Raw genomic sequence first — 144,179 nt, 5'->3', positions numbered from 1 at the left:
TATAGAGTGAAAAATTTTTAAGTATAAAAGAAAAATGATGAAAGAGAAGTGAATAATTTGTAAAGAAAATTAAATAATATTAATAAAATCTATATATATTCTATAGATGATGAAAAATTATTAATGATTATTAAAGAAGTATTATTCTATATTAAAAGATGATGGAAATGGATAAGATATACATGACGGAAATCACCAAATTACATCACGAGGCAAGTGCTAACTTGAAATCCTGAAGGGAAGCAGAAAAAAGGGAAGGCCAAAGAACACATTACGTCGGGATATGAAAAGGATGAATAACAGCTGGAAAGAACTAGAAAGGATTGCCCAGGACAGGGTTGGATGGAGAATGCTGGTGAGCGACCTATGCACCTTCACGAGAAGTAACAAGCGTAAATAAGTAGGTAACTAATACTGACGCATAACGAATTAAAGATACTTTTCGCTTCAGTATGAACTATGGTTTAAAAGACAGAAATCGAATCAAAAGTTTCCAATTAAGTTTTCATTATAAATGTATTTGTTATTCTAAATGCACTGTAATTTAGTTTTCCATAGATTAAGTGGTATACATTGCGGATAGTTAAAGAAATTGTTCAAGAAAACTTTGATTTTATTTTTATTTTAACTAACAGATGTTACTAAGGTGTATCAACAAACTAGTGACAAGTGATTCTACTTGGGAAATTTGAATCTGGATAACACTCGCATCGTTCCAGGTAAGGACATTACCATAAATTTATTTGAAATGTGGTTTGTCCCCTGTAGAACATTGAATTTTAATGTATGAAACCGCATACCATATAGACCAGTGGCCATACTGTAACTTAATCGATTGAATTTTATGTGTACTAAAGACAAGAGAAAACATGGTCCTGCTTACCATTCAGCTATCAATTGATATAATTAGTTATAATTATATGACTATGTTTTTTACTGAATTAAATCATTAGTAAACATGATTAGCCATTGAATTAGTTGTTTGCCTATTGAAGTGTTTATGAAAATATAGATTTTATTAACTGCATTTAGTGGTCCCTTTATTTTGTCGTCATTTAGATTGGACGATGTTGTCGACGGGCTCACTGCTTTAGTGGCCCGGGATCTGACTCCAGGTAGATCGTATGAATGATTACTGTCGAAATGTATATGTGTCACCTATCCTCGTATATAATCATCCACTCAAATCGCACCAGTCAATAACGGAGTTAAATAAGCCAAATAACGAGAATGGACTTTTGAATACATATGTTTTGTATATGAAGCGAATGGAATAGAGCGAAGTGAAGCGAAATGATGCACAGTGGGAATGGCGGGTGAGCCAACTCCATTTAGCCGGTCATTAATCAATATTTATAGTTACACAAAAGTAAGTTACAGACATGTGATGAGTAATGGGATTAGAAATGTACACACAATATGCGCTCATATAAAAACAGTCAAGATTGAGATAAGCGAATAACTAACAAGGTCAGAATGTGACTCAAGTAGAATGAATAGATTGACTTGTTAGAAAGCTAGAATAAGGTATATGGGCTTAACATGTCAACCGATACTACATGGCATTTGCATTCATTGAAGCGTTTGTATCTCCATTATGAAATGAACCTATCACTACTTATGATATCACAATTTACTTATCAAGTACAGTACAACCAATTTATTTATTAATTCATTTAAAATTGTCATTTAATGACTAGTTATTGACGTAAACTATTATGAAAGCCACAAATTTCCTTCTTTTTTTAAAAAAAGATTTTCTACCTTAATATGAGAATGAAAATAGAGTAGTCAATACTTTGATATCTTTGAAGCACTTTAACAATTTTTTGTTAAGCAGACATTAAAAAGACCTATTTTGTTCCTAACATTAGAAAATTAGAGTAGTTAAATTTTTGAATTTAACTTGAGAGGCATAATGGATTCATCTTTTTTCTAGAAATACTATAATCCCTATAAATCAATTTTAGAATTATCTAGAAATATATAAACTTAAGACAAAAGGCTATATTTGATATCCACTATTCTATTGAGAGTCCCCTATTGTACCAAATACATAATAATGAACAGTGATTAATATTATGATTATATATATATATATCTGTGTTATTGAAATGAACACTTGAAACAGGATCAAATCATTGAAACTTTGAATCAGAAGTCACAATTTAATCTCATTAATTTATATATATGCAAAATTATATTCTGAAATAATCTCAGCGATTGAAATTTAAACTAATTCCAGCGTTTCGTCCAGTTAACTTGTCTGGACTTCTTCAGGGTGGTAATCAAAATGTCTAGACAAGTTAGTTGGACGAAACGTTGGAATTAGTTTAAATTTCAATCGCTGAGATTATTTCAGAATATAAGTCTCACTTATAATGACTTCTCTATACTTGGCGCCTAATTTCTGTAAAACTATTCGTTCTAATCTTGATGAATATTTGTATAAATCAATAGTTTATAGTTGATTTTTCCCATTCATACTCACATATAATTGGTCAAAATTGACAACCCTTTTTTTAAAAAGTGATAATTACGGTAGAATGTGAAAACAATTTTCAACATTTAATTACAGGAAACACTGGAGTAGATAAATCAAAAGTTCTATAAATGCAAATATTATTTTACCTTGACAACTTGGGAATTAAAATTACAATATAATCAAATTACTTTTCAAAGATGAAGAATTATTGAAATTTGTTTCAAATCTTACGTATTGAATACAATGAAATTTCAACTGAGCCACTTCACTACAATTATCTGAACGAAACAAATAAAAATCTCAAGTCAGTCTAAATTTAACAACTATTAATAATATGCAAAGACTAGAATAGTGTTATATTCTATTATGGAGTTTTCTAGAATTGTACAGTCGAATTACCTCAGTCGAGGAACGAACCCACAACATGGTCTCATGTGACAACTCTAGACCACTCAAACCAGATCATATGGTATGTAAGTCTAGTTTCAATCAATTTGCGACTTTGTGAGACCATCTTTGATTGTCCTTGTTAGGTACTTTACACCCAATGTAGTTGAAGTCGACTGGTCATAACTCTAACGATTCCTCGTAAGAGCTATTTATCAATGAATATATAATAATTATAAGTATGCTGATTCTAGATGTTGTTGAATGTGATTGAAAACGTTACTTCTAAGTCCCATACTAAGATGAAATAGCTATCTAATGCTTCTAGTAGTTGAATAACTTAGATCTCATAAGCATTCAGCAATCTCCATAACTCGATCCTTATAATAAATAAAGTTCTAGGTTTATTTTCTTGTTTAACCATTTTAAATAGATTTAAATTAATTTTGGAATGGTAACTTTTTTAAATCTAAGTATGTATATGACCAATCAATAGTGATTTTTTGACGAGACGGAAATCGATATTATATCCAGGTCTTGTTTGCGTTTCATTGCTATACCACTAACTTATTTTATCAATCAACAGATAAAAAAACTTGATTTAATTCATTAAAACGAAAAACGATACATCAGAGCAATATTTTATTAATATCAGAGGCGGTTTAGTGGATATTATAGTAATTTTTAATAGTTGAGATCATGAGTCAATTAAAGGTAGACCACCGTGGAAAACCTGGAAGCATTGGACGGCCGTTTCGTCCTGCTGTGGAACTCCTCAGCAATGAGTATCCACGATCCCGCCTAGCGGGATTCGAACCTTACTAATTTTAATGTATAACGTAATTATTAATAAACTGGATACTTTCACATCAATCATACAAGTGTGATGAAATTTAGGAAAAATAATATGGGATTTCTGAATAATATCAAGTTTTGTCATTACGTAAGCCACAATTTCTTTCTATTAATTCAATTATTACACGCTGTGTATATTATACCTATGAATTTATTCGTCATTATGCATCCTTAAAACACCCTAGCAACCAAGTTATGCAAAAAAAGGAGTACAAATGACAGTTCTGGAAGAGTTTCGAGATGTCAGATGTGTTCGAATCTGCTATTTTTCTAGCAATCGATATATACAAGAAGGTGAAAATTTTGTATTAAGATTGCGTTCTATGACAACTTTTTATTATTCTGGTCTTTAATTAATGAATGCAAGCAATGAATAAAGTTTAAATAACAGCAATAATTAACATCTTAATCAGTATAGTATAAGGAACTACATTAACCGTAAATTATTTTCTATAGACATTATAATTTGATTTTATCATCCACATACTAAAAACAGATAACAACTCTGAGTACTAAGGTCTCACGTTAAAAAGTCTTCTACTTGAAGATTCTCCTGTTAAAGTGAGAAAATGATAAGCTTGAATTCTATTACGAGTTCACTTTACTCGGTGAACGGAACGAAGGCCAGGATACAGTGACACGATAGGTTATTCTAATCCGTTGTCCCCGGACCTGCTAACTAGATAACGAAGTCTTGATGAGGCTAAGAGAATGTATTCTACAAGCACCCAGAAAATACGAGCTTATTGATACAATGATAGAAACGGCCTTGGGAAAGCCAAAAAATAGTGTACTAAAACAATCCATCAACTAATGACAGACAAGGATTTCCGAGTGAGTCAACGAAGCGTCGCTTGGTGCGAAAACATAAAATTCAAATTTTCAGAGTGAAATTACAAAATTAAGACCTTTTCCAAGTGATTTCTGGGAATCCAACATCCTCAACAGAAAAAATTTTAGTTATATAGAATGTAAAAAAGCTGGAAATGAACAAGATCTTTTAAGCATACAAGATTTTAGTCTATAAAGTTAGTAATATAAAGAATTTTACTAAAGATTAATGAATTTCTCTCAAATATTTACATAAACAATTATGTTTCAGATATAAATGTTTTTTTAAAAGTCAACTTTAAACTTGTTACCAAGCACAACACATTTTGTTTTCATTTTCATTCAGGATGTCATCACTACTTCCCCGAAGTGTAAATGTCAGAGAAATCATTAATTAAATATAAGTTTTAAATAGAAAAAATGTTATTAGATTTTATCTTATTAGTTGTGGATCAATAATGTGTAATACAGCACATTTTCAGTATAGAAAAATAAAGAAAAATATCTCAAAATTATCTTTCACAACATTGGTTATCCTTTCAACTTCATCAGAAAGTTATCAACTCAACTCATTGACAGAAACTAAATCAAGTATAGAAACTAACAAACGGATCATTTTATCATTTGTAAAAGACATGTCGAAAATGACAACATGATTATTGAAGCTGTTTGGAATAGGTGTAGCACACAAACCAGCAAAATCATTTCAATCAATCCTATGCAAACTAAAAGACGAAGTGACAAATGAAAGGGAACCGAATACCATTCACAAAATAAATTTTTCAAACTGTCAAAAACGTTACATCGGTAAAAGTGGACGCCCCCTTTATCTTCGCCTATACACTTAGCAATTGGCAGTCAAGCGCTATGACATATCCTCGCTTTTACCAATGCATATGGACAACTGTGGATACATTCGACTGGTAAAATGTTGAGATCTTAGACAAAGAGAAATTCTAAAAGCGTCAGAGGATTTTTAAGGGCTTGATACTTAGGTCAATCAGCGATCAACAGACACACTGAAGTCGATCCAATCTATCGATCGATCAGGAAAATTATAGACAAATATAGGACCAAGGACCAAATAAAATGGTAGACAATAACAGGATAAAGGTAAACAATAACTAGTCAAGATAGAAGTCAACAAAACAAGCTGTGAGTCATATGTGGAGAAATTCGAACACTTCATTTTTACCTGAACTTTGCGCTGATAGTGTTATTCAGAAGAATAATGAACTCTTCATAATCGAACCAACTAACTTACAGGAAAAACGTCTCCCTGAATAAATGATTTTAACCCAACTATCGATTGGGTAATAATAGTACTATTGTCTGTCTATGAGTAAACATAGGACAGCGATATTTTGCTGTGTTTTTTTTTCAAAGCTAATCTATTGAAAAGATAATATCTCTTATATTATAATAAGTATAAACTCTATATAATATTTGAGATACAGTGTTTTCGGAAATCGTTCAACTGTTTAAAGTTTGTCATAGTCACGAACTGATTTTATCTAAAACAATCATTGAAAGCTTAAGGTGTACTTAGATAAACATAATTGTAATATGAACCAAAAAATCATTATCAAAATATTTTCTTGTTTTAATATTTAGCCTACTTAGTTGAGATCCTTACATGACAATAGATAAATACACTTATTAAAACTTTTTTTTACCTTTTACGCTTATATGTTAATTGCATGAAAATTGCTAACTTAGTATGAGTACCTATTACTGTCGGAAATCAGTAAATCAAACGCTGACAGAAATCTTGACGCCTCATTCTTGAATTGCATAGGTGATAGTGATTATGATGGAACTTTTTTTTCAAAATCATTTCAAATATCTTTAAGTGTTAGTTTTCATCTTTTTATTATCGATTCTGTCTATTAGAAAGCGAAAATCTGTTACTTATTGATCTGTTTTTACAAACAATAGACGTATTATTAATTCATTTTGATTGTGGATTAAAATGGAATAGAAGATTCACATACTATTTCATTTGGAATTTGTTGACTGGAAATAGTTGTATTAAATTCCTCAGTACTTCTCCTTTGACCCTCACTTGGAATCATCAAGGTCAAAGGAGAAGAGGAAGATCAAAGAATACATTGCGCCAAGAAATGGAGACAGACATGAGGAGAATGAATAACAATTGGATAGAACTAGAAAGGAAGTCTCGGGAGAGAGTGGGTTGAAGAGTGCTGATCGGCGGCTTATGCTCCAATGGGAGTAACAGGCGTAAGTAAGTAAGTAAGTAAGTAGGTTATCGTGTAGTTGTGACACTGGCAAAACTGAGAGGCTGTTTTATTGACTATAATTTTGTTGATTAGTAAGTCGGGATTATGAACTAATCAAGTGATTAGATCAATATTTTTGAGTTGTGAATTACACAGATTGGAAAATAATCATTATTCATCATCCGTCATGTATTGTTAGTACTAGTTAAGTGTGTTGATGCCTTATTTTCAAATGAAACAAGGTTTTATAATAAGATACATTCGATGTAAATATTTTTTTAGATGTAATAGGAACATCTATTTTTAGAACCAACAATAATGTTATATAACCATCACTAAAGCGTTGAAATTAACTAAGTAGGAATAATGTAATGCTGAAAATTGTGTAGCTTGAGTGCTAACTTTAACACTGACACACCTTAACTTTACTATTACTACCTCCAACCACCATCTAAACCTCAATACATAGTGCCCGCAGTGTCGAGTCACCTAGACTGGTGGCCACATTGCAACATGATCGATAGCATTCGATCTGCACTAATAAGGACAAGACAAGTATGACATTGATCACCACCCAGTGATCAATCAATTGTGACATTTGAATCATCTCAATCTCTATTTATTTTGTATACTTCTATATGTGTCTACGTTAATATCATTATCCATACAATAATTTCTTTGATACACACGCATGTCTATTTACCACTTACATTATTAACTGGTTTATAATTTTTATAAACTCATTCAATAATTAGGACAGCATTCAGTTCGTATAATATGCAACTTATTTATTTTCTTCCTTTTTGGTTTGTCTCTTTATGGGAACACCTTAAATATTTATAACTTACAGTATCATATTATATAAAGCTAGATTAGTCACATATGAAGTCAATTTGAATCTGTTTCTGTGGAAGTCTAGTAGGTTACTATAATGTGAAGTGTGAAAGTTCCACAAAGTCTGTTAAAGTCTGATCAAAACTCTGTCCTGGATATTCATAAAAGGATAATTAAGACCCTTATTAATAATTATATACCTATTTTGTCTGTAAGACAATATAGTAGCTCTCTGGACTTTCTAATTTAGTGTAACACATTGAACATTAACGGTGAAAATTACTGAGTTTGAACCTCAATTTGGTCATTCCCTTGACAATTCACTGATAAGATGAAACAATAGACCTGGATTCTACTGCTAACCTCAACCCAACTTTCCTAAATAATTTTCATCTGTATCATTTTCCCTTCATCTCTAAAACTATCGTCCGTTTTCTGTTCTTCGTTTGTTTAAATTTCTCTCTTATTCACTTTGTACTGATAAAGGTAAAAAGGATGGATCGATACATATGCATATTAGACACTACATTGTTTAGCAACAAAACTTCTAAGTTTATATGTAGAAATGTAAGACAATAGGAAGTGTTTTATACGTAAATTGAATTGGTTGTATGATTCTGGGATTAAAATCGTAAATGTTCCAATTAGTTATAATGACGGTTGTATTTCATATACATTTGTCTTACTTAATCTTACTTTCAGACATTATACTATACTAAATAAACTGTGTATATCACTGTCAACAAACCCAATATATTTTCTGAATAGAAAGACTGAGCTGTTTGATTAGCGAAATTGTATCCTGTACTACGTGTAGTGGATACATTTTAAGCTTACTATCGGTGTGATGGAATATTTTAAATTATCTAGAATACCTTAGTTCTAACTATCAAATGACCACTATCGATTAAGCGTAATCAAACAAAACCTCTTATTGAATTTGTTAATTATATTGTTAATGAAGAATATAGAGCTACACTAATGCGTCAGATAAATCTCCCAATATAATTAATATCCAAAAAAGTAACTTAAGTTATAAAAACACACTAAGATGGCAAAACTAGTTCACCTTTTTTTAACTCCATCTGGAAAATAAATAGTTTTATTAAACGTTCTTTTTACTTAGATATTTCATTGAATATTACTGAAGGCATATGTATCAGGCTCAATTCAAGTCGGTCCATATCATAAACGTCTTCAAAACATCTTTGTTTAAAACATGATTCATTCTTACCAAGGTGTTCGTTGCTTCGAGCTAATCATACAAGTATTCAATGAATTACGTTAATGTGAATAGAAACTGATCATGTTATAATGATCGATAAAATGCTACTTCATATGGTCATCTACTTACCAATATGTCAGATGAGATAGTTTGATATTTCTCAAGTAATCCTACCTTCACTAGATTTTTAAATATACCATAGTTACTATCATCGAATATGTTTAGTGTTAAGATGGAATTATAAGTTGTTAATAACCAAATAATGGCTAATCTAATACTACTTTTAATATTTATGTATTAATTTCCACAGACTGCATATGATGATATCAAATTTTTGGAAAGTACGTCAATTTCAAATGAATCTTTTCAAAGTTTTCAATTTAAAACGTACTGTATTGAAACTGTATTCGTATTTGAATAGATGTGATGATTGATTATTTAGACGAACAATGTTTAAAGGTTTGATGTAAGGCACATTCCAAGTGACATCTTAGGCTAAAATTCACTCATTTCTGAATTATTTAAACTGTTTAGATAAATAAAATACTATTTTGATAGAGTTTTGTTCTATGAGCTGGATAGTTTGGTCGTAGAATTTTCATCATTCTTTTGTACAATATCATCAGGTAGAAGTGAAGTATTAGAATTTCTTCACATATGATTCACAACTTATCCTGTAGATTTCGATGTTAATTAGTTCTTGTTGACTTTAAGTCTGTCATATAGAGAAATTCGAATACTTCACTTCTACCTGAAGTTTATATTGATAATGTCGTTCAAATGAATGATGAAAGCTCCATGATTAAACTACCTAACTCAAAGAATAAAATTTCATCGAAAAACCATCCACCTGAACTACAAATCTTCTCCATTATCTCCAAATACTATTTACTGAGTAAATTACATTTTCTGAAATAGTTTTTTTCTCTTCTTTTTTTTAAAACTTAGTTTCATTGATGAAAGAATAATATTAGAAAGCTATATCTTTCTTTTTTATTGATTTTATTAGATCTTTCTTTTTTTAAATCATACAACATTGAGAAATTTTGTTACATACCATAAGTTATTGATTATTCAATTTTAATTTTGATTCAATAATGATTTTGATCAAAATTTAAATTAATAATCGATAATATTAACAAATCAATATAAAAATAATTGTAATGAGGTATAGTTTCAATCCTTTTCAATGTTAAATAAATCTAAATTCATTAACCTATTTTTTATGATTCATGATTAGTCGAAAGTTGGGTAAGACTATAATTTATTTAGACAATTGGGTGAGTGAATTTCGCGCCAAAATCCAAGACTTATCATCTTAACTCTGATTGGTTCGTCCATAAATTATAGTCTCAACAGATATTGCTTTACAGTTAATCAGTGAAACATTGATTTTCCTTTTAATTAACACACTTGTAAATAAACAGAATATCAAAGTAATCGTTCAAATGGCTCATATTCTAAGAAGAAATGGATTAAATCAACCTTTAAATTACAATGAACTCATTACCCACAGTAAGTGAATTTAAAGTTAAATACTATCAAATCAATAAGTTTAATATGATTGTAATATGACGGGAAGAGAAATCAAAATTAGGTTCTTCTACTCATTGTGATTTTTGTTCAACATTAATTCCATCTTGATTCAATGTGATAATTACTATGTGTGGTATTTGTTTTGTTTTCTCGTATGATATTTTATTCTGTATAACATCCGATATTCTTATATTCAGTTAACATCATCATCATCGTCGTCGTCGTTGTGTTTTGGGGCCTAATAAATCTTCACTTATACCAACCTTTGTGTTCTTACTTTCACGTCGTGAGAATTGCAGAGGTTCCTCGTTCCGAGTATGAGTGATAAGCGTTTCCGATACAACAATCACCGATGACCAGATAATAACAAGCAGCATTCAATCGACAAGACATATCAGATTACTTCTTTTTTCATACTATTCAAATTATCTAAACTATATTCATTATTCCATAATCATATCAATGAAGTATAATCTCTAATCTTATTATGAAACTTTAACATTGTATTCTACTTCATTTTCTATTAATCGGATAAACAATATTAAGCTTTAAAGTGACTGAATATTATTATTTTTGAGAAGTAGATAAACCTATTCAGCCATTGGTTAAAAATTTGAAATAGATTTCGGATTATCCTGTTGTTGATATTTTGACTTAAATCTGATAATGCAATTACGTTTGATATGAATTGTACTAGGTTTTAGCTTCAAAGTGAATATCAACTCTGGGATGAAGGTTTATTCGGAGAATAAGTCTAAAATAGTACTAAATGCATATCATTAGTTCTATTACTAGATATATTTCATCCAACCGATATAAATTCGTTGTTGTAAACGCAGTACATCCATTAAGACATTAAATAAGAAAGATTAGTTCAGTGAAGAATTCTCTTTTCGGCGAATTCATCTCAATCCTTAAGAAAGATTACCTTCACATTCACTTCCGCAAATTTGTTTGTTTTCTTATATTTTTATATATGCATTTATTCACACTACTTTTTCTATGTTTCGAGTTGTCTTTTTTTGATAATTGAATAACTGAGGTCAGTTCGTGATGTAAGCTGTCTTCAAGTTAAACAGTTTGCTGAAATATCACAACCCTAAGTACTATTCATATAAGAAATAATACCTATTCCTAATCCTACAAAATACAAAAAAAAACTAATAATCTAATCTTTATACTTAGAATTTACTTAATCACATTTCAATGGTTGAGATCATGAGTCAACTGAAGTTGGACCACCATGGAAAATTTGGAAGCACTGGACGGCCGTTTCGTTCTATTGTGAGACTCCTCGACCGGGTCTGTTGTGAGATAGTAACTCACTGAAGACACTGATGGATGTGCCGTTTAATTTCGTGGATTGGTTGAAATCAGACATTAACACCGCTGGATGCCGGCTCAGTGGTCTAGTGATTAAGCACTCGCGTGCGAGACTAATTAATTAATTCATTTATTAAACAATGAATGTATCGTTCATTTATTTCTTGAAGAGAATATTCGAAGTTTGTAGGTAAATACATGCAACTATTCATAAGATAGTCAGTAGTACTCTAAATATCTTGACAGTAATATTTCTGATTTAAAAAATGTATGTCAAAGATTTTATTCTCATGAAAGTATCAGTTTTTACAAGATTTCAAAAACAAATTACCGATAATATCAATCAAAAAGTAGAATGGAATCTATGGCTTGATGATGATCTGTTTAAGCTGTAGTGTGGCATCAAGTTGCGTTTGACTATGATCACCACTACAAGAAGATGCGTACCAGAACAGGCTAAACCTCAAAGTATACCAGAAATCAGAAGGAGATTGAAGGTTGTAGCAAGATATATTTGTTGGTTATCTCGTGGTATCGAAATAATACCGAGATCGTGCCAAAGGAGTACAAGTGGAACTACTGAGCGAACGTAAGTTCGTGCAACGGAAGAATGTGTTTTTAGTACAGTTAAACAAACAAGTACAGTAAAGCAATTCCTGGTACAATTGGTTATAATAGTAATTGTTTCCATTACACCAATCGCGTTCTCTTGACAAAAGTGGGTCACTACAAAGCTATGTTACATTAGAATATATACATGATAGTTTCACCCACGTGATGCAACACTTAAGTAACAATTATAAATCATTAAACGTTGAACATCTCTATTCTCCATAATTTTTAAGTGATTGTATTTTCCTGCTGTTGACATTAAGAAATGTTTTTTAAGGCGAAAATTACTTGATTTGAGTTCTGGTGTAAATATCAACGCTTAGATGTATGTTTTCAGCAAACAGTTCCGAAAAAGTGGGAAGCAAGCTACCTGTTTTCCACTGGTGTTCACTCTAGTTAAACCATTTCCCTGATTATTTGCAACTCCAAATTGTAGTGTTCGGCCATAACACCATACAAGATGATAACCAAGGGTTTGTAGACTTTATATCTTGTACAAACATTCCAGATCACGGAGTTGACATTATGTGGTCTTCCTTCCCAAGTATAGTCATGTTTACTGTAGTACGGTATCCATAAAACATTATCAGCTAGTTTTTGCTTTTTTAGATCTATAAAAATTGACTTTCCACTATAAATTTTGATAAATCGATCGGTTTGTTTTGTTTATAAAACTACATACATAAATTTTTCAGTACTTTGAAAGATAAGGAAATACATGAAAAAACGCAGTAAGAACGTCTTCTAAGATTATCGTTACCTACTTCACTATACTTAAACAAGCATGAGTATTTCGGAACTGAACTGCTATCAAACAAAAATGGACTTACTACTATCAATTTGTTTAATACTAACAATAATAATAGTTAAAATCTGGACTAAACAAAGATTAACTGAAATTTAGTTAAACTAATTCAGCTAAACAATTTCGGAAGAAAAACAAGTTGATCAGATTTTAGTTACTTTATAATTTAATAGGATTAATTAAATGTAATAATCCTTTTTTGTTAACAACGCATAGTCTTTATGTAAAGTTTATTGTAAAGTGTCTGAAAATGATCTGCTATCAATGTTAATTACTTAATTACTTACTTACGCCTGTTGCCTTTCGTGGAGAAACATAAACCAACCACCAACATTCTCCATCCAACTCTGTCCTCAGCAATCCTTTACAGTTATTCCCAACTACTATTCATCCTTTTCATGTCTGCTTACAATTCACAAGTCAGTGTGGTTTTGACATTCCTCGTTTCCGTTTCCATTCACGATTACAAGTTACGGCTTACCTCATAGTGCAGTTTGATGATTTTCACAATGTATCTCCTATCCGCTTCCAACGTTCTTTCCTAATTTCCTCTTCAATGGCAATTTGGTTTGTTCTCTATCACACTAGGTTGTAAATGCTGTTATCCACCCAACTCATCTGAAGTATTTTGTGTAGACCATAATTTGTAAATACATGTACATTTTTTATTATGGTTGTAGTAGTTCTTTAAGTTTCAGCTCCGTATAACAACACTTTCTTGATGTTTGTATTGAAAATTCTGACTTTGTTGTTGGCTGACAGTTGTTTTGAGTTCCATGTGTTCTTTAGTTGTAGGAATGCTGTCATTGATTTGCCGATTCACGTTTTCACATCTACATCAGATTCTCCTTGTTTATTGATTATGCTGCCTAGGTACGTTAACATTTTCATCTCTTCAAGAGTTTCTTCATCAAGTGTGACTGCGTTAGTGTTCTCCGTATTGGTTATCAATGTTACTAGTAAATCGTCAATGGTAAAGTAAATATACAGTAAAGTTTAAACAATAGGATCCCGATCTTAAACGAACTGAATTTCATACTGTCATCTCAAGTACTTTAGAAGTATGCAAATAACTAACTTCTCGAAAATAAACCTTGAATAACTTTGTTCAGTGTTTTGTGCGAAGACGTATCCAGGGTCAGCAACACAAAATACGTGATATGAGTATGTTCATAAACGATTATAGCTATTGTGCAAACTTAGTTTCTTTTCTATACTCATTTACTGATTTCTACTCATTGAATCAACTTTATCCTAAGTATTGATTATTTCATTATATTATCACTTATCTATCTTCGAATTCGCGCCACCGTACACCATTGTCTTCAGCGAGCTGATATCTCACAGATGACCTGGTTGAACTCCACTGGTCACAGCTTCTCACTAGAACTACAGAAAATGCAACTTGAAACCAGTCACTAGTAAGCCGATGATTATTAACAGAAGGGTTTTGTTGAGATTTTAGTGATTTCAGTAGTTGAAATCATCATTCAATTGAAGCTAGACCACCATGGAAAACCTGAAAATACTAGACGGCCGTTTTGTTCTACTGTGGGACTCTTCAGCAGTGCGCATCCACGATCTCGCTGAGACGTCCTAAAATAGGATGAAATGGCCGTCCAGTATTTCCAGGTTTCCGAAGGTGGTCTAACATCAATCGGTTCATGATCTCAATCAAAAACTTAATAATCTCCACAACCCTATACTGATATTGGTCTCTGCCTGACTACAATCAACTGGCGATATTTGGTAACTATCATTCATTTCCATTTGATGACATATGATGGATTCTAACTAATATTAGTCACGGCTTCTCATTTAAAACAACAGGAACCACTCCTGAATGTTATTCACTATAAAGCACATGATTAAAACTAAGTTCTGTACTTGATGAGGTATTGGATACAAAATTATTACAAAATTCTAGTTTCACAACTAATGTACTTGACAATATTCATAAAATACACATAAATAATTTTTTTTACATAATGACTAGCTGATATTTATATTTATCCATGAATATTTACGACAATACTAGTTGTCATAGCAGAATATTTTATGCATGAATTCTATAATAACGCCATCTCTTTACTCCAAGAGCAAAGGGAAGGTAGAGAAGAAAATATATGAACAAATGTGACGTTTCTTCCCGGGTTTCTCAGCAATCAGATCACCCATAGGTTTCAAACATATTTTGAAAGTGTGTAAATACGCACGGTTGATAGACATTATTAGTCAGTTAAATCTAAAATAGGAAAATTTGCGGTAATCAATGAAGTTTGGAAAAATGATGGCTAATAGTTTTGAGCAGGCCTTTACATCATTTTTATCACTTTGAAGAGGTTTTATTAATCTAATGTTATTTATCAATTGTGAATGTGATTAGTTTATGTTAGCTGATAGATCTACCTTATGAGTCTCAAAACAGGACGAAACACTCGTATCATGCTGAACTATCAAGAACCATTCAAAATACAGTTAGTTTTTAAATACAGGAAATAGCTAGTCATCATTTCAAATTCCTTTCACATTAATTAACAGTAAACAAATATAGCCATAAATAATAAAATAGTGACTAAAGGAAAAAACCGGTATAAAAAATGATGATGTTTCATATGCTTATCTATACGTGTTTATCAGCTTAATTACTTGCTTACGCTTGTTACTCCCAATGAAGCATAGGCTGTCGACCAGCATTCTCTAACCCACTCTCTAATGGGCCTTCCTTTCTAGTTCTATCCAATTCTTGTTCATTCGTCTTATGTCTTTTTTCATTTCTCGACGTAGTGTGTTCTTTGATCTTTACTGTTCTTTTGGCCTTGAGGACCCCAAATGACGGCTTGCCTTGTGACACAGTTGTATCTTCTAGATGATGGCTTTCGTAGTTCTCTAAGTTTCTACCCCATACATTAGAACTGTCTTGAGATTTATGTTAGAAATTCTGACCTTGGTGCTTGTTGACAGTTGTTGTGAGTTCCAGATGCTCTTTAGTTGCAGATATACTGCTCTTACTTTGCCGATCCGCACCTTCACAGATCTACTGTGTTCATCAATGATGCTGCCCAGATATGTAAAGGTTTTTACATCTTCCAAATCTTCTCCGCGAAGTGTGATTCGATTGGTGTATGCTGTGTTGTATTAGTGAATCTTGCTTTTCCCTTTGTGTATGTTGAGACCTACTGTCGCTGAGGCTGCTGCTACACTGGTCATTTTCTGCATTTCTTGTTGTATGTGCGACAGAAGTGCCAGATCATCTGCGACGTCTAGATCGTCCAGCTGTATCCTAATTGTCCACTTCTTAGCTTACTCATTTACATTAACCATATTCTGTAGTTTACAAATTAACAGTTAACATTATTACTTAATTTACTAGAGAAAATTAATGTTATTCGTAAGTTTTGTAAATATCACACATTTTTTAAAGTGATTAGGATAGTGTTGTTTATTGAATTAATTATTTATAATGAGTGAATACATTATGCAGTGAAAGGCATAAAAAAGTTTTTTTTAATTTTAATGATGGTAACTACATTTATTGATTACAATCTACAATGTTAATTAATGTTTAATAATAGATATCTTGGTATTGTGTTGTGTAATTCAATAAATAAACTATGGACAAAATGATTGACTGAGTTTTATCTGTGTATGAAATCCAGGGGGTGTATTTCTCTCTATTTCGGATTAACCACCTGGATTTACCTGAACAAATTTTATACTTAAACAACAGTCAGATAAGTCAAACTCTTACTAATAATAAACTGAAATGATGTCTTTTAATAAAAACAAATGGACATACCCCAGTTTAGGACTCTGTTAGTCGGCCTAATTAACTTATGAATCACAAAGTAGAATGAATACAGTAAGTATCCTAACCACCGTATAACGCTGAACCATAGTATAAAAACAAATGAACTGTATTCTTTATAGGCAAAGATGGATAGTGGCTAGCAGTGGAATCCAGGACGTGCGTTTCGCCCTATTTTGGACTCGTCAGCCGGATATATCTGCATCCCAGAGTTTATGTTCACTCTGGGACTCTCATCCAGTACTGTTTTGCTTCAAATGCCAAATAGGACGAAACGTGCGTCTTGGATTCCACTGCTAGCCAATATCCATTTTTGCTAATAATTTTCAGAACGGTTTCATCCGTACAATATATTTTTTTCATAATATATATTGTATAGTGTCTACACTATACGTTAAATGCATGAAATCTCAATTCCATTGAGTCTTTTTTCATAAAAGTATATATAAAAAATTATTTCACTAATTACTATAATGTTTCTGGGTCATCATTGATAAACCGTAAGCTTTCTATAAAACTACGTAACTGAATAGCACAGTTAATGGATATATTTGATTAATTATAATGGGCTCGAAATACTAGAAATCATTGAGGTATTTACACATTTGATTAATTACTAACAGATTTAGGTTTCTTCTTAATGTTCGACAAGTATAGTTAACAGGCTAAATAGTCATGCTCTTCATATAATCTATTCATCAATTTATACACTCCATTTATATGTCTATTTTCAATGGTTTGCAAAGTTTTTCTTCTAAGTTTACGGGAAAAGTCCCACAAAACTATTATTCACACACACCTAAATAAATAACATAAATACAAGCAGGTTTGAGTTCGAAGTTATTAGTTTTTTTAACATTTGTTAGCTAGGTGTATCTGAATCTTGAGGAAAATGATATCGGATCTCGTATTGATCTACATTATTCTAATATAGATTGTCACTTATAATAATCATCTACATGGTTCATTCCATTAATATATCAGTTGAGAGTCATACAAACTTGTTTTGACAAGTTTCATTTGATGTAAGTCAAAATACAATTTCTAACAATATATTTATCCCATCTCATTTCCCATTATTGAGAATAGATCTAAATTCGTTCAAAAATAAGCTTCTTTTGTCACTCACATATCTTATGTTTGATCATAACAAAATTGTTCCATTTTCGCCTGTAAATAATCGATTTTGTATTTCAGAAGCAAAACGAAATTACCATCGAGCTCGATTATTGAATTATGGACCAAAAGTACGCAGATGATGATTGCTAATTGTTTAAGTGCAGAAGTCCTACACTAGCATCTCATACATTTGATTAGACATGATCATGCAAGGACTTGATCATCTTAAATTAGAAGGAAACTTCAGTGAGTTCTTTGTAAAACAATAAATAATAAATAATATCATAGTTATTGGACATACTATGTATTATTTGTTAATGATTTAAAATAAATTCGATGGCCCATATTTCATCTAATTTTCTACTAGTACCTTGATTGTTACTGTTTCCCTTTTTATGTCCGAAACGTTAACACTAATCAACTAATTGTTCCTGTGTACATGTTTATGATAATTTTTAACAGTTGAGATCATGAGTCCGTCGAAGCTAGACCACCATGGAAAACCTGGAATCACCGGACGGCCGTTTCGTCCTATTGTGGAACGAATAAAATATCCACTCTGTCTATCAGCAAAATTAAAATTAAAAAAATTTCAGTTATACTTTGTTTCAGCACAAAATAATTGTGTCTATATGTTCATTAACTGGGTGTATATATTGAGAATTCGCCTTTGTGGCGCAAGCGGTAAGGTCGTTCGGCTGTTAACCAAAAAGTTGGTGGTTCGAGCCAACCCGGGGGTGGTTCTCACTCTCATATATATTAAGGAAGTAGTTTCTTAGTATTCAGTTTTTAAACCGAATATTACTGCTAACTAAGTTATATTTTTTCCACATCAAATTATAATGATATTTTTTTCAAAACAAACACTTCAAAAAAAGACGTGAATTAAACACATGACAACTAAATGAAATCATACTTAAATTGTTTTGTGCATAGTTACAATAGTTATTTTATTCATATAAAATGTTAATGATTTTATGAATTATTATTAATATGCTGATAATGGAGTAGGTAACAATAATATACCAGAAATCATTAAATTATGTAAATAAATGTTAATTCATATCACCATGACAACTGATCAACGACTATTGATGAATGCCAAGTGCAAATAGAGGTGTTATTTTTTGGTATATTTTTCAGGCAAATACAAATACATAAACTAAAACAGTTTCTCTTTCATATAAATTTTAACAAATATAACAATAATCGTAGAATAATTCATGAATTCATTTATTCCATAGGGATTTTTGTCAATTGTTTTTAGTTTGGAAACAATAATAAGTTATTATTAACAAAATAAGTTAACATAACTTATAGTAGAAACCATCTGATTACGGTTCTGGTTGCCACGTAAATGTAGATTAACAAAAAGGTTAAAGTCGTTGAAGAGTTGTTCTGACGGTTACTCATTTATAAACTAAATATATAGGATATTCTAGAAGAGAAAACTGTGAACAACCTGGAGAAAGAAACCTTAAAATAGTAACAATGATTTCTATGAGGTACATTAAATAATTTTTCTATATCGATTAGGTCTATGGGCGAGCACTATTGAATTTTGTTGACTGTAAAGTTCTGTTTATGGATACAGTATTTGATGGAAAAATGCTTTAGCTTGAAAATAGCTCCCATAAGAGTAATATCTACTGATGAATCATCGTAAATCGAGAAGCTATGAGCTATCGAGAAGCTCTATGTATACCGTTGAAATCATACTAGGTCGAACTCTCTGATCTACAAATCTTTTAGCCAGTGAGTCGAAATGGAGTTATTCCTATTAATTAATTAGTAATATAATATTCATATGTGCTACTTGTCTCTCGGTATGGTTAAACTTCATCAATCATAACTGCTTACGGGAAATTTCCAAAAACTACATCATGAAACTATTCGTTAAAGAATATGCAAACATTAAAATGCAAAGACGTGAACTTCAACTCAATGATCTCATAAACTGTAGATTATTAAAATTCATAAAAGAGGGCTGAAGACAATTTCAACCACTTAAAAATAAATCCATAACGATGATGATAAATGGTGAATTTCAACCATGTTAAAAAGTGAGTCAGCTATTGCTTATGAAATAACATGATCCCTATATCACGTAGCAAGCCGACTAATACTGAAAGCATGAACCATTCAATTCAAACTCAAGAGTCTAAAGATAAGGTCAATATTGTGAGACCTGAAGATTGTATGATCAGTCTCTAGCTGAGATACAGATTCACACCGTTGAAAAATACCAAATTAGAAAGAAACAGTTTTTCAGCAACATTATTTTTACAATGACATATCAGCTAAAGTTAGCCCATGTGAAATACTATTTCAAAATGAACACCGTGTATTTCACACTTTTCGTTACAAGGAATAAGGAACAAAAAGGTTAAATAGAGTAATAATCTTTCCCTTTCATACTCCAACACAAGCCCAAGAACGTTTTACCCTATACTTTAGATAGTTTTTTTAATAGCTCTATAGATGTGCTTGTACAGATTATGATGATGCTTTCCTCATTGTGTGTCCTACCCATTTCCATTACTTCTTCATGATTTCTTCCTCTACTGAAATTTGATTTGTTCTCTCCCACAATAGGTTGTTGTTGATAGTGTCTGGCCAACGTATCCGAAGTATTTTGTGTAGGCAGCTGTTAATAAAAACTTATATTTTGTGGATGATGGCTTTCGTATTTCTTCAGGCTTCCGCCCCATACAGTAGAACTGTATTTACATTTGTAATGAAAATTCTGACTTTGGTGTTGGGTGACAGTTGTTTACACGATGCGTCATGATTATTCCGTTTTCTAAAGTCAGATAAAAGTTTGTAGAATGTCAAGAACGATAACGATCTGTCCAATCACTATATAGAGTAATAACGTATGTTGAATTCATCAATAAACTCAAGTAAAAATATCAAACAAATTGTAAATTACCCCAGTTACTTACCACTTGCTTGACATCAAATTCAAACAGTCTTGTTGACGAAATAACTGGTGAAAAGAAGTAGACTAAACGACTCACTTACATATTTACGCCTATTACTCCTCGTGAAGGAGCATAGAACATCCACCAACACTCTCCATCCAACCCTATCCTGAGCAATACTTTCCAGCTCTTTCCAGTTGTTATTCATCCTTTTCATATCTACTTCTATTTCCTGACGTAATGTGTTCTTTGACCTTACACTTTCCCTCTTCCCTTCACGATTCCAAGTTAGGGCTTACCTCGTGATGCAATTTGATGATTTGTGTAATGTATGTCCTATCCATTTCCATCATCTTTCCCTAATTTCCTCTTCAACTGGAATCTGGTTTGTTCTCTCCCACAGTAGGCTGTTGCTGATGGTGTCAGACTAAAGAACCGCTGATAAATTATTTTCCTTGGACACCAATTTCTAAATAACAATTCAGTCTAACTACTTGTAATTCATCAGTTTTATACTGTTTCTATGACGTATGTAATTTCCGTTAAAATGATCACAATTTCTAAATCGAACATTCGATTGCGATTGCAAATTTCATATTTGAAATCAATTTTTACAACACACATTGAATTCATAATGTTTTATCACTTTCTATCATATAGCTTATCACTTCATTCAACTTGTACACACAGTTAGAAAGAAAAATAAAAGGAATATGCAAATTTAGTAAGATCCTTTCCTACTGAAATGAAAAACAAAACGAAAAAGGATTCATTATTTTCGTTCATCCATATTATACAGGATAGATATTCATTCAAAATAATGGTGTCTGTTCAGCTCTTTCATTTATATTTAACTCATTCAAACATGAAGATTTTGTGGCAAATTAAATTTTATTTATCTTACATATCTCAGACTGATTTTAGTAGATTCATTATGGCATTTAGTTACATAATGAATTCAAAAAGCTCTTTAAAATATATAATCATAATTGTCAGTAGTGGAAACATCGAACAGAATAGTTGGTATTTTGTTTTTCCTTTGAATCTATTCTTTTCAGAATGGTAAAGTGATTATAATAAAATTGAAATATGAAAGCATTTATCACGTGGTGGAAAACTCTTTGAATGACAGAAGTGTTAAAAACTATCAGCGGTTAAAGATTAATGGTAGACGATCACTAAGATGTAAACGACTTTAGATATAAATTTTCTCCAGAAATTCACCACAGAAAACAACCTTACTGAAAAAACACTAACCAGAAGAAATAAATTATTTCATTTAAACTCTGTCCTCCGAGTTTAAGGATCTTCATTCAGAAGAATTATGATGCCCTATGATGAAAGCCAAGTAATGTAGCTGATGCTCCTTCTAACAACCAGAGCAACAACTTATTTATGTACATTGAATCTTCGGACAACGTGGGAGACCGGGAAGACCAATCAAATAACTACGAAAACTAGGAGATACAACTTGACGGCGCTTGGATTCATTGAAAACCACCGAACCTAACCTGGGCAGAAAAAGATAGATGCAATACTACACAACCATGAATGTGATACAATCATCAATCAGAAATCTGTTGATTATTTTATTTTCAATAGTTGGAATCATGAGTCAATTAAAGCTAGACCTCCATGGAAAACCTGGAAGCACTGGACGGCCGTCTCGTCTTAGTATGAGACTCCTCAATAGTGCGCATCCACGATATTCGAACCCAGGGCCTATCAGTCTCTCACGCAAGCGCTTAATCATTAGACCATTAAGCCTAAAAACAGTAAAAACATAAACCGATATTACATAAATCTGCATTACCCAATCATATCTCCTGATAACTATAACATTATTACATGTTTGATTTCAATATAATAAATGTAACTCAACTAATTAATGTAAATAACTTATAATTGACTATTAGACAACATTAATAATTAACGGATCAATAATGCACCATTTTGATCACTTAATCTATAACTATTAAAAACACTCAATTCATTCTATCATTAATAAGTTTCTTATTAAAAGTTTGTGTATTAAAAAAAAAACGATAATCGATTTATTTAATTAATTCATACCCTTGTCATAGTTGACAAGCTGGTAAATATAAAAAGGTGGAGTTCTATTTTTTTTTTGTGTGTGTGTGTACTTCATTTAATTTTTTTTTCTAATATTTTATCGTCAAAGTAATAATTTTATAGGTTCAAATGAAGTTTTTGATCTGTACACAGATTGTTTTATTATTTAAAGTTAATAAATAGGGAATAAAAATTCTGGATTTAAAACAGAAAAAACAAAAAAGAAAGAAAATAGAGAAGTCGAGAGTTTTGAAGTAAAAATGAAAATGTTTTCTTTGGTATTGTGAATTATTGTCCAGTTATTTGATTATTATTATTATTATTATCGGTATCAGTGGTGGGCATAGATTTGTATTGAATGTGATGAATGCTATGGCAACTCCGCCTGGAGGCCCTATGGGGCTACTGCCGGTACCAAGCCCGGGTAAAGGATGAGGGTTGGACATGGGGCTAGCAAACCAATCCCATAGAAAATTAACTCGCTAAAAAAGCGCTAACCAAATGCCCTTGTATGGCTGAAAGTGGTGAGATTCAACTCTCCTTATCCAAATCCTCTCACATGACCACACATATACAACCACTGTCAGCGAAAGTCTTATTCAATGCCTTCTCGACACTGCGGTGGTGTTGTTTACGAAGTTGAGAGGACGAAAAACGAATGTCCGATGCTTTAACCGGGTTGATAGTCACGGAGAGTCCACACGGGGAAGCTGGAAAACACTGATTCCAAACCATGGGAGCACATGGGCTCCAGTATCCTGAACGAATAAATGGCTCATGAACCAATTGTTGGTCATCGACTACCATGATACTGCATCTCCTGACGTTGCTCCACTCACTGCCTTGTAGATCAGACCATTAGGTCGAAAGCTCTGGGTGTGACCCCTTAATAAAAATGCCTGCTTCGGTTTGGGCACCCGAGCAGTATCGCAGCCCTCACACAAATGGAATGATTTATATGGCGCATATCTATTTAGTGCTTCCTTGTACGAATGTTCATGTGTTTAAATAATAATAATATTGAATTGTTAAGAATCACTTAGAGCCAATAAATGTTCATTGTTAAAGTTTTTCTTTATTAGATCGAAATTGTTGTTTATAAATGCAATGAGTATCTCTGTCAAATGGTTTTCTTTCCTTAATACAAGAAAAATTTCTCTATTGTCTAAGAATATCATACTGAAGTAATCTAAACAAGTCTTGTAGAACAAATGGATTTTGACTAGAAGTAGAGTCAAGAATTTGTCATCTGGATAAAGCTGTATTCCAGTACTGATATTCATACTGGAAGCATGAACCCATTGCTTTTCACTTCAGTTATACATTGCACTACTGAGTTCAGGTGACCATTCACTTGTGCAGCACATATAAACTTAATTTATTTTATGAGGGTTTGAATTATCCCGTTGTTGATTTATTGACTGACTTTTAATCAATCTTATTTGATAAATTTGTGTCTAAACTATAAAAAGAAATTAAAATAAAGTAGATTTAGTGAATTGATCAGTTTGTTTCCGTAGCTGTTTTCTAATTAGATGAGTAATTTTCAATCATATCCACTTTTTTATTGATTAAATAGGACTCAAACAGTTTTAAGAAAATATTATATGCTGTCTTCCTGTTGTTTCACTCTGAATTCTGATCCAATTTGGATATTAATAGTAGAGAAATTCTCCTGTCTAACATAAAGTTAGCGTTTATCTTTAGATTAATACAAGAATCTGCTAAATGTATTTTAAAGATTCAGAAGCTAATTATTTTGCTATTATTCATTCACAAATACTACTGAATTACTGATTCCGTGTCTTGTAACTCCTGAATAAATAGTGCGGTCAAGTCCAAACTGTTAGGTAACTGTGTCAAATCGGTTGATGAGGTCGTAAATTGTTATCGATTGAAATGTAAACAATGTGAGTTCTTCATGTCTAGTTATCATCAATCCTAACATACCATAATGCCTAGAAAATGCATTGGTAGGAAGAATAATGGTAGTCTAACTGAAACATTGTCATAGTTCGTAAAGTTATTGAAATTTGTAATGAGTTATATTTGGAAGGTGTTGAATTCCTACCTAAACTCTATGGCAAAATCGAAACCAATAGTTAAGTCATTAAGTCGTATAATACGAAATTGTGTACGACTTCTTTCTCTCTAACTAGCTTTCTATAGCAAGGACCTCATTCCTACAATTGAAGAATATATGGAACTCAAAACAACTTTCAGCTAATATCAAAGTCAGAATCTTCAATGCGATGTTGAAACAGTTCTATTGTACAGAGCCGAAACTTGGAGAACAACCACAACCACCATCAAGAAGGTACAAGTATTTATAAATAGTTGTCTACGCAAAATGCTTAACATCTACTGGCCGGATACCATCAGCAACAGCCTACTGTGGGAGAGAACAAACCAGATTCCAGTTGAAGAGGAAATTAGGGAAAGATGATGGGAATGGATAGGACATACATTACACAAATCATCAAATTGCATCACGAGGTAAGCCCTAACTTGGAATCGTGAAGGGAAGAGGGAAAGTGTAAGGTCAAAGAACACATTACGTCAGGAAATAGAAGTAGATATGAAAAGGATGAATAACAACTGGAAAGAGCTGGAAAGTATTGCTCAAGACAGGGCTGTATGGACAGTGCTGGTGGATGTTCTATGCTCCTTCACGAGGAGTAACAGGTGTAAGTAAGCAAATAGTAAGTAAGCTTGCTATAACTTGAGTTTTTATTGATGTGTTGCATGTTTGCTTATTCTGATCTATTTATGAACTCTGATTATTTTGCATTACTTGGATGTGTTTTCTTTTTCTTTGTTTTTGAAAATAAAAACAACCAAGTAACTAATTTCATTTTATTTCAATATTGATTAATGAGATTTATTTCAAACACTTTCACGTGTTATACCAATTAGATTGAAAGTCTAAAATTATGTTTTAAATTTCCTGTTGTTTATTTACCTGAATGACTTGATAATTATACAATTTTTTAACATTATTTCTTCTGTTTATTATTTCATAATAAGAATTATGAATCATCATAACAACCAATTAACTTGTAATGAGACAGAACTTGTCAGCTTCTTTGTTAACTAAACAACTACTTAGCATGTACCAGTGGTAATTTTCTTTATTTTGTTTATCCTAGTATATTTCGACGGATATTAACCTTGTGTGTTATGTGTTCATTCACACAGTATGAACATTGTCGTGCACTACTAGGACTTCTAAACATTAGTCGATATATATAGAATATATATATGTTGGCATTCAACTACTATGTATAGAATTTACTATTGAATGAAGCAATTTTTCGGATTATAATTTCTATTATTATTGATTGAGAATATGTCATCTTTACCTTTGATAACTTTGCTAATATCTTAAAAGTTGATGTCTTGTTATAGCATACAGATGAAATAATGGTTTGGAAATTTCTAAACTATAAACAAATAGATTTCAGCTTACAACTATTCATCATAGATCGTTTAATCAGCTCAGAAAATTGGTCATGTTTAAATTTACACTTAGTTAAATATATTTTTCATTAATAGTCGACCTATTCTAATGTTTAAAGAGGTTGCGAGTTCACCTAGTCTGCGAACGAAACGAACACTCAGTGACACGATGATTAAATCAACTATTCCGATGCGTCCCAGCCCCGCTAACTAGAGAGAGAAGTTCAAGTTCTGAAGAGGGAAATATATTCCACAAGCAGCCAGAAGCACGAACCTCAACAACAACCACAACTCAAGCGTATATATACAGCATAAAAATGTCTTTGAGAAGCGTTAGAAAATAGCATACTAAAAGATACAATGAATCAATAGCGTTTAAGATCCTTTCAAGTGGGAAATACAAAGTGAAGGTGAAAATGAGTGCTTCTGGTACGAAAACAAAAATTCAGATTTTTAAAATACAATTACAAAAATAAGGCATTTTCCAAGTGAGTTCTAGGGACCTAACATTCCCAACAACCTAATATTGAGAAACATTTCCAGACAAATCGAAATAACAACCATTTTTGTTACATTACTATAGTCATTCACTACAAACAAAATATCCAAAAGCATAAGTTCGATTACTTAATTTATATTTTACTATAATAAATACTATACAAATTGTATTGCTTCATTTTTTTCAAGTTTAATATTCATTCTTAGAATTAAACTATATATCAAATCCACTCGGTTTTGTTTACTTGTATCTTTCCATTGTTATTTAGGACTGCAATTGATCAGTCGTTTGTTGGCATATGTACATTCTGTGGATAACGCGATGGCGTTTGAAGCGAACGGTACTGGGTTCGAGTTCCAGAGTGAACATCAACTCTGAGATGCAGGTACATCCAGCTGACGAATTCTGAATAGGACGAAACGCGCATCCTGTATTCCACTGCTAGCCACTTTCTATCTTTTCTTATAAATTATAGATCGTTTATCCACATTTTTGTGATAAATTTTATATAAAGAACCGAATTCAATTGATTTTACCTAATTGATAGGACGATTTAAAACGCATTATCATTGATCATTGATTAATCAGCATGCACATAGCTGATGCATAATCTTCTGCAATATATAATTATGTAAAATATTTGATTAAAAGACAAGTTAAGCTACAGATACTTCATAGTAATTTCGTGACTTTAATAATGAAAGTAAACTGAATGAACCATCATTGTATTTAATCAAGATAATGACTTGTAAAGTTTAACAAGAAATTTACATACTAATACTATTATTCAACCTTTAAATTATGCATAGTTTTATTATTATTATCATATTCTTGGTACAATATAGAATTCTCAGCACAAAGTGTTTCAACAAGTTTCTGTTTCTTATTTCTTGATCGATCCTAACGATAACATATTGAGTGATTACCAATTAGATGTTAGCGATTCAGGAATCGACATCTGAATAATGTACATTCTTTCCGCTGCACATTGCTAGCCACCACGATGTCTCTGATTGAACTTTTTATAACTTGTACAACGAAAGGTTGTAAGCTTTTCATAAATGCACCTAAATAGATTGTGCAATTAATTGACATAACGACCCGTTGAAACAAACAAAATGCAGATAACTTGTTGAAATATCTAGATGGTAGGAACAGGTAGCCCAGATATTCGAGCAGGCCGTTCTTAGCTATATTTAATGCTGAAATAACATATAATTAATGAAAATTAGGTTTATTTCTCTATCATGGAAAAATTATTTCTTTTAATAAAGATTCTATTTGAAATGTAATTTAATAGCAATTCGGTACTGTTCATGATAAACTCTCAACTAATTCGTTTATTCACTAATCTAGTGACTGATTAGCATTTGTATGTGTTGTATAAATATGTTTGACAAGTTTGGAATGTTCACTATGATTGGTGCTGTTGTTCTTAATTAATACCCCGCTTAAGGCCAATCTAATTCACCTTTCACCAATTATTTACATAAACATTATGCGAACTATAAGAGACGGCCTATAAAAGTACTTATGATTTTGTAAAACATTTGAAAGTGTTATATTCCGATGAGAATAATGGATGATAACTGTTGGAGTCTATTTCTGGACTATTACTATACGTATACTTTTTGTTGTATAATTGTTAAGTAACTAAACTATTCATATTCATATTCCTCTTGTCACAAGGTATATTTTGACCTATAGACTATCATTATACGATTTACCATTCTTGAATTATACCCTGTCTACCAATTAATATATCTCATATTCTTTTGTAATATCAGAAACAATTATGATAATAATTAACATTTATTTTGTTCTATCATATAATTGAAATCAAGGTAAATTACTTTTTTAAAAGTAAAAATAAAAATAAAAAAATTTAAAACTAATTAACCTAGAAACAGAATAAACGACGCTTTAAATTATTTTCTTTTTTCTTTTTTTTGTCATGATTAACAAAGCTATAGATACAAATGGATAGACAAAAAGATAAATAGTTAGATAGACATGTGTTGGATATAAATGAGTCTGTGTACATGGTGTTATCACTAGAGCGAAGGAAAGAGAGAGGGAGGTAGGGAGGGAGAAAGAGAGACAAAACAGACAAAGAGAAAGAGTCAGAAAAAAAACAAATAAGTATGAAATTGAAATAATTCAGACAAAGGAAAGAAGAAGAAAAAATAAGAAAGAACGAAAATAAAAGACAAAACAAATGGAATGGTAAAACATATTCATTATAAATAGATTCGAAGAAAGATAGATAAGGAAACTGTTTATTCTATAATAAATCTGATCAACTACCTTTTCTTTAATGGTTATCTAACTTAGGTAGATTCGTGATCTCAGTAACAGTAAACAATCTTCACAGATGCCACCTACCTCATATTGATCGAATTTCCTTGAAATAAGCTGATGGTTAGGATTTTTTTAAATGTTAATTAGGACTCAAAAAACTACTTAGTTATCAAGGTTTTTCGATGAAAACCCACCTCTGATCCACTAACAAAACACCTCATTAATACTATCACAAAAGTATAACAATTCACAGAAGATACCTTTTAAAGTGTATAGTCTAATCTATTTGGCATCCAGATCAATCACTGTGTTGATATTGACTATACACATGATCAAAAAGTATTAATTGTTTATTCACTAATGAAATTATATAATTCGATTTATTAATTGATGTTACCATAATTTTTATTCATTTTCTTCCTTAGTATTGTTTGTATTGATCACCGTTCAATTTTAATTCTCATTATTGACTTCTCTTTATTTGTAGGTCAAACATAAAAGAGGGAGAGAACAAAACAGCTTCCAACTGAAGAGGAAATTAGGAAAAGATGATGGGAATGGATAGGACATACATTACACAAATCATCAAATTGCATCATGAGGCAAGCCCTAACTTGGAATCGTGAAGGGAAGGGGGAAAGTGTAAGGTCAAAGAACACATTACGTCAGGAAATAGAAGTAGATATGAAAAGGATGAATAACAACTGGAAAGAGCTGGAAAGTATTGCTCAGGATAGGGTTGGATGGAGAGTGTTGGTGGATGTTCTATGCTCCTCCACGAGGAGTAACAGGCGTAAGTAAGTAAATATGAAAGAAAATATCTTTCGAACAGTATTGAATTTACTTTCCATTCCTTCTCTTCTGGCGCATTTTAAGATATAGATTTAATTAAAATAACTAAATAAATCACTATAAAGTAGAAAAGAATGAAAGAGTAGTGAATTTTCAATCTTTCATACTGAAAACTTAATGTGTTTCATCCGCAGTTTATAGGAATCATTCTATGAATACATTCAAGTAGTTTTAGTTAGTTTGAAGAAGCATTTTAAAGTACAAACTTATTTTGTCTGATGATCCCATAGAAACAAGTGAATCATAAGTAACTACTTCAAGATAGATTAAAGAAAACTCAGCAATGTTTGTCTTCTGTAATATCAATTACCATGTTAAGCACATGTATCGTATTCTAGCTTCTGGAGAGGCCAATCTATCCATTCATCTTGAGTCACGTTTTGACCTTGTTAATTATTCACTTATCAACCTTGACTGTTTTTATATGAGTGTATGTGTGTGCACTTCTTATCTTACTCATCACATGTCTGTTACCTATTTTTACGGCCATAAATATTGATTTACACTTGATTAAATCAAGTTGGCTCACATGCCTTCTTCACCGCGTATCGTTTCGTCTCACTTCGTTTTTTGTATCGTCTTCCTGGATCAATGACTACAAAATATACTTGTTCGAAATCCTTTCCCGTATTTGACTTATTTTAATTCCGTTATTCACTAACGCAAGTCAAGTCGATAATTTTATACGAGGATTGAATATATATATATATATATATATATCAGACATCGGGCCACTAAACTTCACTTCCTCAAAAGACTGCATTTTAAAACCCCATGTCTACCTTACAAGTTTATTACAATTGGGTCAATAAGTCAGACTTTAACAATCAAATATAGATTTTTCATCTTACGTGTCAAATCTCCCTGTTTGTGATTTCAGGATACCCCATTTTTCTGAGTCATTGATCCGTACTACATCATATATAGCTAGTCATGATCGTCAATGATCACACGATACTAACTGTATATGTCGTAGTAACAAATGCCCTCCTTATTTAATTGTCGGGATACCATTACTGAAGAACACAAAACATAATACAATCTTATGGAAAATACGCTTCATCTATCATAACTCGAAGATCATTTTATGATGATCAGGTTGATTCTATCAGTTGTTACACCTTAAAAAGTACCTATGTTAGTACTCAGAACAATTTACAAATAACTGGTAGTTAGTGTATGTTTTTCGCGGGATGGGGTTCGGTTACAAACTAATGGAAGCTATTTTTCGTTTATAGTGTTGATTAACAGTAACCATTAGAGTGCTTGTGTAATCTGCTTTGCTTCTAATAGTAATGTAAATGTTTTTTAACTTCATAATCACTGATATATTGAAAAATCATTTCAGTCTTCACTTCTCAGAACTGAGTGTTATTAACGTTGAGTACCTTGACTAAGTTATACATATAGGTCCTAAAAAATGATTACTTTGCAGGGAGTTTCTTATGTACTTATGTATTGCAAATGACCAGTCTCTGTAAACATATATACACACTATGCAGATTGTCTTGATATTTTTATTTAGTCGAAAGATTTTTATTGACGTCAGTGGCTAACAATGGAATGCAGGACACGCGTTTCATCCTATTTCGGATTCGTTAGCTGTATGCACTTGCACCCCAGTGCACTGAAGTTTCAATATAGCACCTTCTGTTTTAAATGTGAACGCGTGATCTACCAAGCTATTGGATCCAAAAACGCTTGTTCAGGATATGATTGATAGACCCTATCCACCTTCAATAAAAAGACATTATCTTGTTTTCCGGTTGCTTGTATATTGTTAAGAAATATTATTTATTTATTTATTTGCTTATTTATTTAAACACATAAGCATTGGTATAAGGAAGCACCAAATAGATATGCGCCATATAAATCATTCCATTTGTGTGAGAGCTGCGATACTGCTCGGGTGCCCAAACCGAAGCAGGCATTTTTATTAAGGGGTCACACCCAGAGCTTTCGACCTAATGGTCTGATCTACAAGGCAGTGAGTGGAGCAACGTCAGGAGATGCAGTATCATGGTAGTCGATGACCAACAATTGGTTCATGAGCCATTTATTCGTTCAGGATACTGGAGCCCATGTGCTCCCATGGTTTGGAATCAGTGTTTTCCAGCTTCCCCGTGTGGACTCTCCGTGACTATCAACCCGGTTAAAGCATCGGACATTCGTTTTTCGTCCTCTCAACTTCGTAAACAACACCACCGCAGTGTCGAGAAGGCATTGAATAAGACTTTCGCTGACAGTGGTTGTATATGTGTGGTCATGTGAGAGGATTTGGATAAGGAGAGTTGAATCTCCCCACTCTCGGCCATACCAGGGCATTTGGGGGATTAACATTTAATTATACATTTTTCGGTGAGTAAAAGCTCGATCAGCACTAAATCAACATCTATAGATCAAATTAACAATGACAAGACATCAAATCTCTTAAACAATAAGTAGACCAAATAATTAAGCCTTAATTTTATAGGATTGTGAAGAACTTCATTGGTCAACGTCTAACATTCATTGACGTTTTAAATAAATTTTAATCATACTTATTTACTGTAAAAGATTTTGCATGTAATTATACAATTTCATAATGTAAAATTACTCATGATATAGTGACAAGCTATTTTTATTGTTCAACTTTCGTTCAGGTAGAGCGTTTCGCTTCAATAGTTTGGATTTATAACTGGCCATCACTCAGTCATACCAACTGTTACAGATGAAGAGATCAATTACTTAGTTTCTTTCATTACAGCTTATAGACAGTTATTTACTTCCAGACTGAATGTTCATTTTAATAAGAACTAATCATTATAATTCATGCAAGCGGTTCGTTTACAATATACATAATCTCTTAAGTATATTTAAAAAAGTTTTGAGAACATCTATTAAAATCACTGCTTTTATGGTTCCAAATGGAACTAGATAAAATGAAGACAATACACTTTTATGCTTATTATTAGTTACCATAGTTTATGAAATTACGTACATGGGCAGTATCATCGATAAACAAGGAGAATCTGATGTAGATGTGAAAACGTGAATCGGCAAATCAATGACAGCATTCCTACAACTAAAGAACACATGGAACTCAAAACAACTGTCAGCCAACAACAAAGTCAGAATTTTCAATACAAACATCAAGAAAGTGTTGTTATACGGAGCTGAAACTTAAAGAACTACTACAACCATAATAAAAAATGTACATGTATTTACAAATTATGGTCTACACAAAATACTTCAGATGAGTTGGGTGGATAACAGCATTTACAACCTAGTGTGATAGAGAACAAACCAAATTGCCATTGAAGAGGAAATTAGGAAAGAACGTTGGAAGCGGATAGGAGATACATTGTGAAAATCATCAAACTGCACTATGAGGTAAGCCGTAACTTGTAATCGTGAATGGAAACGGAAACGAGGAATGTCAAAACCACACTGACTTGTGAATTGTAAGCAGACATGAAAAGGATGAATAGTAGTTGGGAATAACTGTAAAGGATTGCTGAGGACAGAGTTGGATGGAGAATGTTGGTGGTTGGTTTATGTTTCTCCACGAAAGGCAACAGGCGTAAGTAAGTAAGTAATTAACATTGATAACACATGTAAATAAAAATGTTATTGAAATTAACCCATATTTTCATCTTGTACTTTTTTGATAAATGTTTGTCATCACCAATTTTAATTATTAGTGTGTTCATTCTATCTCCATTATTGACTATTAAATTGAAAATTAAAAGATATGATAGATTAATATCATGAAATCATTGGATTCGGAAATATGAACTATAAGATTTTGACCTAGTGGTTCACAGATAACACATTTGTTATAAGGTCTGACAGTAATACCTGTAAGAATGGGAATCAGTCATTATCAACGTAGAATCTGGAAAATATGTCCGTTGACCCGAGTCGCAACACCAATTTATCACAACAAGATGAAATTAAAAAGATAAGTGGCAGAGGATTTGAGATAATTTAGTACCAATGAGATTGGTTGAACACTAAGAATCTAGTTTAAAGTATCGAGTAAAAAGGTATGTATTAAAAACATTGGAACCTAATGTCTGGAGGAAGATAGGCATTAAATGGATCCGCAACATTTTGACTGATTCTAAACCATGCCGTACAGCATCACCAACTAGTAATGGTTATCCACAGACCAACAGTCATTGACTTTATGGACTGATGACATGTTTTTGTTTGGTGACCACTAGATTTCTTACAAATTTCTCCTAAACCATTTGACTTCACCTACTGAGGTAGGCAATGTTTAGAGACATGTATGACGTATCCCAACAACCTCACACTCATCAATTGATTTGTGATACATAATCAGTACTCTGTCCCTGATTTAAGCACTTATCACCCAGTCGTTCCAAGGGACACAAATAGTGTTTAGGAGAAAAGATGTAGGTGGACGTCCCAATATTCGTAAAAAGTAGCTGTCTAGTGCTCATATCTTTAAATGTTGCCTGATTAGTTAAAAACTTGGTTATTAATTGTACACCTGATCAAAATTATTTGATCAAATTTTAATCAAATGAAAAATTTACACCTCCTATTGATCTAAAAACTATTCACATGAGATTGAAATAATGTTTTATAGATTGAGTTGTTCATCTAGTGAGTTTATGCTAGTAATGTTAACCAGGAAGATAATGAAAACTTCATAATTAAACTACCGAAAACAGAGAACACAGGATCGACAGTATTTTAAACCATTAAAACTAAATTGTTCCTTGAATAAGAAAAAACCATACTATTGAATGAGACATTGAAACCATTTGATTTTTGTTGCTGAGTTTGCCTTACATATTATCTATATCTAATGTGTAAAAATGAAAGTTGGTGAAGACTAACAGGCTAGTTGCAACAAATATTTACTAATTGAAAAATATAAATTCTATGATTGTTCTTAAAAGTATTATTAATAATATGTTACAGTTTAACGGTGCTTTTCAACTCTCTAGTAAACAAGCAAACTTGAATTGTATTTCATGACTGGAATGGAAATGATTTCTTGATGATAAAGTTAATTCATATAATAATAACAAAGTTAATTAGTGATGAAGAAAATGAATGTATAGTAAATAAATTTACTCCCTCCTTTGCTTCACTAAGTTCAGAACTATCAGAAAACAATACAAATAATCTCTAACAGTAAGTATCCTCGACTACTAAATATTAGATCCCTTTTAAAACTTTTTACATGGTAAAGTATGCACATATATAATGCATTGAAAATCTTATTCTATTGAATTGTAGATTCGCTTAACACGCTTGTAATAATATTAATTGTTACTAATCTCTTGAATTGTTAGCTCATGCTTCTCTCTAACTGTTCTCTCTTCAAAATTCTCTTATAGACACATTACTCCATATACTTATACCCATAATACATAATGTATTTATCTCTGATTAAATTAAACTAAAATCTAACAAAAACTGAATGTTCTACATGAATTCATTTTATTTGATAACCATAAAAAGCATAATTTAATTTTATTATATTCAATGAATTTACATACATATATTAACCTAATATAGTCTAGTTTATAGAAAGAATAATGATTATGTAATAATAATAATAATAATAATAATAATAATAATAATAATAATAATAGTAATAATTTTAAAAAAATTAATGTTAAAGTTCATAAATATGAAATAATAGAAAAATAAATGAAAAGGAAATCATTAATTTGACATTTGTATATATCTGTACATTTAGATGAAATGTAGATTCAGTTTTGCTTTTTTGTTGTATGTGTGTGTGTGTCAAACAAAGGAATCATCATCAAATGAAAAAGCCAAGAAAAATAGAGACAGAGAGGGAATCAAGAAAGATGAACATCACCAGTTACACCAATGTTTATACAATAATTGCAGCAAATATTTAACCATAAAAAGAAAGGTAATAAATTAATTGTTACCATTATGAGAAATTGATTATGTTTAGTATAAATAAGAGAACAATGCCTAGTATGAAATGATAAGAAAGAAAAAACGAATAATAAGATTTAGCCAGTTAAAAGAGATAAATAAATAAGTAAACCTGACATATATATGGAGAGAGAGATATATATATATGTAAATAGATAGATATACATCAGATTGTTTTGCTGAAGTTCTTCAAAGCTATTGCATAACATAAGCTTTTGTTTAGATCAACAAGGAAAGCACAAAAATGTGACGAAATCATACTAAAGAATTATATGACAAGATGTAGCACAGTATCATTGTGTTGCATACATACAGATGAATATATATGAAGAACCAATAATTATATTATGTCAAACTGTTAAATTACAAATTCTTTATGAAAAACTTTAGTTTATTGTTTCGTGGAGCTTAGTATAAAACACTAAAGATCCTTTCTTTCAAGTCATATAAATAATAATAATAATACAATTTTTACTCTCTTGTTGTATTCTTAATAAGTTCAGAGCACCATCCATTTATTGATGGAAAAATCAATCCTACAAAAACCGTGTACCTTTTTCATTGATAAATGCTAAGGATAAATATGAATATCAAGAAATTGGATAAGTCAAATTACGAAAATCAATACTGGAATTTAATAAATTTCACCTATTAAAATTGCAGGATATAAATTGTCAATCTGTAAATATCAACACATAGTTCACAATATACATAGAATGAGAGTTTTAACAATAAAGATCAAAGGCTGTCAAATGTCAGTAAATTAAAGATGACAATTAGGAATTAAATGTTACTTATAAATAAAAATACTGAACAAAATAGTAAGAAATAAATTAGATACATAAATATAAATATATGCGCATAAATCTGTATCACAGGTCAAAACTATCACTTCGTACTGTTCTGGTAGAACTGTTCGATCGAGAAATACATGAGCCAGCACAATTGTACGATGGTTCAAATTGTAAATAGCTAATAATTCTACGTGGAAGATCTAACTGTTCAAGGTATTCATCTTTGCAGAGCTAAAAAAAATAAAAGAAATACTACATTCACATGCACACCAATATATCATGATTGAAACTGAAAGCAATGAAACTCTCGGCTGCACAAAAGTCCAATAAACTGACAGGAAAGTAATATTCATGAACCGATTCATCAGATGAAAATTCATTGGGAATTAGTTAACATTTTTCGTCACCGTTTACATAACAAGTAAATGTTTGTGCATACGAAGTTAGTGTAACTATCTGACTGCTCACATTGAAGCATGTGAAGCGAGGCTAAAACTTGCTTCCAACGAGTTGGAAAACTGATGCCTCAAAAAACACTAAGCTCTACGAATAGTATCACATATTAGACCAAAAAATTGAAATGAAAAGTGAAATGTAAAATTAATGTCAGTAAATCATAACTGTTAACAATTGAAAACAGATGTATTGACGCCATGGATCCTGTTGTCTAAGCAAATTCCTAGTGCTTTTTAACTCTATTAAACAGTGTAATTTTGAACCTCTGCTCAACTAATTCAGTTTCAGCATTTAGGTAGTATTGTTGACCGCTGCTAAAAGTGTAATTTAAAATTGAATATACGAGTCCATGTTTAATAAAGAGATAGCAACGATTCTCATTTACAACTACTACTATAAAATATATCATGACAGACAGATTTGCATTAATCCATTCTCTTCATAAATTTATATCTAATAAATCAACAACAAAAAAACACTCAATTTATCATGGAACTTTAATTATCATTTATCAATACCTTATACATAATTGTTACGCATCGATTTTGAAGTTGGATATCCCCCATGGGATGTAATTGGAGAATTTACTTACAAATGTTACTTTGATTCTCGGTACCTCAACCCCAACGTCTCCAACCACTAGTCACATTTATTGCGAGGACCTCAAGGAGCAATTCTGTACCTACCAACATAGCATTCACAATATAACTAAACGTGTTGGTTTGGTTGACCTTAGCTTTCAATTCCCTACTCTTACTCCAATATTCCGAGTCAAGGTAGGCACTGACTTGGCATACATATCTCGATCACTTCAGCCGATGAAGATTAGCATTATTACCAACTGATTTAATATCTTTGCCAAATACCCTGAATCTAATTGCAACATTCCTCACTGGACTCTAATATACGCGCGTAATGACTCAAAGACAATAATGATCAAATGATAATAGCTCATGAATGCCCTTTATATTTAAAGATCATGTTTCTGACATAAATTAAAACAAAGCAGACAACTGTGCAGTATACTGACCCCTTCGTTGGTGGATGGATATCTCGCCTACATTACAGTGACCCATATTGATGACCTTTCCAAATCCGTGTCGACATTTCATGAGACCTCAGCTCACTAAAGTTAATGAGGTCCTTACAAGATAAGTAGAATGATTAAGACTTCCAATTATTTTAATCCCAAATATTAGTCTAGACGTTAAGGTAGATCAGTCATACACCAGCATTTCGCATTAGGAATTATAGTCAGTTCGTTTATTCACTTAAAAACTATTAAAAGCTAAATAAGCATTTTCCTATATATCCACTTCATATGATAAATATTCACTCGACAGGGTACTAAGTATGGTTATAATATGCAGGGTAATTTGTGTTCGAACTCAAACGGATATAGTGAACTAAACATAACAAAAAATATCTGAAGTATTTCCTTACTTGACGAATTCGTTGTCTCACTAATGCCTGTAGTTTTGGTGGCGGAGGTAGTTGATAAACCAGAAGCACATCAATTTGTACCGTTGAATTTACCACTGAAGTACCAGCAGAAGTAACAACAACACCACTACTATTACTGGTACGTGTGGATACTGTGGCAGTACAACTACTTGAGGAATTACACTGAGTTCCAATAAAAGAAGATTCAAAGGAAACAGCCATTGGACGATAGGAAGAAACACTTAACTCTAAACTTGAACAACCAGTCATTTGTCGAAATGGTGAACTTCCGGAAGACAAGCGAACTTTTGACAATGGAGATGGTAATGATGTAGATAGATGATGACTCAAATTAAGGTTTCTTGGTTGAATAAACAAACAGGTTGGAGATATAAACGGTTGTTGCTTCTTGAATTCAGTCTAAAATAACACAAAAAGACGGGTTTCTATGGGAGTATTAAAGTAGTTATGTAAAAAAAACTTTAAATATAATGTCTTGAAAATACGACAATAACTTTTATATGCATGTTAATACCTCGATACCACAACTGCTTTCCGTTCTAGCCCCAATTACTGCAAAAGAAAATCCTTCAAGCAAGATTTATCGATAGAGATCAAAGAAGATTGGTTTAAGCAAATAATACATGTGTATAAATGAGCTTACAAATACATCGGAGAAAGGGTAAAGATTTAACACACTGAAAGACTCAAGGACAGAAGAAAACAGCTCAATTTGGTCATGGTAGACAAAAAAGGATGGAGAGGAAAGGAATATTGAAACTTAAAAAGTAACAAAATAAGTAGTTACTAACTTGTTCCCTGGGGGTGTAAAATAGCCCAACAAAGTAATATTTCCCTAGACAGAATAACCGAGAACAGTTAAAGTAGAAGTCAGTCAGTTATCTACCTCTCAACTATAAGTTTCAATCCAGAATAATTCATTCTCTAATTAAATCAATACCAATTATTAGAAACAAACTTTATTCTTTCATACTGAATTATTCTGCAATACTACAACTAGCAAAGATAACAATAATGCTCAATAAACAAATGTAGTTTAATTTTATTCTTGGAAATCACGTAAATAAAATCTAATTTATTGTGGATATGTTTATCAAGTTAACAACTACAAGAAACCACCAAGAATGTTTCATACAGTCTTTTTTAATCAATTTAAGAAGAATAAAAGCACAAATTTGAGCAGTGGAATAACACGAACTCATTTTACTTCATTTCGCTTCCTATTTAACTTACAACCTGAAATTAAAATTTTAAATAAGGTCTATCATATTTATAGAAGTTAAGTTGGTTGGAATTTGATGTAATAACATATCAGTATGGTACAGTAAATATTCTAATAGAGTTGAAAAGGACGAGTAAAATGTTACAACTATTCTAGAACTCCGATCATGCTAAGAGTAAAAGACTGTCAGGCTAAAACTAAGTAATTATGTAGTTGCGCAATGGAACACAGAATAACGATAAATGAGGATGGTATGAATTAAATTTAATCATACATATAATCCGAAAAAAATAAATGAGATGAAAGAATAAAAACCCAAGAAGATAGGGCACGCGTGCTACTTTCTCCCTGTCATTACTTATGAGTTATGTCATTCATCATCTACAGTCACTAATCATGAGTATTACCTGAGGCCTAAGTAGGAACTCTCTATGTGGATGAACTAGTGTTAGGGCTGATCACTTCTACCTGGGTGTACAGAAGAACAAGATATACCGGTGTGGAAGATGCTTACCACAGTATGTTTTTACATGAAAACTAGTTCAATTATACAACAAATAACGCAGGTAGAAAGTCCGTTATGGGTCATTCAAGAAATTTAAAACTGTTTACAGATGAGTCTAGATATTTTACAATTCATTGCAATACTAGACTAAAAATAAACTAATATTCAAGCAAATTAATAAAAATCAACCACTATAGAAAATTTTTGGGCTTAAAGTATGGACTAATAAAGTAGACAGATAATTGCAAACAGTTTTTAAAAATTATACTTTAGAAATACGAAGAAATCATTTTACACATAGATCTTATGTCACTACAAAGTAGTTACACTTCGCATAGGATACTGCAGTTGTAAGATTCAGATGATAAATGTATCTACTTCTTAGTGAAAATGTGAAAATAACAACAATAGTAACGAAACAATAATAGTTGACTTACGCGTTTTATAGAATTTTCTTTGCTGGTTTCTTGACTAGCACTTTTGTTAATCACGCATTGTGAATTAGAACAGCCTTCTACACTTATAAATGGAACGGAGTGCCTTAAAGATACAGGAAGCGTCTTACAGCTGGAAAACAGGTATTCACGTGAATTATTACTGGCGTTCTGATTACTAGTACTATTATAATATCCCACTGCTTGTCGTGTAATTAAAGCTATCCTTGATCCACAACGGCTCATTACGGGTAGGTAATTGGTAGGACATGTGTGAATTGGGCATACTGATCGATCAAATCTCAAAATTCTTAACCTTTCTAATGTATCAGAATTGAAAATAGTAAGCCACAAAGTGGTGCAACCAGGCAGTGTGGGAGCCAACATTGGGGATGTACTATTATTTTTTGGATTGTAACGTGTATTTGATTCAATACACTGTGTTGAAACCAAGTTCTTTTGCTGAGTTCGACCACTTTCAGTTCCGTTGTTTGTTGGTCGGCCTGAACTTAAGGGGTTGCAAATATCATCTGAGTAACCAGATACATCTGGTAATAAAGAATTCACAGAATGGTTAATATTACCAATGGCAGAACATCGACAGGTTCGAGACTCTGTGGTGATTGTAAATAAAAAATAGCCATCTCTTGAATAAAATATGCTCATAATATGTGGAAAAACATGACTGAATGAGTTCGGACTGGGTAAACCACCTACATGGTTAGCATCTGATGATCGTCTTCGTCTTGTCGGTTCTCTACACGTAGCATTGTTTATAAAAGGTGAACCGTGACGATTTGAAGGAGACCAAGAACAAAGTTTGTTAGTTGATGTTAAACACTCCCATGTTGGAAGTTTTACCAAACTTATAGTAGCCTGTATTCCTGGGACCCAGTTGGAAGACACTTTGTGAGAGTTTGGTCCATGTGGAAAGTCCACGTTAGTTATTGCTATGCGTGAATTTACAAATCGTGGATCAAAAGCAAACAACACCTGAGAAGAACGAGCTGGACCTAGTTGAAGTTGATTCTCATTTTGTACATTCCCTCTAAAGTTTGCAGTTACTGAGTTGGATGTTGATAAAATATCGTACGACGGCCGAATATTTGACTCTCTATTATTTTCCTGATATGGGCCTAATGGCAGACGGAAACTGTTTAATGGCACTTCATCGTAATTAGAAGAATTAGCTAATGGAAGTTCAGAAATAAGTTCACTATTTCGTAAGTTGTACAGCTGGAACGACAATGAAAAAATACATCAAAAACAAAGTAAATAATCATAGTATTATTATTTTCACATTACAACGAATTTCAGCTAATTAAGTTAGATTACTCAGAGAGAATGTGGATGACATTTAACATTTAAAAATGTATAAAGACCCAAATTTTCATGAGACAACACAGGGAGGATAAATCAACAGATGAAATAGAGCATTGAAAGTGAAAAGTGTCTTCCAAACAAGTACCAAATACCTATTTGTACGAAAAAAAGGCTGTTTTTAGATAACATTTGCACGCTGAGTCAAGCAGACGTTCAACGTAATGTATCATTCAACCATCTCATGTTTACTTCATAAACCGGTTTACAATTCTTAATAAAGACTATGCTTAAAATTAGTGTTTACTAATCTTTGTTCTCTGTGTAGATATAATTCATCTGTCTGAGTGAATCATTTGATCTCATCTTTTTCATATAAAACTATTAAATTATTACTTATGATTTATTCCATCGTTAGTAAATAATGATAATCATCTAAATACAGAGCACAAACTGTGTTATAATACGACGAAACTCTTCAGTTTTTCTCATCAAAATATTTACAAAGCCAACCAGTTTTTTATACTGTAGTGTCTCATGTGTTTTAAAAGAAAATAATTGGGTGAAAACAATGAAAATCATCTTAGAAATTCAAAAGTCTTAAAATACCTTTAAGCTAAAAACCAAACTTTTAACAAACGCATAATACCAGATGAATATTTTACTAATAAACCATATAAAAAACCTTTTATTTTGATTTAGTTTTATGTGAACAGCTGAATTTTTTAGCGCATTCTCAAACTACATGAAATAAAGCCGATATTTATAAAACAATTGCAGATAGCAAACAGCTCTTCTAACATGAAATTCTTCTTAAACTTCATGAGACCCAACGTATTAACATAAGGTGATACCAGAGATAAACTTTATATAAGTCTTAATAAATAGTTCATTCTTAAATTACTATAAAAAGAGAACAGTGGCTGACTTGACTTGTACGAAAACTTTAACAGCCTAAACTCTGAAAAGAAAAAAATGGAGCACAACTGAGTTACTTTACTATAAAACAGCTAAACCATGAATATATGTTGCACTTAATATAAGTTCCTCCCAATATTTAAACAGAACTCAAATACCAGTGTCATTAAATCAGCTACTAAACCCACACCTAATCATAATCTTCTTATTTTAAAGAGTTGGGCATTTTATATTTATTTCAGAAACTACTTGACAGAACGGTAATTATTAAATGAAACTTAAAAATATGTTGGAATAAACGGGACTTACCAGCTATTATGCTTCGGTAAGTAAACGGTGAATGACGAATCATGAAAAATAATGATTCCCACGTTTTTTGAAAACAAATACAAGGAAGAATGATAAACAATAGTTACACATCTGAATAGATGAGTGTCACTATGTGTAAACCATTCATTTAGCACTTAAGTCACCTACAAAGGTGAAATTTCCAAATAGAATTCCATTATAAAAGTCTCCATTGAGAAGGCAATCAAAAACCGTCATTGGATGTTTGTTTTAAGCATGGATAAATGTTTTTCTACTACCTCGAAATGATTTTGAAGGGATGAATTATCTTAATCTTTTATAGTACCATCTGTTCCAAATCCTAAGCGTGTACACATGATTTGTTACTTAGTCAAAAAATTAAAAAGATTAGCACGCAGAAACTATAAGTGATCATTGTTACATGTATAGACCACACCTGTAAAAGCCATGTTAGACATGTAAGACAATAACATTCCAAGAGTGCTTAAGATGTGTTAACATAGTTAGAATTGTAAAACATTACCGTTCCTAACGTTCCATTTAACTTTTAGTTTTCTATTTTTGAGTTTGACTGACCAGTAACTGATCGTTTCTTGATTACTAAGAGACTATTTACATCACTATGCATGTCATTCGTCAGCTATGCAACTATTCTACATTCCCTAATAAATAACAGATTCGGGTGACAATAGTAGGATGAATGTTCTAAGTATTAAATAGTATACAGAAGTGAATATTGTAATGAAACAAACGGAGGGTAATATGGATAACTGTGAAATTTTAAATTTAAACTTTTACGTTCTTAAACTAAGTAGTGTCCCGAAAACAACTTTAGTTTAAACATACGCATGTAGTAGTCATCATAGCAAAACTAGTAATCAAAGCACTAGAAAGTATCCATGTTTATGGTAATATTGCCAGATAGAAGACAAACTTAGGTTAATCAGAAGAATCCGTTTATTTTTTGATTGGCACTTAAATATTCACCAAGCATCCTATACGATCGTGAGTGTTTGCAAGTTTCGAGTTTATGCAGTTAACAGATAGTATTATTAGTAAGCTGTTTAAACCTTGACTATACGTCTATATGTATGAGTAGCATAAGGACAATCAACCGTCAAGCTTCAATTATTTTTAAATTCAACATAATACGATATCATTTCTCTGGAGCCTGAGTTTTAGGTGACAGTTACTCCACTTGAAAATATTGATTTAAATAAATCCTCACCCCTCATCAAGAATATACACATATATTTGTCAAAATATGTAAAGAAAATACTGACATACAAAAATGAAAAGCCATTAGAACTGTCCGTAGAATATAACGTGAAAATAACTGCAGCACAAATCTTCTACAATCAAGGTACTAAACACTAAGAAGTGTAACTGATTACATACCTTGAGTATATAAACTCTCCTATTTCTCGACCAAGGGAGTCTAATTAGACAATAAGTTCCATCGGGTGATATTTTTCCTATGGTTGATTCAGGACTAAAGAGAACCGTTTGCCGACCAAAAGAACCAAGGAATTTATTAATCCTTAAGTCAACTAATGCAAACTGAGTTATCATATCTCGTGCCAAATGAACAACTGCCAATCCACTGTGAATGTCTAACACCGATTTGAAGTGTAAATTCTAAAAGTAGTTCTTAACTAAAATTCAAGTACCTGAATGGAAGATAAATGAGCAGGTATGTGATTATACTCGAAATGTTCAGCCATTTTTGTATATTCTCTTCGCTTTCTCAGTGAGAAAACAGAACACGATTTTCGAAAATTCACAATATTTTGCCTAGTTAGACAAAATGCCGATGTGCAATCATGAGGCAGTTGATAGGTACACACCATCACCTTGTCTGAGAAGTTGAAAAGTTCTAAACATGCCTTATGAGTAAAATATATATCACGTTACCCCGGTGAGATTTTTTCCATAACTCCAGAGTGCATTGGTGAATTATTCTTCCAGGTGAAACAGGCGCAAAGAAACACAAATTTGGTGTGTTACAGTTAGCTTTGCTTGTTTGACCAATTTTGCTTTCCTCAAGACCCATCACGAGTGATAGCTCATGATCTACGTGAAATAGAGCGCGGACAATTCAGACAAAACGGTATACTAATGACCTTACAAAGCAGTTTGCATAGTACGACTTTCAATTCCCAATAAAACTTTACTGAGCTGACAAAGTGTTAAACAATCTTTAACACAAACTTTAAATTTTTTAAACTATGTGGTTCTGTTTAAGCAATAAAGTGGATCGTGAATATGCTGTTTAACATATTCGTTTTATAATAGATGTTACGATATTTTGCTTCCTAATCTTCATTCTAGCTCAAAATATATCCAGTCTAACTTGTGGCATACATTCCACGTCACAAGTGATAATCACTTCCTTGTTCCCAAGCTACATATATAATAGTTTGACATGGACATTAATTCATTTGGTTTGGTCAAATCAAATCAAACTAAGAATCTCTTCTAATAACGAATAGATCGATCTGGTTTCTTTTAGATCATTAGCACTCCAGCAATTCAGCGACGAAGACCTGTTCTCCAATCTTCAGTGTATCACACCTGGAATCTAGAGACTGTTCCAACCAGTCGAACCTTCACTTATATGCTCCTGGTCCAGAAAAACTAAGTCTCCCTCTAGAAGCTATAAGTATCGGGGTGGATTTCGACCTTGAAATGCAACAACAGATTCATGGAATATATGCTCGATATCCGTTGTGAGATCTATTGGTTGTCAGTGTACCATAACAAGGCAAAATTCTGAGCTCCATGTAGAATTGCTTTAGTGGGGTGACCTGAACTGTTCAGTACATCACATATAATGACTATTCCACCTCAAGATGGCAAAAATCGTTCGAATTGTTCAGAACATCTAATAAGTCAGTAAAGTTATCCATTGTTGAAAGAAGTGAGGTGTGACGCAGTCCTAAGTTGTGTATTTTTAGCGTCATTGTTTTCTGTCAACAAGATTCCTAGGCTGCATTCCGTTAGAAAGTCTCGATTTGATGCTTGGTTGATATTTCAGTGACTAACGTTCCAGTTAATGAGCTTATTGCCACCCACACAATGTGAATCATGATGGATCAAATGTCCTTGAGTGTTTTGTCATTACGAGATGCTCATCTGGCACATCCTTTCCTTCTGACACTGCCTGCTGTAGCAATCATCGGTTAAACCTAGAAAAACTGGGGATCACCATCACTATCAACGCCAAATATCTGCAATGCTCACACATAGAAGGTTCTATTCCCCAGATTATTAGAATTAAGAGATGAGGAAAAGACAAACGAGTACTTAGCAATAAGAACAATTCAGATGATAAAAGAGTTGTTAGATCGAGGGATGAGGCGAAAAATACAGACTTCAGGTTGATCAGCCTTACTTTTTCCAGTAGTCAAGTACAAAGTCACTGGCTATTGGAAGTCAAAGATACTTTGATGAACAGTAGTGAGAGGAGTATTGCAGTATGTCAGAATTTGACATCACATACATTAAATTGTGTTGCTTAAGTAAGAAATCAATGACTTTGATATGGGAACATAGAGTATGATTCTGTCAGCATAACATAGGTAGCTCAGAAGAGAGAATAGACTCGTGGTTAGGGAACTTTGAGGACACAACACCTACTCATACAGGGCTTGAAAATCTACTAGAGTTGGGTTGTCTTGTTTTAAGATGAAGTCAATAAATGCTAATAGAAGGAATATGCAGCTTCCTTACACGCAAAATAGAACAGAGAACAGCTTGCCTGATTTATTTGGACGTTGGGATGTCTATAGTATGAATAATTACTCATATTCACGATCTTCATTCAACAATCACTGAATCATCACAGTACTGAGGATGACTTTCAAAAAGGCTGTTCGACAAACAACTTAGAGCGGTAATCAAAGCACTAGAATACTTGAGGATAGGGTCTAACACACGTTAAGACAATTGTGGGAAGCAACAACGGCAGGGAAGTCTACACGCGTATAATCAAATCATTTTCCAAATTACTTATGTTCAAGCACCCCTGGGCAGCAGATTCAACTACATATTCGATCGAACACACTGTTGTATTATCAGGCACGTCGCATTCCATTTCATAGAAGTGAATAATATAGCTACGTGAGGAACTTCCCTCCACGTGTCGATAAACAATGAGAAACCATGAAGCGAAGTATTATGAATGCCACCTAGGGCGATTTCGCTACAATAACATTCAGATCAGGTAAAGGAAGCCCATTACAGAAAAACTATATCAAGTGTCTGGTTCATGCAAGAAGATAAGGACGCAACAGACGAAGAATTATAACAAGGTTTTTTCAATCATAATCCGTAATTCAGCATGCGATATTTGAACGATCTGCTGTGACCATAAAATGCCGGTTCATGTAATGTTCCTTGGTTTCGCATAAGCCTTTGACACAATACTTCATGTACTTCTCATAGCAAAGTTTGAAGAGATGGGATAAACTAGTCCATTTTTATTCTGGCTCCGTAACTACCTAGACAACAGGATGTTTTGTGCCAAGGTAAATAGAGTGCTGCAGGGTCTCATCATAAGGAGCTTCACAGGAAATAATCTTATATTCACTTATGTTCCTGATCCTTGTTGATGACCTTTTAGATATAATTGCGCCGGTGGCACAACAGCATGCAAATAATGAGATAGTCTGAAGGTTCATAAAACATGAAAAGGATTCATTTGACCTCGAGAAGAACCTTATAACAATCGAGGAATGGACAGTAGACAACGGGTTAAAACTTGAATTGTTGAAATTTCATGTCCTGAACATTCAGCCTCGTTTGACACAAAGTACTTAAACTCCCCATAGGAATTCACCTACGATTATCTCTCCAGAGATTGATCTCGGGCTTTTAACCACAAACAGACTATATACCAGTTCAAGATTACTCGGAAGATCTAGCCAAGGCAAACGAAACTCTTCACTTCATGTGTAGACAGCTTGGAGCAACCAATTCAGAGTTGTTCCTAACACTGTTCAAAACTCACACATAGCCTCATCTTGAAGTCCACAACGTTGTTGTGCCTTCTCTTTTCAAAACGGATATAAATTTCACCAACCACACACCGAAACGAGTAACCAAGTGAGTGATAGGGCTTAATCCTAAATCTTACGTGGATAGACTTCAGCATCTGAGATTATCCTCACCGAGCTATAGTAGAATAAGGGATGATCTGGTGATGGCATACAGCACATCAAATATACAAATCTCACGAGCATATTGCCAGAACTTTGTCATCACGCTCTTTGAGGCCACCCTCGAAAGACTGCAAATCAAAAAGCCAACACCCAGGTACGCTCTCACACTCTCTCACTGCGCGTTGCTCCCATTTGAGATGCTATGCTAGCCGAGGTGACCAAGGAGCCCTCAATGGATAGCTTTAAGAGGAGATTTCACAGACACAAGCACACTCATGGATTACCATCCTCCTTTTGGGTAAGCTGTGTTTGATTCATGTCTGATTACTTATCACAGTTATCGTTGCCGCAATCAGTAAACACTTCCAATCTCTCTTATCATCATCTCCGTTTCCCCTCTTATTCTTTCGATTCCGTCTATTACATATTACCAATTGATACAATTATCTACTTGTTCCTGAGACAATCATTTCTTAGCACTTGAATTATCTCTTTATCATCTCCAAATTGTAACCAATCAACTTCCTCTCTGATAATGTGATAGATGCTGGTACTTAGAAATCCCACTACCCTTGGATAATTGGACTCATTCAACTACATGACATGCAAATCCAAAAATAATTACTAAAGAAGATAGAATTAGGGCTAGACTACCACACATTCGACACGACCAAGTACTGTACCGAAACCGTAGCAAAACAACAAGAAGAAAGTAGGTTTATACAAGCTAGTAACAAAGATTTTGGATATTGTGCCTTGGCTTAGCGAATGTGAGAACATCACGCTGAGTAATGTTGCAAAATTGAATCCGCTTTCCTCAGTATAGTAGAATGGACCATACTCGGTTAATGAGAAGTGTTCTTGTTTAGGTGCTGCGGTTTCCGACACAAGTACATTTCACCTGTCAGGGTATGGCCTATTCCGCTATATTATGGGAAGCCGTTTCAATCCAGGCAACACAATTACCAAGCCGAGGCACATCACCAGAAAACTGGAAGTTGGCTCACATTATAATGATTTTCAAAGGAGGTCAACGAAGCGGACCGTCAGGCTACAGGTCGATAGCACTTCTCTCAATAACCTCAGAAATTATGGGGTCTCTGATGTTTAACGATCTGCATGACTATTTGCCATCTATAAACGTCTTTACAACACAGCAGCATGGCTTCAGGAAAGGGTTTCTCTTGTATAAATGACCTTCTGACCGCTGTGGACAGATGGACAACTATGCTTGATCACAAGAATAAGGCTACTGTTTTATAATGTAATTTCTCAAAAGCTTTTGATGAGGCCCATCATGTAACGACCGGACTGCCAGTATTCGGTTTGAACGCAGGACTGACGAACCGAAATTTATTCTGTATAGCGTACCAAGAGTTTTTGAGATACCCGCATTAAATTATATCAAAACACAAACTCTGTGCTCAATTTGAAAGGTTCCAATTTAGGAAATAAAACAAATTATATCAAAAATACAAAATACCCCAAACGGTACAGCCTGTACTATACAGTCAACAGTTTCTCTATCACAAAGTAGCGCGCCAAACAAAAAAAGAAACAGTTAATACAAAGGGTTCGATCGATACCTGAGAATCAATAAAAATGTCCTCAATAAGATGGGATCAAATATCTACCTGCAGGGATTCCAGCAATCATCCCGAGCAGACGGTCAAAGGTTAACGCCTTCGCAATAAACCATGTCGTGACCTTGAGATTAGTCAAACACGACCCTACTGTCAATACTCCGGCAACATGCAATAGAAAATTGGGCAATAAAAGATAAATTTTTAATCAAAATCACATGATAAAGGCTCATAGGAGGAAGACTAAAGAACAAAAGATGTGGTTAAACGAGATCTGAACAAAGGTTAAAATACACGAGAGGGAGAAGAAACAAATAAATGACAGTACTGTTCAACAAAAAAGTTGCGGAGGGATTTTCGTCGTTCTTTTTCCGTTACACATCATATATACCTCATCAATAAGCTCAAATGGCTAGGTATCAAGTTACGGTTAACTGATTGATTTACTTCTCGTATGAAAAGACGACCTTTTAAGATTAGAGTTTACTTCAATTTCTCTCAGGCCAAGGAATTTCCTAATGATGCCCTCCAGGATTCAGTACTAGGATCTCTTTTTTTCTTAATTTATATAAACGATCTTCCACAGACTTCTTACTTTTTGCTCACGATGTGGAACTCTGGAGAGAAGTTTGCAGCCAATAGGATAAGCTTACACTTTAGGGCGATCTAAATCTGTTTCAAAGTTGGGCAGATGACAACAGACTTACTTCTAACACCTCAATGTGCATAGTAGTCCGCGCTTAGACATGACCATGAATATAATCTAGGTAACTCCCCTTCAGAGTGGGGATTTATTTACCGCTACAAGAGGATCCCATGGTGAAAAAGGTCTATGAGTGATGATACCCTATGATATGAAGTTGTATACTGACTACAACAAAAATACCTTACTAAGAAACCATGCACTGGTAACGTTTAAGCGCATTTCGGCCAGTTGGACGGAAGAACCTGCCGCTTATCTTCAGCAGTTTTATTCGACCCTGTCCATAAAATAGAAATATAATGTTTCCTCTCTCACTCCAAAAGTACAAGGACACGCTGGAAGGTACCCAGTGGCGAGCTACCAAATCAGTTCAGGGACTCAAATTCAAGTTTCATGAAGAGCGCCTCAAATTACTGAACCTTCACTCATCAGAGTAAAGGCGTCTTAGAGGTGACCTAATAACCTACAACATCCTGAAAACTTCTCGTCATCCCCTTAAACACCTACTTAAGGTCAGTCTTAACACGATTATTAGGGGCGAATCCAGAAATTGGAAACAACACAGCAGAACGGACTGTAGACATAACTCCTATTCCTTAAGAATAGTTAAACGTTGGAATTCACTGTCAGCTGACTTATTCCAAGTGATTGACCAGGATTTCCTCAGGAGAAAATTTGACATATTCTTAAGGACCATGATCAGTATCTAGCTATAATTTAATTATTCTTTTATCTCTTCCATCATTATTATACCTAGGTTCTTACCTCGGGGCGTTGGTAATCCATTGCTACTAGATACGGAATCCTGTTAAGCAAATACTTCTATTCCGTCCAGAATCATTCGAAACCATTTGAAACTATATTGGAAATTGGAATAAGTAGCCGCTAGCACGAGTTGTGTTGCTACGCTCAAGTTACTTAGGCAATTTGTCATTATATACTTTTGCTAGTTTGGATTCAGTCGAATGTAAGGATATTGTGTATGTCAGATTCCCTTGACTTTCTGTTAATTAGCCCTTTTTATTCTCTATACTCCTGTTTAATGTCTATGACTATTTGAAGTAACCATACAGACCCTACTTATTTTTCTGTTCTGGATGTCTGTTACAAACATGTGTACCTGTGGTAGTCACACTGAATTCAGTATACAGACTAAGTGTCAGCTGTCGACTTTTTATTTCATGTTCAAAATGTTTGGGCTACCTATTTTTCATATTCTATAAATATTGAAGCTAACCTACGTGCTCTAGATTTATTTAAACTGAATAATTTTTACAAACAAAGCAAAATACTAAATTTTTCTCATGCCAATTGCTGGGGGACTCGTACATAAACATCTATGTTCATGGCTCGTTCGTCACTGTTGCTCATCTTCTGGACAAAACGACTAACAGTTATGTTGAAATGCAAACACTATATATGGTGGGTAGCATATATATTTGTAGCAGTTTAACTCAGGGAAGACGTCAGTGGTTAAATATAGGTTCCGGATACTAATTGTTAAAATATTTATGAAATATATTTCAGACAATTGCAATTCGAATGCATGTTGAAGAAGTACTTTTTGGCAATACTGCACAAATCGTGCTAAAAATCCTATACCACGTCGAAGTTCTCGCTGTCGAATAGAGCCATTATAATCATTGTTATTACTGTTCTTTCCTATCACTATCACTACAATTATTCGCTCAAATCTAACAATGTTGGTAAACATCTTTGGGTTTTTTTGACAAAGGAATGACACTGCACAGTGCTATTGTTGTACACTAGGTTCGACAAAATAAGATTCTTGTTTAATGTTATGCGTGTGCACTCTACCCCGTGATTTTTCTCTCACTATTTTTTGTCGTCCATCTCTTTTTATCTCCATTGTCGATATACTTCCACTCTGCAGCTATAAAAAGTACAACTATGTTAGGCCGTAGGTATGGTATGTGCTTTGCACCTTCGAAGTGCAAAGTACTTCTACAAGACTGGCAGGATTCTAATCCTGTACTCACTCTGGATGGTGAGCAGATAGACGTAGTTGAGAAATTCGTGTATCTGGGTAGCTGCATAAGTGCTGGTGGGGGTGTGAGTGATGAGATCAATGCACGAATAGTGAAAGCCAGAGCGGCTTATGCCAATCTGGGCCACCTTTGGCGCCTTCGTGATGTTAGTCTGGCCGTAAAAGGTCGGATCTACAACGCGTCGGTGAGAGCAGTTTTGCTCTATGCTTGTGAAACCTGGTCTCTCCGAGTTGAGGACGTTAGACGACTCTCTGTGTTCGATCATCGTTGTCTCCGAAGGATTGCTGACATTCAGTGGCAACACCATGTCAGTATGGCAGAGGTTCGGCATCGTGTGTTCGGGCACAGAGATGATAATTCAATTGGTGTCACCATCTTGAAACACCGACTTCGGTGGCTTGGACATGTTCTACGAATGTCGTCCCAGAGAATTCCACGTCGTGCATTATTTGCCGACTCTGGGACTGGTTGGAAGAAGCGGAGAGGTGGTCAGTGCATGACATGGTGTCGTGGCATGAAAGAAAGCTGCAAAGGACTGGCTTCTGTTGGTCCTTCACGACTCCCTGGTTGGGGTCTGAGAGATGGTGCTACACAGTGGCTAGAGACGTTATCAGATATGGCTCAGAATAGAAGCCAGTGGCGATCCTGCTGTAACCTTCTTTTACTTTCTTCATAAAAAGTGGTTGTGTCTCCCTTACCTGAAAGATTTCTTCTGATTGTACCTTTTCGTTCCCTCGTTACTACCACACTACCTTACTCCAATCTCTTCGTCATTGTTCTCTTTTTCTTTTGCGCTCCTTAGTTTTTTTTTCTACTTCTCTTCGAATTCTCATTGTTTTGTGTGGCGCATATATATTGGCGCTCTCTTGTACCAATATTCATGTGTTTAAATAAATAAATAGTAATGTTAGGCCAATTACAATTACTGCAAGGTTGTATATATTCCAACTAGGCATTCGGTATAGGACGTTTTTAAGTCGTTGACTAGTTTGTAATAATTTTACTGTGATTGGTTTCGATGATCTTGTTTCTTATTTTAGACATAAGGTGAGTGATTATTGAAGAAGAAACTTGCGCTTATGCAAACTTTTGACGACACTTCACACAGCTCAATAGTCATCTTTTTACCTGATATAAGTCGTTTTCATCGCTTCTGCCTTTATGTACATCAAGATGATTCGTCAACATGGTGAGCAAGTAACATAAGATAATATGAATCAATACGAAATACATTCATTTTCAAACATAGTTTTTCCAATAATACATGACTACAAACAAAATGACCTTATTTTTGGTTAGAATTAATTCTAGCCGACATTCTTTTAATCAATATAGTTTTACCCATCTGATATTTTACCGCAACTTATAATCAACCCAACTATTATTTTACATCATAACATATGTGTTCATCAAGACCATCTGAATTCAGTTCACCGCAGAACAGACTTTACATAAGTAAAATCCTTTTAATTGGGACCATTATTGGTATGCTGTGTGTTATCAGTGGGTCTTGCGGTATATTATTATGGGGATTCATACCAAACTTGATTAAATTGAACAATTTGGCTTTAAGAATTAATGCAGTTCTATGTATAACTGGCTCTATGATTGTTTCAGTAAATGTCTTCTATATGTACTGTACACAATGTCGGTCTATTCATAAAAAGAAACGAAAGAAAAGGATAAATACGTCTAAAAGTGGTGTTCACTACTCTGATGGAGAATTATGTCCTGAAAATGAAAGTTTCATTACAAACTATCAGGTAATATGTGTGCATCGTTTTTCCTTCAAGTTTTATATTTTTATTGACGTTATTCTAATTTTGGAGGTTATTTTTAAGAAAATATCTAATGTTTCACTTCATTAGTTATGATGATTAGATCCCAGGTGGTAAACGTTATCTTCTAACACAATTACTGGTTAGTTCTGTACATCAAAAATGGATTAAGATCATTATGCTTTTAAGGAAATTAAACGGAATCCATTGTCTACCCAAGTGACTGCAATATTCATCGAAATGTGTATTTAACCATAGAATAAGCAACACCTTTTTAGACTTTTTCTGTTGTATATCACAATCAGGAATCCTGAATAGTTAATTTCTTTTACATAAACTGTTTCTCGTAACATTATTAATTTTGATTACAGAAGTAAACAACATGTGTTAGAATACAAATGTATTAATGATGAGTTCGAAACATACTTTCTTAGAGACTACCACCAATATTTATATGTTCAAATAAATAAATAAACTACCAAATATTCCCAGACTGTCCCTTCAGAGGCATTTTATAAAATGTTCATATGACGTGCTGGAGTTAGACTTAAGAGTTAGGAGTGTCCTACAAAGCTGATTTCGTCCAATAGTTTATAGAAATTGACTATGTTCATTTTCATGTCAATGTATCGTGTTAGAGTATTTCTCCTTTGGGAAAATCCTATCCTTGTTAGTGATCCTGCCTTTCATACAAAATTATCCAGAAGCTTACACCGATGGTTCGCTCTCGTGAGCAGCCACTTTGTACCACTGCATATCATCTATCGAACAGGATTCTATTTCTTCCACCTTAACAATCGAGAAATAGTCTATAAAACCTTTAAATCTTCCATCATAACACTAGTCCTTCTAAAATAATAATGTATAAGCATGGTTTTAGTGGATCCAAGCATTACTACCAAAAAGCCATTTTGAGCTCAGTTTAAAAGTATAAATATTATACTGTTTAGGGAATAATTAGTTAGGTACTCAATAGGATAAAAATTATATTTTTATCCTGTGACAACCTGAAATAACCTATAGTTATATCTGAAAATAGACGCGATGACCTTCTGGAATTCTAAATGTGATCTCACGTTAACTTAATGCATTTTAATGACCCAATAATCCAATATACATCTAATCCATAAAAATCTATTCCAAGTGACTTCGATTACGATGAGTAAAAGTATTAGGATAGTGAGAACAAACTCGTAATACTAAATAGTCGGAATTTTATTAAATCCACTGGGAATAATTTGTCTTCTGTTTCTAACTTATCATGTGATGCATAAATATTACATACCACGTGTTAGTTGTTAGTTATAGTCTCAACTGTATCGCTAATACTTTACCAGAGGACCTGACTATATCTTACATTAAATTAGTCATTTTTGGGAACTGGAAATTTGTGGAAATCGATGAAAAATAGTACTGAAAACTAGTGGAATTCTTACGTCTCTTTTATTCTACTTAAGTACTCCCTGGACTCACTTCATTTCGGCATTAAAACTAAAAATTGGATATTTGATAGTAAATAGGATATTGCTGACACACTACTTCCTAATTTATGACTGGTGTTTTTCGATGTTGCCCGATTCACATCTTGGCTCTCGTTTTGATTTTCAGTTGCCACAAGAGCTAAGTACACATAAAAACTATGCCTTTCATGGTATGTACGTTTTTAGTAAATTTGGATTATTAATGAATCTTGTTTTCTGCCATATCAAACTACACAACACTTGTAGCACGAGGTATAATGTGTTACAACTATCGAAAAGAAATAATTGTATTAGTTTGTAGTGTGGCATTGAGTCGCGATTGACTATGATCACCACTGCAGGAAGACTACGTGCCAGTTAACCGATAAGATCCCCCTTAGACCAAATATTAGAAGGCAGTTGATGGCTGTAGTCGAGATGTATTTGTTGGCGCTCTCGTGGTGCCAGGTTACAAGTGGGTTTACTGAGCGTAACCGAATTCGTGCAAGGTCACAATCAACGGAAGAATGTATGTATTTTGGTACGGTAAAACAATCCCTGGTACAATTCGTTATAATAATAATTGTTTCCATTAGACCATTCGCGTTCTCTTGATAAAAGTAGGTCACTATAAGTTAAAGTCACTATTTTACCTTTTCAAGTATGTACTGATGAACTGTAAAGTTTAGTAGAGGAAAAAAGTCATAAGATCACCCTAGTCAATTTCGTGCCGTCTTTGCTATTATTATTACTTAGTACTCAAACGGGAATAGAGTATTAAATTCACCAATGAATCTATTATTCTGTTCAAATATAACAACTAGATCATTAAAAATCAGTTCATCGGAGGAACCCTTTTAAATGAGTTATTTTTCAAAGCTGTATACTCGTATACGCATATATGAAATTACAAGTCTATAAAACGATTGTATAATTAGGATCGTAAGTGTCCACTACATCTATCCAGTGTCTAGTGATATTTTTTGGAAATTCTATGTAAAGCGATGTCACCTTAGTTCTGAGAACAGGTACACTAACATCGAGTGCGTAAATGATGTCTTATGTAGAGTCCCAGTAACGATCATCACCTGCGTTCTGACACGCACGGAACCTAAAGACTAACAGTGGCTCTTCAAGAAATGTGTTTGACTGCTTTTTATCATGATACCGAGCGATATATTTACGAAGTAATGTTTACTCCTTTTGTATACTTGTATAGCTTTCTGCTCCAAGCTCATTGTCCATGCCTGAAGTGTTCACTACAAACGGTGATTTAACAAGAAAAACATTTGTTTCTCTTGGATCACTAGATTTGGAGAAATTTGAAGTGGTCGGAGTTGTGCACAAAACAAGTTCCAACCTTGATTTTGGCAGTGTTGAAGGTGGTGAAGTTGAGAAGAACTCTATCGGTGAAAAATATCACTATTCAACTGGTTCGTATCCAAACATATTATTTGTTGATAAATTCCCCAATATTTTATCCGGTAAAGCACTTTATTTTCGTGGTAGTAGTAATACCCATGATAACAAAAATGCTTTATACTTTACTACGAACACAGATGATATTCGAACAACTACTCTTACTGGTGTTCTTAGTGCTACTCAAAATTCCTATTCCGACGATACCTGTATCACAACTAATAATCAGAAAAAGCCCTATACAACTATGTCTTATTTACTTCCTCGGGTTTCTATCCAGGAAATTAAAGAGAACACTTCAAATATACCGACATCATTATCAGATTTTGTTGCTGTTCGTCGAACAAGGTAATTTTCCTTTCACATTACATTTCATAATCACTTAATTCTTTTGAATTGGAAGTTTAATAAAGTTTGAACTGAATGAAAACGTGAAGTTGTTATTGGTACTCCGTTTACTTAATAAATACTTAGATTACGAAATGGAAAACAAGTCACAATACATGGTTAAAATTCAATACCAGTTTAAATAGTTCCTGTTACCAATATTAATAACACGAGATAGGATTTTCATTCGTTCACATACGGGTTTATAACTTATGTCGTAACTAATTTGATCCATACAAATCGAGCTTTTGTTTGCATCAATGAAAATTAGTGAATTACGCTCGGTCTTATAAAGAAGCTCGAACAACTTGATCGTACGAAAGATATAAGTAGGACATCACTTCGCTTATTATACGTGTAAATATTCGCATAACATCAGCGTATGTAGATCATTGCGAAAGCGCGAATGTATCTTATTTTTATTTGAAGAACATTTTGGTAAACAATTTGAATTTGTGAAGTCTTATTATTAACATCACCCATAAACTCACAGTTCCAGTTGACGTTATATTACACATCGGTGTTCAATAGTACCTGGTGTAGGAATAGGTAAGATTAAAGCTAGGGGCAACCAAATAACAACAAGGGCATCAGTCCATAAAGCTATTGATTGTTGGTGGTAAGTGCAAACTATCCGATTGGAGTTCGCACGATCGCTGGTTGAAGATGTAAATCCACTCATTCCTTGTCTTCCCTTATATCCTATGACCTAGAATTATTTTTTATATTTTATTCCGCAACTTTACTTTTTCTTCTCCAATCATACTCTATGCGTAATCTTTCTTACTACATCTTATACTACTACTACTTTCTTAAGTTTCAACTTCGTAATTTCATCTCATGCTGATATGGTGTGACAACTTGAGTCGATATACATGTGTTGCAGGTTCTACTTATGACTGATCGATGCCTAGCTTTGTCATCTTGATGGTATTCGCTCTTATTTATTCTTATAAACCGACTTACTACGCATTGTTATTTTACTAAGATCTTGTAGCAACTCAAATCAAACAATCGTGTAATTACATAAATAACTACAACTACTAGTTGGAATTGCTTCCGTAACTTCTAGGTTGTATTCAGCATTCAGCTATTATAACTCCATAACACTCATTTCAGGTTCATGTACTCTAAATTACAATATTTTCTTGTTAGGACTGCTCTGCTGTCTGAACCGAAGTAGACAGCGATGCTGAAGTCTACAGCCTATTGGGTAACCTAAGAGTTTAAACTGACGTGACGTTGACCGATTTTGAATACGTCGATGTAGGAAAACCAATCTGACAGTTTAATGTGATTAGATTCCATCAGTCGTCGAAGTCCCAAAGTTAAATTTACTCATTAAAATTGTAGAAGAGAATTTACCAAAAACTGTTAGGATGAAGATGATTTCTCCAAATATATCTTATATGAGTATTTTCTATGCATAACTATTCATCTACTAACCCGTTGTAGTTTCATATTAAGAAATGAAAATATCGCACCATTTATTCCTGTATAATGGTCATAGACTGCTTTACAACTTGTTCAGTACATTTTTCCTTATTTTAATACTATATTATTAAATTATGTATCACGTATTCACCTTCTACACTGTGGTTTCTTGTTCATTTCGAAAAAGGTCAGATAGAATTAAACATGCAAAAATAAATCGATCAATTGTAACACCTGCCGGTTACTCGTTGGATGGTCCAGCATTTTCAAAATTAGAAAATACTAACCAAAGTAATAAAATCTCTGGTTTACAGAGTATTAATAATAACGAAAAATATCACCTTATTACAAACAAGACAATAACAAGTTGCCATAAGCTCAGCACATACTCTGAAATGTCAACATTCGACAATAATTGTACCTCTTATATGACTAACGTAACACCATTTAATGGTCAAGCTAGTCTATTTAACTTGAATACTAACACTATCCCTACAACCAATATTCCTAATATAAACAATAATAATATTGGGAGCATAAATGGTGAAGCCGCTGATATTAATCACACCGAGCCATCAATCATATCATTAGAAAATCAAGCATTGATGGTCAGTAGTTCATCACCGTATGAATTAAATAATAAGACTACCGTTATTTCTCAACGACAAAATAATATCAATATGAGTAATACACAATCCCAAAATCATGTTCTATCATGTGCAACACTATTCACTGCTAATGATGAAGAAACTCTGAATAATAATTCCATTAATGGAGATGTGGCGGTTAATAGTACCAATACTGAAGTTAATGGATTGAAATATTTACAGAGAATCTATTCCAAATGGAGTGTATTTCCTGTTTACATTGAAAATGAGAAAAGTAGTGTTAAACACAATAATGGAAGTATTAATAAATGTGATACACTGTATGATGATAAAAATTGTGATGAGAATGGCGAAGAATCTTTACCAAGAAAACTTTCGATTTCTACAATATCTCATCACACTAAAGGACCTTTACATTCGATAATTAATCCGGTACAATCGCTGGTTAACAGAATGAGAAATCGTTGGACTATTTGTCGCATACATAGAAAATCAAGTGTTAGAAATAAGAAAAATCATCATCAACAAATGAAGGTAAAAATGGAATTATGCACATTGTAGATTTGTCTTCACTTCCCATAAATTTATTTTCAGTCTAGATCACAAGTTGCTCTTAGCTAAACCACCACTGAAAACCAGGAATCACTGGGCAGCCGTTTCTTTTCAACATGGGACTTTCCAACACTGCCCTTCCATGGCTTCACCAAAGATTAAGCCAAAGACCTTTGATCTCTTAGCGAACGCCTGACCCCTAGACTACTGAGTCGTTTTACATATTCACTTCTAATCATTCGCAATAAATGCACAACTATCATCCTGTTCGATTGATGATATTTGTTTGGAAGTATCCTACAGGGTTGATCTTGTAAATTTTTTGAAAATATGTCCTGTAAATAGTGACATTCACTGATTCGAGTTTAAATCCAGCTTTGTTAAATAGAATATAAACATCTTACAAATATTTACTTATCAACCAATTTGTAAGGGAAAAACTCATTTATTAATAACGACGATAACATTCAAATTGGCATTGTTCCGATCAAAATGTTATTGTATTCTGTATTTTGAAATATTCATTTATCAATTGTGTAAATATGTTTGAGAATTATTAGCTTCAATACACAATCTATAGAGCATAAAATATTCACTAACTTTTCTACCATAATACAATCTGACTGATACATTATAGTATGAAGTCATCGTTACTGTGATGTTTGTAATATTTCCTTCAGCTGAATTACTTGACAACGTAGAGTCTGACAAAAAGAAATGTCAATTTACATTATCATAGAGACAGAAAACAATTCTTTCGAAACTCATTTACGATATACGAATTCATGTACTTGGCTTCGAGCCACACTCCGAATGCAAGGGTTATTGATATTACCTGGTTGTTCAAATCTAAGGTGGGGTTGAGCGCAAAAATGCGATCTAGTAACTGAACGTTAAACTTCTTAACCACTCCACAAAATCATAGAGCAACAGACAAGTGCTCTGATCTTAGTATGAAACGTCCTCAGAAATCCAAACTCGTAAGACTGCCAGAGGTCAAACCTAAGAATCCCAAGTCTCGTGGCAAACGCTTGACTATTAGAACTATTGGGTTGGCAGAAAAAGCAACATAAAAACCAGAAATTTTGGAATCATACTGCCAGTAATAGAATAAAATTAAGCATTAAAAATTGAATAGAATCAAAGAACAAACTGGGAAACATTATGTTTGAGATTTTGAAGGATGATAAAGAATGTACATACCTGTGCCATGGTGACCAAAATTATTAAAAGCACATTACTTAAATACGACTGTCTAATAGTGTTTGAATAAATAACTCCGCACCTGCCAACATAGCACACAGTCGATAATCTAATGGTTTGATGCTATTTTGTTTTGACAATCATTAGATCTTGCTTAGCCTTATCCTATAAAAAGCCAGCAAATAAGCGTGTGCAACATACGCTTTATTAACATTATTCAATAGTGGTTTATAGTTTTATCAACATTTTATTGCACTCGTTAGTACCACAATCCATAGTTACTATAATTATACACTATACTTCCTATCACCATGTATCTTTTTTGGAAGATAATAATTTCATTGATTTTTATATCTTGTTTAAATTCGTTTTTCTAGACAAAAACACAGAAAAAAACTAAACTAAAAAGTTTCAGCAAAGAAGCTGTTCGTGACTTTTCTGAGTTCTCTTTAACACAAGATATAAATAACATCAGTGATATTAGGCTGGAAGTTGATAATAATGGAAAAAGACATCGTAGACAAACAATCATTACAAATGCATCAATTTTTTCATTGCCCGCTATTCCACCAGCGTTATGGAATGCTGAACGCCCTGTATGGATTATGGGTGTGCCATTAGAGAACAATGGTGATAATGATGATGATCGCTGGTTTAAAGTAGACGCTAACAAACTTATCCTGTTAAGACGAAAATCAGAATTGAGCAATTTAACAGGCAATAAGAATCATCCAAACGTCACCGGATCATCCTCTTCAATTTATGCATTTCATGTACGACCACCTCCAAGACTGAAACCAATTACTACAAAAGTAAGCCGACTACAATGTGAACTTCATTTAAATCAGCATACACGTGCACGATCTGTCGGACAAATGCTAACTTCGGAAAAATCAGCTTTAAATATTACTTAGTAACTATCACTTCTGTATTTTTTTCTATGAAAAAAATTATTCGTTGTGTTTTCTTAATTCCCGGTCGATTCTAAATCAAAAATGTAATTAAATTTAACGAGATTCTGTTCACTGTTTCATTATTACTATCATCATACTAATTCATGACCGATACCCACTATATCGACCATAATGACATTGAAGATAGCTACCATTACATACTAAATAACTAATTATAGGAAGCACAGTTACCTAATGGTTTCCTTCCCTCTCTAACACATCTCGATGTAAATACACATAGAAGTAAAGACAATAAAAAGAAAAGCTGGAACAACAATAATTGATATTATACATACATACAACATTTGCCATTAACATCATTTCATACATATATTTTTAGGAAGATACAAAGAATAAATTTTATACATGATTTTTTGGTAGATTTCACAATTTCTCTCTTTTTTTCATTTTGCAATTTGTATTTCGGAGAAATGATGTTTTCTCCATGACGTGTAATAATGGTAATCATAACAATAATATTTCACACTTGAGACAAGAATATTTTTTTATTGAACTGAAATCTTCAGAAAAGTGATCTTTCCTACTGTTGTTAATGTTTTTGGGGCGGGACGTTGTTTGAGAACGGTGTGCTTGTAATACGAAATTGCATATATATGAAAGAGAGAGGAATAACGAAGATTAAAATGAAAATAAAATTTGTTGACGAGAAAAATTAATTGTTATCAAGCAGCTGTTGAGTCTTGCTCCTCTTCAACAAACAGTTCGTTTGGTTTTTCCCTGTAAAATAAATAAAAAACATCGAATTTGAGATGATAAACGATTCATAGATCGCATAGTTATGCAACTATTTTTCAAGAATGTTTTATACTTTTACTCATCAACTCTGGTATGGAACACTGAAATAACATTGCTGTATATAGAATGTTCATTACTCGGTCACGTGCGGCTGCTAATTTTTTAGCTTTCGCTATACCTTGAGTTTAAATTTTTACAATCCACGACGTTCAGTTCAGGCAAGCCTCCGACACGCTTGCTCAAGCCGGTTACGTGAATGAGAGAAATGATCAATGAGTAAAATTTGGCAAAATTGTATGAATACATATACTAATAATTAGTATACATACATCTATCCTTCTGAACTGAAGAAAAATATGTGGGGTGAGGTCTTGACTAGGAGCATAATCAGTTTACTCCGATAGCGTATCTCGCCCATAATTTCCCACCTACTACTTAACCTTGAGGTGGCATGTAAGCATAGATACGTGATATGCTTAAACTCGACTACCTGATCAAATATCACTATGCTTTTCATTTACTAATCTTCATTTCTTTTGAACTATATTACCACAAACTTAGCTACCCGTTGAAGATTATTTACCAACTTCTCCGTGCTGCCATCTTTTTTTTCTTTCCCCTTGTCATACTGATGAGATGTGGTAACGTGGGTCGATGATACACGGGCATATTCATGCCAGGTCTTGTATGTTGTTTAGGGTCAATTCAACTTATATATTCAGGCGGTATTCTATCACTTAGTAGAGTTGATAAGCTCGGTTAATAAACCGCGCTTCAACGAAATCCATCCAATATTTGTATGGAATTCATCACTTGTCATTTATTTATTCACCCAAATAACTATTGAGCGTTTTATTACGTATCATCAGTTTACTTACAAGTGAAAAAAATAGAGAATTGAATTTTTTTAACATTTAAGATTTTGAATGGAGTTGGAAACATGCACCGTTGAATTCTGACTTAGGGACCTATAATTATTGTGCTTACTACCTAAGTAGTCCAGTTCGTACATTTATTGGACAAGCTATACATATTTGTAAATAGATATGGATGTAAATTCTTACCGTTCATCATTCGAATCATTACAAAAGTTCGCTAGATAATCATTCGGTACATCAGTAAATTGAACACTTGGAGCATGTACAAGTTGTTTTAAATTATCATGAACTGTCATTCGTAGCGCTTCAATATACTACAACGAAGAAATTCATTAATAATAATTTGATGTAAACTTTATAAAACTGAAGACTAAAACAATGATGATGAGTCATGTCCAACACTATGTTAAAATCGATTTGAAATACTCATAATATGACTTCATGGAAGTAAATTTTGTTAATATATTGAAGTTGCTGACTAGTAAATATGTGTATTATAAAGAGGATCCACGGAAAGCTAATAGGGATATTTGTCCACTATATATTGGAGTCTTAAGAAAAGTTATCCTGACGAAAACATTAGTTGATTGATTTCACTTTAGTATGTAGAATATATTCTATCAAAATTAATGTAATATGTATCCGTAAATTGAACCTCAATTCAAAATCTCATTTATAGGGATAGATCTTAATTACTTCAGAATGTATAACAATTGCTACGAGGTCGGTCTGATTAGTTTGATTTGTAACTGGTATTCATTACAGATTAACATCAGTTACGACATCATTAAGAACTAAGGATAACTTATTGGACAACTGTTTCATCTTAGTGTGAACCAGAAAGTACTGGAGGACTTCCCCGTCCTAGTGTGGGACTCTTAAGTAGTGCATATTTATGACCCCAACAGGAATCGTACTCATAACCTTTGGGCCTTGCAACAAGCGTCTAACCTTCATATCAGACATGAAACGGACATTGCTGGTGTCTGTGCATGGTCGTGTAATACTTTGGATAGACTAAAGTTAAATATGTAAATCACTGGATCCCAGCTCTGATTTGAACCTAAAGGTTCTTGGTCTGATCCCTGTAGAGACTGTAAGTGTGTAGTTCTGAGGAGTCCCGAGCTAGTACAAAATGACTTTACAGTACTTTTTTGGGTTTTAATGGTTTTCTAATGCTTCTTTAATTTAAGAGGTATTATTTTAAAGTCAGCCCACGATATCAATTACAAATCAGAATTAACTTACTTGCCGTGTGTTCGCATTATCCAACTTAGTTGTCAAGTCTGGATGTAATGTATAATCAGGATAAAAGAATTCAATGTACGGGGAATAAGGTAATTCATTGGAAATTTCTTTCTCTTGATCGAGTAGGACGGCTGTTTCATATGCCCAACAGCGTGCTACATTCCGTACAGTATAACCACCACCGCCAACAACCAATAATGGCAGACCAAGTTCTTTAACCATTCGAACACATCTCCTGAGGAACAAAGGTGAGAAGCAGGCACATTCGGAATGATCATACAGAACGTAATGGAATAATAACGCCGTGTAGGTTAATTATTTTCTTTAATACTGTGAAAGTACAGCTTCATAGTTCAAGTAACTGATCTTCGAATAACGGATTAACGCGCACAAATTCACCTAACAAATTTTCCACTGGATCAATGTATAGTAACATTGAACTATTCGAGCAATATAACTAGCTTATTATTATTGTTTCATTTCGGAAAATATCGCAGCATATAATAAGTAGATTAGGTGGAATTCGTTCACTTAACAGCAAATACATGATATACTTGAAGCTATATTTCCCAACCCCAATGTTTATTACGTTAAGACTCCATTGAACTGTCTGGACTCGTTGGCTGAACTCCATCTTAGTGGTCGGTTGGAAAAAGTTACTAGTGGTCAAGCATTCATAAGCAACATACCACATATGTACATCGGTTAGAGTTCCTATATCTGGCAGGCAGATAATAACCAATGGAATTCTCTGCAGTTATCCTGATATGTGTGACAACATAAACGCTTCATACATTCGTCTTCGATCACTACCGAGATTATGATGGACTCTACATACGTATGTCTCGATATCGCCCATATGCACACTGGTTATATTTAGTAGCATCTAGTAGTGAAATCCAAAATGTGTGATCTATTCGATTAAGGACATACTACTTGAGTAAAATCATATTTAATAGTTTTAATGATCCGATTGAGAATAGTTTTGTCGGTTACTTCATTGTTGCTGACTTATTATTTAATGAAATTGAAATGAACAAAGTCTGTTCACGAGCTTAAGTTGGTTTCATAACTAACAGAGAACACCAATACTCCGTGGATCCAAGCACATTCTCAGCTAATGTGTTTCATACATAATATTGGAACAGAACGTATGAGTAAAACCAACATTAGCTTCAAAGAAAAGATTGCTTTTTTTATCATTATACGTTGAATCTAAAAAAACGATGGAGAGATATTGTGTACAAGAATTATTGAATAGTGCACCAATGATATCGATTTTTGGCTACGTTCGGTTTTCACGTCACAAACCACTCAGCATAGTTAAAAACAAAACTTATCAAATAATCTCTCCATTGATACCATGTTTTCATCTAATCGCATACACGGTTGGCTGAGGGATGAAACACAAATTCTTCGGAAATCACGGCCACACTAAAGCCAATAAACAAAAATGGTATTATAAACATCAAAATGACTAGTTTATCCAAACCGAATCGGAAAAAATCAAAACTTACCCGTGACCTCTAATAGACAGATTGAATACACCTAACCGATCACAGCCTAACGAATCAGCGCCACATTGAAGTACAATAGTTGTTGGTCGATAAAATGCAACTACGTCATTTATAACAGCTCGGAAAACACTGAAATACACTGAAATTTGACAAAAAATAAATCACCGGTATAGTGTTGAGGAGATTGCTGAGTTGTTAGTGAAATCGTCAACTGATTGATGGTACACCATCAAATGCCCCGGCATGGCCGAGGTTGAGGAGACTCAGTTCTTCTTCTCTAAATCCTCTCACATCGTCACGAGTATATAACCACTGTCAGGGGAGTTATACTCACTACCTTCTCGAGGAGAGGGTGCCTCGACAGAATTGAGAAGACGAAGAGAGAACGTTCAGTTCTTTAACCATCTTGCTGGATATGGAAGACCCACCTAGGGAGTTGAAAAACCCTGATTCCAAACCAATGGTACACATGGGACCCTGGATCCCGGGGGAACGAATAGCATATGAACCTATTGTCTGTCACTAGCTACCATGGCACTGTATCTTTTAACGTTGCTCCACTGTCTCGTGGATTAGACTTCTAGGTCAAAGGCTTGGGGTGTGGCCTCTTAAGAAAACCACCTGCTTCGGTTTTGGGACACAGGGAGTATCTCAACAGGAGTCTCCTACTAGGACGATACGGTCGTCCAGTGCTTCCAGGTTTTTAATGGTGGTCTGATATTGATCGGTTCATGATCTTAAAAATAAATCGTTTTGAATAAACCGGAGTAATTTTCGACAAGTAACACAATATTTTCAACATCTTTACACAAGTACTAGTAATAGTAGTCAACTTAACATAAACAAACAGAAATAAACCATTTTCTGTTAGTCATTTCCAGTTAACACGATGTTATAATACTTGCTTTAGCTAATGAATTGTATCCCCTGATCGAAGCGATTGTTTAAACATGGCAATTCATTTGCTGTTTTGTTCAAGGGTTGATGGTGATATTACCTTTCTATCACTAACCGAATTTAGTGATAGAAAGTTCGAACCTAAGAGCTAACCGGTTGAAACCCGAGTGTTTTAATCACAAAGCCCTCGCTTCTTACAATTAACGAAGATACAGACTCGGCAAAATTATGTCATATAAATAAATTATATTAAAAACTACATTCATTTTAATACTAAATGTTTCATAGAAAATCGATTGTCACCGCTATAAAAAGTGTGCATAACTACTTAGTTATTTACTGATGAAGATTACGTTTCCCATATTACTATATTTCTAGTTAACTAAACTTATACTCATTCACTATGGAAAATCCCAAGGATACATTAGCTTAAAGGAAAATTCTACAAATACATGTTTAAATTGGTGTTCACCGAGCGTGAGCAAACAAACATCTTACTAACAAGTTAGGTAATCATACAAAATCACTAATCAGAATTTTATAACGAGGGAGACAGCCAACATACATATACAAAGAGAAAAAAATAATTGCACCTACTGTCATCATCAATGCCTTCTTTTAAAGGAACATTCACTGCGTAGTATTTCCCAGCTTTGGCTCCAATTTCGTACATATCACCTATCAAAAAAAGTACAGAAAGCAAGTAAATTGAATTGTTTTTATATGGTTAAAGAGCATTGGACGTTCTTTTTTGCTGCCAAAGTATGGTGATAACACCCACAATTGACGTGAAACGCATTTTAGAATTTCAAGATCATAGATTTGTAACTTGGTTTAAGCTTGATACAGGATGAATCACCTGTTTTAACATGAAACTTATCTGAAGAGTGTTGAAACTCATGATCAAATACATGACCTGTCTAGCAAATATATGAAGTGAGCTACAAAGGTTGTTAGTTATGGGTCTAACAAGAAAAAATGACTAGTAACATTGTCCTCTAGCATTTATCCCTTTAAGTCAGTTCAACATTAGTGGTCTTTGTACATTCACCTAATATTGCTAAGCGTTGAAAGTTATAATTTTTTGAAATACAATCGTCACCCCTTAATTGTTCATTTTTATTGCATTTCTCATTCTTGTTCGTTGTGTATATTTCAGTAGAACAAAGAGAGGTTCATTTGCACTCCATACAGAAGACAACAATAAACATCTGGTTTTCTATTTTGTGTACAGAACTAGTGGATCATTTTGAACTGAATGATAACTGAAAGATAACAGCATATAATCATTATAAGTATTATCTATTATGGTTGGTTGCATTGAGGATCTTTTTATAAATTAAATTTTTATTACATGACTTTTTTTGTTCATAGACTAATCAATGAAACAGCAGATATAAATCAAATGTAACAAGAATGTAATAACTTGATCAATGTATTTATTGTCTAAGTTTAGAACATGTTCTGATCACCTGTTTGAATTTAGTGTCCTAGAATAAACACTAATAAATGTTCACTTAGTTTCTGAGTAGTGATTGGAAAAGAAAAATAATTTCTTTTTATATATTTAAATTGGAAAAACTGAAGATTAATTTAAATCAGTGATTATTAATTCCTGAAGTCAGTCAGTTACAACTTAGGACCAGGCGCATATACATGTATCGGTCCTGAAAGCTATTTGATAAATCACAACTAATTTAATTGTTCATGCTGAACAATTACACTTATATAAATTTATATCTAGATGATTGTCCAAAATTTTGAAACAGATTCATTTATTCTTTCTTTCAGTATTAACTTTTGTAGTTGTCTAGTAAACATCGATACTGATGTATTATGTATATGAATAAACTGATATTCATATCTCTCACAAAAATGAACAGCAGTTAGATAAAAAGAATTCTTCTAGTTATCGATTACTTAAATGTTCATTATCTGAATTTTGTTATTAAACACTTTATCTCTATAATAAATAAACATACATACATTTTACTGAAATAAAAGCTTTTCTGTTAGTTATTAAACATTTGGAAATGTTAATCATAAAAATTTTAAAATAACAAAATTAAGGATTGTCTCACCAGGGGGATCTTTATATACAACCCTATCTATAAATTAATCCTCATGTTAACATAGGGGTTATGGAGATTGTGGAGTTTCATTTAAATCATGAACTGATAAATGTTAGACCACCACTGAAAACTTGGAAGTACTGGACGGCCATTTTGTCTTAGTATGGCTTAGATATGGTCCTGTATCTGACTCCACTTAGATAGGACGACGGTGTTATCGATGGACTCACCACTTTTATGGCCCATTATCTGACTCCAGTTCCATCTTATGATCGATTGTTATCGAAATATACATGTCACCAACCGTTTTATATTTTCACTGACTTAAATCGCATTAGTGAATAACGGAATTAAATAGGTCAAATATGAGAATTGATTTCAAATAAGTATATTTCATAAAATCGTTGATCCGGATAGACGATCAGAAAAACGAAACGAAGAAATCGAAAAGAAATGACGCGCAGTAGAGAAGGCAAGTGAGTCAATTAGATTTAATAAAGCGTGACTTGATATTTATAGTCAAACGAAAATAAGTTACAGACACGTAATGAATAGGGTAATTAATTAATACACACGATCATATGAAAAATAGTCAAGGTTAATAAGTAAATAAGTGACAGGGTAAAAATGTGGCTTGAGGAGAATGAATAGATTGGTCTGTCTAGAAGCCAGAATAACATATGTCAGTTTAATATAGTACCAGTCCCTACAATGGGATCCCTTAATAGTGTGCATCCACAAACCTGCACGCGAGGATCCAACTCAGGACTATCGGTCTCGAGAGAACGTTCAACCAATAGATCACTGAGCCGTCTTTCAACGGTATTTTTATACTAATGTTCTGGTGTAATTGAATACCTTTAGATCATTAACGAAACTGAATAAGATCGATCAAACCGTTTGTTACAGCGATATGTGGTAGTTCATTAAAGATTAATGCACTTTTGTGTCGAATCATTGGTTCCAAATGCTTATGGACGGAAGTAGATTCAGCTTAACGAAATTTTGTGTTTAGTAGCAATGGATTACCAAAATGTCCAGGTCGGGACGTAAATAAGTGGAAACAAGCATAAGTAGGACTGAATTACTTCACTAGTCGACCAAACTGACAAAACATTCAGTTGTTCATGGAAAAATCCCCGACATCTTCATTCAAACATTGTTAATCAATTAACACCTATATGCTCGAAATATTCAATGTAAAAAACAAACTAAACGATTATTCATCTCCAATATTACAATAAATTCTACATCTACGCAGAATTTTCGATTACCGACACTTCAATAAAACACTAACTTGTTGCAACATTTCAAGCTGTTACAAATAAACAATAAGGTTTAAGAAATAAAAATCTGAATGTGAAAGTAATTTGCATCAAAGCTTGACTACAGTAAAACAGCAGAATAAAGAGAGTGATCTGTAGTTGTACTGTCACATTTCAAGGAATACACCGATGAATTCAATAAATCAATGGGGAAATTCATATTGACCAGCTATGAATGTAGACTGTTACTTGCAGTGTTCCTCTCACAACTATTTGTTACTGCCTACTACTAGCCCCATGTACAAGGAAAGATATTACACATAATAATAGACATAATTTTGTATAAAGTTTAAGGATTAATGTATTTTCATTCAACAAAAAATCATTACACAGCAACAATTCGATAGACAAATTATTTGATTTTTTTAGTGCTAAACTAAGAAATTCAAGTTTTATGAATGTTAGATAATATCGACATATATGGCTGTTTCTAAAACGAGTTACTTTAGATTATTAATGACAATTTATGATCTGTAGAATATTTTGTAAAGTTATAGTACACCTTGTATGAGAGGAAAAGCAACTCACCATATTGGTATGCATTAAACTAATTGCCTTTAAAACCTGTATAGATTTGTATACGTCGGAGTCTATAAAATCACACAGAAGGGCTATACTAAACATGATGCTTTATCCTACAGGACAAATGTAACTTGATTAATACATTACAAAACTTCTAGTTGTTCTCCTCTTAACTCAGTTATATATGAAAATACATTCATGGAGTGCATTTTTGGATTATAACATAAGAAAGAAAAAAGTATGTATTCCTATGAGTATCGTTCAAAGGGTTGGATATATCACCAAAATATTTTTTAACCGACTTACAAATAAAATTATTGCTATCGTATACTTAATAACTTATGAATTCATTAGGGAGAATGTGTAATTGGTATGAATTCAAGAACTATTCGAAGACTTAAATATTTGATTGGTCAGCTAAAGAGATGACTGAATCGAAACATGAACTGATAAATGTTGGTCAGAAACTATTTAATACGTTGTATTAGGATAAAGGGTAATTGCAAGTTTAGTAAAGTTGAATGGTTCAACAATGTTGTATAAAACTGTAATTAGAGAAATTGAAATGATGTATATTCCATGTTGAAATTACCTTGTTATTTTAGATAAATGATAGTGTGGATACAAGAAAACTACTTGAACTACCTGTTCCAGGGAAAAACATGTTTCCATAACGATGAAACGATACTGTCATTACACGATCCGTGAGATAAAATGCTTCTTGTACGCCATCACCATGATGAACATCAATATCGATATAAAGTACACGTGGATTGTATTTCAATAATTCTAATATGGCTATAACAATATCATTTACATAACAAAATCCAGACGCCTAAAAAGACAAAAGTGACATAAGTTACCAGGAAATTACTTCAAATTTCTTAGCATGATGAAGTCCCCCAGACCAATTGATTGCAATATCTGTTACCTAAAATGAATAAATTATAATAGATGACTTTTTTGATAAATTTTTATGCATACTCCATTATTTAAGTATTTAGCAGCTTGAAGTGATGCACCAGTGTGAATAGAGGAAAAGCGATATATACCGTCGAAAATTGGGCTGCAGAAAAAAGAATTAATGAGATTGAAATTATTAAATAAGTCAGTATAAAACAAAAACCTACCAATCCTCACCAATATTATAGGTTAATAATTTTTCTTTAGGAAATGTATGCACATTAGATGGTGTGACATCACGCAGGAATTCGATATATTCTTGTGAATGAAATGATATCATATCCTTCATACTGGCATGATACGGTTTGTAGACCTTAGTGATGAAAACAAAATTACAAAGAATTTAAAAATACAACGAAGAAATTTCTCCTACCTTCATGCGATCTGTCAGATTATAGTTTACCACAAGAGTATGAGTCAGTGTAAGTCTATGTGGTTTCATAGGATGATTCGGTCCTATTTACATCATGAAATAATTCAATCTTTTGACATTAAATACTAACCATAATGAAAATTTCCACAATCTGGATCGTAAAAATATACAACACGCTTGTCTTTGCCCATACTCCTGAATATATGTCACGTGTCTCGACGGTTTTTATACACTGTACAGTTTGTAACTGAAAAATGGAAGATAAAAAAGTGTATTATAGGAGTGACAAATAATAACAATTATTTATTTATTTAAACACAAACAATGGTACAGGAAGGCACCAAATATATGCACCAGACTTCGTCATTCATTTGTGTAAGGGCTGGAATAATGCCCAGGCGCCCAAACTAAAGCAGGACTTCCCTGGCTGTATACGCGTGTTCATGTGAGAGCATCTTGAGAGGGAAAGCATACTCTCCCCAACCTCGGTTGTATCAAGGCATTTGGGGGCAATAATAAAATTAATTCTGTGCGGTTCATACCTAAGTAAAATACAGTATTACAGTCTAGAGATTGGTGTAGTATTTTATAGAACTAGATTTTTATTTTGCTTAGATTTTTCGATTTGTATTGTACGTCCTCAAGGAATGGATTTACGTTTGGTAAAATACCATTGTAAAAGTGGACTTCTTTATGCCTGACTTTTCACGAATTAACTTCTCACCTAGAGAATAACTGATCAACTTGCAAAGCACAAATGAAATAATGCTATTTGATCAGGATGATGGCAAAACGCAGTGGAGTTTATTCCTGTTCTTTAAAAATGGCAAATTTTACTCTAGAACTTCCTGTAAAATTCGTCTTCAACCTCATCCGAGCTGCAATCAATGGGAGCGTAGGCAGAGATAACGAAGAGAAAATGAGGTGTGTCATTATCATTTCGCACCGTCTATATCACCCGTGGGTTGATCCCGATATAAATGGACGTCACTTAGTCACTAGGTTTGGATCTGTTTAAGTTCTGGTATAGCCGAAGTTGAGGAGAATCAGTTCTTCTTCTCTAAATCCTCTCACATCGTCACGAGTATGTAACCACTGTCAGGGGAGTTATACTCACTACCTTCTCGAGGAGAGGGTGCCTCGACAGAATTGAGAAGATGAAGAGAGAACGTCCAGTTCTTTAACCATCTTGCTGGATATGGAAGACCCACCTAGGGAGTTGAAAAACCCTGATTCCAAACCAATGGTACACATGGGACCCTGGATCCCGGGGGAACGAATAGCATATGAACCTATTGTCTGTCACTAGCTACCATGGCACTGTATCTTTTAACGTTGTTCCACTGTCCTGTGGATTAGACTTCTAGGTCAAAGGCTTGGGGTGTGGCCTCTTAAGAAAACCACCTACCTCGGTTTGAGCGCCTGGGCGATATTCCAACCCTTACACAAACCAAATGATTTGTGTAACGCATATGTATTTGAGGCTCTTTGTACCAATGTTTACGTCTAAATCTTACTGGATATAGAAACCCCTTAGAGTTCTAGTTAATGATAAGAAAGTTAAGAATATATTTCAAGAACAATTGGAAGAGTGAGCCAACCGTGAAAGTGATATTCACCCCCGAGATAATTTAGCATAATACCCAAAAAGACTGAGGAAATAGTAGTGATATCTACTAGTAACTCAAATCGAAAGATTAAGAAAAATCAGTGGACTTCAAAGGCATCTTCTGAACTGATAGATGTTCGAAAACTGATCGCGTATTGCTATGAACACAATGAGGAGCGGAAGCAGCTTAAACGTTGGCTGATAAAAAGGCTACACAATGATCGCGAGTAGTGATGGGTGGTGAAAGCAGGAGATGGGAAGGACAGTGGCGATAAGTAACAGTAGACAACTGTCTAGACTTATCAAGGTAATGAGTGCTAAAAACCAGGTTGTTACCTCAGAAAAAAACGGGACAATTATTCACTCAAATCAGGATATTAAACCGATGAGAAGAACACTTCAGGAAACAGTTCAACTGGCCATTAGACACACTTCAGTTATTCACTACCTCCAAGCAACCTGAACGGTGGATTCATGTAAACCCTTCTATTTTGTGTGAAACACGGTCATTAAGAATAGAGGATATTCGTAGGTTACTAGTATTCGATCATAGGAGTCTTCGAATCATTGCTTGTGTATTATGAAACCACTGAGTAAGCAATGCTTGAGTTAGGAATAGAACAGTAGGTAAGGATGCTAAACCGACTAATGATGTAATAAATATTCATCATTTGAGGTGGTTAGGAAATGTTTCATGTGTGTCCAATCATCTCTACCTCGGTGAATGTTGTTTGGTGTAGAAAGTTGAAAGAAAGGTGCGGCCACACCAAAATATGGCACTAGTCCGTGGAGTTATTGACACTTGAACTTAGCCATGTCAATAGATGTAGACTACCTGGTTGGCGTCCGCGTGATTATCGTAACCAATGATCAGAAACTTTGAATGATAATGTTCAAAATTACCTGCAATGGCGCAGGTGCATCCATTCTTTATCTTCCGCGGATTCTGAGCTTCTGAATTCTTCACAACTTTTGTTTTTATTTCACCAACTTATATTTTTTGAATCAGATATTCGACGCCGTCTTTCCAATCACCACTGACGCTGTCATAACCTCTACAGTTTTGAGATTCGACCTGACAATTTCATCTTGGCACACTAATGGGGTACAACAACTTGAACAAAAGTACATATGTACCAGGTTCTATGTTGTGACTGACTAACTGGCTTTAATTTAACATAGGAATCAGTTATACGAATATCTCAAGTCTCAACGTACTTCAGTCGGATTATTTTACTCATACGTACTGTTAATTTTACAATAAACGAAAGCGACAAAAATATCCTTGATCGTAGCCAAAGACATTATTTCTTAAAAGTTTTTAATAACAATAGCAGACATATACACGTACATATTTACTTCCTGCATTATGAACCATTTCCACATCAAATTCTTCACGATGTTGCTGTGTACAGGATAAACAACTGGACTTGGTTGGACAAGCATTTAGTGTGATTTTGTTTTTCAAATCTTATGTATTTTTGGTAATGATTTTAATTATTTATCTGAAAAATAAGATCAGTTCGCCAAGCAAGCCGTTAAAACTGTTTGAATTTCAGCCCCTAAGGTTAACCTAAATATAATATATACACATACGCTCAACCCCAACTTCTGTCAAACTATCCGTCTACATTTCGACGAGTTACCCAGGTAAACTATCTAGTGGACAATATGCTGACTCATTCAGACAATTATGGAAGTTTATGAGCGGTACATTTGAGGCAGTAAGAAATGATCTCCTTACTTGAGGTTAAATGTAACGCATACTTAGTATTCTGTGCGCTTCATCTTGTGGCACTTCATAACATCGCACTTCTTATTAATACCCTATCTTAATGTCCATAGGGTCGTCCTTCAATTTTTGTCAGTTATGGAAAATTATCTCACCGTATTGGCTTTGTGAGTGAAAAAATATCTGGTAATCCAACTTAGTTATAAAAGTAGACAAATATTGTTTCATTATATATATCAAGTTCACGTTTATGGCCCAAACAAGCATATTATCTACAGTCATTCGGTATCATTCATTGATGAAGTCACCGATTTTATAAGACAAAATAAAAAGCACCTCAATTAAATCGCAACATTATTAAACCCAAAAAGGGATGAGTTGAGAAAGAGAAAAAAGAATTAAAACCTTAGGGGCTATAATTAACGGTTGGTACTATCTACCTTTGATGAACATGTGTAATCCATCTTAAATTTGGCAACAGGCGATTAGTGTTAGAATGAAGTAAACTATGTAAAAGCACCTACAGCACTGATACTGAATATGTTTGGTAGCGAACAATATTTGTCATAAGGTGGAAAATGGCAGATTTACAAGTACATCAAGCTTTACAAAGTGAAAAAATTGACTGTATCATAGTGCTATGAACTGTATCATGACTCGCTAGGAAAACGAAGAAATTCAGGCGATTTTAACGAAGCATGTGAGAAACTTTGAAGATGAGACCATGATTTATGGAAGACCTTAAAGCAATGCCGGAAAAAGCTTGAAGAACTTCAACCACATGCTAAAGTCAAAATGGGGTTATGAATTAGTGTAAGGAATTACGATGGTTAGTTAGGAATTAAATTGCGAGTTTTTATCGCAAACTGACACCAGCCACAATGCCAAAATGCTATCAAATCATAAGGAAGGATGAATTCCGAGTAAAATCCAGCAACATGTGATAGAAGCAACTAGGTACAACCCGGACTCCGAATCATCCTTACTAGATCTCATATTAACCCATTATGAGAATGTCACAAACCTCAACTATATGCCACCCTTAGGTAAAAGTAATCATGTATTTATAATCTCTGGTTTCCGTATAGTTGTCATAAATAAGCGTGTATCAACCCAACCCAGACCTAACGTCTGGGAAGCGAATATCAGTCAGTCAGTCAGTCAGTAACAACGTAGAACTTCGTACGTACGTACATCAGTTCGAGCTGCCACACCACATTGGCACAGAGATGCAGTGGTCGATTCAAATCCCGTAATGTTAGATGTAGTAATCAGAAAAATTAGGGTTTGAAGATGTTATTCAAGGAGTATAATCCAGTGAAATATACAAGTGAATATACAAGGCATACACACGACACCCGCAGTAGGTTGGTCAGTAGAGCCAGAGTCCCCAGTCGAAATGACTTGGGATATATTCAGAAATTTGTACTTAAAAGTCACTGCACCACACATCCCTTGGACTACACCAAGGGGTCCGATAAACTCCCTACCGTGGTTCAATAAAGAGGTTCGCATCCTTCTCCGTAAGAGAAGAATGTGGGAGATTTAGGTTAGTGGGAACTGACGAGACAAAATCTCAACATCGAGAAGCTCAGAATACTTGTGCCACGACCCTCCGTAAGTCTAAAAGGTTGTGCGACGAAAAACTTGTTAATGAATCTATAGAATGCCCTAAAAACTTATATTCGTACATAAACCAAAGGACTAAGAGAAGAGGAAATATCCCAGCATTATGAAAAGACAGTAGCACTGCATCATTTGTAGAGGACGACTATGATAAAGCTCAAGCATTCTCAAACTACTTTAGCAATGTATATACCGTAGAGACACCCTTCCCGTCAGTTCATACAAACCCCACACACATACATACACACTGAACGTGACGATTAAAGGACTCGATGTCTTTGGTCTGCTAAATAAGCTTGATACAGGCGTATCCACGGGACCAGATGAACTGCTTTCTAGGTTACTAAAGGAGCTAGCCAACTTCGTTGAGAACCTCTTAAGTGTATGTTTTAATCTATCAGTAACCCTAGGTCGGTTACCAAGACTGGAAGAACACCATAGTAAGTCCCATCTTCAAAACAGGTACGAAACATAAACCTGGGAACTACCGACCCACTAACCTAACTAGCGTGGTTGTTACAACTTTAAAAAATATTACTCGGAAGTTGTTTAGGTATCTCGATGAAGACCGGATTCTTTCTGAAAAGCAGCATAGCTTTAGAACAGGTTATTCCTGTCTCACTAACTGTTATAACTCTCTTTCTTACGGTTATGACCCAGCTATTCCTATTGCTTAGTATTCTTGGACACTGATTCACTCGACAAAACCCCAAATCAGAACACGGTTGAACAGGAAAGAGATTATATTCCAAATAACAAGGTTAGATGGAAGTAAGATGCAAGCCAGAAGCACAATAGAGAAAACGTCAGTCTATTTATAGTTTTTACATGAGAAGATTCTAAAGTATTCTCCAACTATCGACTAGTGCTGATTGGATAAGAATTAGCCAATCAGCGTGCACCAAAGCAATCGTGAATTGAACATGCTTTAATCCGGTCTATGTCCCGCTAACACTAACTTATTAGTAGATCGTGAAAGTTGGTGCGCTCTTAAAGACCAAACGTTACCTACAGAAGTGGTCTACACTGACTTTAGCAGTCTTTAACCAAGTTCCTTACAACCGGCTGTTATATAAGTTAAGTAATATCGAGGTAGCAGGCAATTTATTATTGTGGATAAAAGACTCCCTGAAACAGTCACTAGTTTAAATCTGATTGATCCGTCCATAAATTATAACCTAACGACTTTGAAATTACCATAAGGCAAGCATCTGAGAAACACTTTAGAGAAAAACACTGTGTAGCGACTACCTATAGGTAACAGAGTTTAAATCGTACAATTAACCCGTGCACGCAGTAATGCGATAACTGTCCATTTTCACCACGTTATAGATACAGTTTTTTTTACAGGAGAATGTTGACCGTGCGAGTCCTTTAGTGATAGGCACATAAGATCTTGCGACTAAGTGATTAACCTGCAACGTCCAACTAACGTACGTTAGTATTTACCGCGCTTGTCATACAGTCTTCAGTAATAAGGATAGTAGGTTGATGAACCTGAGTTAATCCTGACAGAAACACGGGAACAGTTAGGTCTTCAGTCCTCCTAATGAAAGCAGCGATCAGATTTTCACTAAACTAGCGCAACACATATATTCAATTCTGAATTAAATGTGTATTCCTCATATCAAAACACGACATGATAATTATTAATATATATAAGTAACAACAATGACTACTTCAATGAGTTCTATATTAAGTAAGTCGCCTTGTGTCTTAATTTCCTGTGTTTAAAACCATGTCGAACAGAAAGTCCTAGTGACACTTACTTCTATTTCATGCTACTGTTGATCGCCCTCTTAAGCTTATGAAACGCACATTTCAAAATCAGCGCGCTCTAATGTCCACTGTCATTGTGATAATCCAGTTATAGTCTGTCATTCTCCTTATATTAATGCCCTGATACCAGTAGAAACTTCCGAATTATTGACAAAAGAAAACATAATAATTAAACTACTTGTTATATGTGAGCTATTGAAAATCTCTACATTCCGATGTAGTAGACAAGAGCTTGTAGCGGTAAATAAATCCCCAAAATTAATAGCTCTGTAAGTTTTCGACAATGGATGCTGACCACATTAGTTTAAATGGACTCACCTAGCTGAAGGCGCTCGGCCATGCATCCGCACCAGATCACGAGTTGGAACGCCGTGCTCAACAACCCTTGCAATCGCTAGCCAGATTAGATAAGATATATTGATAGTATATCAAATATATCTTCTAGCTTCCTCGCTTCCGTCTTTTGATTTCACTTTGTGGGTACGATTCATATTAGAAGGCGTTACTGGTTAAAGCGTTTTCAAACTCCGGATACCTGTGGCATCTTCATTGGTGAGCCTAACGTGATCGCAAACTGTGAGTTTGTTCCTTTTTGGGATTCTATATATCACTGCCTTATTAGAATTTTTTGTACATTGTGATTTTTTCGTGTTTTTTGGATATTTTTCCCTCGTTCATTCTCGTACTTCATATTTCATCATAACTGAACAGACACCCAAAATACTCAAGCTTAGGACTATATCCCCACCTTCGTTCCAACTGATGCCTTTCTGGCCCGACAACATCGAAGCCTGGTCTTGCTACGCAGAAGCCGACTTCTCCAAGCACGGCGTAATCGACACACGTGCACAATTCCTCGCAGTAGTCAAGGCACTATCGCGGGAATTCAACAGGTACGTAACACCTAGTATGTTTACTAGTGATGTTTCCGATCCTTACGAAATCTTAAAACGCTCGATTCTTAAACGCGGAGACCTAACCGATCGACAAAGGCTAGACCAACTCCTCAGTAACATCGACCTGCAACACGGTTCTGCGACGGACATGTTGCAAAGAATGAGAGAGGTTATAGGCCCAAGAACTTTCGACGAAGGTCTATTTAAAGAACTTTTCTTGTCGAAGCTTCCTCAGCAGGTGCAAGCGGTTTTGGTCTCGTTTCAAAACAACGCCTTAGACTAGCTGGTTGCATCTGCCGATCGTATCTTAGAAATTACGAAATCTAATGCCGAGGTTTTTTCAGTCAAAGAAAAGCCTCAAACGACTCAGAATGACATTGATGATGTCACAGGTATTCAGTGTTTGACAACGCTTCTACCAGTAACACCTTCTAATATATTTCGTTCCCACCCAGAGAAATCAAAAGACAGAGTCGAGGAGATCGGAAGAGTATATTTGGCGATGACCAATATATCGGAATTCTCTGATCTGATCTGGCTAGCGATTGCGGTTGATGTTGAGCACAGCGTTACCACACGTGATCTGGTGCGGATGCATGACCGAGCGCCTTCAGCTAGATGAGTCCACTAAAACATATGGTCAGCATCCAATGTCGAAAACTTAGAGCTATTTATTTTGGGGATTTATTTACCGCTACAACATAACCGAGTTACGTCATACACTTACACGTTATATTAATTTTCGTAACGACCTTAAGCGATCACACACCCCACGTAGAAGCACTTTACGTAAGCGGTATGTCTCTAGACCGCGAGAGACTGATAACCCCGACTGGTGCTGGTATCATAACCAGTATGGAAGTTCTTCCAAAAATTGCAGAAAACCCTGCAATTTTCCCAACTCAAAACCGACTGACACGAAAAGCAACTCGGGAAACTTCCAAGCCGGCACGAGTTAACTGCAACCGTAGCCGGCGAACATAGCCGTCTGTTATACGTTACACATGTGACAACGAGAGTTCGCTACCTCGTCGACACTGGCGCAGAAGTTAGCTTTCTCCCAGCGAACCGGCTTCACGAATCGGTTTCGACCTTACAGGCGGCAAACGGAAAGCCTATCTCTACGTAAGGCAAAAGGTACGTTTACCTTAACGTAGGTTTACTCAAAGCCATCCACTGGAACTTCGTTGTTTCAGACGTATCTATGCCAATCATTGGTATGGACCTTCTACAACACCATAATCTACTCGTCGACATGCGCAAACGGAGGCTAGCGGACGGAAACACTAATTTATCTGTTTACGTAAATTCATTTTCTGGTTGCGGATTATCTCCAGTCACGATTAAGCATACGACAGACCCATTTTATCAACCACTACTCGATAAGTACCCTGGGATACACCAAACGCAACCGAAATTACCGTGTGTAACCAGCAACGTTACACATCACATCACGACTACAGGACCACCTGTATTCTCTAAAGCACGACGACTAGCCCCCGAGAAGCTAAGGTTGGCGAAAAACAAGTTCAACCATATGATAGACTTAGGAATCTCCGTTGCACATAGTCCCTAAAAAGGACAGCAACGATTGGCGTCCAACTGGTGACTATCGGCGATTGAACGCGAAAACCATTCCCGATCGTTACCCGTTGCCTCACATCCACGATTTGACAGCTACCTTGAAAGGTACAACTGTCTTTTCGAAAATCGACTTGGTTAAAGCGTATAACCAAATTCCCACGGCCATTGATGACATTCCGAAAACGGCTACCAAAACTCCTTTCGGACTTTACGAATTTCCGCGAATGCTCTTCGGTCTAAGAAACGCCGCACAAACCTTCCAAATGTTTGTTAGACGACGTTTTCGAGGTGTTAATTAAATATAATCAAAGTCACATCGTGCTCCTAATAAGCTAGCTACTCCCGGAAATCATCAACTTAACGAAATAGATGGTAGAGTTCAGAAAGTATTCAGACAAACCACCTCCTAAAAGTAACTTTTACTTCCGCTGAAGAAAGATATTGAAATCTTCAAGCCAACTGACTGAATCTGAAATATTTTCCGTGCTGATCTCAAACTAGCAGACCATAATAAGAGGCGATGGGAAAAAAACAGAAATGAATGAACATCGTCTGTACTGTAAAGAAACCTTTTACTCATAGGTTTTCATACCATAAACGTTCAAGGTAAAACGATCTTCAAAACACTCTGGGTGGTAAAGGGAAGAATTTTACAAAATTAAAAGTGTGATACATATATCCTTGTAGCCTGCCAAAAAGGATGGTGAGATTTAAAAATGTGGTTGACACAGAAAACCCTAATGTCATTGCTATTTCGTAAACATGGCTGACATCGGAAATATATGATAATGGAATTCAGTTGCTTAATTTCATACTTTGTAGGACTGACGAAGTCAACCGTGCGGGTGATGCAGTTATTCTGTATAAAAAAAGCACCTTAGAGTTGTTGGGAGAGTGGCACACGACCCAAGGACATGTGAACCGGGGCGCTGCCGAGTGAGATGGAAAAGGTTAAACATTGGATCTTTTAAAGTATACCGCAGTCCAGGATGTTTAGTGAGTAACTTTCTCCTAAATACGAGGGTGTAAACGTTTTATAGCAGGCGAGTTTATTGCACGCTCCATAAACTGCAGGAACTTGGAAGTGGGGTCATTAGAAACATCGTTTATGTACAAATTGTCATAAACTTCAACCATCCTAGCTTTATCCTAGAACACCTGAGACCCCATTCAGACATGACCTACGAAACTCGCTATGCTTCTTGAACTTTGTCTTCCTATCAAAGTTCCTTCCAACTAGAGGGAGGATTGATAACACGATCATCTAATCCAAGTCTATAGATGATATAGCCTATCAAACGGATGTAGTGACCTGTCCAGATATTAGAAAGTCAATTATGAAGGCGGCCAACACAGTAACTCCTATTTAGGACGGGAGAATTGACCCTGGTGCATCAGTAGGTGACGTTGGTCCTAGCCACACGGTCTTCAAAGCTAAACATAAGATAACTGGGAAAACACCTTTTTCAATAATTAACATGAAGAGTGGGTCAGCGATGGAGAAGGCGGGGTGAATTAATGAAAATAGATCGGATGGAATGGCTCGGCCTCGCAGATGTGTTCGTTCTGCATAACTTGTCTTTACTCACATTAAATATATTATTCCACTTCTAGCTTAGATGTTTTCTTTTCAAACGCCAAACGTTATATGGCGGATCGTTACTGTACGACAGGTCAGAATAGACAGTGGTATGATTTCCACGTAAAGACTTATGGATTAGGTTTTCACCTCGTGACATATCTACAATGTTAGGATTCGGTCTATTATTTTGATATTACTAACAACGAAGTGGACCGTAATTCTACAGATACTCTTCCTGAAGTTATGCAATCAAATAAACCGGCCATTCTTACCCTGAACAGTCCGGATAAGACATAACACAGTCATCTCTAGATAAACCAGGAGGTGTGACGCGTACTGGCATAAAAGACGAAATGTTGGGACGTTGACATCAACCCTGGCACAACAAATACAATGGAACGTAACAAGTCGACCAGAAATAAGTGTATGAGAATAATTCATGCGGCCCGGAAAATATATGAACAGCAGTTGGCACGACCCGTAATCAAGCAATCGAAGCGAGTGTTCCCGTACACCAATTATAGAACAAGAGCTCACCACTGGGTTCCCAACTTCGCTACAAAAGGGAGTGTGTCTCAAATGATTGAAGAAGACCAGGACAATACAGAATCCATGGAGGACATTTTCGGGACTGTTTTAACTACGCAGCCACTTCCATACAAAAAACTAGACCCAAATACAAAGTTAAGAGATCAGCTACTCACTGTTTACTTTGATCGAGACGATGAATTAAAAGCTCTTAGACCTAAGCAACGGAAAAATCAACAAGATCAGACGAATTAAACACTAAAATATTGAGACATTGCGCAATACATTACTGTCCTGTTGACCACGTTATTCAGTATATCACTTGGGAAAGGTAAGCTACTTACCGAATACAACGATGTGATCCTCATGACAATCCGTAAGACAGAGTTAAGAAAAAATCCATCAAACCAAAGATCTTTCAGGTTCATCAGTGTCATAGTTAAAATATTGTAAAGAGCATCCAAAAGGCCATAGTTTCAATGGTTTGAACTAGCAAAATGAAGATGCCACAGGTATTCAGAGTTTGAAAACGCTTTAACCAGTAACACCTAATATGAATCGTACCCACCAAGCGGAATCAAAAGTCAGAGGCGAGGAGGTTCGAAGATATATTTGATAGGTTATCAATACATGGTGGATCGACTGATCTAATCTGGCCAGCGATTTCAGGAGAAGTTGAGCATGGCTTTCCCACTCATGATCTGGTGCGGATGCATGACCGAGTGCCCTCAGCTAGGTGAGTCTGTAGAACTATGGTCTACTATGATATTAGTACTGCTCTAATAATGGACGTAATCCTAAAATTATAGACTTGTCATGATATAACTGCCTAATCTATAAGATCTTACGTGGAATTTACATCGTCTACACCAACTCATTGCATCATAACAATTACCAATACATGATGGAGAACAAGCTTAGACTAGAGATAGGATAATATATTTAATATGGTTAAAAGATATAAGATAACAGGGACCACGCCTGCATGGCCGAGTCATGCCATTAGACCCACTCCAATTCATTCAATTCCTTGTTCGCGCCTTCTCCATCGTTAGGTATTTCTTCGTGTTAAATATTGATTATCTATTTTCTGAGTAATCTCGCATTCAGCTTTGAAGAATGTGTAGTTACGGTCCAATGCCACTACAAGTCCACTAAAACTAATGTGGTCAGCATCCAATGTCGAAGACTTACATAGATATTGATTTTAAGGATTTCTTTACCGCTACAAAATTTCTAAACTGTGAACAACGATGATGCGCATAGTCGCTAGATAGTGGGAAATCAGTGTGTGTTGCTTATGTGGATTTTAGAAAAGCATTTAGCAAGGTGCGGGATAATAAATTTCTCTCGAAGCTGGAAAACATACGAATTGCCAGACCTCTCCAAAGCAGATCAAATATTTCTTTATGGGTAGCAGACAGAAAGCAAGAACAGATTCCAAATGATTCTTCTGAAGACCAGTACTTGGTGGAGTGCCACAAGGTTCTGTTCTAGGTCCTTTACTTTTTATACTGTGTGCAGATGAACTCGCAAGTATATTTGAGTCTGCTGATGATGTCACAGGTATTCAGTGTTTGACAACGCTTCTACCAGTAACACCTTCTAATATATTTCGTTCCCACCCAGAGAAATCAAAAGACAGAGTCGAGGAGATCGGAAGAGTATATTTGGCGATGACCAATATATCGGAATTCTCTGATCTGATCTGGCTAGCGATTGCGGTTGATGTTGAGCACAGCGTTACCACACGTGATCTGGTGCGGATGCCTGACCGAGCGCCTTCAGCTAGATGAGTCCACTAAAACATATGGTCAGCATCCAATGTCGAAAACTTAGAGCTATTTATTTTGGGGATTTATTTACCGCTACAGATCACTCCCCCTAGTGGGGCAGTGACGACCCTAAGACGTGGCCAGCCAGAAGTTTAAACCCAACGAGTTTGTCGTTGGTAAACACTCTTCTGATAGCTTACTAAATTTAGCAGCGTCTGGTCGTCTTTCCTTACTATATGGGACGGAGGTACAACATAGTAAAAAAGAAAATGTACAATGAAAATTTCGGATCCTCATAAACGTCATCGTTCTTTTCCAGCCGTCCTGGAAAAGAAAAAAGAAAATGTAAGTGCATGTCGAAAATACACTCGTATGTGCGTAAAAGCACAATGTCGGCGGAAAAAAAAAAAGGAAAATAAACTCATGAACACGTAATAGCGTTAAAAAAAATTGTTTTTTTTGTTTTGTTTTTTTTAAATAGAAATAAAAATATATAAGCATATTAAAATTGTTTTTTTTTAAAAAAAAAAATATAAAATGTCGAGAAGTGCCTTACGTGCAATAGTCGTTTAAATGTTCTGGAAATCTCACCCTTCTTCCAGAACGCGTCGTTTTAAGTTTATTTTCGGATACTGTCGAAGTATCATCGCGTGTGTTGGTTGTCGGATGAGGTATTATAAGTGTCGGAGTCATGTCGTTCGATTGTACCGAAGGAAAATCTACGTAGATAGGATTTCCTTCTAAATACGCTGCTTTTAAGCGATCGATGCTGATGCTATCGTTGGTTCCGTTCTTATCGACTATATAGTACTTAGATTCACGTTGAAGAACTTTGAAAGGTCCTTCGTATGCTGATTCGAATGGTCGTCGATGCGAGTCTCGACGAACGAAAACGTGTGTACTATATCGTAAGTCAGGTTGAACGAAAACATCAGTTGATTGAGGTCGAGTGGAAGCAGGTTTAACTGAACGCATTGCGTTTGTAAGCCTGTTCGTGTAGGAGGTTAGATCCATGTTCACCGAAGAGCACGAAGGATCCACGAATTCTCCTGGAAGTCGAAGTGTCGTTCCATAAACGAGTTGAGCCGCAGTATATCCAATGTCAGGTTTCACTGCATTGCGGATACCTAGTCAGACGAGTGGAAGAGCGTCGGTCCATTGTGAAACGTTTGCAGCTGATAGCGAAGCTTTCAGTTGTCGGTGAAAACGTTCTACCAACCCGTTTGCTTGTGGATGGTAGGCGGTCGTTCGGAAGCGAGTGATTCCTAAAAGTGTGGTCAGACGACGGAAAAGATCAGATTCAAACTGACGTCCGCGATCTGTAGTGATGGTTGAAGGGCAACCGAAGTTTGCTACCCATCGTTCGACGAAGGTGCGGGCCACTGTTTCAGCAGTGATGTCCTTAATAGGTACTGCTTCTGGCCATCGAGTGAAACGGTCAACGCAGGTTAAGAGATAAGAGTATCCATTTGAATCTGGTAAAGGTCCTACCAAATCCAGATGAACATGGTCGAAACGGGCATCGGGAGTTTTAAATGAGCCTAAGGGACATTTATTGTGTCTGATAACCTTAGATTTTTGGCAGCTTACACAGGAGCGTGCCCACTCCCTCACGTCTTTATTCATTCCAGGCCAGCAAAACCTTTCTGCTATAAGCTTGATGGTTGCACGAACACCTGGATGCGAAAGTTTGTGCAATGTGTTGAAGACATTGCGTCGATAATGTTTCGGAACGATTGGGCGATCCCTACCTGTAGATGTGTCACAAAGTAAGGTTTCTTTACCTGTTCCCATCTGTTTGATGCGTAGTTTAAGGGTTGTAGACGATAACTCGTGCTGAAGATCACTGTCTTCTTTTTGAAGCTCGGCGAGTTTAAGAAGGTCGATTCCTTGGAAACTGTTCAAGGAAGTTATACGAGATAAAGCGTCTGCAACTACATTGTTTGCTCCAGAGATGTGTTGAATATCTGAAGTAAACTGCGAAATGTAGTCCAGTTGTCGAGACTCACGGGAGAGTACTTGTCAGAAGGAGAGCTTAACGAGAAAGTGAGCGGTTTATGGTCCGTGAAAAGAGTGAATTCACGACCTTCGATGTAGTGTTGGAAATGCCGTACAGCACAATACATAGCTAGGAGTTCCCTACCGAATGTGCTGTACCTCGATTCGGTGTCTAGCAACCTTCTAGAGAAAAATGCCAAGGGTTGCCAGGAGTTGTTAACCCATTGTTGTAAGACTCCTCCGATTGCTGAGTCGGATGCGTCTACTGCGATGCTAATGGGTGCTCGGGTGTCCTGATGTGCGAGCATTGTTGCTTTAGCAATCAGTTCCTTAACTGTGGAGAATGCTTTTCGTGCGGTGTCGTCCAAATTAATGGATTTCGCATTTCCACGAAGTTGGTCGGTCAGAGGTTTCATAAGTAATGCGCATTTGGGTATGAAACGTCTATAGAAACTTACCAGGCCGTTGAACGTGCGTAATTGCTTGACGGTGGTCGGTTCTGGGTAATCCAGAATGGCCGCCACTTTGGTCCTAAGAGGTCGAATGCCTTGAGCATCGATAGTGTGTCCCAGAAAGTCTAACGAGTCGGTTCCGAATTGGCATTTCTGAACGTTTACAGTAATGCCATGTTTTTGAAGTCGTTCGAAAACAAGATCCAGATGCTTGAGATGTGTTTCTCTGTCCGGACTTGCGATTAGACAGTCATCAACATAAGCGTGTACGACGTTGAGACCTCGAAAAACGTCGTCTATGAATCTTTGGAATGTTTGAGCAGCATTCCTTAGACCGAAAGGCATTCGCAAAAATTCATAGAGTCCGAAAGGAGCTATGATAGCTGTTTTCGGTATGTCGTCAGTAGCCATAGGGATTTGGTTATACGCTTTAACCAAGTCGATTTTCGAAAAGACAGTTGTACCTTTCAAGGTAGCTGTCAAATCGTGAATGTGAGGCAACGGGTAACGATCGGGAATGGTTTTCGCGTTCAATCGCCGATAGTCACCAGTTGGACGCCAATCGTTGCTGTCCTTTTTAGGGACTATGTGCAACGGAGATGCATATGGGCTACTTGACGGTCGTATGATTCCTAAGTCCATCATGTGATCGAATTCGTTTTTCGCTAACCTTAGCTTTTCAGGAGCTAGTCGTCGTGCTTTAGAGAATACAGGTGGTCCTGTAGTCGTGATGTGATGTGTAACGTTGCTGGTTACACACGGTAGTTTCGGTTGAGTTTGTTGTATCCCAGGGTACTTATCGAGTAGTGGTTGATAGAGTGGGTCTATCATATGTTTAACTGTGACTGGGGATACTCTACAACCAGTAAAAGAAGTTACGCAAACGGACAAATTAGTGTTCCCGTCTACTAGCCTCCGTTTGCGCGTATCGATGATCAGATTGTGGTGTTGTAGAAGGTCCATACCAATGATTGGCATAGAAACATCTGCAACAACGAAAATCCAGTGAATGGGTTTGCGTAAACCCACGTTAAGGTAAACGTACCTTTTGCCATACGTAGCGATCGGTTTTCCGTTTGCCGCCTGTAAGTTTAGGGTCGATTCGTGTAGTCGGTCGTTAGGATTTGCTGGGAGAACGCTAACTTCTGCGCCAGTGTCGACGAGGTAGCGAACTCTCGTTGCCACATCTGTGACGAATAACAGACGGCTTTGTTCGCCGGCTACGGTTGCCGTTAACGCGTGCCGGCTTGGAAGTTTCCCGAATTGTTTTTCGAATCAGTCGGTTTCGTGTTGGGAAAATTGCAGGGTTTTCTGCAATTTCTGGAAAGCTTTCCATACTGGTTATGATACCAGCACCAGTCGGGGTTATCTGTCTCTCGTGGTCTAGAGACAGATCGCTTACGAGAAATGCTTCTACGTGGTGTGCGCGATCTCTTACGGTCGGTACGAAGACTAAGATAACGCGTGAGTGTGTGACATAAGTCGGTTATATCATTCTGAGTCGTGTGAGGCCTTTCTTTGACTGAAAATACCTCGGTAGTAGAAGGTTTCGTAATTTCTAGAATGCGGTCGGCAGATGCAGCTAGCTCGTCTAAGCTGTTGTTCTGGAACGAGACCAGAACTGCTTGCACCTGTTGGGGAAGTTTTGACAAGAAGAGTTGTTTGAATAGACCTTCGTCGAAAGTTCTTGAGCCTATAACCTCTCTCATCCGTTGCAACATGTCTGTCGCAGAACCGTGTTGCAGGTCGATGTTATTGAAGAGTTGATCTAACCTTTGTCGATCGGTTAGATCTCCTCGTTTAAGAATCGAGCGTTTTAAGATTTCGTAAGGATCGGAAACATCACTAGTAAACATACTAGGTGTTACGTACCTGTTGAATTCGCGCGGTAGTGCCTTGACTACTGCGAGGAATTGTGCACGTGTGTCGATCACGCCGTGCTCGTGGAAGTCGGCTTCTGCGTAGCAAAACCAGGCTTCGATGTTGTCGGGCCAGAAAGGCATCAGTTGAAACGAAGGTGGGGACAAAGTCTTAAACTTGAGTACTTTAGGTGTCTGTTCAGTCATGATGAAGTATGAAGTACGATAATGAACGAGGGGAAAAAATATATATATCCAAGAAAAAACACGAAAAAAAATCACAATGTTCAAAAAAAAATAAAAAATAAGGCAATGATATATAAAAAATCCCAAAAAGGAACAGACTCACAGTTACAATTAGGTGTACCAGATCACGTTGGGTTCACCAATGATGATGTCACAGGTATTCAGTGTTTGACAACGCTTCTACCAGTAACACCTTCTAATATATTTCGTTCCCACCAAGAGAAATCAAAAGACAGAGTCGAGGAGATCGGAAGAGTATATTTGGCGATGACCAATATATCGGAATTCTCTGATCTAATCTGGCTAGCGATTGCGGTTGATGTTGAGCACGGCGTTACCACACGTGATCTGGTGCGGATGCCTGACCGAGCGCCTTCAGCTAGATGAGTCCACTAAAACATATGGTCAGCATCCAATGTCGAAAACTTAATGCTATTTATTTTGGGGATTTATTTACCGCTACACTGCGAATCTACTTTATGCTGGTGATGTAGGAATTCGGCGGGAAATAAATGGAGGTGTAGATGCATGTGTATTTAATTCGGACTCAGGCTTTATTATCCCTATATCTGGCTCCAGTTCAGTCATATTCTGATTGTCGTTAAAGCTTATGTACCGCCAACCGTCGTATATTTTTACTGATATTATTCGCGTCAGAAAATAAGGGGACAAAATAAACTAAACACAACAATGGATTTTGAGTTCGTACATTACACACACTCATTGATCCGGACAGATAGTCCGAGAAACGAAGTGAAGGAAGAGAAACGAAACGAAATGATGCACAGTAAGGAGGTGAGTGAGCCAGATCGTTTTGATCAAGTGTGACTAAATATTTATGTTGATACAAAATAAATCACAGACACGAAATGAATAGTGTAGTCGTTTGACGCACATACGATCATATAAAAAACAATCGGATTAATAAGTGGACAAGTGACAAGGTAAAAATGTGGCTTCGGAAGAATGAATAAGTTGGTCTGTACAAAAGCTAAAATAACCTGTGTGGGATTGACACAGTACCAGCTACCTCGAGACTTCCTGACCAGCTGGTCTAAAACATTTTTGATGCCCTTCAACGCGATTTAGCGTTTCTACATGCACATTGGGTATACGAAGGCAAATAAGTACAGTATTGGGTAAGAGTCGTTGCCTGTAGTCCTGCCCCACAATGATCTAGAGGTAACAGTGAGTCAAAGCCCTAAAACTACTGCCCAGTGCCGTGAAGTTTTAGCCAGGGGTTTCGGAGCCCTACGAGCCCTAAGACTAACATCAACCAGATTGCTTACTGGTACGCTCATCACAGCATGCATAACCCCAGTAAAATCCCAACTTAAAAAACTGCGTTTAGTTTATAAGCCCCTGTTTTAAAGGTGACTCAGTTATCTTGAGAAAATTACAGAGGGAAGATACCCGTGAGACTCTAAAGTTCCAAGGTTTACCATACACTGTGTAGCTTGAGAAAATAGACCTCTTAACTCTGTCTTGCCACGGATTAAGAGGTGATCTGATTTCGATGTATAGAATACTACTGAATCAGGACAGCCCAGATAAAGTAGGCGAATTTAAAAGCCAAGAACGAACAAAATATGGATTGCGTATATGTTTTTACGCTGAGTCATCAATTCTTAGAGTTTTTTACCCGACGAAATGGTATCCACCCATTCGATTAACTAATTCAAAAAAACACTGGACACCCTCACATGCTTACTAGAAGACTCACACAATCTGTGGGCCTCCTGTCCTCAGTGCCAAAATCTGAATCTACTATATTTAACCATAAAAGACTTCAAGTGTCGAGATGCCACAAGTATTTGCAGTTTGACAACAATTTAACCAGTAACATCTATAATTGAATCGTTTCCCCACAGTGAAATCAAAAGTCATAAGCGAGGAGGTTCGAAGTTATATTCGATAGATTACCAATATATCGAGAAGTGACTGATCTAAACTGACTAGCGGTTGCGGGAGAAGTTGAGCACGGTGTTTCCACTCGTGATCTGGTGCGGATGCGCGGCCGAGCGTCTTCAGCTGAATGAGTCCATTAGAACTAATGCGGTCGGCATCATATGTCGAAGACAAACAGATCTACTAATTTTGGGGATTTACTTACCACTACATTACTATCAAAACGACTGGGTCTTTTCAAGTTTTTCGGTGGACTGTTGATTCAAACGACAATTTTGTCATGATTAGAATGTGATTTTAGACAGTAGAAAGCCAATACAATTATTACATTTCCTTCCATCCTCAACGATTCTAATAGAGGATTATTAAGGCCACATGTGAGTTTCTCACCATTTCTCAGATGAGCTGCTTTATGTCTTCTTGATTCGAGAGTAACTCTATTGTTGTCTGACCAGCCTTACAATCAAATTGGATTCCCCTGAAATGATAACCTATTTATCTGGTTGTAAACTTCTGTGACAGCCTTATTTTATGTACCAGTGAATATTTAGATGAACCGGTGAGGAATGTTCAGAAATTGAATAATAACTTTTTTTATAATTTAGATGCTGTATTTTGTCTGCTGTCTAGTTCTCTTTTCTGACTTGCATGAAACACATTATTTGGTTTCATACTGCATGATGATAGGTGGGTCAGCATTGTCTGCTTAGGCAATACCAAGTAACACTAGATGATTGAACTTTGGACTTAGATCTAATGAAGGTATTCTATCTAGTAAACTTTCCTTAAAGATGCGTATCATTAGCAAAAAGAAGTGCTTCGGAATATGCCTGTAAACGAAGGTTATCTTGATAGTTTCAAAAACAAAAGGAACTTATATTGAACTTGGAGTGGCCTTATCAGAAGGCTAAGTACTCTTAAATGGAATAATCTGATCAGGCTAAAACTAGCTGGTTTTTTAAATGTGAGCCAAACCAGTCGATCGATGATGAGTTTATGTCTTCTGCAGCTTGTTGATAAGATAAACCCGTGTAAGTGGTTTGACAGACAAGTTATTGTTAAGTTATAGAGTGAACGTTTTGGTTGGTCACTTTACTAGAATGTTAAGTAATGACTAATGAAGTTTTATCTTCTAAATGCTTCAGAAAAAGGAAGGATGTTTTGATAGATGAAGATAACGAGACAGGAAACAGAAAAGATGTGTGACGATGTCACGATTATTCAGGGTTTGATAACGCTTTTATCCGTAACACCTTTATAACCAAAGGATCCCAAACTCGGTCAAACCAGAATTCAGGAATTAAGAAGTTTGAAAATAAAATTTAGGTATTCGATATGTCGAGAAGTGTTTGACCTAAGCTGGCTAGTTGCTGTCTGGGGTACGTAACACGGTGTATTTAGTTGTGGGCTAGTGTGGATGCGTGACCGAGCGTCTTTAGCTAGGGTGTGTCAAGTCAAACTAATGAGGCCAGAATCAACGTCAGATACCTATGGGACTATTTATTTGTAGGATTTATTTACTTCCACATGTGTAATGCGCAACACGCAAAGGAAGGGTGACTATTGAGAGCTACATTGGTTGTTTTTCTATTTTATAACAAAAACGTTTTGATAACCATGTAATCCCTCCGAAGGGCAAACATACCAATTTAACTTTGCAAAAATTATCAATCCTTTAGGTACATTTATAGTCAGGAAAGAAGAGTTACTGAAAAGTGTTGATTATACGTTTACGATAAGGACAGTGGATTGTATAGTATTAAAAACCTGAGTGTAAATAATAAATATTGGTCTCATGAAGTTCCCTATAATTTACATGATTGTCAGATACTTGTATCATACAACCTGTCTTTTCTAGAATCATCCTACTCTTTATTGAAAATCTGATCTTATTGTATGAATGACTTCATTAGTTCGACAAATATAATTTCCGTAATTCCTGACAGTATTGTTGGCAAAACTATCAGTCTACAAGTACTTGAATACTAACAACGATCAGTAGCTTGAGGTTGTGGCTAAACTATATGCAAATCTCTGTTTTAATGGATTCAAAGAAACACGTTTAATCCCAATGGTATTAGTTTTTTGTACATATCCTTTCTATGTATTTGTGCTTGTGTCCGTCTATTTACTACTCATCCTATTTACTATTTTGGCCTAAATAAATTGAGTCATTAATTAACTTACTAACTGATTTCTCTAATCACTCCAAATACGCAAGATTTAACTGAAGGTTAAAATCCATGTTCTACCCATTCAGTTACTGGTAATGGTTTATCTACTGATTAATGGATATGTCATAAAATATCTCCATTTTTTGTATGAGACTACTTTACATCACGTTATCGTATTCCATATAGAATTTTCAGTCTTAGAATAAATGCGAGGTGAACCTCAGTATAAGTTAACTATGGGAATAGTCAGATACCGTGATCGGATGGCTACCACAAAATACGATAGATGGAAGATGCAGTTTTCGTTATGAACACCAACACTCGAATATCAGTACATCCAACTGATGAGTCTTAAGCAGAATGAAACGTATCCTAGATTACACTGACAGTCATCATTCAAAATTATCCTGAAATAAATTTATGTGTCAAACAAAAAGAATGATGGAAATGACCAGAAAAGAGATCAATCTAAATGATTACATATATCGTGTTAGATATTACAATCGATAAAACATTAAATAAGTAATAATCATATACTCAAATAAATGTTTTATTTCACCGTGATAAAATGACAAAAGGTAGATTATAGAAAGAAATGGGAATGACTGTGATATTATGCAAACTATAGATACATAATAAATGTTGAAGAGCTATTTTATTTATGGAATCGAAACTGTCAAAAAGACCATTAGTTAAACTATTCATATTCACTGAATATTTATAAGAAGAAATGAAGATGAAATGATAGTAACAAAAATTCACGTTATCCACTTTTTTTTACAAACTTTAAATGAATAAATAACAAGTAATATTGTTTTAATAATAAATATATTTTTGTTATATTCTAATGAGTAGAAAAATTGTATTTGTGGTGTTTCGTGACTTAGTCTAAGTCACTTCTTCAGTGTAAATAAATAATCGACATCTAATGAACACACACACTATTTAAACTTGTGTTCATTTAATGTCGATTATTTATTTGCACTGAAGAAGTGACTTAGACTAAGTCACGAAACACCACAAATACAATTTTTCTACTCATTAGAATATAACAACAATGTATTTATTATTAACTCACTATCAAATGCTCAATTAATTTGAAATTATCTAGTTCAACCCTGGTATGGATACCTAGAATATTCGTTTGTTTTTATTGCTCTCTGTATTAAGAATTACAATAAAAAAAGGATTCATTGTACTCTTTTCTGTATTATTAACAACATCGGTTTTGTTTGATTTTATAATTGAATTATTAATTTGATTATTATGTTTATATGAATTTATCTTTCTGTTCCATTTCTAGAACCCAATTCTAATTGATTGATATCATTAGTTCCAACTATGAAATCAGTTTTTTCATCATTATCATTCATTTGTAAAAATAAACTATTTTCCTCTTCTAGTTGTTCATGATCTATAGAATAAACGCTAGTATTTTCATTAAGTACATTAAGATTACAATCATTATTTGAATCTTTAAATGATTCTTGATCAAAATGAGACTCTCGTTCTTCATCCTCTTCATCATCTCCTTCTATATCATTCTCATCATCTTCGTCATCATCATCATCATCAGTTGAAGAGTGCACTTTATCTGGTCTAAAATCTTTCCACTTCCTTAGTTCTAATGAAACACAATTGTTAGTATGTTTTTCCAGAGCAGTATCATTAATGGAAGTAGCCGTAGTAGTGGTAGTAGTAGTAGTAGCACTGATAGCATTTTCTTTCGATTTAATCTTTTTGTGATTTTTACTTTGTGAAGATGAACCTACGTGGTCAGCTACTGCTTCTGGATGTGCTTCTCTTATATGCGCTTCAACCATCCATTTACGACGCTCAGGCATTTGTTTTGAACATATTGGACAAACCTATAGTGAAATGAATAAAACATGTTTTGCCTAGTCAGTATTGAAAGAAGCCTGAAATGAACAAAATGTATATATTGATACGCTAACAAAAAACAAAAAACAAAACCACACAATGTTTCAATGTAGCATGCTGATTGAAATGCAAGTGTGGGCTGACTATTCTAAGTAGCTTACTCACCTAGTCACGTTCACTCCCTGGATGTTATTATTCGAGTTGACCTGACAACCCATGAATGGAGATTAGGTGTGAACATTATGCGGTATTTTAGTAATAGAAATTCTTACACAATCTCTGTTTTCTCCCTCTGTATAGTTAAATTTGTCGAGTTCTAGGATTGTGCACAGAAGACTGAATCATATAAATAGCAATAAAATAATTACATTGAAGACTAGGTATCCCAAAAGTTAACTTCGCCCATAACATCGAATTCTTAAACAGTAGTATTGTTTCTTATTAATTTTTTCTTACAAGAACTCTAACTTAGTAATATAATTAGCCAAATACAATTCCAAATTGTTGATGAGACTCCGTAGTTAACATCATGGACTGACTTTAGACAGTTAAAACTAGGAGGTACTTGATAGCTGTCTCGTCTCATTATAAGGTTCCTCGGCAGTGTGAATCAACGAACCCACCGAGGATCAACCAATGACACTCGCACCTCACAGCGAGCACTTGAGCTTCAGACAAATGTGCTAGCATTTTAAGACCAACCATCGGGCAGTAATTATAGTCAACAATATTACTACGACTTGACCAAAATACAATACCTATGTTAAATAATCAGGAGGGGGGCGAGACATTATTCTAAGACAATATGGGCTACACAATTAATTATAAAGAGGAAACATTTGGAAATGCTTCAGCACTTATTCTCCCTGAAGAACAGTTCTGGTATATATAAATCCGAGCTCCTATATTAATCAGTAAAAGTATGAGTATATAATCGATTCGTTTATATATACTACCGTTATTTACGACCGTCGAGCAAATGCAATATCCAACCCTGTAAAAATAAGTTTCTACTGTTTCTATTCTAAACAAAATCCTACTGAATTATTAGAATAAGCTTTCTAGAAGCACGTAAATTTACTACGGAATAAACCATCAGGGATTTTAAAGTCATGGCAGCCTATAGTCCATTGTTCAATTTTACGATTTACATAGATAGTTAGGCTCATCTGACACTCAATAAAAATCATAAATAAATATGTAAAAAAACATAAGAGATGAAACAATTATATGTCAGCTCAAATTGTTGTACATTCTAAAGAAATTGCCTGCTTTGGTTTGGGCGCCCGGACAGTTACCAGTCTTCACACAAATCGACTGATTTGTGTGGCACATATATGTTTGGTGCCTCCTTGTACCAATGTTTATATGTCTGAATAAATAAATAAAAATTTAGAAAAGAACTTGAGGTGAGACTATAATTGATGGATGACCTTTGAGCGACGCCGAAGTGACCTTGAGAGTATCCACCTACTAACGAGGACTACATGAGAGTTAAAAACCAGTGAGATAAATTGAAATTATGATTTACAGTTGATGGTTAGAGTTAGGAATTAGATTTAGGGTTTTCATCACGAACCGAAACCAGTCAAAATGCCGAAACGCTATTTAGTCACATGGATGATTGAATTTGGCGCCAAATTCCAAAACCTGCTACCTTTTATCTGATTGGTTCGTTCATAAATTATAGTCTCGTTGAACTGGACAAGGTCGAGAAATAGGAGTGGAATTAATAATATTGACGGTATTAAAAAGTCAAATCAAAAAATTAAATGAAAATAACATATAAAATCAGTAAATAAAAGGAGTAGGACAATAAAATATTCAAGATTTGGAGGAGTATAAAGAAAAATTATGTCAAGGAACCTAATCAGAAAACACACAACTGGTTTAGTCATATTTAGTCCCATTTGAACTAGCTTCTATGAAAACCAGCATAAAGAATTGAGTTAAGTATGTATGAGAGTAACATAGATTGCAAACGCTTCAATAAAAAAACTGGTCAACCTTTTTTTAACTTAGTACTATACACTAAAAATGTTTTACACATAAATCAAGCACTTAGTTAACTACAAAGACTTATGATAACTGTCAAATAGACTGATATGCAGATAATTAGAAGTATTTCAGTTGTGACCAAAATCTTTTGAATATGATATGTGGTATAACAAAAGAATGATAAGGTGCGAAATTGTAGTTTAATGCATAGGATGTTCTGTGACTGGAGTGACCTTTGCGAGACTATGAATTCAAATTTTAAGTTTATTGGCACGAGAATTATCTGCAATTTACATAAAACTCGTGGTTGACATAGGGTATAAAACAAAATTGTAGTATGATCACTTCAATACCTTGATTGAATGGGTAAGAAATGAGAAACTAAAGATTACATATTAGTCTCAATAAGCATGAGACAGTGACCTACAATTATATAAGTGAAAATTTAATTTTCAATACAAAGTATCAGTCATCAAAATGATAATATGTTACCTGTGGATGAAGTTTTCTCAAATGTCCTTCCATTAATTTCAGCGAACTAAATGATTCACTACACTGTGGACATTTGTGTGGTGTAACAACATTATGTGTAGTCATACGATGACTTCTTAGGGCTTGTACTGTAGGAAAACCAGCTGGACACAGATTACATAAATATTTGCGACCAAATGTCACTGACCCTCTAGGTGTTAACTGTAAGATACAGTCGCTGTTGAATGAATTACTTAGAGTTTGTTCAATTTTAAATGATTGCATATTGCTACTGTTATTATCAATATTAGTAGTATGGTTGTCATTATCCAAACTTTCATTTTGTCTTTGTGATAATACACGACCAACTTCAGCGGCAATATTTAAAACTTCTTCTTTAGGTGCATCAATTTTCATCCAAACATCAGTATCATTATCAAGATTTTTTTTAATTCCATGCGTACGCAAATGTCGATTTAGTAGCGATTTAGAAGCTAAACAAAAACCGCATAATTTACATAAATAAGGTCGAACACCAGTATGTGAACGAAGGTGTTCATTTAAATGAACTTTTTGTCTATAAGCTTTTGAGCATAATTCACACTTGTAAGGACGTTCACCAGTATGTGTACGTATATGTTTTTCACGAGCACTGGCACGACTAAATGTTTTCTCACATGCATCACATTTAAATTTGCCACTATTTGCATGACGATCCATATGTTCACGCAAAGAACCGCGTCTCATTGTTTTACAGCATACTGGACAATTGATAAACTGTTTTTCACGTTCCCGTGATTTGCATTGATGCAAATTTTTATCAGTCGCATCATCATCTTCGTCAGCACCTTCATCATTATCGGCATCACTGTTATTCGAGGATGGACCCCACATTGCTGCATTAGGATTTTGTTGTTTAGCAGTAGGTGACAAATTAACATTATTTCGATTCGACATTGAGGCATTTGATTCTTCTGTTGATTTTATGGTCGCTGTTGTTGTTTCAGTGAAATTTTCATTAGGTATTGTTGGTAAAGATAAACCAAGAGGAGCTATCGGTGGTGTTTCAGAAGGAAAAATTGGTATCAACTGTCCAGAAGAGAGTGCAGCAACAGTGGCCACAGCAGCTGCCTGTGCAAGAAAAGCCGCTGTTTGTAAGGTATTCAAACATTCCGTGGTGACTGGAATCGGTTCGTCTGAATTTTGACAAGTTTTCCTTTGTTTCTGTTTCGGACTATTCTCATCAGTATCTGGAGATCTTTTCATAATACTATGGTTGGTGTCATATTCAAGCGCTTCATCATCATTATCTTCTTGTAGACTGTCATCATCATGATCATCACTGCTATCGTCATGATTATTACTGCTATGACTATCAGCATCATTAGAACTCAAATCATCTACAATATCATCAATGTTGTCTTCATCGTTCGAGGATTCCTTTTTACTATTTAGATTAAACTGTTGGGGAGTTGCTTTAAATCTTGGCATATCAGTAGTAAACAGGATAATCTGTATTGAAAAAAGAAAACGAATAAGAATAAAGACTACTGGGAAGGAATGACATGGAATGGAAATGATATATGAATTCCAGTTAGAATATTGGTAATATAAAGATTAATAATTACATAGTTAACTCATTCACAAGGTGATTGAATATGAGCCACACTGTAACTATAAGGCCTGGGGATATTACACAGTCTCCCAAGCCGAAATAGGTGGACTGAGGTTCGAACCCAGGACTCAATGTCTGAAAGCCGAACTCTCTAACCAAGAAGCCATTTGTTGATAGGTGTTTCGCTTTCTGTCGGTAATTTGATCACATCCTAACCTCGAAATTAAAATTACTATCTGTTTATTACCTCTCAAAGTCAGTGACTACATCAATATATGCTAAGCTGCCAAGTTGAATACTCTTTTACTTCAACGTATGATGATTTTACTTGACCAATATCATAATTAATATAACATGAGCAGAACTTTGAAATCCTATCATATTATCACTAGTCAGATTATCAAAACTGCTAGAATTTATCCAAAACCCATGCATTCTTATCTGGCAATTTTAAAATAAACTTCATGCTCCAAATACTGTTTTATATTTCAACCATATTTTTTGAATGTGATGACAACATACATAATGCAGATAATATGTGTAATATGGAGATTAATTGTACGATCCAGTTATCAAAACATTGATTTATGAAGTGAAGTGTTCGCCAACTGGCCATATCATCAATAAGTTATAATCTTCACAAAGCAAAATACATAACGTTTGAAATAATTCTGTCGATTAACTAAATGTGTTCAGTAACCTCCAGTTTGATAAATATATATTTTGGTGTGAAAAAGAACTTCCCCTATCACTCAGATTCCCGACGGTAAACTTTCGATAAAACAAGATCAAGACAGAAAAATGATGATAAAGCCAGAAGAACCTTAGGTCAAAGCATTGTATAGGAACATTTACTTGCTCACTAAGTTTTGTTTATTGATTATTACTATTTTGGAACAATAGAGAAACGTAAATGCATGAAAGTTGCCAAAAACGGTTTAATCGTTACATAAAATAATAACTGGGTGAACTTCGTGCCCTAATTAGATATCCGTTCACACATCCATGTACATTTTACTATGACTAGGTGATCGTGGTTTCAAATTTCAACTGTTGATGCATTGCAGAACACGTCGAAACTTGTATTGAGTACTCCGTTTTTACTAAATGTTATTTGAATCACACCTGATATGAATAACAAATACACATAAATGAGAACCTCCAGTTAACTAAACATGAGTTATTTCTAAGTAGTGATGATTGATTGATGGAAACGTGATAGTGAAGGTCCTACAAAGAAAACATAACTTCTACATGGCAACCACAATTTATTCAATAACCAACAGACGTAACACTGTGTCGTTTATTATAAGTTTTTAAAACTGGAAAAAACTAGAGACTTTTCTGAAGTTATATTTTTGGAACAGGACGTCGTTAAAAGATGTATTACAGTTTAATGACGGTTAATAAAGTAACCAAAGCACAAAAATAAAAAAACCAAATATATCTTGTTGTTATGGTTGATCGAAATCATCATTTACTGTGATGTTCACTCCTATCATTATTTTTTGTAGTGATGTTAATGTTGACTTTTAGCCACATAATCCAAATCTGTATAATATTTGTTATTTTGTATCAGTATTTAACGTTTATTCATGAGACACAAAAATCTCTTCTGAAATATCGTCTTCTTTCTCTCTCTCTTTCTCTCTCTTCAACGGAGTGTGTGTTGTTCATGTTGCAGTATTATCATATATTAGTTTCCAACGCACCTAGTTTAACTATAATCCTCTTACATTAGGTCTAATAATTATTAATTGGTCAGATTTACTGAATAATATTTACTAAGATGATCAATAAGGCTGATAACCTTCAATTTTAGATCATAATACCAGTGACAATTTAAACGTTCGTTTAAGCGTAAATGAAGAATGTGTAACAATCAATGATAAAGCTACCAATATGGAAAACATCCAGAAGTAACGTAGTATATAACACAAAAAAATATTTTGAAACTGTGAAAAGTGTAAAGTTTAATTTTATTAAGAGATATTGACTTTAATTTCGATAACCTATGGACTAAATATACATAAGAATACAGGGAAATAAATTATAATCGTCTGGAAGATTGTCTACTTGAAAGTGTCAGAAAATTATCTGAAGATTAGAATGGTAGACTAGCATGTTTTATTACATGAACCTTCGTTAAACCTGAATGAACAGTCTAATAAGAGTTTCAGAGACAAATATATAAAAGACATTTAAAGAGAAATTACTTTTGGGTCGGTGTCTGACGAAATCTCAGCACGGACTCAAAAAGCTCGTTTGGCTTTCACCAACTTACGTCATCTATGACGAAGACGAGATATCCGTATATCAATAAATGGAGGAGTAAACTGCTCAGCAGTTCGTTCTGTTTTACTTTACAGCTGCTAAACATGGCCATTAAGAGTTGAAGAGACTCGTAAGCTACTAGTATTTGACAGAAGATGCCTTAGAAATATTGCTGGCATCTGCTGGGATCACCGGGTAAGTAATAGTGAGGTTGGAAGCAGGGTATTAGGGAACGATGGCAAATCAGTTGATGAGGTTGTGAATCTTCATCGACTGAGATGGATGGGCCACGTGTTACATATGCCTGAACACCGATTATCACAACGTGCAATGCTAACCGGTGTTGGGGATGGTTGGAAAAAAGTTAGGGGCAGCCAAATCAAAACGTGGCATCAGTCTACAAAGTCACTAACTCCTAGTCTGAGCCATGTTGGTAGATGCAGATTACTTGGTTGGGGTCTGCGTGACTAGCGTAATCAACGGTTGGAGACTCTCTGTGTGACATGTCTCAGAATCGATCACAATGGCGTAGGTGTATACACTCCCTGTCTTCCCTTAAACTATGAGATTAAAATCGCTTCATATCTTTCTTTCTACGAACTAATTTTTTCTTCCTTTATTATATCCTTATATGCAATCTTTCTTTTATATATTACCATGACTGAATTAACTACTTCTATGAATCCGGTGTTCATTTTGCTGTGCTAATGCGGTATGGCAACTTGGACCGATGCATATATGTGCCTGGTCCTACGTTGTAGCTGACTGACTGACTATTTTTGTAAACATCCCGGTGATTAGAATATTCCCAACATTACACTAGATAAACTAGTTCAAGATTCTTGGAAAAAAATCCTTTATGATATATGTATGACACATGAAGCGAGTTATCTTCATGTTTGTTTAAATGAAAATAAATGTGAATGACTAATGATGAATTTCGAAGTAATAAATCAAGAGATTGTATATAAGAAAAACTTCTAATTATAATGCATACATATATCAAAGAAAGACTTTTTTAGGTGCAAGTTTTTATACTACTACGAAACAGCACAGAAAGAGGAAATCAGAAAACATGGGGAGATATTAAAAAAAAACGATCCGTAGAAGGTTGGTGAGGTAAAATAAATATAACAGGTAGTAAGTAAACAGTGTAACTATGTCTAAGATATTATTACCCGTGACATTCGGAATCCCAAACCATAACTTTATCTCATCCCGATTACCACAATCAAGAGGTATGTATCTTGTTGCGAGAATCAGATCGTAAATCAGTGATTTCACTTGGTGTCCTATCTGTGCCTGATCATCTTGTCATCCTTCAACTTGTCCCTAATTTATGTACAATAATACACCAGATTATAACTTGACTTGGATTACATAAAATGTGTAATCTAATTGGAGCAATTGGTGGAAGTTATGATCTCATCAGCTAGCCTACTTCTCTCTAACCAAAACTCTGAATTTATCCATATCTGGTGGTTCTACAACATGAGACCAATGCATGACAATAATCCTGTCACTTGTTGATACACATTACAAATATGTACCTACAGCATACAAAAACGTATACCATTCTCTAATAATCCATATCTTGGTCATTCACAATCGATGGAAAATTAATAATCTTGAAGGTCTCTTTATGAAAAAAAAATAATCTTAAAACTGTGATTTAAAACATTTCACTTAACAATTAGTGATATATTAATCCAATAAATCTTACGCAACTGAATTCTGATTAACTTGTTTATTTGCATTTACTTCGATTATTTACAGAGGAGTCTCATAAATTCGCTCAGTTCGATGTGTACAGATTAAATCACACTCTTCTACTGTACACTAGGTGTACTCGAGAATTCACTAGTGTATTTTTAGGAATGATAACGAAACAAATGAAGCTAGACTACTATGTAAAAGCTGGATTTCAACTATTAATAAACATTAGTTGGACTAACGCTAATAATAATTTTAAAGTTATTCAAATCTTGTTAAAGGATATTGTAAAATGGAACCTCCTGAGATCATACAATTCATCATTAGTCATTCACATTTATTTTCATTTAAACAAACATGAAGATAACTCGCTTCATGTGTCATACATATATCATAAAGGATTTTTTTCCAAGAATCTTGAACTAGTTTATCTAGTGTAATGTTGGGAATATTCTAATCACCGGGATGTTTACAAAAATAGTCAGTCAGTCAGCTACAACGTAGGACCAGGCACATATATGCATCGGTCCAAGTTGCCATACCGCATTAGCACAGCAAAATGAACACCGGATTCATAGAAGTAGTTAATTCAGTCATGGTAATATATAAAAGAAAGATTGCATATAAGGATATAATAAAGGAAGAAAAAATTAGTTCGTAGAAAGAAAGATATGAAGCGATTTTAATCTCATAGTTTAAGGGAAGACAGGGAGTGTATACACCTACGCCATTGTGATCGATTCTGAGACATGTCACACAGAGAGTCTCCAACCGTTGGTTACGCTATTCACGCGGACCCATTGTATTCAATCATAAGTTTACCAAGTTAAGAATTTTCATGCTACTACATGCTAATTACATATAGTATTGAGGATGAATTCCTGCTCAAAGTTAGTTTTTACCATGAACTGATATTCGCTGAAGAATAAGTGAAAACTAAGTTATTATAAACAGATGTTTCATTCCAGTATGGAACTGATCACTTACAAAACAAGTTTTCATTGGTTTGTACTAGTTTTCAACTGGTGAAAGTTAATGAATTTCTAGATTGAAATCTAGAAATGGGCACTATGGGTATTATGATTTATCACGGTGTTACCAACGCATTCATTTGATTTAGTATCACTCATTATTTTAATGAAAATTCTTAACCAGTTATAGAAACTAATGAACTTATTCCATGAGAACGAATCTTGTAATTATTTGAATCAATCGTAGTTTCTTAAAATGATGGTTGTTTAAACAGATCACAACAACACCAACAACAAAAATCAATTTCTTATAAGTTCTTTTATCATCTACTTACTAATCACCTTGGTATACAGCTACCAAAATAGATGACACTTTACTTCAAACAAAAAACAACTACTACAGACATTTATCATTCTTCAACTATTTTCATGATTTTTTGCGACTAACTTTGGCTTACAATACGATTAGATTCATTTGTGTGTGTGTGTGTGTGTGTAGACATCAATATTAGAAATATTATTGATTGGTTTTGTTGAAACACTCACATTACAGTCACATATTAGCTACTATGATTGTCAATATATCCACACATATATCAACATACATACACACAGAGAGTAAGAGAGAAAGAGAGAGAGAGCAATGCAAATCACAGACAGAAACTGAATTTCTATTGACTGATTGATATGGATCAATAAAGCGTTAAGTTGAGATCATTATCAAATGATGATTTAAAATTAACTGTCTATATTATTCATGTATTATTCAGTTTTAAGAATGAGTATTTTAATGGATTTGGCTAGAAAGAATAGGGTATCTAGTTAATCAATTTGACAACATAGAAACTTAGGGCTGATTAAGCTAAATGACCTAGTATTAATTGCAAGGTTTAGATAGGTGTATAGCAATGAAATCATAGTTAAATTTTCACTTAAAAAAAAAGAATTCTGGTGAGACCAGTCTTATAAAAAATCAGACCCTCTCTCTCTCCCTCTCAAAAAACGTGTGTTCAATTATTTGAACCAAAAAGTACCTAAACCACTACAGAACAAGTTAGAAGTTAATAACATGACCAGATGAAATATTTACTGGTCGACTTATTTATTCACACCGATAATTGAAGTTGACCGCTGATTGCTTTAGTAGGAAACTGTTTGGTCGTTAATCCTTAAATTGGTCTAGTTTACTATCTAACACATTAGTTATTTCTGTACGAAGCTTCCTGTAAATAGATATTCAGATGTAATAAGTGACCTAAAAAATAATCCTTTGTGGATGTAAAATGTTTTTTTCTCTATTGTAGTCCTCGAAACACAGGTGCACTTATTATTACTTTTAGTCGGTAAAATCCGTTGAATTCATCGATCTGATCAGAGTGAAGAATGTACCGTTGAAAGCAAAAGGCTAAAACTTACGTCACCATATCATAAAATTGATTATTAAGTAGTTAGGCTCGAAATTGGCTATAGTAAAAGGAGCGGCTGAACATATTTCTTTTGTATGCAAAGCTTTGGCTTTTTTATCCGAATAGCAATTGCTTCAGCCGTCAGCAGGATTCTCAATCTGACAGAACTAGGTAGACTGCTGTTAACACGATATATTATTGTGAAAGAATGCTTCATGTTGGCTGTATGTCCCGTTTGAATTAAATGAGCTAAAATGGACTTATTAATAGTTTTAACTACACCTTTGTTTAACCACACTAGGAAGTGCTCACAAGTACGAATATACAAATTCCTATAACATCTGTTAATATAACTTGATCCACAGGAGGAGTTGGATTGATAGATACAGAAAGATGTGGCTAGTCTAGGAAATTTATCTTTCAACTTCGCAGTGATCATTGGACGTGTGCAAAACATTAATTGTAGTTTACCTGCATTAAAAGTTCTTTGGATTGATGTGTGTAACTTTGGCCTTAGCATTTCACTAGGTGCATCGACTCTGAATTGTAAGCGTATATATAGAGGCATTTTGTTCAATGTTAGGCATTTCTTATGCTGAGAATCCTGCAGACGGATGAAGTAATTGCCAAAGCTTTGCATACAAAAGAAACATGTTCAGTCGCTCTTTTAACCTAGCAAACTTCGGTGCTAACTAGTTAATATGATATGGTGACGTAATTTGACTCATGTTCATTTTTATGTCCTTATTCACACATCTTACCGTTGTAATTATTATTATTATTAAACTTGCTAACCTTTTTGAGAAATTTAATCAGTATCCAACCCTATCTACTAATTCTTGCTTATTCCGTATTATTTTACATATTACGTAATTTCGGGTTTGTAATTACATTATTCTCTCTCTCTCACAACATGTCGACTATACTTATTCTGATCAGTCATTTATCTCACAATTGATTTAACGTATAAGCTTAGTCAAGTTAACACTTCATATTAGTCATCCCCAACATTAACGGTTTGATTTGATTTAACAATCACATGTTACAATTTTAAATGACGTACTCTGCCCTATACCTGGCCAATTTTACGGGTTATTTTGTAGATATAGAATAGTAGACTCACACCTAACCGTTTGTCATTCATGATTTTAATGAGATACACATTTTTACGTAAGGGATTAAAATGAATAATACAATATCATACAATGTTCTATGACTGACAAAAGATCAATGCTATTATAAAATAAAAGCAGGTGAATGACTAATGATCAGTGTCCGTAACACTTTAAATATCCAGCAAAAGGCAATAATGAGTTAGTTCTAAAAAATCAGGTGAACTATTCAAAAATATCATAACTCGGTCTTCCGAGTTTAGACGAACAAAACAGTGGGATTGCCAAATAATCATTTATCCTTGCAATCAACACCGCTTAACGAAGTAGAAAACATGATGAATTATTGATTCTGGAGACGATCTTCATAATATATTTACGTCTTTAAAGCTTCTCGTTTTGTTTCTCCACCCAGATATTTTGTAAATTATTTTATTGAAGTTCCTGTGTGTGGACACCTATAGCATTAGAGTCAACCAAAACTAAAAAGAAACTTCACTATACTCATTGATTGTACTGGAGATATCGTTCGAAATTATTTGTAGCAAGATTTGTATATCCGTTCCTAATCTAAAACAATGCCTTATATCTTTTTTAACCTTTGTTCTCACTCATTTTCTTCATCTCTTATTTTCCCACTATTGTTGGCATCGTGACCACAGCCGACATAAAAATTTTTTCCGTAATCACTGTCAAATCCAGTACAAACGTGGGCTTATTCAATGGGATCAATCGTATTTGTATTAGGGATATTATTGAGGGAAAAAAAGCTCTTAGGTGAAACATTAATGAATGATGGTTGTTCATTGGAGTTTATAAACCGTTGGAAAGGTAGCAATATGAGTAGACCTACGACGTTTTAAGCACCCGAAAAAACGAGTCTGTATTGCTCTACCAATTCAGAGGCGACTCAAATAGTCACACGTTGATATAAAGAATTAAATTATTTATCAGTAAGACACTGCGTGCAGCCCAACTCATCATTATCGAAATATCAGTGTCTTTGTTTTCCAAACAGCCTAAACAGCATGTAAGCGATTGTGTCACATCCCATTGCATCTATGATTTCACATGTATGTGTCAAAACACATACACGGAGAGGAGCAATCGCGATTTGCAAGTAAGGTTGGGTGAATACATACAGAAATAACTACAAAAACATGAACCCCAATAGTCAAAAAGATCACAGAATAGTTTTGCATGAATGTTTTCAAGAGCGGTATACTAAGGTTTATCGAAGCCTTGGTTATACGAAAAATGAAGCCCCCTTTGTTTGTTCAAAAACATTTTATCCTTACCCTTAACCTACCCTAGTATTACCGATTTATTAACCCCTTACCTTTTGATTTGTCCAGTTGACCTTTTATTTTTCATACATAACGACTTAACAGGTAAACATGTGATCAGAGTTTTCGAAATGTATTACTCAAATTTATCAGTTTGAAGCGCATTAAATAAGGTGTTCACTTTACAAGTTTAGAATAATTATTACATAAATTAATTTAGGAAATACAAGTATATACATCCTGTTTTGATTTACACTAAATGCGCTAGGATTAGTGGTACTAACTGGTTGTCCAAACTGTAAGTAGGTGAAGATGGGATCGAATCTGTTGTTCACTAAATGATAGTCGAGTGTTAAGACCACTAAGACACAAGTGTGATATCTACAAGAAGCAAAACCAATTAACTGGCAATACCTAATTGACCTCAGCACAAGTATCTGTTTAAACTTAAATGCTGCAAGTGAATTGTGAGGAAGACAAACACAATCATCCAACTCAGTGAGCGAAAATGTCAGATCGGCATTTATTTAGAGATACAAGTCACTAACCGAACAGTGTAAGAAATTCATAGTGATCTTTTTTATTCTGAAGTAATCATTTAGAGTTAGAGCTAACAAACCATTGGGGATTCTTAAATAGTCAACGTTGTGGTCTTTTCATTCTTCGTCAAATTTTCATGAGAACTCTATTTGCCAAGCTGATAATTTGAACTTTTGCTTGTTGCATTTGATCAAATATTCATGTTAACATAAAACTCACGGTAGGGGTAAATAGACACAAGAAATACTCTTTCAACATTAAGAATTGTTTGTGCTGTATGATTGAAATTAACAATGTCAAACGGAGTGTGATAACCCTTAATTCACCTCAAAAATCTCAACTGAAGAGGAACTGTACATTAAACGTAGAACCATAATAATATGTTGTCTTAAATTAATTCTAATCAAACAACATCAATTTGATGTCCATAGTAAACGATACCAATAATATGAGTACTTCTATCAATACTGTATGTTCAAAACACTATCGAAATCTCAGCATAAGATATACACATCAATGTGAAATTTCACTCAAGATGGAACCCATATAAAAAACTGCATCGAGTCAGAGCAGCAAATAAGGTGAGATTCGATATAATGAATCTAAAAACATCAAAATAAGCCAAAGTAACGTTATTCATCACAGTCAGACCTCGTTTGGGGTACCTATGAAATCCATGGAGCACTAGACAGCCAGTTCTTCCTAGTATGGGACCCATCAGCAGTGTGCACACACGATTCTATCAGGGATCTAAACCAGCTCTCACTGTGACCCCCTGACCATTAGAACAAGTAGGTCGGCTTCCGGTATTACAATTCCAATATCAATCAATGGGAGATTTAGTTCAATAAACTACTTGATGCCCCTAGTAACAGTTGTTTCACTCTAGAGGTGTTTGAACTCAACTAGTCACGATCTCAAACTAGAGCTTTAGGAACATCTTGAAGTATGTCAGCTGTCAACTGTTTATTGTGATTTAGTGGAAGAGCTTTTGCGGAGGTTGATTTACTTTGAGACCTTAGAACCTAGGGTCCGATTCCTTGAGGGTTTGCGGGCGCGCACTGCTGAGGAGTCGCACACTAATGAAATGACTGACCAGTGCTATATAGCAGTTAAAGGTACGCAAATTGAGATCATTTTGCGATGAATACAGCCTGCAAAATTGACCAGTTTCCTCATAACCCCTCCAAGTCAAAATTAACATTTTTGATTGGGAGAGGAATGCTGAGTCTAAAAAGCGAATAGCATTTTTTAAGCTTCCATAAAATACAGACAAACGAATAGAACCAGGTCTCTGAAATTTTAGTTTTTGTCATCTACACAGATAGAACAGACAAAGTGAACAATTCATTATTCTGGTAAATATGGTCCCGAATCTTTAAATAAACCAATATTGACTAAAAGACTTTACACAACAGATCAATCAGTGAGTGAAGAATTAAAAACAAGACGAGAAGCTACTCGTCACAATACATTACGATGCTCGTTGACAAACAAACTCTACGTAGAAAAAAGTAAATTCATTGTGTTTCTGGTTTTAAATCCAACAGTGTATAACAAGAATATGGAAATGTTTAAAAAAACTAAATTCTTTACTTATATAAAACATTTATATATTACTAACTAACTCTGACAAAACAGTAAGACGACCTACCATTACAAGAACTCATGTTTGTTTATACTTTGGATTGAAGTTGTCCTTTGAAACACTTCAAATAATATACGTGTAAATAAAATCTAACATAAATTGGTATGTCTCATTGGATCCGAATACCTTACAACTCTTCACTGAATATAATACACTATTACTTGTGTTCCATGACCGTTGTAAAAAACCTTAATTTTTCACAGTATAGATAAAATATTAGAGTGAATGTAATAGAGCAAATTTCTAACGGTAAAATTACTATCAGCTAGGATAGATAAATGAGATAATGAGGCGAATTTCGCTTCGATACATTAGTAATTATAAGCAGTTCGAGAGTGATAACCCTGTGACTTTCCAATATGTTTCCATATAATATTGAGGTATATTATAGTATTATTCAATCTCCTTATTATAAATGCTTTTCTCTCCATCAAACAGAAATAATCTAAAGGTTCCGATTGCAAAAAAACAACGTTAGGTCAAAACCAGTGTCATAACATGTTTCAAGTTTTGACTTAGTTCAGTCTCCTTTCGGTTAATACTCAAGTCTGCTACAGATTTCTTGCTTCATTCAGTACCCCTGATGACCGGAATATATCCTCTGGATTATGGCTTTTCTAGTTTCCAAATTAAAAGGATTGATCAGTGCTAATTTTAATGAGGCAGGATAATAAGTACCAAAATAAACGATTAAGTAGATTATCAGTTGCATTAATCATACACACTGAATAACATCTTAAAATCATCCCAGGTAATATAATTGTTACCATCATGATGCCTAATATGTTTTTAGTACAACCTCTAGCCAGATTTAACCAAAAATGGACAAAAAAGTACATTTGTAATAAACTAAACAGCTGATCTTAATGTGTGTGTGTGTGTGTGTGCGTCTATGTGTTCAACTTAAACTATACATAATTGACCAAATTCAAAGATATTAGAGTTAGTAACAGAAATAATCCATTGTAATCAACTATTTTAAAAGCTTATTCCAATGAACTAGTTTATATATGCTATGACAACACAAGTGTAAATAAAACTGAACATATTGACAGTTGATATTGTATAAATATTCAAGATAAATAAATAAATAAATATAAAGAATCTCTATGCAAATTTCTATATAAATCAATACCAAAAATTACATATTAAAATTGTCACCCACCAAATAAGTTATCTCAATTGTATAAAACTGAATCCGTCTCGATTGAAAATATGAAAATCCTTTAGCCTATTTTAAAAATAATAAGGGCAGATAGTCATAAACTGTGACGGCCTAAAAAAATACAATCAATATTAGCATACAAGACCTGTCTGTCTAGTCTTTCATTATTTTCTCTAATAATTTTAACGTTTGGGTCAGAGAGCGCATAGAACGCCACTGGTCTAGCGATCGAAACCCGGGTGACTAAAAAGGACAGGCTAAAAGAGTGAATACAAACAGGTGTATTTCATGTAGCAAATATACATTAAATAGATTGTCTGTCATTAGTTAACATGTTCAAGGTCAAAGTAATCATCGTGCTGTTATAGGAGTGGTTTAATAGAAATAACTTTACTACATCTATTTTAATCGATCATTTGTCCGAATAGGCTGTAGTTTGACGTAATCAAACTAGACGGCGATTTATATTGTACATTTATATTTTATATTTTTAAACATGGATAAACTTGCCAAGTGAATTATTCAATATATAAGCAGACATACTTATTGAAACAACCTATTTTTCAACGAATACATTTTATACAGGGGATTCGTTTCACAAATTAATTGTCAACATGATATAACTATCATAATTTACAGAAATTATGAATACAGTTAATTCACTCAATAAATGAATATTATCTACAGAGAATTATAATGAAATTCATCTTTTTCTAACTTAATGAAGAAAAGTTTCTTACATGAACATATCTTCTTAGTCCCCCCCGGTTCAGGTCATGAAATTTCGTTGCATTATAGATTCTAAATTCACTGGTAAGTTTTGATAAACTATTCTATACTTGGGAAAATTGTCGAGGTTATCTCACCATTTTACGTATAGATTTTGCCTTATGAATAGGTATTATTGATTAAATGTTATAAACAACGATTGTTTAATAATTTCGGTTTTCAACCAAACTGTTCCGTGAGATTATAATTTATAGACGTTTGAGCAACGCTGAAGTGACCTTGAGAGTGTCTGCCTACTTATTAGGGTTAAATAAGGGTTATGAAGCAGTTTAAAGAATAAGGATTATGATTTACAGTTGATGGTTAAGGTTAGAAATTAGATTTAGGGTTTTCATCACGAACTGACATCAGCTATAATACCTGTTATCGTAAATCTGATTGGTTCATCCATAAATTATAGTCTCACCAAGTTGGCGGTTGTCAGTGTTTTGATAAACCAGTATTGTATATTGGTCATTCTATTTATGAAGCCTTTATCATATTGTGAAATTCATTGAACAGAATTAAATACTAAATTTTCAGAATTAAAACTCAAGGTACCAACTATCAAATTAAGCATGATAACACAATCATGAATTTGGATGAATGAAAACTACATTGAAAAGAAATAAGAACCTTAGCAGATAAATATGTGATTTCAGTCTAGTTTTCTAGGACTGTGATGTAGTTGTGTAGATATGTCAGTTAACACACGTTTCATAATGGACAGTCTGACTTTAGAGGGTGAAGGTAAATGGAAAATTGTTATATTTTATATTATTTTCACTTATTACTAGTGGATATTTATATATAACATATTTCAAATTCTTTTTATTTCTACGTATTCTCGTAGAAGATAATCGATAGTACAGTTTCGCCATATAATTATGCATGGAACAACTTTGTTTCTATTAACTAAACTTTTTGATTACTAACAAGAGTATACAAATATGCCTGGTTCATTATTGGGTTCTGAGACAAATGTATCGTGAATTAAAACTGAACAAAATAATCTAATTTGCACAGTTGTCATGATGAGTTACATTTTGACTGATCGTTTATCAAATATGATTTTCAATGGTTGAGATCATGAGTCAGTTGAAGCTAGACCATCATGGGAAACCTGGAAGCACTTGATGGCTGTTTCGTCCTGTTATGGGACTCCTCAGTAATACGCATCCATGATCCCGCCTTGCGAGATTCGAACCCAGGTTTTCCATAGTGGTCTAGCTTCAACGGACTCATGATCTCAACCATTGAAATCACTATAATATCCACAAAACCCCTTCTGATATTAATCAAATACAATTCTGCTTGTCTCATTAATTACTGCTTCGATTAAATTAGCCCTATTTCTTAAGTGTTGTGTTGTTTATGTTATATTCACTGTCTAGAATCTAATCTGTGTGATGAAACAAGGTCAAAGGTCATTAGGCCCATCTACTAGGCTGTATAGAAGATTGTGTTCTTATACAAGGAAAATATTGTTCTTATATTCTGTATCTTCAAATTCATGAAGTTAATTGAAGTTTGACATTAATCATTTGTTAGAGGGAATGGTTCAGTTCCAGTCATGTCTTAGGTCAGGTGGCAATGCTCCTACTCCTGTGTAAACATAAGATAGATATGAATGCCCGAACAGCTCGTCTTATCACCTGACCAAAAAACAGTTAACAAGTAATGAGAAAACAATGGGGAATATATATAGCAGTTGAAGGTCATTCGTGTTTATTAATTTAATATGGTGTTCCTCAAAATCATTGCCTCAACGCACGATGGTCGCTGGTGTAGGATTATGTTGGAAGAAAGGTAGAGGCAGACAAACCAGGACGTGACATTAGTCCATGAAGACACTGACTGTTGGACTGACCCATGTACGTCGGTGCAGACAACCTGGTTGGGATCCGTTTGATTATCGTAACCAATATTTGTGTAATATGACTCTGAATCATTCTTAATGGTGCAGGTACATTCACTCATTGTCTTCCCTTATATCCTAAATTTCTAAATTACCTAATACATTTCTTATCGAACTAATTCATATATTCGACTCGAATCGTTTCTTCAATCCATAGCCTTGACTATCGCCTTCAATACTGTTTTTGCCTCTATTACTCTGAGATTTGCCATGATAATGTCGTCTCGCTGTGCTAACGGGGTATTGTAAATTGAACAGAAGTACGCATATGGCAGGTTCTACGTTGCTCATGACTGACTGATTGATCTGTCGAATAACTTTGGAACAGGAAGCTGGAAAGCTAGGTGGAACACTAATGAAACATTTCAGGTCACTTGAAGTTAGAACTAAGTTGACTACTGCCTAACGGAAAATTAAGTAACACTTTAGTATCGGCTCCCAAATCCCCACTAAATTTGAGATTATTGTAACAAATCTGAAAGAAAGCAAAACAATAAAACTCAATACTACTCGTAGTAAATGTTTTAACACTCATGGTATTGGTATGAAATTCCCAGTTAAGCTAACGGGAAAGTTAAGGGTTGATTAGAAATCAGATATAGTCATCATATAGTATGCTAGAATGTTGATTATTTTGTTCAAAAAGAAGAAATAGTAGGAAATCCTGTTATAATAGCCGAATTGGTACCAGGTTGGTCAAAACAATTTCTAAAATCTGAAAGTACAGTCAGCTAAATATAGGTAGTTTCTAAGTATAAACTGTGTATACTCGAACCAACGAGTGAGTAGTGTTAATGATGAGTTCGAATTTTCAGAAAAGTAAATTAAGCTACCTGGTTGTGAACTAGATGAAAGACGCAGTAGACATCCAACTTCGAGATCAACAAGCTGGATTCCGTATGCATCGGTCGTGCACAGACTAAATTGCGACACTACGGATAATCGTCGAACAATCAGTTGAGTCGAACTCGTCACTGTACACCAACTTCATTGATTATGAAAAAGCATTTAACAGTGTAGATGGGAGGACATTATGGAAACTTCTTCGACACTACGGAGTTCCTGAGAAGATTGTCAATATTATCCGGAACTCATACGACGGACAACAGTGCAAGGTGGTGCATGGAGGACAGCTGACAGATGCATTCCAAGTAAGGACCGGAGTCAGACAAGACTGTCTACCTCGATATCTAAGGGAAAACACGGAATACAATGGACAGCTCAGAATCAATTAGACGATTTGGACTTTGCAGATGACCTAGCCCTCATATCGCATACACATGAACAAATGCAGATAAAGACAGCCAGTGTAGCAGCAGTCTCTGCATCAGTAGGCCTCAGCATACACAAGGGGAAAACCAAGGTCCTCAAATACAACACGGGGAACAGCAATTCAATCACTATTGATGGGGAAACTCTGGAAGATGTGGAGTCCTTCACATACCTGGGAAGAATCGTCGATGAACAAGGAGGTTCAGATGCAGATGTATAGGTGAGGATTGGCAAAACAAGGACGGAATTCTTACAACTGAAGAACATATGGAACTCAAAACAACTTTCAACCAATATCAAAGTGAGAATCTTCAATACGAATATCAAGGCAGTTTTACTGTACGGGGCTGAAAGTTGGAGAACTACAACAACCACCATCAAGAAGGTACAAGTATTTATAAATGGTTGTCTACGCAAGATACTCAACATCCATTGGCCGGATACCATCAGCAACAGCCTTCTGTGGGAGAGAACAAACCAACTTCCAGCTGAAAAGGAAATTAGGAAAAGACGATGGAAATGGATGAGACATACACTACGCAAATCATCAAACTGCATCACGAGGCAAGCCCTAACTTGGAATCCTGAAGGGGAGCGGAAAAGAGGAAGGCCAAAGAACACATTAAAACGGGAAATAGAAGCAGATATGAAAGGGATGAATTACAACTGGACGGAGCTAGAAAGGATAGCCCAGGACAGGGTTGGATGGAGAATGCTGGTGAGCGGCCTATGTTCCTTCACAAGGAGTAACAGGCGTAAGTAAGTAAGTAAGTCGACAGCACACTTATTCCATACCTAAAGCTTAGTAAAAATTACCCTTATTCAGCCTTTATAATGCTTGAAGTCGCCACAAGTATTTGTAGTTTGACAACAATTTAACCAGTAACATCTATAATTGAATCGTTTCCCCACAGTGAAATCAAAAGTCATAAGCGAGGAGGTTCGAAGTTATATTCGATAGATTACCAATATATCGAGAAGTGACTGATCTAAACTGACTAGCGGTTGCGGGAGAAGTTGAGCACGGTGTTCCCACTCGTGATCTGGTGCGGATGCGTGACCAAGCGTCTTCAGCTAGATGAGTCCATTAGAACTAATGCGGTCAGCATCAAATGCCGAAGAACTACATGTGGCTACGTGTATACACAGCCACCGTCGAGGACGTCCTACTCACTAACTTCTTGAAGCGGAATCGTTGTTTAACGAAATTGTGGGAATGAAAAGCAAATATTCGGGCGCTTTAACCAGGTCGGTGGGTATGGAGGATCCATCTGTGGGATAGGGAGACCCTGATTGCAGACTAGTGGCCCACATGTGCTCTGGGATCCTGAGGGAACAAACGGCGTATGAACCTGTTGTTGGTCACCGGTTACCATAGGACTGCATCACCTAACGTTGCTCTATTATCTTGTGAATTAGACCCGTAGGTGAAAGGCTCGAAGAGTGACCCACTAAGAAAACCACCTGCTTCTGTTTGGATACCTGGCCAGTATTCCAGTCCTCACAGAAATCGAATGACGAAGTGTGGCGTATATATTCTTGGTGCCTCCTTGTACCAATGCTTATTTGTCTAAACAAATAAGTAGATAAAGTCCCTCAAGAAAGATTTTTTTAATCATATGGATGAAATTCTTTACCACCTATTGTTTTGAGTAGTGGATCGGTTTTCAGCATGTTAACTGAACCATCACAGAAATTTACCTACTTTTATATTACAGATTCTGTTATGATTGAACACTGTTTTCCGATTGGCTAAAAGTCGTTTAAAGCTAATGCTTTAAAATAGTCTGGTCAAGAATTCCCTTCAAATTTGTTTTTTATTCACTATCAGACAATCAGTTTGTTTCATTATTCCTGTACATATATATGAGATAATCCTAAATGTAACAGAACAATTCCAAGTGCCACAACCTCTGTATTACTAGTAATAATTTATTGGTTTACTAATTTCAACATTCACAACGTTGGATACTTCGAAGATAATTATTATCGTACTAATTTATTACTTTTAATAATTACAGGTTATAAGATCGAACTACAAACATTATATTTGTGGTTTTTACAGTTCCTTCATTTAAACTTTGGCTAAAACACAAGTAGATACTATCCATTTAGAAGGTTATCAATCAGCTCCTAACCCACCTTCTGACGTCAGAGTTCATTTTTGGACCCATTCTATTACAAACCCTAATCTTTCCGATTACTGTTTATACTCTTACTACCTCTACCACTACGGAATTTGAACCGACCACTGCATCTCTGTGCTAATGTGGTGTGGCAACTCGAACTGATGTATGTACGTACGAAGTTCTACGTTGTTACTGACTGACTGACTGACTGACATTCTATTACATAGAATATTAAACTCTAGATGAGAGTATGGATAGTTGCTTACAACTCTAACAATGACGTGATCTTAAAATTCCTACTCTTTCTGTTCTGAAATTTCTGTCTATTGATTTGAAAAAATATTTTTGTTGAAAACTTTTTTACAGGTAATTACTGATGAAGGAATCTCGGCTTTTTGAGGATTATGTCTGTAATCTCTAGAATTTACATGTATCAGTATCAGTTACGTTGTGGAGTTAAATGACTGATTAAAAATACTGAAGTCTGCAAAATTTAATGAAGTCTATCAAATGAAGAATCTCAACCATATTGTGAAAAACAGCTCCCAAATTTGGCATATCAAGATTTTGGATAAAGTAGATGGTCAGAATTTTCCAACTCTAAATAGCACCTTCATAAGCTTAGTCATGTTTGTGAAACTCCCAAAATAATCAACGATTCATGTGGACTGATTTCAATTGTATAAAAGTGATTTATCTCAGTTACAATGACTGAATAAATCAACACTATGCTATTGAATTGAGTAAAATTATATATATTATGATAATTAGGAGTATTTGAATTATAGTATGAACTAAGAATCCCAGAAATAACGTAATCGGATCAAGAAGTACTAGATAAGCACGAACGAACGTATTGTATTTGGAATTCGGAATCAAGTATTCAACAAGTACAAAGGAATCATTAGTTCATTCAAACACCACATATATGTACATAGATATTCAGTAATTATACACACCACCACCCCATACAATTTGTAAATTTTTATTTGAGAAGATATATGTACATGTGTTTAAACTATCTGTCAAAGTTTGGAAACTTGTCAGGTTAAGTGATTTTGTGGCAGTGGATTTTACTTCATCGAGATGGCATACAACTTCTAACCCACCTTCTCACGTCAGAGTTATTTTTGGACCCGTTCAAACATGTAGAAACTTTTTACTCACAAGTATCTGATTCTATAACTGTTACTAATTGTTTCTGAATGTTTATTAGCTATTTTCATTCATTGGTATGTACATTTTCCGTAAACTGTTATAGTTTCATATACTTGTATTTTTTGTCGACTACAATTTAATACTGAGCCTAAGCTTTTTCTAATATTACATAAGTGAACATATTTTGGTTACACTATTACTCACATTATGTATATATATTATCATTGTCTTCATCTATACACTTTACGACGACCCCCGAGGTCTCGGACCTCAGCAGCTATCTCGATTGACAGCCCTCCTAACACGTATCTACAGTGGATACCTTGTAAATGTTCGCTACGTAATAAGAACGTCCATCCGTCTGTGAAAGCCAAATGAAAGGATCATTATACAGAATGATAATCCGAATGACATTTATTAACACAGGGAAGTAAACATAACGATTTTTAAAAAAAATTAGAGTCAATAATGAGCATTGTATATATATCGACTAAAATTATGAGATATGGATAATAACAGAAATTGTTTATAAATTAAGGCTAAATAATCCGTCTCTACAAGATTCTTACCCATGTAGTTGGATGAGAAAGGATCAGTCAATAGGCTAAGTATATGTGAATACGATGATTCAAGGTTGTAAATGACATTCCATGTTCATTTTTAAGAGATCGCACATCTACAGAGATGAGTATATTATTCAGCAATGTTTATGGCTATGTAGTCTGCATGAACCACATATGAAATTGTTCAAACAATCGATTAACTATCAGAATGGGTATTGTGGAGATTTTTTAGAAATTTCACAGGTTGAAATCATGAGCCAATTGAAGCTAGACCACCATGGAAAACCTGAAAGCACTGGACGGCCGTTTCGTCTTAGTATGGGACTCCTCAGCAGTGCGCATCCACGATCTCGCACCCCACGGGATTCGAGCCCAGGACCTACTGGTTTCGATTAATTAACCTATAAATCTTTGACAATTTTAATTCGTTTTCGTAAACAATGAAACTAAACCTGAGTTTGTGATGATATTTTCTGATATTACATACTGGACAGTTGTTATAGAGAATTCAATAGAATAATCTCTGTTTTGAATCTGGATTCATTATTTATTACTGCAGTTAAGAATTAAGAAGCAGACTTAGGTAAATGGACACTGAACAAGTTTAGTCCTAGTGACCAACCACCACTGTAGCTCAAAATAATCCTGTGAACATCCGACAAATTCTTTCAGTTATCATTCGTAGCAGTAATTAATATTCAAAATTTAGGTTCCAGTTGTCGCGTAAAAATCGAAAACGACAACATGGATAATTTCTTTATTTCAGAAAATCAATCACCACGTAAACTACTGGTTTAATTTAGTTGAATTTGTAGTCTGAAATAGTGTTAAGAGAGTATCAACATAATTAAATGGATCTGCAGAAAATTAGTCTCGGAATTCATCACTTTGATAAATAACGCATCGTACGCTAAAAAAATTAAGCAGTTTATTTGCGAGTCCGAAATGCCTTTTTTCGTATATTCAGTTAGGACCTTAATTCGAACTTATCTGAAAATAATCTCTCTGGTGACATCGAATATATAAGTCGCATTCTTAGGGTACGGAAGTCTGTATTTGTATGTCATATGTGTATTACAATCGTTCCTCGAACTTGATTGAAGCATTGTGGTCTTGTAAAACAGTTCTTAGCCATATTGAAGGATAGATTACTTCTCTTCACACTAAGTTTGCTTATCGTTTCCGTCTATCCTTACTGATGATAGTTTTGATTTGACCGTAGGCCAAATATCGGATGTATCTTCATAAGGAGACTCTAAATACTTGTGATAATTTTGATGCAATAAAAATCGGGTGACTCGGGTTTATTTGATTAACACATTTTATAAATGATCTAGATGTAAATAAGAATGAAAAATCCATCATAGAACTGTCAATCGAAAATGTTAGCAAAATCGAATATGAATTAAGGGCTACTTTTTGAGAATGGCTAGTTTGTCCGGGATTAATAACTTTTCAAGGGTTAAAAAGCACAAAGGAATTCACTGATGAGAAGGAATGTAGTTTCAAATAGCACACTCTAATATGGACATAAGTAAACTGGTTTAATTGGTACATGGGTTTGAAGTAAGATCGTAAGAAATAGAATGTAAGCCTACAAAATAGTCTGGTGTGCTTAAACTACTTACTAAGAACAAGTAGTAATTCGTCATTAAGCCAAAAGACGAAATAATTTTCATTGCCTTCTCTAAAAGCGAAGGTCTTCCGACACTGAACTTTGGTGCATTTCACCTGGTAGAAAACGGGAACCATAAGTGTCTTATTTGCTTTAACAGAGCCATGGTCAGGAACTGTTCTTAAAGGTTTTAGAGTCGGGTGTTCATAAACCTGGGATCATGTAATCCCAGAAGACGTATCTTACTTATCTTCGATGGCAAGTCTCGATCTTTCGGCAGCCATATTATTCTCCATTAGTTGTTATCGCGACTTTACTCAAAAAATTCTCTCTCCAGGGATGTGATCAGTTACATACGCAAGAAACTATTAAAAAGGAAAATAGATTCGTCATTTTCACTAGAGAAGTTGAAGAAGCCATTCCTGACATGTGTGGTGGAATTTCATATTATATTTAAAAGCAGATTTTGTAGATAAACAAAGTTGCGGCGAAATCTCCACTTGGTCATAAACTAACCGATATTTTTTTATTAGTATAAGATTGTTAGCATAAACAGGTCATGTTGAATTACCTTAAATATTATCATACAAATAACTCGCTTATTATGCAATAAAACAAAGATTAGATATAAGCTTCTGAAAAACTTTGATAGGATACATTCATATATTGGTTGACTTGGCAATAAGAAGAGGAAATTACTTTGGGATTTATTGATATCTCCCTCTTTAAAACGTCGTATACCTCTATTAAAAGAAGTCTATTTTAAAAGGATATATGGACTGGAAAATATATACACTGTCCTAGCTTCAAAACAAGCTATGTCAAATGCTCCAACTAAACTTAAATCTCCTGAGGACATTGTGAAAGGAAAATGGAGAAACAAAAAACCCTACTTTAAAACAGGTTCCTCATTAAGTTCGTAAAGATTTATGAATCCGGATACAAAACAGGACAAGGTCAGTGATGGTTGGTAGAAAAGTCATCTGCTTAGGACTTGATTTAAAAGTGACATAACTAGTAACATTTTTAATAGTAAACAAAAATATATTTGTTAAACGGATTTCATAGCCGTCTGAGAACATTTTACCTTCTTAATTAACTTATCACTAACATAGAGAATCGCATATAATTAACGGGAAAACGGGGTTGTAGCGTATTTTACGATTTAGAATGCCGTGACACAAAATAGCTACGTAGATTTTACACAAAAGGGTTTATGCTCGGATTCTCGCAAGCACATTCCTTGTGGATTTTAACAATGTAGAAACTTAGGTGAAAACAACAGGATATAAACAAATGGGGAAGTTAATTATATGTACTCTTTCCAAGTTTTACTTGTAATTTAAATGAATTATGATATGGTCAGTCAGTGAACAAAGTTTGGGGATTCCAACTGACTGTTTCAATATGTGCACATTAATTTGAGATGATGACGTGGTTGATACAGGTGTTGAAAAGAGCCGGCTAGACAGCCAGCCTTCCATACAGTAGATAAAATAGAGTTGAACGGAGAAAATAGTGAAGTGGAGAGCAAAAGACAATGAAACATAGATAGATGGACCGATGAAGAAGTATATTGACACACATACATATACACAAACATTAAGGGTGAGATACAGGTAACTAGAATTCCATGTAAACTGAGTAACAATCAAAATGGGAACAATATTTCCACAAATACTGAAAAACGACATTCATAGTATGCATGTTCATGTTCTTGTACTCATTCTCTAGTCAGAACCCAGATTAATGAAATAAGTTGTTTGGGAATATCAAATATTGATATTCAATACAATAAGATCATGTTACATTTTTTGATCAACAATCTAGTAATATTTTAAAGACTTTTCACGAGGCAAACATGAATATTATTACACAAAGAAGTATATAGTCATTCAGAGATTAGATTTCAACGATGAAGATTCTCTGTGCACCGAACGAGGGGAACAAGACAAATCCCTGTTTCAACCCACTTTCAGTCTGATTGATAAATCTTCACTTTTCATTTCATGAAGTTCATCAACTGACAATGTCATTTCTCTAAAATTCCTTCTGTAATATAAAAAGTTAAACAAATGAATCACGCTTATTTTGCGTTCATTCTACTGTTTTCTGTCTTTATTTCTAAAAAGAGTATAGTACTCCATACTGAATTACAGTAGTTTTCCGGTCACTGAACATTGGTTACATGAAGACGGTTGGAAGAAAATTAGGTGCAGCCAAATCAAAACGTGGCATCAGTCTACAAAGTCACTAACTCCTAGTCTGAGCCATGTTGGTAGATGCAGATTACTTGGTTGGGGTCTGCGTGACTAGCGTAACCAACGGTTGGAGACTCTCTGTGTGACATGTCTCAGAATCGACCACAAAGGCGTAGGTGTATACACTCCCTGTCTTCCCTTAAACTATGAGATTAAAATCGCTTCATATCTTTCTTTCTACGAACTAATTTTTTCTTCCTTTATTATATCCTTATATGCAATCTTTCTTTTATATATTACCATGACTGAATTAACTACTTCTATGAATCCGGTGTTCATTTTGCTGTGCTAATGCGGTATGGCAACTTGGACCGATGCATATATGTTCCTGGTCCTACGTTGTAACTGAGTGACTGATTACATGAGAATGATACTTAACATAATATCAATATAAACGTATGGATTCACTGATTAATTAGATAAAAAGTGTCGTAAACATACTTAGCTGTCGAATAATTTGTATGAGGTTTGTACAATATGTCATTTAACTTATGATTCATTACCAACTTGACATGATGTTCGCTGCATATTTCATGCACATAAACTTTAGCTACTGGCAATTATGATTTGTTTGACAATACAGAATTGTCGGTGTTTTAATAATTGTTTAATCAATCTGTTCTGATTTTAATTTTACATTATGAAAACCTTTCAATAAGCATTGTTTTGGATGCTACTTCAGTCCTTCAGTAGGATGAGGACTTTATTTGACGGAAGAACTAAACGACATAGACGGGAATGAACTATACGAAGTAAGCTAACATGAAGAATGATTAACTATGAATCTCGGACGACGTACATGCATAATCTGCCGGTGTAATATAACCCTCCATGTATTCTATAGTTGAAACACACACCCTCAGTTCCCTGGTTTCTGTTGTCCATTATATGGAGATATTACGGAACATTAACGGGAAATGCTTTCAAAACGACAACGTTACATATCAGTGATAGCTAATAGCTTTTATGTTGTTTTTGTGCCGTAAATTTACAGAATAGTTCCTAAAGGAACCTACAGTAGGTCAGAAACAGAATATGGGCAACAAATGTATTTTACAGTGAGTGGAATAAGGCCCTGAATTTCTCTCTTCTTTTTCAGAATAAATGTTTCAGTCTATGATTTGTGTTACTGAAAAGAAATAAAATCTATCTTTTGTATTCCATTGACTGTATTCTGTCTGCGAACAGAGTCAAAATGGCGTATAGGTAATAGTGATTGAATCAAGAGGTAGGTTGTAGGTAGTTAAGTAGACCCGTACAATAATAAAAGCTTAGAAGCGTTAGCGAAAATGTATAGTTACCGGGAATAATTGAGTACAATTTTCGGCCAGTTATTTTAACGGTTCATAAATGCATATTGTAATATTTCGATAAAGTATGTTTAACGATATGCACAGGCAGTTTGACATATCTGAGATTTACCTTCGTGTGGTAATCATAATATTTCGGTTTATATCAGTTAAACACTCGTTTTGCTACCTACATACTTTAATATATTTATCAATATTTGTCGTGAAGTAAGAATTACTTAACAATGTATGCCAGTCTAAAATCAATTTTGATTGAGATTATGAATGGATCAATGTTAGACCACCATTGAAAAACCAGAAAGCACTGGACGACCGTTTCGTCTTAGGACGGTACTCCTCAGTAGTACACATCCACGATTCCGCACGTGTGATTCGAATGAATTTCGTAATATTTTTAAGCAGAGAGGCTGTAATCCTTCAATATTTTTATGTAGTTTTGAATAATAATAGGGTGACAGATAAATTGTTTGAATCTCCAAATTGGTTTAAATTACACCTAAGTTTAACTAATTATCATAAGGACGAAGAATCACAATTATGGAAGTACAAAACATTATCTACTATTTTTTAGTCATAAACGTGGATATATATTTGTACGCTAAAGGGAACCAACTTCGGTTGAACTGCATATTAAATTTAAAACATGGAATTAACGTTATACGCCTCATAATTGTCAGATCCATTAGTAAATACAAAAAAACTTATATTCCAATTCACGTTTTTCTATTTACTCTAATACATGTTACATAAAAATCGGATAAACATATATTTCATAGCTTTCAGTTCAAATTTTCGTTTGAGCCGTTTATAACTATGAACATATTATTTGACCTTCAATCGCTTTCTATAACTTAAAATGAAAAAAATACGACATTGAAATTATAAACCGATCTAAATTAGACCGACAATAAAGACCCGGAAGCACTGGGCAGCCGCTTCGTCGTAGTGTGGGATTCCCCAGCAGTGCGCGTCCACGACCATGTGTGCGGAAATCGATCCCACAGTTGGACGCCGACTTGGTAGTCTACAGGTTAAGGGTTCACAAACCATATCGAATGTCTTGGATTCGATTCTGCCATGAGTGGTTGTGGATACTCACTGTTTATGAGTCCCATACTAGTTTAAAACGGCCGTTCAGTGCTTCCAAGTTTTCAATGTTAGCATAAAACTGATCAGTTCATGATTTTAATGAAATTCAGCAATCCCGACAACCCCATACTGATAAGAAAATATTAACTATCAGTTGTTCACAATAATCATAATGTTATCGATTATTTTTTGACATTACCCCACCAGAATAAGTAGTTACAACTAGAAGTACAAATACATTCAAGCTAAATGAAGCCAAAACAAATATTGATGCAGAATAGTATGAATTCATTTTATTTCGAGGTTTCTCGTCAGCTACTTACAACCAAATGTATATTATGATTTTACATTGAGGTAAGAAATAGTATGAAACAATTGACATAACTGAATGTAAATAATGGGAATGGCAAAGGTTATCAATAATAACTATATATATGTGCAAGAACAGGTCAGAGGTTATTTGGTGTTAGAATCAAGGAAACATTAAGGATAGGTGGTGTAATAGTTGAGTGGAGTTCAGAGACAGATAAGATAAATTGTGTGATAATTTTAGAGGTAATGAAGGATTCATGGAATTAAAAACTGATAAAATGGATTACGTAATAATTGATAAAAAATATTTAAACCGGATTTATGTATTTAAAAAGAGACAGTAATAAACTTATTATTACCCTGATAGTCCAATTTTTTGGTTACTTGTGTTATTTTGTTTTTTAAAATGTTTAGTTACCGAATTCTTAAACCACCCTTTCATTCACACATTTCCGCTCTCATATTATGTGTAGTTTTCAAATTCTGTTCAATTATTACGCAATCCATTTTATCAGTTTTTAATTCCATGAATCCTTCATTACCTCTAAAATTATCACACAATTTATCTTATCTGTCTCTGAACTCCACTCAACTATTACACCACCTATCCTTAATGTTTCCTTGATTCTAACACCAAATAACCTCTGACCTGTTCTTGCACATATATATAGTTATTATTGATAACCTTTGCCATTCCCATTATTTACATTCAGTTATGTCAATTGTTTCATACTATTTCTTACCTCAATGTAAAATCATAATATACATTTGGTTGTAAGTAGCTGACGAGAAACCTCGAAATAAAATGAATTCATACTATTCTGCATCAATATTTGTTCTGGCTTTATTCATTCAAGTTAATCTTCATTAAGCCCAATTGAGAGATTTATTTACAACTGGCTAACGTTTACTTGATAATTAGTAATATATTTCCATATTTTTGTATTTGTTGCTAGCCTCCATCTATCTCTGTTTCTATATTCATATTGTTATGATTGCGATTCAGATAACTAATAACTGGAAAGAATCATGTGGAAATCTGTTTGTGCAGATTTTGTTTTAATGAACGATGCTCACTTTTAGTAGACTAGTGAATAAATGAAATAGGGTATTATTAATTGTTACGTCCTTGATCTGTCTACCCATTTTTGTGCAGAGGATAACTTGCCTAATCTAGGTTAAGACCTTGACGCGATAGGCTGACCGGCTTAACCTTGAGGCTAGTATGAGTGAGCTCGAAACGGGGTAGAGAGAAGAAAACTATTCTACCACCTGATTGGCTAAAAAGCACACAAGTGAGAGAAGACAAGTCAACTGGAACACTACTCGATTTATTCCCAATTCTGGTAAACATTTATTGCACGGCCATTTTTGTATTTTTTTTTCGAGTGAAATTTTTTTTCATCCCCATCTTCCAATAATTTTCATTCTGTTTCGTCCAATCAAATAACTAGTTTTGAGTTCGTTATAATTGGTCGTTTATTTCATAAAATCGATATAAAATATGAGGATTCGACGACAGAGCACATTTTCCTACAATTATGGGTGGTAGTAACATGCGGAGCGCGAGCCCCGTCGTTCCTCATGTTGTCACAGAAACCGATAACCTGTTCGTTCTTGAGCACATTGTATCTCGTAACGTCTCAATCACTTGACGAGCTCCATAAGAACTTATGAAACAGCTGCGTACTGTCATTATGTGGTGAGGGATTCTCATTTACATAGAGATCGGAAGCCGTATATTAGATTCGTATGTTGGAGAAATGGTCGTGGAACACCTAGCGGTTCTTCACAGCCGAGTAGACGAACGAGGTAATTTGATTTGTGTTATTATAATTTTTCATTAAGGACTACCGTGAACACTCAATGTCCTTCCTTCATATTTTATAAGTTACCGACTATCAAAATAACGTCAATATGGATACAACGTTAAGCAATGAAGAGGAAGAAATTGTTTCGATTAGCTCAGAGGAGTTCACAGAACGAGACAACGACAATGACGAAGACGCGTATGACAACAGACTTCATGATATTTGCAATCTTGCGCAACCGCCACATGAAACTGCTGATGGAAGTACCTTGATTTTTTGTCCATGCGAAGCCATGCTTCATTTATTTTGTGCCTACGACCCATCAACACACGTCCATGGAATCCACTGTCCCGTGTACGCAGCTATAATGGAATAATAGCAACGCCTTTGTTCATGAAACTCGGAACTGTTAAGAGAACGAGTAAAGGCCCTTTTCAGGGCCACCCACAATTTGATTTAAATTCTTTTGTTTCAATTCCTTATTTCCATAGCAAAGGTCAAGTGATCAAACCATCAAAATTCATTTAAGATTAATAGTCATTATGTGATTAGCGCCTACGTATTCGTAAACGTTTTTAAGCTTTCTCAAATATAAGGTTTAAGTAAACGATTTCGTATAGGAAATGTCATCTAATGAACACTCATCTATCTAAGAATAGTACATGCAAAACTTATTCAGAATGTTTCAGTGTTGTGTCATATAGTTAGGATAGGCGAATGTAGTACTACCAGTTCACTAGTACAACGACATCATTTCTATAGGAAAGGTCAACTGAACCAACATTGATGAATTCGAATTTAGCCTTAGTGATTAAGCAATATAATCAATGGAGATTTATAGAAATTTCGTGGATTAGATCATTAAAAGAGAATTTTGGAAAAAACTTATAACTGGTTTTAATAGTTGATGATAGTAATAACTGACGTTGAAAGGTGGTCAAATGTTTAATACACAATTAGTAAAGAAATTATTCATCGAAGTATTTCCATTAGTTTTTTACTTAACACATCGTATGTTATTTTAATAAACGTTATATGCGTAGCAACATATCCATAAATCATCATGATAAAATAATGAATAGGGCATGCGTAAATCACGCTAACCGTTAACGATCGGTAAATGAAGCAAAATAGTAATAACTTCTCTCAGAAAATAGCAAACAATATTTGTCATTGGGTATTTTTCCAAACAGTAATTCTTAGTACAAAAGAGTTGTTTAGTTTTATCTGAATAATGGTGTCATAAATAAATGCAAGATTGTCAATTGTGTTATTTTGCTAATCCATTAAAAGCGTTAGTTGTTTTTAACTGTACATTCTTTGCAGTTGAGCTGTTTAAAATTATGACAAAAAGTACTTGTCTATGTAAGTAGTCATGTGAATCGATTATTGTGCTCGTCAATTGGGCTTAACAAGTTTTGCATGTAATGTCAACAGCATATTTGCAGTTTAAAAATCTCCATATAATATTCTATATTGTTGAATAACAAGTTTTGACAAGGATTTGAAATATTAGTTACATTAAGTGTAAAAGTACAAGCCTACGGTCTGAGGAAATAAATGTCAATCTTAATTACACAGCTTAATACGAACAAAGTGATACATTTATACGTTTTATAAAATGTCTATATCATGAGTGAATTGAAGATAGAGCACCATGTTTCAATATAGTGAAATTGATCTTTTTGAAGTTTGGTAAATAAATGTAGACTTTTATTTATTACATTAACATTAAACGTACGTATACCCAAATGTCATTTGATACAACTGACTTTGTTCGTATTAAGCTGTGTAATTAAGATTGACATTTATTTCCTCAGACCGTAGGCTTGTACTTTTACACTTAATGTAACTAATATTTCAAATCCTTGTCAAAACTTGTTATTCAACAATATAGAATATTATATGGAGATTTTTTAAACTGCAAATATGCTGTTGACATTACATGCAAAACTTGTTAAGCCCAATTGACGAGCACAATAATCGATTCACATGACTACTTACATAGACAAGTACTTTTTGTCATAATTTTAAACAGCTCAACTGCAAAGAATGTACAGTTAAAAACAACTAACGCTTTTAATGGATTAGCAAAATAACACAATTGACAATCTTGCATTTATTTATGACACCATTATTCAGATAAAACTAAACAACTCTTTTGTACTAAGAATTACTGTTTGGAAAAATACCCAATGACAAATATTGTTTGCTATTTTCTGAGAGAAGTTATTACTATTTTGCTTCATTTACCGATCGTTAACGGTTAGCGTGATTTACGCATGCCCTATTCATTATTTTATCATGATGATTTATGGATATGTTGCTACGCATATAACGTTTATTAAAATAACATACGATGTGTTAAGTAAAAACTAATGGAAATACTTCGATGAATAATTTCTTTACTAATTGTGTATTAAACATTTGACCACCTTTCAACGTCAGTTATTACTATCATCAACTATTAAAACCAGTTATAAGTTTTTTCCAAAATTCTCTTTTAATGATCTAATCCACGAAATTTCTATAAATCTCCATTGATTATATTGCTTAATCACTAAGGCTTAATTCGAATTCATCAATGTTGGTTCAGTTGACCTTTCCTATAGAAATGATGTCGTTGTACTAGTGAACTGGTAGTACTACATTCGCCTATCCTAACTATATGACACAACACTGAAACATTCTGAATAAGTTTTGCATGTACTATTCTTAGATAGATGAGTGTTCATTAGATGACATTTCCTATACGAAATCGTTTACTTAAACCTTATATTTGAGAAAGCTTAAAAACGTTTACGAATACGTAGGCGCTAATCACATAATGACTATTAATCTTAAATGAATTTTGATGGTTTGATCACTTGACCTTTGCTATGGAAATAAGGAATTGAAACAAAAGAATTTAAATCAAATTGTGGGTGGCCCTGAAAGGGCCTTTACTCGTTCTCTTAACAGTTCCGAGTTTCATGAACAAAGGCGTTGCTATTATTCCATTATAGCTGCGTACACGGGACAGTGGATTCCATGGACGTGTGTTGATGGGTCGTAGGCACAAAATAAATGAAGCATGGCTTCGCATGGACAAAAATCAAGGTACTTCCATCAGCAGTTTCATGTGGCGGTTGCGCAAGATTGCAAATATCATGAAGTCTGTTGTCATACGCGTCTTCGTCATTGTCGTTGTCTCGTTCTGTGAACTCCTCTGAGCTAATCGAAACAATTTCTTCCTCTTCATTGCTTAACGTTGTATCCATATTGACGTTATTTTGATAGTCGGTAACTTATAAAATATGAAGGAAGGACATTGAGTGTTCACGGTAGTCCTTAATGAAAAATTATAATAACACAAATCAAATTACCTCGTTCGTCTACTCGGCTGTGAAGAACCGCTAGGTGTTCCACGACCATTTCTCCAACATACGAATCTAATATACGGCTTCCGATCTCTATGTAAATGAGAATCCCTCACCACATAATGACAGTACGCAGCTGTTTCATAAGTTCTTATGGAGCTCGTCAAGTGATTGAGACGTTACGAGATACAATGTGCTCAAGAACGAACAGGTTATCGGTTTCTGTGACAACATGAGGAACGACGGGGCTCGCGCTCCGCATGTTACTACCACCCATAATTGTAGGAAAATGTGCTCTGTCGTCGAATCCTCATATTTTATATCGATTTTATGAAATAAACGACCAATTATAACGAACTCAAAACTAGTTATTTGATTGGACGAAACAGAATGAAAATTATTGGAAGATGGGGATGAAAAAAATTTCACTCGAAAAAAATACAAAAATGGCCGTGCAATAAATGTTTACCCCCAATTCTGATCTGGTTCCCGATTTCAGGTTAGTGTAAAAGAGTACACGAATAACTAGATGACTAATCCGACCACAACGTACAAAAAATTAGGAAAATACAATTATGTCCAAAACTGGAGACTAGCGTAGAAAACTGAGTACAAAATATTACGTTTAAATGACAATAGCTTTAGAACAAAAAGGGCTATGGCAGTGAAACATACACAAACGAAAGCTTATGATCTATAGAATAGACTAGGGACAAAAATAAATGTTACTGTTTTACAGGCTTTGAATTAAATGAAATAACGTCCCTAAAAATAGCTTCTGTAGTTTGTCGAGGCTTCTTGCTTCTCTGTTCACATCATTAATGAAATGTCTGTAAATATTCCCTTCAGTTTAGAAAATGTGAAGTGAATTAGACTACTTCAAATAGTTTGTCCATTATTTAATATTATTAAAAAATCACACCTGGTTTATGGTTATATCCAATGCCAAACGAAAAACTCAGAGTACCACTTTCATACTTTAACAGCTTTAGTCCACTTGTAGTGTCGGTTACTATGTTAAGCCGACATAATTTATTATAGCTTCTGGACAGGCCAGTTCATCCATTCTTCTTGAGTCACGTTTCAATCTTGTTAATTATTCACTTATCAACCTTGACTGTTTTTATATGAGCGTATGTGTGTGTATATCTTACCTTACTCATCACATGTCTGTAGCTTATTTTTGTGTGGCTATAAGTATTGATTCCTGTTTGATTAAATGGAGTTGGTTCACACTCCATCTCCACTGTGAGTCCTTTCGTTTTGCTACGCTTTCTCTTGCTCGCTTCATTCGCTGTGGTTCTCTGATTGTCTGTCCCGATGAACGAGTGCACAAAGTATACATATATGAACATCCTTTCTGGTATTTGACTTATTTTGATTCCCTTATTGACTAACGCGAGTTAAGTTGATAATTAGACGAGACTAAAATTTATGGACGAACCAATCAGTTATAAGATCACAGGTCTAGGATTTTGGCGCGAAATTCACCCATCCGTTTGGATAAATAGAGTTTTGGCATTATAGCTGATGTCAGTTCGTGATGAAGACCCGAAATCAAATTCATAACCCTGACTATCAACTGTAAATCACAATTGTAATTTCTCATACTGGTTTATAACCCTCATTTGGTCCTAGTTATTAGGTAAACACTGTCGAGGTCTCTTTAGCGTCGCTTAAAGGTCGTCTATAAATTATAATCTGACCGATAATTATATACGAGGATAGCCAGGATGTATATTTTGATAACAATCATTCATACGATATAACTGGAGTCAGATCCCGGGCCACTAAACACTCTCTCATAAAATAAATCTTCTCAGAACGTTATTCCTTGACGAGACGAAATGGTCAAACGTCTACAAGTATCGAATGTATAATTCCATAACAACGAAAGTGAAGTTTTGTTACACCGTTTTATAAAGTAATTCGGAATTATCAAACCACTTCAGATAGGTTATATCACAGTCTATAAATAGGGTTTACACTTGGGATTTGTGGATGGTTGAAGCCATAACAATTCACATTGTTAAACCTGACTTCTATTTACAAAAGAATTATGTTCAATCCCTCATTTTTACATGGACTCTGTATATCTTTTAATTAATAAATCATAAGGGCTAAGTTTTGTCATAGTCTCCAACTTCTTTTTCTTCGCTTTTGTAAAGTAGGTTGTCATCTTTTGCATTTATTGCATAGCTTATCACAAAAGAAAATCGTCATGAAAGGTTCCCATTCTGTTAGATTCTAACTAACGTTTAAAAATGTAGATCATCGGTCAATCTTTAAATTATTTACTGATCATTTGTACACGTACGAGTTAAATTTATTCACTTAACAGTTATTCAATTATAATTTATTTGACGTCATTTTTTACTCACTATAGATCTAGTGGTTGCTAAAACTTGTACCCTATGTCCTATTAATGTATAACGTAATGATACAGTCAATTAGAGAGCAGTGACTTATCGATCGGATCAATAACGCGTAAAATACGTGCGAGCCGCCTAGATTCCTAATTGGTCCTGCTTTCCGCCTAGCCCAGCCAGTTTAGTCCAGAACACAAGTCTCAGCCTCTGCGATATGCATCGTTATATTACAAACATTCTGAGTTTATATACCAATCAAACAGACCACAACGTACCAATATAATATGAAACAACATTTGTACAAGAATTAGCCAGATTTGGCTGTGAATGAGGGAGGTAGAAATTCATATACTGAGTATAACTCAAGAATGGTAAAACGTATAATAATAGTTTATGGGTCAAAACAAATCTCATAATAAGAGGGACACGAATATGTACAATTTAGCTATTTAGCAATTATAACTCCGCCTGGAGTCCCTCCAGGGAACACTGCCGGTCCCAAGCCCGGTTAAGGGAGGAGGGTTGGGCATGGGGTTAGCGTCCCCATCCCGTAGAAAACTAACTCGCTAAAAAACTCTAACCAGAAAAAATTATTCGAACCTTTTAAACTCTGCCCTGGGAATCAGAAGGTCCTCATTTAGTAGAATTATGACGTCTCATGATGAAAGCCAAGTTCCCTCAGAAGTTACGAGGTCGATGCCTCTTCTGACAACCAGAGCAACCATTTACTTAGGTACATGGAATACTCGTACAATGTGGGACATCGAGAGAGCCTTCCAAATTGCTGCAGAAATGAGGAGATACAACCTAGAGGTGCTTGGAATCAGTGAAACACATTGGACGCAAGTTGGACAAAAAAGACTAACTTGAGGAGAGCTTCTGTTATACTCCGGCCATGAAGAAGAAAATGCTCCAAATACAAAAGGAGTTGTACTGATGCTGTCCAAACAAGCACAAAATGCACTTATAGGATGGGAACCTCATGGACCAAGGATCATCAAAGCCTCCTTCAAAACAAAGAAAGAGGACATTTCAATGAACATCATCCAATGCTATGCGCCTACCAACGACTACAATGAAGATGCTAAAGATCAATTCTACTTTAGGCTGCAGTTAATCGTCGAGAAATGCCCAACAAAAGACCTGACCATTCTGATGGGAGATTTGAATGTCAAGGTTGGAATGGACAACACTGGATATGAAGACATCATGGAATGACATGGACTTGGAGAAAGGAACGAAAATGGTGAGAGATTTGCAAACCTATGTGCCTTCAATAAACTGGTCATAGGCGGCACTATATTCCCACATAAACGCATTCACAAAACCACATGGACTTCACCAGACCACACAACGCAAAACCAAATCGACCATATCTGCATCAACAATAAGTTCAGGAGGACGATGGAGGATATGAGAACCGAGAGAGGAGCTGATATAGCATCAGATCATCACTTGCTGGTCGCCAAGATGAAATTGAAACTCAAGAAGCACTGGACAACGGGGCAGGCAATATCACAAAAGTTTAATGCGGCTTTTCTTCGGGATACTGACAAACTCAACAAATTCAAGATGGTCCTCAGCAATAAGTTCCAGGCCTTTCATGATCTACTCAATGGAGTGGGAACTTCTATGGAGAACAACTGAAAAGGGATAAATGATGCAATCACTTCAACATGTCATGAGGTCCTGGACCACAAGAAGCACCATCACAAGGAATGGATCACTGTTGATACACTGGATAAGATTCAAGAAAGGAGGAACAAGAAGGCAGCAATCAATACCAGTCGAACAAGAGCAGAGAAAGCCAAGTCACAAGCTGAATACACAGAAGCAAACAAGCAAGTGAAGAGGAGCATCAGAACCGATAAACGTAAATATGTGGAGGTTTAGCAATGACGGTGGAAAAGGCCGTGAGAGAAGGAAACATGAGACAACTGTATGACACAACAAAGAAACCCTCTTGAAATCACCGTAAACCAGAACGACCAGTGAAAAGCAAGGAAGGTAAGATAATCACCAACATTGAAGAACAACGAAACAGGTGGGTAGAACACTTCAAAGAACTCTTGAATCGACCAGCTCCACTGAACCCACCCAACATCGAAGCAACACCTACGGACTTCCCAATCGATTTTGGCCCACCAACAATTGAAGAAATCAGCATGGCCATCAGATAAATCAAGAGTAGCAAAGCAGCAGGACCAGACAACATTCTAGCAGAGACACTAAAAGCAGACGTAGCGGCAACTGCAAGGATATTCCACATTCTCTTCAGTAAGATTTGGGATGAGGAACATGTACCAACAGACTAGAAAGAGGGACTTCTGGTCAAAATACCAAAGAAAGGCGATCTCAGAAACTGTAATAACTACAGGGGCATCACTCTTCTCTCAATACCGGGAAAATTCTTCAACAGGATATTGTTAAACAGAATGAAGGACTGCGTAGACGCCCAACTTCGTGACCAAAAGGCAGGATTCCGTAAGGACAGATCGTGTACAGACCAGATCGCAACACTACGGATCATTGTGGAACAATCAATTGAATGGAATTCATCATTCTACATTAACTTCATTGACTACGATAAAAGCATTTGACAGCGTGGACAGAACAACACTATGTAGGCTTCTTCGAAACTACGGCGTACCTGAGAAGATAGTCAATATCATACGGAATTCATATGATGGGTTAAACTGCAAAATCGTGCATGGAGGACAGTTGATAAACTCGTTCGAAGTAAAAATCGGTGTCAGGCAAGGTTGCTTACTCTCACCCTTTCTCTTTCTCCTGGTGATCGACTGGATCATGAAGACGACAACATTTGAAGGGAAGCACGGGATGCAGTGGACAGCCAGGATGCAGTTGGACGATCTAGATTTCGCAGATGATCTGGCTCTTCTATCCCAAACGCAACAACAAATGCAGGAGAAGACGACCAGTGTAGTAGAAGCTTCAGCAGCAGAAGGTCTCAATATACACAAAGGGAAAAACAGAATTCTCCGATATAAAACAGCATGCACCAATCCAGTCACAATTGACGGAAAAGATTTGGAAGATGTGAAAACCTTTACATATTTGGGCAGCATCATTGATGAACAGGGTGGATCTGATGCAGATGTGAAGGCGCGGATCGGCAAAGCAAGAGCAGCATATTTACAACTGAGGAACATCTGGAACTCAAAGCAACTGTCAACCAACACCAAGGTCAGGATTTTCAATACAAATGTCAAGACAGTTCTACTGTATGGGGTGGAAACTTAGAGAACTACGAAAGCCATCATCTAGAAGATACAAGTGTTTATTAACAGTTGTCTAAGCAAAATATTTCGTATCCGTTGGCTGGACACTATTAGCAACAACCTACTGTGGGAAAGAACAAATCAGATCCCAACAGAGGAAGACATTAGGAAGAAGTGCTGGAAGTGGATAGGACACACATTGAGGAAAGCACCCAACTGCGTCACAAGACAAGTCCTGACATGCAATCCTCAAGGCCAAAGGAAAAGAGTAAAACCAAAGAACACATTACGCCGGGAAATGGAGATACACATGAGAGAAATGAACAAAAATTGGATGGAACTAGAAAAGAAGGTCCAGGACAGAGTGGGTTGGAGAATGCTGGTCGGTGGCCTATGCTCCATTAGGAGTAACAGGCGTAAGTAAGTAAGTAAGTAACAATTATACGAAAAAATATACGCATAGTGTTGTTCCATAAATGTATCCCAAAAGTTACCATTTATTATTCTCGTTGGGATATAACAGTGGTTAACACTGTTACGGTGAATGGAACAATAATATTCTGTAATAATTTTAAAATTCCAAATTATCATGAAAAATATGTAAAACTGCATTTAACTTTCAATTTGAGAGACGACAAAAGTGATTTCTATTTTTATTTTCATAAAAATTAACCGCATTAACATACATAGATTAGCTTTGAAGGGTATGGAATTATTGTTCATTGTATAATTAGTTTTAATGAAATGAATATGATAACAGATTATACAATATGATATAATTTAGGTTATCATAAATAATGATGTTAATCATTTCAATGGTTGAATTCAACAACAAGAAGAAGAAGAAGAAGAAGAAGAAGAAGAAGAGCAAGAACAACAACAGCAACAACAATAACTACAGAGTGTAGGTATTCTAATTTTACAATAATACATATATCCTGATGAATACTTGGTGATGATACAATAAGTAAATGTAATTTTTAGTATATATCATATCAAAAATATTAAATCAAATGATGCATAGAAATAATCTTCAATGTTCAGTTGTTTACTAAATGTGAAATAACAACAATAATTTTTATTATTTAACATAAATATAAATAAAATATTATGGAATGTAGGCAATACACAAGCTGATAATAAAGTTGTTTTAGCAACAATAATTTTATTTATTGATCTAATCGATAAACCAATTAATCGTTCATTAGGTAAATTAATCAATTTGCGAACTGTATTTCATTTCATTTCTGTTTATAACATATGGTTATAATGTAAATTGATGATGTAATCCATATGATTGTAGGTAAAAATGATTAAAAGGGTAAGTGCTCGCGCGCGAAACCAGTAGGGTCTGGGTCCGAATCTCGCAGGAGGCGAGGTCGTGGATGCGCACTGCTGAGGAGTTCCACAATGGGACGAAACGGCTGTCAAGTGCTTCCAGGATTTCCATGGTGGTCTAGCTTCAACTGACTCATGATCTTAACCATTGAAATTACTATAATATCCACAAAACTCATCTGATAGAAATGAACTTAATAGAAATCTACTATAGATAAGATCTCTATTATAAAAATTATTGATCACAGACTGATTAATTTGGTATTAAAAATACACTACTAGTAGTTGATAAAGCAAATAAGAACACAATCAATAATTGAATGGAAAAAGTTCATTTCGTATTGATAAATGATAATTTAGAATAATTCAGGATTTGTAAATATGATTAGTGTAGATCATTATAAACAAAGTAATGCAAATATCCAATCACACAAATCAACTGAGAAATATTTGAATAATATAAGATATTTACAATATAATTCATCAGAGATAATACGTAAATAAGTCCATGGAACAAAAAGATCGATTAGTCGAATTCAATCAGACATCAATATTATCATGATAATTAAAAGAATCGAGGATGCTCGCTAGTATTTGACGCGTTATTGATCCGATCGATAAGTCACTGCACAATAATCGGCGGTCACAAGTTATAACAGTATGGTGATCGGAGTAGTTCGGTAGAGATTCCCAATGGAGAAGCAAGTGTGTGTGTGTGTGTTGTGTGTTGTGTGTGTGTGTTGCGTGTGTTAGTGTGAGTGTGAGTGTGTGCACAGAGCCGCGTCTCGATTTATGTCTGGTTGATTGACTGAGTGATTGATTGTTTGTGTGTGCGTGTGTGTGTGTGCGATTGTGTGAGAGGATGTTGAGTGTGGCTTGGTGTTAGTTGTAGGGTGTATGATGATTGAGATGGTGTTGTTTGAGTGAGTGTGCATGTGTGTTGTGTGAGGTGGTTTTGATGTGTGTGACAAGCGGCGCCGAACAGTCGAGCCCGGTTAGCTCAGTCGGTAGAGCATCAGACTTTTAATCTGAGGGTCGGGGTTCGAGCCCCCATCGGGCGCAACGGCTTCTGACCAAACAATACTCACCCTCCTCGTACAGTGGTACGTAGCGACTGCACACACCTACAGTCAGTCTGTCGCATTCAGTCTGCCACATTCACAACTCTGTGTCCACACACACACACACACCTCAAACTCAAACTCAACCACACATACCACCGCCTCCTCTCACGTCATCACACCCATACAACACCACATACTCACTTCACACAATCACCGTCATCATTGCCTCATTGACACACACTTCCCATCACTCTAATCTCACATCGACAATTCACCAATCGATCAGTCGACTACCTGATATTCACACACCACTCAATCGGTCAATGTGAGTGTGCCGATTCCGTGTTCATGTAGAGTGGATGTGGTTGGTGGGGATGAGTATGATGAATATGATGAATATGATGAATATGATGAATATGATGAAGATGATGATGATGATGATGATAATGATGGTGAAGAAGTAGAAGAAGAAGAAGAAGAAGAAGAAGAAGAAGAAGAAGAAGGAGAAGCGGAGGAGGGTGTATTTGATGTGTATGATATGGAATATGATGAAGAAGAGGATTAGGATTGGGAGGAGTATGAGTAGGTTTAGGAGGAGGATGAGTAGGTGAGGGAGGAGGAAGAAGAGGATGAGGAGAAGGAGGAGTTGTAGGATGATTTGTAGTTGTTGGAGAATGAGAGCAGGAAGAGTGGGAATAGTGGGAGCAGCAGTATGAGTGTGAATGCTATTAGGAGTGGTAGGAGTCGGAGGAAGTGTAAGTAGAGGAGACAAACGGGTAGTGGTGGGACGACAGATACGGTTAAAGAGTGTGGCGTGCAACATTTATGGCTGCAATGGAACATTGTGTATGTGTTATATCCCGATAAACATAATGAATGATAACTTTGGGATCCTTTTATGGACCAATACTAAACGTATATTTCTATTGTATAATTATTAATTAACTAAAGTATGCATATTCATATTCCTCTTATTACAAGCTTTATTTTGACCCATAAACTATTATTATACGTTTTACCATTCTTGAGTTATACTCAGTATATGAATTTCTACCTCCCTCATTCACAGCCAAATCTGGCTAATTCTTGTACAAATGTTGTTTCATATTATATTGGTACGTTGTGGTCTGTTTGATTGGTATATAAACTCAGAATGTTTGTAATATAACGATGCATATCGCAGAGGCTGAGACTTGTGTTCTGGACTAAACTGGCTGGGCTAGACGGAAAGCAGGACCAATTAGGAATCTAGGCGGCTCACACGTATTTTACGCGTTATTGATCCGATCGATAAGTCACTGCACAATAATCGGCGGTCACAAGTTATAACAGTATGGTGATCGGAGTAGTTCGGTAGAGATTCCCAATGGAGAAGCAAGTGTGTGTGTGTGTGTTGTGTGTTGTGTGTGTGTGTTGCGTGTGTTAGTGTGAGTGTGAGTGTGTGCACAGAGCCGCGTCTCGATTTATGTCTGGTTGATTGACTGAGTGATTGATTGTTTGTGTGTGCGTGTGTGTGTGTGCGATTGTGTGAGAGGATGTTGAGTGTGGCTTGGTGTTAGTTGTAGGGTGTATGATGATTGAGATGGTGTTGTTTGAGTGAGTGTGCATGTGTGTTGTGTGAGGTGGTTTTGATGTGTGTGACAAGCGGCGCCGAACAGTCGAGCCCGGTTAGCTCAGTCGGTAGAGCATCAGACTTTTAATCTGAGGGTCGGGGTTCGAGCCCCCATCGGGCGCAACGGCTTCTGACCAAACAATACTCACCCTCCTCGTACAGTGGTACGTAGCGACTGCACACACCTACAGTCAGTCTGTCGCATTCAGTCTGCCACATTCACAACTCTGTGTCCACACACACACACACTCAAACTCAAACTCAACCACACATACCACCGCCTCCTCTCACGTCATCACACCCATACAACACCACATACTCACTTCACACAATCACCGTCATCATTGCCTCATTGACACACATTTCCCATCACTCTAATCTCACATCGACAATTCACCAATCGATCAGTCGACTACCTGATATTCACACACCACTCAATCGGTCAATGTGAGTGTGCCGATTCCGTGTTCATGTAGAGTGGATGTGGTTGGTGGGGATGAGTATGATGAATATGATGAATATGATGAATATGATGAAGATGATGATGATGATGATGATGATGATATTGATGATGAAGAAGAAGAAGGAGAAGCGGAGGAGGGTGTATTTGATGTGTATGATATGGAATATGATGAAGAAGAGGATTAGGATTGGGAGGAGTATGAGTAGGTTTAGGAGGAGGATGAGTAGGTGAGGGAGGAGGAAGAAGAGGATGAGGAGAAGGAGGAGTTGTAGGATGATTTGTAGTTGTTGGAGAATGAGAGCAGGAAGAGTGGGAATAGTGGGAGCAGCAGTATGAGTGTGAATGCTATTAGGAGTGGTAGGAGTCGGAGGAAGTGTAAGTAGAGGAGACAAACGGGTAGTGGTGGGAAGACAGATACGGTTAAAGAGTGTGGCGTGCAACATTTATGGCTGCAATGGAACATTGTGTATGTGTTATATCCCGATAAACATAATGAATGATAACTTTGGGATCCTTTTATGGACCAATACTAAACGTATATTTCTATTGTATAATTATTAATTAACTAAAGTATGCATATTCATATTCCTCTTATTACAAGGTTTATTTTGACCCATAAACTATTATTATACGTTTTACCATTCTTGAGTTATACTCAGTATATGAATTTCTACCTCCCTCATTCACAGCCAAATCTGGCTAATTCTTGTACAAATGTTGTTTCATATTATATTGGTACGTTGTGGTCTGTTTGATTGGTATATAAACTCAGAATGTTTGTAATATAACGATGCATATCGCAGAGGCTGAGACTTGTGTTCTGGACTAAACTGGCTGGGCTAGACGGAAAGCAGGACCAATTAGGAATCTAGGCGGCTCACACGTATTTTACGCGTTATTGATCCGATCGATAAGTCACTGCACAATAATCGGCGGTCACAAGTTATAACAGTATGGTGATCGGAGTAGTTCGGTAGAGATTCCCAATGGAGAAGCAAGTGTGTGTGTGTGTGTGTGTGTTGTGTGTGTGTGTTGTGTGTGTTAGTGTGAGTGTGAGTGTGTGCACAGAGCCGCGTCTCGATTTATGTCTGGTTGATTGACTGAGTGATTGATTGTTTGTGTGTGCGTGTGTGTGTGTGCGATTGTGTGAGAGGATGTTGAGTGTGGCTTGGTGTTAGTTGTAGGGTGTATGATGATTGAGATGGTGTTGTTTGAGTGAGTGTGCATGTGTGTTGTGTGAGGTGGTTTTGATGTGTGTGACAAGCGGCGCCGAACAGTCGAGCCCGGTTAGCTCAGTCGGTAGAGCATCAGACTTTTAATCTGAGGGTCGGGGGTTCGAGCCCCCATCGGGCGCAACGGCTTCTGACCA

The 144,179-nt window shown here is 34.9% G+C and overlaps 4 protein-coding genes across 6 annotated transcripts; 1 reads left to right on the top strand and 3 right to left on the bottom strand.

The window, feature by feature from the left end:
* Positions 1-34,603: 34,603 nt before the first annotated feature.
* On the bottom strand, positions 34,604-45,711 carry MS3_00009226 (uncharacterized protein; the record flags this gene model as incomplete). 2 transcript variants are annotated; one of them, XM_012938338.3, is made up of 6 exons in its annotated part: positions 34,604-37,130; positions 38,799-39,218; positions 40,984-42,216; positions 44,926-45,165; positions 45,198-45,413; positions 45,437-45,580. In XM_012938338.3, the coding sequence occupies 6 exons, from the start codon at positions 45,578-45,580 to the stop codon at positions 36,978-36,980; spliced, it is 2,406 nt and encodes an 801-aa protein (XP_012793792.2). In that variant the 3' UTR covers positions 34,604-36,977. The 2 variants fall into 2 exon arrangements, with proteins under 2 accessions (XP_012793792.2, XP_051064973.1); XM_051217557.1 differs by adding an exon at positions 44,815-44,893 and having other exon boundaries at positions 34,604-41,528; positions 45,198-45,403; positions 45,442-45,711.
* Positions 45,712-51,871: 6,160 nt separating this feature from the next.
* ASH2L_8 (Set1/Ash2 histone methyltransferase complex subunit ASH2) lies at positions 51,872-63,270 on the top strand. The gene is made up of 5 exons (XM_051219552.1): positions 51,872-51,942; positions 54,025-54,747; positions 57,442-57,989; positions 59,650-60,604; positions 62,203-63,270. Exons 2-5 carry the CDS (start codon positions 54,385-54,387, stop codon positions 62,737-62,739), a joined length of 2,403 nt encoding a protein of 800 aa, XP_051064972.1. The 5' UTR covers positions 51,872-51,942; positions 54,025-54,384; the 3' UTR covers positions 62,740-63,270.
* Positions 63,050-80,140, bottom strand: HDAC3 (Histone deacetylase 3). Its single transcript, XM_051217556.1, has 13 exons — positions 80,066-80,140; positions 76,290-76,443; positions 73,460-73,576; positions 73,330-73,412; positions 73,124-73,269; positions 72,978-73,059; positions 72,868-72,924; positions 72,639-72,828; positions 68,672-68,752; positions 67,178-67,316; positions 65,661-65,895; positions 64,599-64,726; positions 63,050-63,516 (listed from the first exon to the last, which is right to left on the bottom strand). Exons 3-13 carry the CDS (start codon positions 73,518-73,520, stop codon positions 63,462-63,464), a joined length of 1,257 nt encoding a protein of 418 aa, XP_051064971.1. The 5' UTR covers positions 73,521-73,576; positions 76,290-76,443; positions 80,066-80,140; the 3' UTR covers positions 63,050-63,461.
* Positions 80,141-95,611: 15,471 nt separating this feature from the next.
* On the bottom strand, positions 95,612-113,411 carry MS3_00009223 (uncharacterized protein; the record flags this gene model as incomplete). Of its 2 annotated transcripts, XM_051217555.1 has the most annotated exons (4): positions 95,612-96,945; positions 99,449-100,939; positions 113,158-113,268; positions 113,303-113,411. In XM_051217555.1, the coding sequence occupies 2 exons, from the start codon at positions 100,916-100,918 to the stop codon at positions 96,358-96,360; spliced, it is 2,058 nt and encodes a 685-aa protein (XP_051064970.1). In that variant the 3' UTR covers positions 95,612-96,357. The 2 variants fall into 2 exon arrangements, with proteins under 2 accessions (XP_051064970.1, XP_012793795.2); XM_012938341.3 differs by lacking the exons at positions 113,158-113,268; positions 113,303-113,411 and adding an exon at positions 104,769-104,822.
* Positions 113,412-144,179: the final 30,768 nt, after the last annotated feature.

This window comes from Schistosoma haematobium, chromosome 5, assembly GCF_000699445.3.
Source record: "Schistosoma haematobium chromosome 5, whole genome shotgun sequence".
Taxonomy (NCBI): domain Eukaryota; kingdom Metazoa; phylum Platyhelminthes; class Trematoda; order Strigeidida; family Schistosomatidae; genus Schistosoma; species Schistosoma haematobium.
The sequence above is the reverse complement of the archived record's forward strand: the minus strand, read 5'-3'. Positions and strand labels throughout refer to the sequence as shown.

Excerpts from the sequence above, each read along its gene's own strand:
- ASH2L_8 (XM_051219552.1), top strand. The coding sequence starts at position 54,385 with ATGTGTTCATCAAGACCATCTGAATTCAGTTCACCGCAGAACAGACTT. Across the intron at positions 54,748-57,441 it reads GTTTCATTACAAACTATCAG|CTTTCTGCTCCAAGCTCATT; the intron begins GTAATATGTGTG and ends ATACTTGTATAG. Across the intron at positions 60,605-62,202 it reads ATCATCATCAACAAATGAAG|ACAAAAACACAGAAAAAAAC; the intron begins GTAAAAATGGAA and ends TCGTTTTTCTAG.
- HDAC3 (XM_051217556.1), bottom strand. The coding sequence starts at position 73,520 with ATGGGCAAAGACAAGCGTGTTGTATATTTTTACGATCCAGATTGTGGA. Across the intron at positions 73,413-73,459 it reads TTGTGGAAATTTTCATTATG|GACCGAATCATCCTATGAAA; the intron begins GTTAGTATTTAA and ends TGATGTAAATAG. Across the intron at positions 73,270-73,329 it reads ATCTGACAGATCGCATGAAG|GTCTACAAACCGTATCATGC; the intron begins GTAGGAGAAATT and ends TTCATCACTAAG.